Source organism: Plectropomus leopardus, chromosome 7 (assembly GCF_026936395.1).
Source record: "Plectropomus leopardus strain MGB_pleo_1.0 chromosome 7, ASM2693639v1, whole genome shotgun sequence".
NCBI classification, from domain to species: Eukaryota; Metazoa; Chordata; class Actinopteri; order Perciformes; family Serranidae; genus Plectropomus; species Plectropomus leopardus.
Window position 1 is genome coordinate 22,157,798 of NC_142182.1, and position 143,874 is coordinate 22,301,671.

Sequence of the window (143,874 nt, forward strand, 5' to 3'; positions counted from 1 at the left end):
CTGAACAAGGTAAGCCTGACCCTAACACTAAAGAGTACATGACTGATAAGCATAATTTCAAGTCATCAGTGGTGACGACAATGTTAAGATCCTTTTGTCAAGTTACATACAAAATATATAAGTACTCTATTACCAGTAAAAGTCCAGCATTCAAAATAACACCTACCAACCTAAGGGTCGAGCCCCTCTAAAGGATCACAAGAGAGGAAACAAAGTTCTGCAACACCCGTCAGTTTTTTTTTTTTAAACTTGACCTCTTTTGGCTTCAGTTAATTATATTAAACTTGGTGAGGAATTTGAATGGGTAAATGTCTCTTCATTTGAATTGCTAACACACTGATCTCCACACAGGCTGACCCTGTACCCAACAGCCTCAGAGCTCTTCCTGTCTTCTACGCCATCACATTTATGGGAGCACCATGTGAGTACCACATCCACACACCACCCCCATGTTTATTTTGATTTTCACAGCAGCTGTTGAAAGCCCTGGAAAAAGATGAGGTCTGAATAAATGTCACTGGAGACACAGAGGAGAGTTGATGGCAATCTTCTTAGATGATGGAAAAAAATAAGGATGCATTTAAAACAAAACAAAACAAAAAACATTTTAGATTATTTTTGTTTTGGTCATTCTGGACATTGTTCCATTAGCCAAAAAATGCATCTAGCATATATAAAACAGTCAGACACTAGGACTTGATTGCACGGGACTAAAGCTACAACAAAAATAAAATAAAGCCAGTTTAATGGGGATTTGATAAAGCAAGTATTAATCAGGCAATTACCACTCCTTTTTGTTTCATTTGCAGGATTTAACTTATCAAGAAGTCAACTGGCCCGGACCCTTCACTGAATGCTGCAGACCGGTGTGTGTGGGTCAAGAGATATAACACACCATCTCTCTTGTTATGCAAATTTACAGCGTAAAACAGAGTGCACTTCTCACACTGATAATGCACACATGTTCCAGCCAATATTTTATTTTCTGACACTGAGATACAGAAAACCCAGTATTTTGTCACAGTCAACAATGTTTGGCTTCACATCCATGCTGATAATGAAAGCCACTGCTTTTACTGTTTGGCTTTTTATTTGTAGTTAAGATGCTGTTGTCTACAAACAGGTAAGTTGCGACTGTGTGCCTTCGTCACAGCTTTGGTCGTTTAATTCTTTGTCTGTCCATACCTCAAGAAAAAAAATGTGAGTGAGTAACGTGAGTAAATCCTGCACCTTTGGACTTCCACCCACACATTTGTTTGAAATGAAAACAAATTTTTGGCTTATTGCTATTTATTGAAATATAATTATTTTGCCTGGAGTTGCGAAATCCTTACGTAGCCAAGAAAAATAATGAAAAAAGAGTGGTTTAAAAATATATTTTTTAAGGTGGATAGGATTTTTGGAGTAAATAAGCTTGTATAAGCCTTGCCTAAAATGTGACTGAGATCAAGTATGTTAAACTGTAATGTACATCAGGAGAAGCAGCCCCTGCTCCCTATGAAAAGCCACTAAGGCAGAAGGACACCAGCAAACCTGCTCCAGTAGAGCCGCCATCCACCCCCAGTGAGTCTCAACCCCAGACTCTTCCAGCAGATAGTCAGAAGGTGGCTTTCAAATTTGGAGGTTCAGAGGAAGCTGACTTGGACAACAACAACATGTAAACTAAAGACTTGGATATCGGTTGGATATATGTTGAGAAATGATTTTTTTCTCTCATCCAGCTCCACTCTGTTGCTTTTTTGTCAGGAGCGGATTTAGTGATTTTGGGGGCCTTTTTGATCTGCCTTGCTTTGATTTCACCCGTTCTCTAACTGGGAGTGATATTGGGCTGTAGAATAAGTGATGTTGTTTTCACACACAGCATACCTGGCTGCCCCAGTGTAACATAAAGTAGCAGGCTCACGGTTATTGTGCTTCGGTCAAGGCATAATGCATTTCTAGTTAAGTGCAGTTTGACATTCACTCTAATGTTTTTCAATGCACATCTGTGTGTGAATCATACATTTTTATTTGCTGTTGTAACACTTGAAAGAATAAAGTTTTTTTTTAATCAAAATTTCTTTTACACAAAATGAGCCAGACTATGTCATGATTAATGTAAGGGAAAAAAATGCTGCACAGCACATTCAAAAGCGCAGCATCAAAAAAAATTATCACCACCTTCCAAATCTCACTCTAAACTTTTCTGAAAAGTTAAATTGAAGGTTTTCCAAAATACATACTCTTCCAACTACCTGCATGAGAAAAAAAAAAGCTCTGCTTCCGGTTTCCGCCAGTTTCCGTATTGAAACAAAGATGGCGACCAGCCTACGACAAAAACCGGACTTCAGTATAATACATCCATGCAACAGACTCAGGAAACTGGTTAAAAATGTATTTTTATCCTGTAGCAGATGGCATATTTGTCCAGTCAGGTGATAGGTATTTTCTGAAAATATCGTCAGAATAACGGTAAGTTTTGAAACTACTTTAAATTTTCTACAACTTCTACAAACCGAGGGCTAGCTAATGTCAGATTCATGCTAATATGCTAATAACGCTAATTAGCTAATTATATTTTACAGTCTTACAAAGTCGTTATTATGCCTGTCCGGGATTTAACAGATTCTCCTGCCTTTTTCAGATGATTTTAAGTCATTATCCTGCAGCTCCACTCTTAAATAATTTATATTGGACCGTTTTAACCCCTTTTCCGCCCACTACAGTGTCATTACCAACACCCGAACCCTGAATGTTTATCAAACTTAACCCAAGTATTAATACTGTAATCTGTTTCTAACGACAAATGACAAACCATCTTTGTCAAGCTATGTGATTCTTGCAAGTGGATGGATACTGTACACTCCCACTTCGTGTGTAGCCCCTGTGTGTGTGTGTGTGTGTGTGTGTGTGTGTGTCTGTCCTCCCTCCCTTTCACACCGTCCTCTCCTCCGGAGCACCGAGGCGCACAGAGACGCGACTCCGGCGCGGTGCTGCCTCGCGTTTCTCTCTCCCTCTCTCCGCTCCGATGCTTCTAGAAACAAACGGCTCGTTATCTTCTCGTTGCAAGGCTCCCTGTTCATCCCCCTTTCCCCATCTCTTCTCTCGGTTCCTCTCATGCCGCCGTTAAGGCGCTGGATACGGGGCAAGTTGTGATCGACCAAGCAGCGGCTCGATGAATATGGCGTGTATTGGGGACGCGGACCCTTTCACCGCTGCGATACCTGCCACCAAAGTTGAACTCACGGTTTCTTGTAGGTGAGTACAAACTGCTTTGCTGCTGTAAGTGATGTTTATGACACGTTTATATGTGTGAAATTGTTCGGCAGTTTTTATATTTGACACTTGTCAGGGAGTAACTGTCGGCCACCATGGATGGATGGATGTAGTTGAGAGTAAACGCACCGGGAACTCCGTCCGCGCTCATTTTCATTACTGTTATGGTTGATTTTTTTAGCTTTGTATGCATCTTTTTGTGGGTCAGTTTTCTCTCTGTATACAGCCGTGGAGGTTGAACGATAAATATACCGATGCAACTGGGATTTTTAAGTGAAATACAGTTTAATTTTTGTGCGTCTGTCGGCAGCAGTTTGCCTTTAGATAGAGGTCAGAGTTGATGTGTGTTTAATCTACAGGTCAGATACAGAAGCCGCATGCACATCTTTGGGAATTTGTGCAAAAAAAAGCCACTTTTTTTATTTGGTGATAATTTCATATTCCACGAAGTCGGGATTCTGTGCATGAAGATGGGATGAGGCATCCACTGACAGTCTGTTGGGTTCAGATTGTGGCTGTTTCACTACTGAAGCACCTCCTCTCCACTCCTCCCTTGCTGTAGCAATAGTAGTTTAGGGGTGTACTGTAGATGAGGTTTTGAAAGAGGGAGTAATTCTAGATGCTACAACTGGCTGATGAGACTCACCTGCAGTGCTTACCCCTAATTTATCTGTCGATCTGTCTGGCTGTACTGATAATTGTTTCAGTCAGTTTTCAGTCAGAGACACCAATTATCTCTAGTTGCAACTTCTCAAAAGCTGCATTTTTCTGTTTTGCGTGATTGCAAACTGAATAATTAATCCATTATCAAAATAGTTGCTGCTTAATTGTCTGTCTGTTGACTCATTGATTAGGCTATTTTACAACTTGTTTCATCTAGAAAAGCACCGGTAACCCCTAAGCTATCATCAATAGTAAAATGATTTGTTATATTATTTAGGCATACATAAAAATATTGTGATATTTGATTATTCACCATCCAGCTCTAAAGGTTCAGCTTTTTTTTTAGGTGTTGTTTTACTAGAAACCTAATAAGTCATGTAGTGTCTTGTTTTGAGACACATAATGAACAGAAGAACAAAGACTTTGGACTAAATTATGTTTCCACTGACCTAAAACCAGCCAGCTGCTGCAAGAGACCGAGCTGCTGTTGTTGTTGTTTTATGCATGTCTAAGATAAAAGCCTGATAATGACTCGACGGAAGAAGTCAGCCTGGTAATGACCTGAACAATTTTAGATCAGAGCCTGCAAAGAAGTTTCTTCCAACATGATGAAGCCACCATCTGGACCAAAATAATTGTTCTTTTGAAATGATGGCATCATAAAAAAAACCACTTCTTTAAGAGTAATGAAGCATGTTTTCTTAAAATATGCTGTTGCTATGCATAATGTAACATAATGTAAGCTCATGCTCATGCATGTTACCATGAAAGCGAACACATACTTATAGAAAATGGATAGATGGGCAGTGCGGTGACAAACTGCTGCAACATTTCTTTAATGGTTGTAAATGGTTGTGAGTCATAGGGCATTTAATTATGTGCTGTTTCTGTCAGTGTCTTGTCAGCTCCCAGGAGGGGATGTACCAGTGTGGACGGCTTACAGTGACCTGTGATGGCCAAAAAATAAAGTCATGACTCACGAAAGAGAGGAGCAAACGGGTTACCATAATGTAGAGTTGTGAAATAGCAGTTGTTTGTTATCTGGTTTTTGGATCCTTAAAAAGGAGATTTGTATTCTACAATCAACAGTTTTTATATGGTGTCTAGCTGAAATGGCTTAAAGGGTCACCCAATGCCCCTATTGTGCTGGATGGCTACAGGACAATTTTCATAGGTGCTATGTCTTTGGCAAGGAGTAGCTCTAAGTGTTCCCTGAGAGGACTGGGACATTATTTATAGAGTTCTATGTCAGTTTTCAATGCTGTGAGCAGCACAAACAATCCCACTATGCTCTATTGTATTGAGTTGGCGGCAGAAACCACAGTGACAGATATCTCAACACCTCTGAGGGTGAGACAATATATTGAGAAAATATTGTAAGCTTAGAGGCTTCTTATTTATAACAGAAAGCCTGTGTTGTAAACTGGAGGTGTGGAGTTATAAAGGCCGACAGTGAGGGTCTAATGAAAGATGCTATCTTTTTGCTTTATGGGAAATGTAGAATTCTGAGTTTTTGGAGCATGACCCATAACAGTGAATTGAAAGACAGGATATCTTTATCTATGGTTCATTGTTTTTTTGAATATAAAATTTGTTTCTTGCAAATCTCCCACTGCAGCACTCTGAGAGCTAAAAATTCTTTAGCTCTACCCCATCAGAAATCTCCAGGGTGTGTCAGTACTGCATGACGTCACTTTTGCCTGTTGTTGGTGGTGCAACAGAAGTAAAACTTTGAGCCAGAGAGGGCAGCGCAACACTGCTTTTCAGCGTGGTATGAAGTCACAGATTAAACGATACATCTAATGATTAGACATTGATATTGTGTTGACTTCATGTTGCGACGAGGGGTGACCAAAATTCGGTGTTAGGACGACTAGTGCCGACATAGAATTCTGATGACAAATTAAGCTGATATTTTGTTGGTTTTGAGTTGTGTTGTTAAGTAATGGAAATCCAATGCCCTACAAATGTCTTATGCCAACATGAAATTCTAACATCGTTAGATATTTAAAATATTATCCACCCTTTTTTAATTTCCATAAAACTTTAGCATCTGTCTGAGGTAATATTTTAAAGTCTTACTGACACCATATTGACTTCCAGTGTTGGCTAGGTTTAGTTATTGTATTCAGTTATCGGTTATTATTCTTTCAATTAATTGAATGTTTGGTCAATAAAACATCAAAAAACACTGAAAAGTGCCATAACATCACAATATCCTGCAGCCAAAAATTACTTCTTCAAATGCCCCGTTTTTATCCAAACAGTCAAAAACCAAGTCTAAGAGAAGCAGCAGGTGGAACTGTGCTTCTCTTAGACTTTGATTAGACTTTGATTATTTTTAAACAGAAAACAACAATCAATAATTGTATTGTTTTGTTTGTTTTTTGCTGCCGAGCCAATGGCAGAGCCAACACCCTCAGCGGCGTCACCAACACAAAATATTCCAGCCCCTGTGCTGGTGGGTGGTGTGATTTTCCCACTTTGGTGTCTCTCTGTGTTCGGCAAAGCCACTGAAGCATTCAGTCTAGATAGGATCCATCCTTTAGTGAAAGCCCTCCTTCACTCAATAAATCCAAACCATGGCCGCTCTCATCATGTGTGTAGTCAAGCAGAAGAACTGACAGATTGATTAACTCAAGCCCAATATTGTGCATCAGTGAGAGGAAAATCCCCTGGCCTGCTGCAACAGCGCTGTTTGACTGATGAGTGCCTATCACTCCTGATCATAAGTCCTTGATGACACACACAGATGGAGTTTAGTTTTCTATATGGATAGCAAGCAGTGAGCCAGGCGGGCCTTAATAAGTGCAGACGGTTGGTTCTTGCACAATGTTTGTGCAGAAAGATGTCGGTGCTCACGTCAGCGTGCCTGTCACCTGATCTGAGTGGTCCACAGTGGAGAGATAGCCGTGACCTTTTGGCACAAAAGGTAGGAAGTGTATCCCGTTGAAGAATTGACGTGTTGTGATGTGGCTTTATTGAAGCCGGACGCTGACCTGCTGAGAGGCCGGTCGATGTGTCACAGCCGATGTTGCACTTTCTACGAGGAAGGTGAAGAAAGAGACAGAAATACTTGTTGAAGCGGAGAAGGCGGCCTTGGTGCATGTTTCTCATGTTTAGTACTGTACACAAACAGCCACCATTGTTCTGATATCAGGCATGTTAACATTTGAACAAGATGAGAGCATCACCAAATCATCTTAAGTATTTGAATGCTAAAAGAAATGTATTTAAGTAGGGCTGCAAATAAGGATTATTTTCATTGTGATAAATGTGCGATTGATCATTTTTTTACAGTCAATTGTTTGTCCAATAAATGTCGAAAATGCTAATCGCAAGTTCACAAAGCTCACAGAGCACACAGAGCACTGGGAATTGCTTCTTTTTTTCCAACCAACAGTCTGTCATTCGACATTTGGTTAGTTATTGTGCTCTGCAAAGGTTCCCAACAACACCTGCTTTTTAGTGGCTGCTGCAGGGAAAGCAGATGTTTAATGTACTGCTATGTTATGGATGCAGGTTACTTGATTGCAGACCTGCAATAGAGCCAAAGGTCTGCAGTACTTCTTGCAAAAAAAAAAAAAAGAATGATAATTTAGCAAGACTGGGGAAAGTGTTTTTAATTGCTTTTCTTCAGGTCACGTGGTTCCTTCTACTTGTATAGGCACTTGTCTGATCTGTGTCTGTTAACAGTTATGATCTCCTTCCCTCTAAAGCAAAATCTGAGAAACTCTAAACAGTAACTGACCATAAGCTGTGGTTGGTGCTCACGCTGCAGATTCTGCAGAGTTCTGTCTGAGTCTGTGTGACAGCTGCTGAGTCCAACTGGTGCTACATCCTTGCAAAGGTCCTGCCGGGTAAAAGGGACAGGTGCGTGCTAGTGTTTTAAAAATAGTAAAAAGTTAGGTATTGTAGTTTTGCCCGCTGATTTAGCCCGCTTAACAGCACGGTCAGCAGACCAGCAGTAGCTCGTGGAGGCAGTTAAGGTACTTTAAAACACTAAGCACCCAATTGCTGCAATTTGCGTCAAAATTCTGAACATGGAGACATATTTTTAGATTCAGTGTGACTTTCACTTCCCAAGGATATAATTATCTCCAAAGGCCATCACTAATGTATAGAAAAGACACTCCTTATAACTCTAGAACTTTCCTGAGAATGATCACTTTTTAAAGGTTACTTTATCATCAAAATGATAGGCTTATATTTGCCTGTACATTCATTGGTACAGTGCAAACGGGAACCACTAATAGCTTCTTTGACATACTTTTAATGGTGTCAATTTGCCAAATAAATGGGGATGCAGTCCCCAGCTTACTCATTACTCATTACTCTACGGCAACATAATTTTTCCGGTTTTCATTAACCAAAGCCCACAAATCATGGGAACTGGGTAGTGTGGAGGAGTAACGTCACCTATCTGAGTGGTAGCTGTCAATAGGTAGCCGTTTGTAGGTGTTTAGGGGTAAATGTGGTGATCAAGAAGGGCTTTATCAGGTGATTAAGTTTATTATTAGACTGCCTGTCATCTAGTGAAAATGAACGATAAAAACTAACTTATTATAATGTAGAATTAGACCCAAATTTATTCCAAAGAACTGGGAGGTTAATACAACAGACAACAATAAAATGCACTATTACAATTTACTACATTACAAGACTACCATCTATCATCAAGAAACATTATATAGCAGCATATCACCATAGCAGGGGTACCCTTTGCATCTGTAACACTGAGCAGAAATTACACAAATTTCATGGAAAAAACTGCACCAGGAGGAAGTCAAATTAACACTGGACCAGAATAATTAAAAACACTCTCTAGTCATGAGGATGAATGCAGAGCAGCAAGGTGCTCTGTGACTATGATCCCTGTTATAAATAGGTGCACAGATTCCTCAGGTACAAGCTGTGTATGTCATTAATCACATTTTCCTTTTGATTTATTATTCTTTATCTTCACCATTTTTCATACCTGTTGTTTTTTACATTTTCACCCGATTCTGTTTCTTGGCATAAATTGCCAGGTAGATCCAATGATGACTAACAAAAACTGAGAGTATACAGCTTCTACTTCAAACACAGCTTTACTGAAACAAAGCAAAATGAAAACAGAGAAAGCAGCTACCCTGTTTTCCCTCCACCTCTGCCTCTCAGTAGCTGCATTTACACTACCCGTTCAAGGTGGAAATATCACATTATTATTCCGACTCACAGTTCTGCAGTTGACATCCAATTGCAGAAACGGGGGACAGAGTGGTCTTGACTGCGAGCCGGGACAGGAGGTAGTGACAGCACCATAATAAGGTCTGTGTAAAACGTAAAGCCGGAAAGATGCCACCATAAGCGGCATGAGTGTGACGTTTTGACGTTCAGTGTTTATGTGTGCGTCCAGCCACGGGAAATTTAAACAGCAGCTGTTAGCACAGCGGCTAACACAAAGAAGAAGAAAAGCGCATGTCCACAAAGTTGGAACACCAGAAGGTTTGAAAGCCTCTTACCCTCTGAGCAGAGGTCAACATCAGCTGCCATATAACAGAGAAGGTAAATGATTGCTATTGCCATGTTTTGACTTTGTTTTTGTTTAGGAAGCCCTGCTGACGTATATATTGCGTCACGCTTGAGGCAGAACCTCGTGTGTTAAACGTCATGCTTGTAATGCCTCTTTTGAATGCGGGATGCCGTGTTGCAATGTATAATCAAACACTGGAGCGGAATGATGTTGCCATCGTTTGGCTCTGTAAAAATGCAGGAGCGGTACAGAGGGGGGACTTTGCGGCCCTGTAGTGCAGTCTCTGTGTAAAAGGGGTAGTGTTGCCTCACTTTTAGCTTTGTGAACCTGAAGTCCTTGGTTTTACAAATCCTACACCATTTAGGTGAAACAGAGCAAAGAACATAAAACCAACAGATCAAGTCGGTCTTGTGGCAGGGCCAAACCTCAGGAGGCCAAGTGAGGGTCATGCTGAGTGGCTGCATTAATGAGTTTTTGAAGGAATCATTTGGCCTAATGAAGGCCCTGACCAGCCACTGTAGCCTCTCCTGCTACCTCAGAGAGCTGACATGGCTCCATCACATTACTAACCAGCCCACCTCCTGCCCCCTCTGTGCCTCTGCTTTCATCTTTTGCATAGCCACTTTCCTCCATCTCTGTGATTGATGCTGGCAGATTTGCAGACATTCTGTTGATTAGTAGTTTTTGAAGATTTCTGCTTAGCACAGTGCGTGATTTTAATGGGGTTAGTGTGCTTTAAACTTAAAATAATCCAGGAATTTTAGACTTCCTGAGCAGAATGTAAGTACATCACATTATAACATACAGCATTTAAATATTTGTAAATATTGTAAAAATATTGTAAATTGTAATGCTTTACAATCCAGAATGTAACTATGTCACATGTATGTGGGATTGTGTTTAGGAAATGTGCATTTACACTGGTTGCACTTGCTCTCTGTTTTTATATAATGAGAAATGTTGATCAGTAGTAGATTGTAACTAAGTACATTTACTCAGGTACTGTCGTTATGCAGAGTTTTTAGGTATTTGTACTCTACTTGAGTATTGCCTTACTTTATGCTACTATACATTCTACTCCACTACATTCTGGAACCATATATTGTAATTTTTACTCCACTACTCTAGCTCTAGGTACTTTAACTTAAGATTTAAATGATTAATACTTCAACTAACAAATCATGATATATGATTATAGTATGTGCTACCCAGCAGTATATAAAATAATTAAAATGAGGCATCTATTCAAACTTTAGAAATTTAGTATTTGGATATGTTTGTAAAGGGGAGACTCTTGGGTGCCTATAGGACCCATTCTTTTCAGACATCTTGAGGTGAGAGGTAGGGATGCACAGTATTGGATTTTTTGCCAATATCTGATATGCCGACGTATAACAACTCGTTTGGCCGATAACCAATAACCATTTCCACTTTTTTCCTACCTATTTTTAGAGATCATCAAGTTTCTTTAATGTTAATTTCACTAAGAAACTTGAGATCATCAAGTTTCTTAGTGAAATTAACATTATATTATGCATCCTCTTATGATAATGGCCCACCAGCAGATGGAGACATAAAATCCAATGCTTTTCAATCTATGTAATATTCATTCATTGTGCAAAATAAGAAAAATACTTTGTGTTAATGTTTTGTTCACTTTGTCAATTAACAAAAATAAAAATTGCTTGCCATATCAGGAGAAATGAGGAGAAATCAGCTGCGATACGTTCCAGGCCCCCTGTTATGGAAAATTTAATTTCTTGTTTGTCAATGACTTTTTCAATGCAGGCCAACAACGGCATGAAACGGCCTTGCAAATGAGACATTAGATACTCTCACTGTCAGTGCTCTGACTTGGGTGAGCACTTTTAATATCACGTATACAATTTTAGCCTCTGCCCCCCTCGACTCATTTAAATGCTGCATTCAGATGAGTATAGAGAGCAGCATTACTACATGTATGAGGGAATCAGTGTTGTACAATGTTGGTTAAATGTTGTGCCGAGAGAGTTTTTGTCCCATGTTGTCTGCTCCACAATTTTTCTAACAGTCATTAATCTACAGTAATCCTGATATTTTAATGGACTGCTGATGTTATGACTTTCTCTCAGTGATGTGGGATTTCTTTAGTTCATTATTGGATGTACATCACTCTCCCCTCAGCACATATGCAAACACACTCTGAGAATCTGAGAAAATCGTTGAGAGTTGAGAGGGTGACTCAGGTGCTTTAAAGGTGGATTGATCAGAACAGCTCACTTTTCTTCAGACTCAATTGACCTTATTGATCTGCTGTTATCCTCCTAGCAGGACGAGCTTGTGTTGTTCATTACCCAGGAGTCCTCTTTATTAGAGAGTTTATAGCTCCACAGACAATTGTATAACTGCACCAACAGTAAACAAACCTGGACGTTGGCTGGGGGGCTAAATGTCAAACTAGTGGACTTACATGATGAGAGTAAACACTCAACCTGTAATCTGGAGCCCTCTGACTTTCAAGAAGCAATAAGACAGAGGTTTTCTTGCTAAGAAGATGTCCTTGCTTCTTGTGCTCCTGTGGAGTCTGGTGTGCGGAGGCTGGCATTAACGCTGCCAGGGTTAATGTTTCCAATCCCTCCGAGGCCATCCAGACTGAAAGTGTAGACACTCACATCCATCTCATAGCATGTGTTAAGGTAGTTGGAGGGAGCTGAATGGTTGAAAATCAAAGTGGTCACAAGTTTGATGGATGCTCATTTTCGCAACAGGTTTATAAACAAATTAAGTGATGGAAATAAAGATGAGGGAAAACCACAGGGCTGCAGGAGCATTTTAAATTAAAAACAACAGCTTGTTGTATTTAGTATCAGTCAGGGAATCCCTGTTGTGTGTTATTTGGTGGGTGTTCTCCCACCAAGTTACAATGAAGTTACAATGATGAATATAAACTTTTCAATGATGTGAGTTATCAGGATGGCAAAGGCTTCTCTGTGTCTGATTGGCTGCCCAATATTCTTACCCTGAACCTAAACAGTTGTTCACCATTCCTGCTTTAGCCCCCAGACTGTAGTCAGAAAGCACAGCAGAGATTTGTTTACCTCCAGGGCTTAAGTAACTTTGGGGTTAACTCCCTTCACTTTAACCAGCCGCTGGAAAGCAACATATGGGAGCTCCACTTGGTCTTGAGAAGCAGCAGCATTTATTAACTGAAAACTGTGACTTAAACTGCACATTTACTGTCAAACTGACCACTTTTACTGCTGGGTGAGGAACCGTTTCTCTGCTCTGCTCCATATACTCCAATGCATTCACTGACAGTTAAATCACCCACTTGCACGCTTTGCTAGACCACTCACACCATACGCTCACACATACACACACTGCCCTGTCTCTAAAGGAGCCACGCCACTGTTATAATCTAACCAACAAGGTAGAGAGGTACAGAGTACTAGCCAATCAGAGGCAGAGTAGGGTGGGTCATAATTTCTACCTCCTAAGGGGAAAAAAAACAGTGTACTTCGCTGTCCTACACAAATCTGCAAATTTTAAGGCCTGGCGGTGTGCCAGGCCTGCAAAATTGTAGGGGAAACACTGTTATCCACGATAATAAAAATTATCACAAGCTCTGTAATGCCACAAAAAGTGCACAGAAAGGTCATTGAACCCAACACTTTGGGGGTTTGGAATTCCTTTAATTAGTCCCTCCAGGATTTCACCATCTTGTGGTCGCAACAATCCCCTTGAACTCTGCAGTGCCTTGTAATTTTGTCAAATCACTGCAACTTTATCGCAACTTTGACACATTTCATAGTACAGCTGAGCACAGCATATTGATTCGCTCAGCCCCTCTCTTTCTCTCTTAATTGAGCAGCACAGGAGCACAAACTCTTGAGCCATCCCACAGCTTACCTCAAGTGGAGCCCTTTCCTGCAGCACAGAGCAAGCAGATTTTTATATCTTCCATAATGAGGACACATCATTCCAGACACACAATGAAATTTAACAGACTAATTTTTTAACACGGTACAGAGATTGTTGGACTGAGCAGCTGTTAAAGTTTTTTAACTTTACAAACTATGAAGTGTCACAACAGCTGTCAAGCAGATGTTTTAGATTATTTACTGCATGTACTTGCATTACAGCAAACATATTTGGGGGCTGGGGCATGGATGTATTAGAGGAAAGTCTGGGGCCTCGTCCATTCCTAAGAGAGCTGCTCATTAGTGCATGAAGTAGAAAAAGCTCTTTTTCCGGGTTCAAAATTATGTAAAATACCCGGATCTACTGGCCCATAGAGCATGCGTAGTAGAGATTAGAGGCAGCCCAGCGCAGCTGAGTGCAGCCAATTGTAGCTGAGCGCAGCCAAGTGCAGCTGAGCATAGCCGAGTGCAGCCGGGCACAGCCGAACGTGCCTGAGCGGGTAATTTCTGCCAGTGGAGCAACCGACTTCCGGATTAGCACCTCACTAGCTTGAATGGTTGTAATTTTCTCTTTAAGACCTTCTAAATGTTATCGAACTGAATGGTTTAAATCTAGATAGTAATCTGAGTCTTTCTCAGGGGGGTTTTGACACTCACAATTTTTTTTTTACTGATTTACAGACATCTCTTTCCCAGTGTATGTCAATGGGGAAAAGGCCCTCTGAGCCAGTGGGCATCTCGTGACCGACTTAAACTCAAATGGCGTAATTCTGCTTTTGGCCACTATGTAAAATTTGCATCAGTGCCTGGTGTACTTCCTGGGGGCTTGGGTTGGGGGGCTCAATAAGCTCGTAAATAACCGTTGGGTAAAATAATCACTCAGGTCACCGTGTGTGTGACAGGCGCAGCAGCAGGATCACAAACACTGAAATGTCATTCGTCCTCTGCAAAAAGAATGTCTAAATTGAAAACTGAATACTTACTCAATTAACGAATACTAGAATAGCCGAATATTTGGGTCCTGCCCTATAGTACAGAACTGTATCAAGCTTGGGAAAATCAGATACTCAAATAATGGGTTTTTGTAATGCTTTGAATACAATGTTAAAAATGTTCTGGATTATTTGACGATTAGAAGTATGCAAGCAAGGCAAATGGTACCATATAGAAGCACATGATATTTCCTTTAAGTGCATCAGCCCCTTATTTTCTTACAAATGCTGGTAAAATAGAACAACATACCATTAAAAGCATGATAAGTGATCTCCCAAAGCCCGCCCTCACACTCCTGTTTCGATGAAATCCCTTTTGATCCTCTCTTTATGTCTGGTTGCAGCAATGTTCCTTTTTTTTTTCAAAAACACATCTTGGAAAATTTCATCTCAATTGCTCTTGCAGATGGAAGTCCCCTGTGCCTCCCTCCTCTTCTTCCTCACACACAGGTATTTAAAGCTCCAGCTGCCATGTTTAGGTGGCTGTGATGTAACTGGTGGGATTTCAAATGTAATTCTGGTGTCGAGGAGGGACTGCTCTTGTAAATGTTTGATGAACGACGAGGCACTCTGCTCGGACTGCCCAGACGTTTTCAGGGCTGCCCGCGGTGGAAAGGGCTTTTTAAAGAGTCGCCCATCTCTATCAGGGCCAGGTGGAAGCCCTAGGGTGAACACGATTCAGAGGAAGGTTACCATATCCATATAAGTGTGTGTACTTCTGCCAGTGCTCGCACACATACAGATGCATCCTGCCTTTCATGCACTCTTTTCTTCTTCTTTCCTTCATTGGTTCCCTGCCTCCACTCATACTTCTCTGGAAGCCAACAGAGTACTGTTTTACTCTTTATTGGACATTTATCCCATTTGGCAGGTGAAGTCGCCCACTTCTCACTCCTGCACAATCTCTCAGACTTTCTGCCAGTCATAAACACAGCACCGATATGACTAGGCCCGATTCCATCGCTTATTATCATTTATTTAAGGTCTCAAAGCCGGAGAAAGGCCGGTGGGCGGCCCTGACAGCGAGGCAGCAGAGCGTGGCGTTTTACCATCTGGGCCACACTGGGATCAACACAACATGAGTGCCTGATCTTGATACATCACTAGCCATCAACGGCTTCAAGACACTCGCTGCTTGTCATACAGGACAGGACGGGCGACAGAACGCTGGCCCCGCAGCTAGCATGATAGCAGGAGCCTCTCCCCACTCTCCCCCTTCATCTCTTTCTTTCTCTGTCAACAGAGCACAATATGGATGAAGTCACGCTGCTGCGATTACTGCAGCTTAAAGTGATTCTTAATGTCTTCCTTTTAAGAATCAGAATCACACTCTGTAGGCTGAAAGTGGCTGCAAAAAGTTTTTGTGTGGCTTACTTCATTGAGGATGATGGCTAAGGTCAACTTAAACTCATGTCAGTCACAGGATTCCATACGTGATAGTGGAAACTGTGGGGAAAAAGGCATCAAATATCCATGAAGACTTGTAAGACCTTTCTTACAGGATAATTCATTCTTTTGCTTTCCATCTGGATGCACAGTATAATCCAAACACTAAATTCATCAGTTCTGTCTCAATCATCATGCACGACCCTGTTAAGCTTGTGTATGTTGGTTTTTGCACATGAAGGCCTGCTCCCCTGAGGACCAACATTTTAACCGATTTCTGTCTTCTCCACATTGGGTGAGAACCATCTTTAACCTATGAAATTGTTGTGAGAACGTCCTCACCACAACAGCGTGTTGTTCAAATACAGCGTGATTATGTTCACTTGACAAAAGCTTCTTGATTTTTTATTTATAGTTGTTGGTGCATGACATTATTACAGTATTGCGCATCAAAACCAGGTGGATAGTGGGATGTAAAAAGCATCCGACTTGAGATCAGCAATGCATGCAATCATAAACCGTCACTTTGTAAAATGAACACAAATGTCAAATTTTGTTTCGTTAGGTTGACTTTTTGTCCTGATGGTGTTTGTTCTAAAATCTGTCAGACTTTCATATGAATGTAGAGCGCAGAAGTACTTTTTTGCATGTTAATTTGGTTTTCTCAAGGTTTTATTTTACATGTATATTTACACTTTGCTGACATCTACGGGATTAAAGGAAGTGTAAAGTAAATAATCCCCATAAATATGTTTTCATATAAACTTCTTCAACACTTCAGTGACTTACTATTCAGCATGTCTCTGTTAACCAGGACAGCTTTCAGAAGAATTGTCCTGTGGAAAATACATAATCCATTTGCATTATGGATGGTGTAGTAGACTATGTTTTTAGAGAAAGATTAAGGACTGAAAAAGAAAGAAATATCTGCTTCAGTATCATTTTTTTATTGTGCTTTAGAAGTACTATTTTATTTACAAGCCACTGCACAATAGGTTTGATACATAGATTGTATGTAAAGGTTGTCGACATAACAGCTCTCCAAAGGTGAAACAAGAACATCTCAGTTGGTGGCTGCCTGCTCTATAGGTCATAAAGCCAGCCGCCGACATGTTAACACGTGGGACTGGGGCCAAACTAAAAAATCAGTACACGCTAAAATGTTTTTTCCTAAAAATGGTTTATATGAGTTTAGTTCTTATCCCACTTATGTGTGTTCAATGTTTTGTTTTTTCTGATTAAGTTTGGTTTTAAATAGTTATTTTATGCTATATAAAGGGTGCGTAAATTAGTGTGCTTGTGATCAATGGAACTGCTAGGAAACTCGATACATGCCTCTGCTTCCTGATCGCAATTGCGCAGACTCAGGCTCCAAAGGCACAGGGTGGCACCGACTGTATCCGCAATATTTTGGCTTCATTTTTGTACGGTGGGAGGAAATGGAGATGAGTGATCTTTCTCTTTATACTGTCATTGTTTTTGCAGTACAAAAGTTTAAATTTGAGTACAACAGCTCTGGCAGTTATTGTTATTTGCATTATTATGTCCACTGAATCAGTCCACTGCTTTAAAATGTACTATAGTAGAGTATATTTATGCATTTATTGTCTGTATTACCTTTTGATGTGGTGTAAAATGCTTTCAGTGGCTTCACAACTGTAGATTTTAAGGTAATGTGTCCCGCTTTACTTCCTGCTGATGGCCGATGCACTCATATTATTTTGTCTTTCTGGGTTAGCTCTATGAAAGCTTTATGGCGCTTTAATGTAACATTTGGCAGGAGTACAAGCTGAGTTAGTGACTGAAGGGTTCACTTTGGCCCCTTTGGGTGTTGTCTGCCCCTTTCTGTCCTCCTAGCTACCCACTCCTGAGACGTGGACACTGTAAGCAAATGAGACAGAGTTTAAACCACAAAGGCCCACCACTGACGTAACAGTGCCGGGTTTCCCTTCCCTGAGCATGGGCTGCTTCTCCGTTTCTCTCTTCTCGGGTCCTAGGCAGCTGTGACTTGTCGTCTTTGTGTTCATATTTAATTCCTTCAGAGCTGCCTAACCGTGGAGTACCGCAGTGGTGCCGAGCATCGGCTCTGCAATGGGACTCCTCAGTGCATTTATCCCTCCACATGCAAAGAGCAAGGACTGGAGTGTCATGTAAATTTGATGGCAGTCTCGACTGTTGTTGCTGGCACCCGGGGAGTGCAAAAAAGTGAAAAATAGGTCCTCTCTTCTGCCGTTTTCTCTGTATGTTTGAAATATAAATGGGCTCTACTTTGAGCTCGATTTTATAGTCTATTTAATGTTGCTGCCTGAATAACTGGATGAAATGGCTTTTGTTAATGAAGTCAGAGGAGGATTATAGTTACACCAGTTGTCAGGGTCAGTGAGGGAGCTACTAAGGCGAGGTTTAGTGATTTAATAACTTTCTAGTTCTGCTTACTTTGTTTGATTGGGAGAGCTGTGCGATTAGTTTGATGTCAATGTGTTTCTTTTTTTTCTTGTTTTTCAGAAACCTGCTGGACAGAGACACATTCTCCAAGTCTGATCCAAGTAAGCCTTTCCGTCATCAAACACACACACACACGCACATGCACTTGCACACACACACACACACGCACAGGCACACACGCGCACACACACACACACACACACACACACACACACATACACACACACAAGGACACACTATAGCTCCCAGCAGGCCAAACACACAGCACATACACAGGCACGTGCACATTAAATTCTGCAGACAAACAGAAATATCCAAAGACAAACATCCACCACATGCAGGCAGATTTTAACTGTACCAACACGGGCTTGCATGCACCACATGGACACAGATGCAAGCACACACGCAAGTATGTATGCACACACACACACACACACACACACACACACACACACACACACAAATGCACGTGCGCTCTGCCTTAACTGTGTGAATCAGTAGGCATTTGCATATGTCAGGGGTCGTATTCGTCACTGTTCTCTCTCCCAACGTGAGTGAGGGGAACCAGATCATCCTCACACTCAAACCAGTCACTTTCCTTCTACAGATTAAAGAATACACACACACACACACACACACACACACACACACACACCCTCCTCACTCCCTTGACAGCAGGGGTTCAATTTGGTAACTGGCCCAGTGGTTTTAAAAGGCCCAGCCTGCAATACAACTGCAATTTGCCTTGATAGAGGAACCTAAAGTGTTTCCCTTGTAAACATGCAGACTTGGTTCTCATTTCTAGGGAATGATTTTGCCTTAAACATATAAACATTAGTGCCCAGTGTCAAACCTTTTTTCTTTTTTTAATACAGATTTTACACAGTGTATCTGAAACTGTCATATACCAAAAACTGGCATTTTATGTAACAATAGCATTACACAGCTGATGAACCAAAGCTTGTTTCTACAGAGTTGGAAGGAAAAAGACAGGGCCCAACTTAACCAACAAGTAAGGTCCTAAAACATTATGCCTACACTTTCATTGTTGATGCTGTCAGGTGGAGCAGAGGGCTTCGCTCCGATCATTCCTTTCCTGATCACCTATGCATATCACGCAAGCTGTGAAAGATGGCAAGCTATGATTGGTTGACGATTGGTATGTCTTTTGGCCAAATCACAGCAAGAAATTAAAACTCTGATCCAATTTGACAGTGACCAACTCAAAATGCAAAAAAATATTATGCAATCGGATCCAGGGGTTATTCTTTGATGGATTTACTATTGACTGTTTTACTTAGGCAAAGTTTTTGTATAGCTGCTTCAGGGGCGTTGTTTCAACAAAAGCCAAGTAAAAGCAATGTGACATGACATTAAGGACCTAGTATGCCGTTCCCAACTGTTTTAACAAACATAGCTCTGTTTGTTTGCATATAATGCACGACGAGAGAGCAGTGAAATCATACTGATTTTAGTGCATATTTCAGCACCATGGACAGCAAGCTGAGGTCTGATTATCAGCTATCTGGTAAACTTCACAGCAAATAAAGAGATGCATTGAATTAGGTGCTAATTTCTAGTAGATAACTAGGAGAAACACAGAACAAAAAAAACTCCACAGTTTTATGTTTAGTTTTTAAGTACTAAGGCCTGACCACTCAGAGGCTGATTTCAGTCTTCAATATAGTTTGGATTCATTATTTACTCGGGGAAAAAAAGCAAAAACAAAAAACCTACAATCTCGGACATCATTTGTGCAGGCTGTTCGGCGCTTATCTGAAGCAGCTGTGCAAAATGCTTCCCAAATACACCACAAAATCGTGGATTAGCTGACAGATTCACTCTCTGACTCTCATATTCACTGATAGGCATATTATGAACACATATTCCATGTTACACATTACAAATGCTTCACTCAGTCACGAACACAAACACACGAAAACACCCCAAATCTGCAGTACTAATAGGATTTCTATCTTTATTTACCCAGGTGAAATTATTTTTTATCTATGGTCTGCTTGTACTTAGACAACATTTAGTATTAGAGAACTTTGCCTTTTTTTGCTAAAGAGACAGTAATTGTTTCCTTTTAATTAATAAAAATTGAAAAAGATATCAGTTGATGTTCTCTACCTTCTTAAGACGATTGTTAAAAATGAAATCCAGCCTGGCTAAATACAGAGAACAGAGCCTGTCATACTCAAGTACACGTGCACATGTGCATACACAAGCATGAAGATTACAAAGGAGTTCCTTGCTGTTTTCAACTGTCGTGCCAGCTTTGTTTTTTGAAACGGACTGTGACAGTCCTGTCTGTTAAAAGCCCTCTAAAAATAAAAAACACGATGGGAGGAAAATTCTCTGAGTTGTGATGAAATGATAAAGTTGAAATATATGTTTCTTTTTTTAATCTCTCCATTCATCTGGGGTTTGGGTACCATGCCTTCTTTTAGCATCACCATGCTTCATTCCAGAAATATTCAATGCTTTGCCATCTAGGTGCTACACAGCAAACCCAAAGGTATTTCAAGTGTTGGCCGGTGTGTGTGAACCCATAATTGATGGGCTCCCGGAATCACGGATTGGACCTTTAAGTGTCAGACGGTGGGAGAGGAGGATGAGCATCCCTGCCCGCCCCAACATTTATGCAAGGAGGCACTTGTGCTGCGTCCATGTCTCTGCTCTGCTGACAGCACTGGCCCCAGTCACACAGCATTAGACCGCCTCAGCAGAGCCACATACACACACACACACAGAAAGTGCACACTTCCAGGGCCTCAGGCAGGCTCACGCACCATATTCATATTAGCTTATAAAGCTGGACAACAATCCAGTGTTTTTGTTTGTTTGTATGTGTGTGTGCAGGAATGTTGATGTGCTTTGATCAGTGTGCTTCAGCAGATTAGAAAAGGGCGTTAAGCAGACAAGAACATTGTCAAAGGAAACGTTGTCAATATTTCCAACATTCGAAACAGAGATGGGGTTAGTAGGGCTATTGTCAAGCTTTCTCCCTCATTGTCAGCGCGATGCATAAAGAGTTGAATGTGCGGCAGTACAGATGGCGAGGATACATCGCTATTTATGGGTGTGTGATTGATGTATCGCAGTCCCCCCCCACAATAACGCAGCGACCATGTGTCATCCTATGCTTCATTGCAAGATTAAAGGATGACTGTATATTCAACCAGCTGAGCCCAGGCTCGCTGAACACCACCCACAACGCAACATATACAACATCCAGACTGACAGCATGTTTGCCGCCGCACCAGAAGCAGGGTAATTACGCCATTTGTCGGGGGGTTTTTTGTGTTTACACTCAAAAACAGTGTGACATTTTCAACACGGCTGTGAATCGGAAAGAAACAAAATATTAGTAATAATATAGCGTACCTGGGCTCAGTGGGAGCTTCTTTCTAAAAGATGGAAAAGTGAGTTTTAGGGGGAAGAAAACTGGAATTCATGAGATAGGATGATTTTCACCCACAGTCAGAACTGTTAATGAATCCATGATTAAATCAGTCATGCTATTTCATCAGTAGGTGGTAGCTCATACATTAACTCAGGCATAAATTTACAATTAATTAATGCTGTAATTAATGATAATGCATGTCTCAGTGGAAGGTGTGTTTATTATCAGATGTCACCAGTTCTTTTTTTAGAATGTCTGATTACCTCATGTTTTTTCTAGGACCCTGATTTTTGAGTTTTTATGCTGCATTTAAATGGTTTCATCTTTTGACTTCAAAAGCTGCATTTCAATCCACCTCTTTTTATGCGTATTTTCAATTCTGGAAAATTGAGCAAAAAAGTTTTTACCGTGGTTGGAGGTGGAAAAGTTTGATTAAAAGCAAACGTGACCAAGTGCAATTGAAAGAGATTTAGCTAATAAATGATGACATACAGTCATGATGTACTGCCACTGCAAGCTCTTCTCACTGTGTTTTAACAGTCTTATGTTCACACACAGAGCTGCTACTAGAACTCTTCTAAGAGCACATGGCTGTCATATTAGTTGTTCAAAACTCCTCCTTTTCTATTTTCCAGTGTTTTCACTCTTATCATACATTATTTTGTTTCCTTTGTTTGAGCTTTGGCTGGTGTTCCTTTACTCATTTACTCCTCTTGTTGTGCCCTCTTTTGTAGCAATATTCCTACTAATCTGTTTATAAGACCACTAAAAAGTTGGGGGTTGTGACATTTGTACACATCCAAAAACTTGTTGATATCAAAATCTTTCATGTGTAATAGTTGGTTTGTTTATAATTCTGCCTAAAAATGTGGGCTTTGCATCTCTACCCCAGGCTTGCAAACATGCTGAGTTGTTTAGTGTACAATGCACAGAGCTGACAGTAAACGGGTAAGAGGCCATGTGTGGCAAACTGCGGATAAAACCCCAGCTGAGACGCATATTCCAAATGCGCTTTATATATGTCCAAAGAATGCTCCTAATACCCAAATAATCTGTCCTATCTGAAAATGCTATATTTAAAATACGGTCTAATTCAGAAAACCCAAACGCAATATTCTGTTTACATGACCCAAATCAAATTAGTAATGTTGTCATATTGCATGTAAATGTAGTCACTGAGCTTTTCTCCTGTAGATAAAATGTAAATTCCTGTCTTCATCCTTTAACTCTGTCAAAGTTAACCTGTTGAATTTTGTACACAAACAGCCGGTTTGAAAAGGGTCAAAATATGGAAGTAGCATTCTGTTCATTGTGAAAATCTTTTTATTTACTCTTTGAAATGTAAGGGTTGTATAACCATAAGTAGGCGGGTTACATGTGTTTCATTAGCTTTGTGGCAGTTCAGTGGAAGCCTTGCTGATGATGTAATTTGAAGAGTTTTTGCAATAGTTAGATTAGCTTTCATAACTCGTAAGAGTATTTAGTCCTTCAAAAAAAGTTTTCAGTATTCAGGGGTAATCTTTACCTCACTACTTGTCCCTCAACACTACTAATGTGTTTTTTTCATAACTGTGTCCAAACTCACTAACTACTCATCATATAGTATAATGAAATTCATGATCTAATAATTCTCTCTGGAGACGCAACATTTAAAGCAGTAAACAAGCAAAGGTCAACATACCAAGCAATATCTACCATCATACTTAAATCCATATAAAAGTTTAAAAATAATGTGGTTTTTGGAGGGGTTATCTTTCAGACTATTTCTTGGCCAGGTACAGTAACTTCCTGTGATCTTGTCTTCAGTGGGAAGTTGATAAGCATTTTTTTTCTTCTTCTCTTCCTCTTCCCTGTGTCTGCCTCTGACAGTCTTAACAGGAAAATGACAACCGTGTGACAAAATGGGACACTGAAACTAGAAAGAAAGAAAGAAAGGCCAAAGTAGAACTGAAGAATTCTTACAAGGCAACAATCAGTTTGTATTAGCACAAGATTGGGATTTAATATTAAAAAGCGGTGGACAGGCACAAGTTTAGTATCTTGTTAAATTACACCTGGCCAATGATGGACATGCGTTGATTGCAAACCAGCTAACGTTTTGCAGATTAGTGTCTGTGACCACTGAGCTACAGAACCTAACCAGTTCACCAGCCACACCATTGGTCCCAAAGGATGGTCTACCACCTGGCCAGACCACTGGTTACTTACCACTCTGCACAAGCTAACAGCTTCATGTGTGTTGTTAGTTTTTTTTTCCATTTCTTTTTTAGTGCTTTCGTGCATCCAGAGAGGACAAGGACACACAGAGGTTGTTTTTGTTGTGGCCTTTTAGAGTTAGTGATCATTGTTGCTCAGGTGGAATGGGTCGGAAACGGGATGCTCTGCCATTCTCATGAGATGTGTTTTAAAAGATTATTCTTAAAGGATGGAGCTTAGATTACAGCAGTAAACTGCAACCATAGAAAACAGGGCAGTTTGCGGTGTGTTAGTCTGGCCCGATGCCACATTTAAAATTTTTAAATTCTGGCCCCTTTTCAGACTTTTGTTTTTACTTTTCATTTTGGAAAACCAAGTTTAACAAAATATTTATAAATGAATTAGTATTTTACATACTTTATAAAGTATCTAAAGGGGGATTTTAACTATAATTTGATCATGTTAACACAAGTGTAGTTATAGCATTTCCATTATTCCACCACGCACGTTTTCATTATGTAAACATTTTACCAGTTAAAATAGATTACCAAGTGTCTGGTCTCGAGGGTTTTCAGAGTTGTGAGTCGCTGCCATGTGACAGATGTGTGTGTGAATACAGTAAAGGCTGCTGGAATGCAAATTAAATGTCATTTTAGTGCCAGCTGATTGCCTGGCTGTGTATTCACTAGTGGTCCGTAAAAAAAAAAAAAAACACTCCAAGACTCCCTCGGACCGCTCGAATGTCAATGAGGAGGACTTTTCTCCACCTACACAAACACTCACTAACCCCATCGCCATCCACCCCCTTCCCTCCCTCCTCTCCCGCTCTCTAAAATATCATCATGCTGCAAGGCAAAGTCCTACTGACATTTAATTAGGGAGTTTTCCTCTCATGTTGGGGTCTGGGAAAGAACACGCTCTCAGCTGACTTCTCAGTGTTTTTGTTCAAACTCTTCAATCAATCTTACCCTCTCTTGTTTCTCTCCTCTCCTCTGTTTCTAATTCAACAGTTTGTGTGCTGTACACTCAAGGAATAGCCAACAGGGAATGGAGAGAGGTGAGTACACGGGTGCGGTGGTGGGGGACTAATTTATATCCACTGAGAACTTCCAAGGAGCTTAAATGGCATCTTTTCACAAGTCATATCGAAGAAATACAATACGTTTTTGGGCAGCTGGCCAGTGAGCCAGCTTACAGTATCTATGAAATGATAAGAGCACAAGTAATGCTGTTTTTTTTCCCTAAGAAATGCTGGATTAAGCTTGTTGGATGAGTGTGTCGATTAAAGTTTATAAAATTAACCCAAGCTTACTCTGGTTTTGTCCATTTTTTTTGCCGCACAAATCACATATAGGCGTTTCTTTTCAGAAAGTGTAAAAATGTTTGATGACATTGCTTTGTCCTTCGTAGAGCATTTTTGTTTAAGTGTCTGTGTGACAAAAACAGAGTAAGTGTATGCCATGTAAACTAGAGGTATTTTCAGGTTCTTAGTTCCCAGTAAGTGAGACTTGGGAGGGTCTTGATTTGTTCAAATTATATTTATTGTGTTGGTGCTCTCGCTCTGTGTTCAGGTTGATTGCATTCTAGACACTGGAGCAGGTGTAATTATCCTCGGGTCTCTCTGATCAGGAGCCTGTTCCACAAAAGTGATTTGTAAGCACTGCTTACATGCAGATTGCAAAAAGTGGCAGCTTTACATTTGACATATAATTGATGCTTGCGAATTGCAGATTCGTTTGTGAGTCATAAAGGGTCACAAGCGTTGTTTTAACTCATGCAGAAATAAAGGGGAGGAAGTGTTCTCACATTGCAGCTTGCATGTTGCAAATATTGTGAAATGAGCCCAAGGACTCATTTTTTGAAGAGTCTATGTAAACTTGGGCTATTTTTTTCCACGGCCCCATAATGGATGTGGTATGCATGATTCCAATATCCCACTGGCAAGCTTAGCCATTATCAATTATTAGTCAGACTGACCAACCTGACTCTAATTAAATTACTAAATGAGCACTTCAGATGATCACATGAGTAATGGTTTGACGTCCACGCAAACCATATCAGGTCCGTTAAGCTTTAATGTTCATTTAAGAGGACAAAATGATTGAATGTATAAAAAATGGGGAGAAAATGTGGCTATTCTGATGGGGCAAAGGTGTTGAGGTAGCACTGGCCATTTTATTACTGGCATCAAAATGATTTATCTAGTATAAAGTATCAATTTGTGGACATTTAAAGCCCAGTTCACACCAAAGATTTCCGACGATACAAAACCGTTTTAGACGTTGCATAGAAAAGTTGTTGTCAGCAGTTGTCAGCAGCTGATTTTATAACGTTAGATACGACGAGTTTGCTTGCTGTGGTATTCTCTGACAACAGTCCTCCGTCCCCACCAAACTGAGTCTGACTCATTTATAAACCTGCAGTTGTTGACATTTATGTTGGACTCTCTCCTCATGATGTGTCAGTGTTGATGGTGGGTCATGGATAAAAAAATCGCCTATCATTTCATATATCGCTATATCGTTTATTTCATGTATGTCATCTGCTAACACTTTGCATCCGTCCGTGTGGCCGAGGCGGCGTCTACACAATAAACAGCACCAAAAGAAACAAACATGGAGGAGCTGAAAAGCGATACTGTACATGGGGATTCAGCACATGACACTGACGCTGACCGGCCCAATCAAAATAAGGAGGACCTCGCACCCAAACAAGGGGCCACCTCTGTTGTTTTGAAGTGGTTTGGGTATGAAAAGTCAGACAGAGAACAAGGGGTGGGTGAATATATAAGAATATACTTGATGAATCTCGGCTTGTTCCACGTGCGATGTATAAAATTACTTTATCACAAACATTGAATATCAGTTTTCTCATCTTTTTTTATTTTTTAATTTTTTTAGTCACTGGGATGAGGCTAGCTTCAGCGTTTCATTTTTCCCTCTCTCTCCCACAGCTCTTCGCCTCCTGCAGACACACACACAAAAAGCAGGTCTTTTGCAGAGCTTCAGATTGTGATATTTAGTCACATTTTGCAACCACAGAGCCCTAGTGCGACTTATAAATCTTTGCAATATATAATGAGAAATGAGAAAATATATATAACAGCAGAGTTGTTTGATTGTTTTCACCTCACAGTGGATGAATCTTCATACAGTTACAGTTGAACTTTCTGCTAATGCTAACATCCAACTGTTGACCAGAAGCTTCAAGTCCACAGCAAAAACATCAACACTATTGGCCTAAGATGAGCTGGGTCCTGCAAAATAAAAACACAATGAGTTTTGCTTTGATTTATTTATTCATGACAATACTTTATTTAACTTTACTATATGGGTACTTCATTTCACTTAGGACATTAAGCAATTAACATGTAGTTTATTGGCTTTATGTTAAGAGATTTTTTTGTGAGTGTCAACAATAATGGTATTTTTAAAGTTCAGTATATTGGACCACTACTGTATTGTATTGCATTATAAAGGGCAGTTTATTTTTTAGGTTATTGTCGTTTTTCTGTCGAATGAGTCTTGCACCTGGTAATTACACATCACCTGTCTCACTTCTTTTCCAGTTCGGCAGGACAGAAGTCATAGACAACACCCTCAACCCTGACTTTGTCCGCAAATTCATCCTGGACTATTTCTTTGAGGAGAGGCAGAATCTACGCTTTGACCTGTGAGTTAACAGTTGACTTATGCGTGTTGGTGTGTTTGTCGTTGTGTATTTGTGTGTGTTGCACAGGCGTGGGTGCTGCTCTGTGTGGAGCAAAGTTGAGCTACGACTGAAATATTCATGGACTGCACAGAGGGAGATGTAAGTCTTCTCCCTTTTAAATAAAAGACAAGTTTTCATGCCACTTTTTCCACCAGCATTTCCATTTGAATTCATCCCATTCATACAATGCTTTGAGACAAAATAGGGCTGTGTGCATGCAGTGAATCATACATCGAATTTTGTGATTATGATCCATTTATATTATTGCTCATTTCTCTTAATTTCTCTGGCATTCATTAAAAGACAAGTTTGCCCTCACAGTTGTATGTTAATTGAATCATCAAGCAAGCAATTACACAACCTACAAAAGTCAATATATTTTAAATGCCTGTCAGTTTCTTCTTCTTCTTTCTTTATTAAATATTTCCAACAGTTTTTTTTATTAATTTGAATCATATTTTAGAAGGCTATGCAGTGTAAAAAAAGCCCCTATGATTATAATAAATGACCTCCTTTCAACAGCAGATGCAGGAAATTGCTCGGTCTTAGTCCTTTAAGACCTAAGTGCAGACTTTGACACAGCTGATCATATAGTTTTAATGTACTGCCTAAAGCACATGGTGGGTATCCTCTGGGTCAGCACAGAGTTTAGACCAGGTTAGACCTTAAGCGCTCAAGTAGAACCCGTTCTGTTAAGACTGAAAATACTGAAAATACTTCAACTATCACTGCAGACTGCAAATGCCTCTGGGGTCCCTCAGAGCTAATTTTGAGGCCCCATAATGTTCTCCTCCTTCATGCATTTTATGTTGTAGTATAATTTGTAAACATAATTAGCACATTTTCATTGATATTCACAAGATTTACAGTAATATAAGTTTGTATTGTATGAGGCAACACAAACATATATCAGTTCTGTTCCTAAACCTTATATCCCCCTAAAAGAAAGTCTAACTCCTTAAATTTAATCAAAAAAGTTATTTGGCATGGATCCAGTGGAACCTGTGGCACAGTAGTTAAGATTTATTCAGAGACATGTCAAGGAAATAAACATTTGTATCATATAGTTATACAGTAAGATTTAGCAGAAGAGGCTCTGCTCTTTGAGGGCGCTCTCAAAGAATCTAAGTGGCTGCAAGCATTTTGTTCAATGAGAGAATTCCCCCTTGAAAAAGACATGAACATTATACCAATTCCAAAAATATGGCACTTAAGAAGTATTTCACTGAAGGAAAGATTGTCTTTTCAAAAGACTAGGCTCTCTCTGCTGTAGAAAGAAGCAAATACTTTTGCAAATTAAATTACATGTTTTAAATTAAATTTGAAATACTACGTGACAACGGAAAACAGACAAACGGGCCGTGGCATTCTAATCTGCTCAAGAGTTTGTTGGGACTCTTGGGACACTACCTCTAAAAGAGACACCAATTGTTAAAAGTATGGCTGTCAGAAAAAAAAAGATAATTAGTAAAAATAGTTATTAATTCACCTAATTCACTTACACATACTACCCACATTGTTATGATAAAAATCTCGTTAAAATTAGCAAACAATCCATTTAAAGTGGAGGCAACAATGCAAGTTGTAGCAAAGCTATTTTTTGTCATGAAGACAAAAGAATAACATTTTTGTAATCTACCTGGTTGCTAAATTGGCAGCAATCCTTCTTTGGCTTATTAGCTGTTCATGTGATTTCACTGACATACATTTACAATAAATTGACCTGATTGGTTCATTTTGTTGACGTGCACTGAGATTGACAGAAAAAATATTAATTTTAGAAATAAATAGAATATTTACATGCTGTCTGATCCACTTCAGATACACCTGTACTTTGAGTCACGCCTCTGTTAAAAGTTAAAAAGTCATATTTTCTCATGTTGCCCAAAAAGTTGAGCTGTCCAAGTAATTATGATAATCTGTATTTTTTCTATTGTGTTCCAGCCTCACACGTTTTCCCACGATAGCTCATGAAATATGGAACTGCTCTTTTGTTTGTTTACTTGTTGGCCTGTCAGCAGGGGCCACATGCTGCTTACAAGCTGTGGGAGGTTACAGTGAAGGTCAGGGAAAGATGCTAGCTCTTGGTTGTAGGAGCGTGTATATATACAATCTGCGTAAGATTAAGTCTGTGTCTGTGTACCTTAAGGCATGTAAGTATGTTTGTTCAGATATACTATATAGGGATATTTCTGTGTCGGAGTGAGTGCATTTGTTTTAATTGTGTGTATATTACCATTTGTGAAGAGAATGTAGTGCAGACTTTTTCCACAGTATCATGCAAAATGTTAAAAGCTGACATTGGAATAAGGCGATGGATGATGATGTGGATGTGCGTGTGTGTGTGTATGTGTGTGCGCGCACCCTGGCCGACTCCCTGTGGGGCTCGTTGTGAGTGGGTGAGCATCAAGCCCCGTTAGTGTCTGCTGGGCTGATGGCCCTACGATCACTTGCAGCGAGGACATGGCTTGCACACACGCCTGCCCTCAGAAAAAGAAATATTCTCCAAAACACACACTTGCTCACAGACACAGACACACATTTATTCTTTGCTACTCATGTTGAGCTGTAATATGAATGCACACACACATTTCTCAGATTTCTCATTACAGAACCAGCGGTTACCCCTGCTTTTCTCTGTCCTGAGGTGTGGAAGTCTTTTTACTGTAGCTCCTGCAGCTCGCCCAGCTCCTCACCACCTCCACCTCCCGCACTCCTACTCAGTGCCTCACATCCCTTCAGGACATCCATACAGTCAGACAGCACAGAGCACCCCGCAAACCACCAGCATAGTTGCTGCTGAACTATCCCATGCTCTCCTTACCCGAAGACCCTAAAGCCACGACACACTTTGCTTCCTCTGCTGCTCTCTGTGCCTGGAAATCCTGTTAACCCCCATCTTACTGCAGGACATGTTCAGTGCTTTTTTGAATTGAATTGAAACTTGAGACGCTCACTGAAGCCAGTGGAAGCCCCCCGGGTGGATTGTTGTCTAATCAAGTGTGGCAAATTGGATCAAGCCTCAAAAAATGAGATGAAATACCCTACCAAAAGGAATAAAAGGAGGATATAGCTGTATTAACTTTGTTTATTTCACTAGTTTGAAGATGTTTCTTCCAGAGAATAATGAATACAGAATTCGGTTCTGTATTGAAACCAGTTTGAAATTTAGAAAAACCTTGAACTCATTAAGAAACTTGCTGTTCATTTTCACATATACATTCTTTTTGGAACAAAAATGTATGTTGCTAGTCATGTTAATGCAGTTTAGGGTCTACGGTATGGTGGACTGGAGCTAGCACTTAGAAATGTGGCTGTTAAGCGCAGTCAGAAGATTGTAGTTTTACATTAAAAATGCTATCATAACACTAAAATTGTTTTATGTAATAGAAAAAGCTATTTTGGCGATAAAACATTTCTTGCATCCGAGATGTAGGCTAAAAACAAGTTAAAACAAGAGTAAAATAGCACAAATTAAATTTGTGGATGTCCACACTGAGAATAACTAAGATAACAGTGTTCAACTTTTGGAACGCAGCAATGCACACCACATGTCATGTGACAAGGAACAACCAATCACAGCCAGCAGATATCTCCCTTTCTTCTAGAAATATCAGTGGGAGAAGCTGATCATTTTAATGCAGGGATAACCTCAGTTTTACATCTTTCCCCTGGACAATATTTTAGGTCCAATACACACTTGGAAGAAGATCTGCACTCAGGATTTCTGGTGAGAGGGCTTTAAAACACTGCTGTTTATGGTTGCTTAGCAACCTCAGAAGAAGCCTGCCACCGCGCTCATGAAAGTTGGCAGAGTGGACACAAGAGTAGCACCCAGTGCCTGACCTTGCGTTTTGCAGGCGGTTACACACACGGCATGGGTAAGGCCCCCGAATAAAAAGGAATCACAAATTATCTCGTCATTTACCACGGCCCTGCTATCCAAAATCTGACAAGAAAAGAAGTGTTGTTTCTTTTTTCATCATATCTTGGTATCTGTCCTTGTCAAGTAACATCCTCTCTCTCTCTCTCTCTGTCTCTCTCTCCTTTTCTCTCTCTCTCTCTCTCTCTCTCTCTCTCTCTCCCTTGTGCTTGACCACAGACAGCAAACAATGCAATATGTAAACGTGGATTTCACCGTGGCCGTTTCCACACAGTAGTACTGTGAGCAAAAGCTCGCTCATGGCATTTTATTATTCGCCTACTCTTGCATATGGCAGGTGGAGTGTAGGGCGGCACATGTGCAGGTGAAGCCTGTGATGCCAGTTTTTGATGCATTCAACCCTTTTAATTGGGCATGCACTTTTGTCCAGGGCAACATACAGCAAGTGAATTTAAATTCCAGAGAAACAGCTACATAGACTCAAAATTGAAAGAGCATCATTCCTTGTCTTTTAGACCAGTATTCTTGGTAAAACAGGATTATTTGTCAGGTCCAATTATAGCAGCAAATATGCGCTAGTAAACCATATGCGTAGCATCTTGCATCATTCGGAATGAAGTCTTTATGAAGGTTTCATAAAGCTGTTAGGAAATGGAGCTCAAGTGTCAGAGTGCTGTCGTCTGTTGTTTGCCTGCCTCTTCGGCCCCGTTTGTTTGTGTGCCATCATTACTCATCACTGCTCAGTTCAAATGGAGCTCTGAGCAGCACCGCACCCCCCCACCCCCCCACCCACCCACATACACACACACACTTACACAACAAGACAGACAGACAGCACAGGACCAAGAGAAATCCTGTCTGGCCCAGTGCCGATGCAGAGTGATGTCATCCACATAAACACACTTTCAGTCGCACAAAGCAAATGTGCACTCACGAGGTGCCGTGGGACATGTACTCTTGCACACGCTGTCATGTGTGTTTGTGGGTGTGGGTGAACATGTGCAACCAAATCATTATACAGTCTTCATATTATGCTTACATTCTTTCTGTAATTTGGCCATACTGATTATCAGTGCTGTAATTTTACTATGTCTTTTCTGTGCACACGGCATCTGTTTCATAATGAAATGGGGATCCCGTCTTTGTTGTTCTTACTGACGTTTCTTACATTTTTTTTCCCCCATTAAAGGGTTTTACGGCGAATTTTTCCTTATCTGAATCGAGGGTCTTAGGACAGAGAGTGGTGTATGCTGTACAGACTGTAAAGCCCCCTCTAGCATATTTGTGATTTGTGATATTCGACTATGTAAATAAAACTGATTTGACCTGACTACAGTACATATATCAGTAGTATGTCCCCCTTCCCCCCCTGCTGTCTCTCTCTGTCTTTGGGTCTCATTATTAAATAAGATTACGTGAATCATTTATGAACATTTGGTAGTGACAGAAGCAAAGGGCGAATAGAACATGAAGCGCACCTGTGCATTTTGCCTTTGGCGCGTTGCGTAACAGCAGCGTGTTTCCTTGCTCTTATGGAATAACATTAGTAATAACATCGCAGTATTGGAGCCCCACCAACCCCCTCCTGTAGTGACACACAGCGTCTCCCAGTTTGTCAGCAGGCGCCTTATCGTACATGGCATGCTGTCTGTAGAAAGAAACGCTCAGGCTCTCCCTTTTACACACTCCGCTGCACGCTGCTGCACACACACCACACACACTTATATTGACGCACACCTGAGACACCCAGGAAGGTGACAGGTTATGGGAAGTAAATAAAGCTGGATAAATTGCTCTCCAGAGAAGTGAGTGGATCACATGGTTTGCATGATGTTAGTTGTGGGTTTGGATGAATGCTCCTGCATACGATGGACAAATATGTCAGGTGGAGAAAAGCTGTGAGTGTTGAATCCTTATTTTGTAAGCCCAGCAGTGCTGTCAGGTAGAGGTCTACAAAATCCCCCACTTTTCAGAAAGATATATTCTTTTTCAAATTGGCAACTGTAAGCTTAGTGGACAAGAAGAAAAAAATGCTTCAAAGGGGAACTCTACTTATTGTACACATCAAAGGCTAGTAGGTGGTACTGACATTAAATAAGTATAGTATCGAGTACTTGCATTAAAAATAAAAAAACAACTGATATTAGAGGGAATGTAATTCAGCGGACAGCAGAAAACAAGTGCAATTTGAAGTTCAGTTAAACAGCCAAGCTTCAATTAAACCATTAAACCATAAATTGAAAGTTAACATTAGAAGAATTGGCAAACTTTCTGGCGCTCTTCTGAAGGTTGCAGGCCAAAGGCACTACTGAAGGACCTTCTCACAAGTTGCTCTCTGTAAAGTTAGTTAACCATCTGCACGACACGAGCTAACAGCAGCAGCTGCTAACACCCGACTCAATGGTCCCAACAAACTGTAACTGACACTGAAAAAGCTTGACTCTGTTCTTGAGCCCCCTAATAACCGTTAGCAGTTTAATGCTAACAGTAAGACCTATCAGTGTGTGTGTGCATGCCAGTGGACTTTCACCTGCTCCCCAGTGCAGAGGTCCCACCACAGCAGCAGCAGTAACACTGATAAACAGAGAGTAAAGAAAGAGGGACAGCGGGGCAAGGAGGCGCTGGGCGAAGCAATATACTACAAACAGCTCTACATTAAAGTAAGATATAAAACATTGTAAATAGTCAAAAAAATGTAAAAGTCATGTTCAAATGTGTAAGGGCCAGTGTCAAAAACTGTTTTTTTTTTGTTAAGATTTGTTAAAACAAATCCCTTGACAGCAGGTCTCATGCCACTTCACATACAAAAATCACATTGGTATAGGAGAAGCTACATAAGAGGAAAAGGAAACAGACTACTTCAAACACGACGCCCGAGACACTCCAATAGGGCCCCTTTGCATCGCCTGCCGGGATGCCCCCCCACATATGTGTGACATCATTTGACAAGTATCAAACTTAGACCTGAGTTGCTACCAAGCAGTATCACTGCAGTGAAAAGGCACGTAAGGCAGGTTATACAAATTTCCAGCATTACCTCTAATTCCCCCCTAATTTACTTTTCTAAGTACAATATAACAGAAGACCATCTTTCAAAATAAATGTCCATCCTGAATTGCAGATTTTCGTTCCATGCAGATCACAGCCTTCAGTCATTGAGGGATTTAAGCCAGTTTATTGCAATAATTGTATTGAATACTAACACAAGAGCTCTGAGCATATATAATTTGTTTTCTGCCCCATGTACAGAGGCTGCTGTCCTTGCCGCAGCAGCTGCAGGTTAGACTCCGACCGCGGCCTTTTGCTGCATGTCATCCCCTCTCTCTCCCCCTTTCACGCTTGAGCTGTCATATCTCTAATAAAGGCAAAAAAATAATCTTAAAAAAAAGTGTGTTTCTGAGGTAGTGTGTGAACATAATCCTACAAGCCAGAAAATTAAGATGTCAAGCTATGATGCCTAATATTTTTTTATGTTGTAACTTTATATATTTATATTTTAACTCATTTGTATTTTTATTTTTTTTTACCTTATTTATTGTAGCATTGTAATGGAAGTTGGAAGTAATGGAAGAGACCAAATCCTGCTGTATTCGCACAGAGACAATAAAAAATTTCTATTTTGTTCACATAGTGCATTGCTGTTTAAACAGTCAGAGTATTTATTTTCTAACCTGGTGTTCTTGTCCTCTTAGATGTTTTCTGTCATGTCAAGATTATTTAGGATCAGAGCAAAGAGTTGCATGACTAAGAAGTCAAAGACGCACGAACTTTAATTCTTTTCTGTCCTTCTCAAGTGTAAAAAAAAATAAAAATAGCTTTGTATCTTCCACCTCCAGACAGTACCAGAATCCCATTGCACTTTCATGGATGAATTCAGTCTATTTGGGGTCGAAACCTGGCAGCACAACACAGTGCACTGTTGGCATTGGAAATATTGGCCTTGTTCTGTGCAGTTTGTGATAGAGCGATCAGTGTTTTAAAATATCAGAATGCTTTGATGAAATGCATGATCAAACATGATACCACTTTGCTTTGGCCAAATGCAACTTGAAGCTAGAACGGAGCACTGAGAGGCTTTTCTCTCTGAAGCTTCATTAAAGTGGTATCTGATGTATCGTGATTAAGCTTAGCTGTATTCATAAATATGTTTGAAATACTGCCAGCTGTCCTGTCAGAATCAGAATCAACGTAATTGGCCAATTATGTTGACAGATACAAGGAATTTGACTATGCTTGTCAGCAGTTATCACTATATATACACACACAGTACTCAGAGCAAATGTTCAAGCAGATGCAAAAATACACATGCAACTCACCAAAACCATCGTACTGTAGCTTAAGATAAGCAGATATAAACATAAGATTAAATGCAATGTAAAGGCAAGTAAGTATGAAAATAGATTAACGACAGCTGGAAAACACTCATGCTGTGTCTAAATCCAGGGTTGTGGTGTACTTCTCACTATTTATCTTTTCAGACTTTCTCAGCTACTTTATTTCTAAAAAGCAACTAGGGACGTATTTCATTTCAAAATTCAGACCATCAGGATGCATGCTGCTCAGTCATCGTAGTCCCTGGCTATTTTGCCATCAGCTCTTCCCCTCTCTCCTCTTGTGCCGTGCAGTAGGTGTTTGACAGACAGGAGGATAAGACACTTGTCCGCTGTGGGAGTTCAGTTTTAGTGAGTTTTTGTGGTTAAGTTGACACTCTTGCTGTCTGGAGCGGGAGTGCAAGAAAGTGATGCGCTGTAATATAAGTGCCATAGCTCTTATGCCATTTAAATATTTTGTTCCACCCATGCATCAATCCATCCGTCCATCCATGCTAATCTTTAACAGGGAGTTCCGAACATGTTTAATCCAAACGTTAAACCTATTTGTTCTGGGTTTGTTTGTGTGTCTCCACTTTCATTTTTTTGCAGTATTTTCGACTGCAGCATTTTCATTTTTCAGTTATGGAGCTCTTAAATTATCCTTAAGCTATCTTTTTTGTTTATTCTTAATATATATATATATATATATATATATATATATATTTATATATTTGCATGTTTTCTTTTATTCCACTGCTACTAAAACAGGTGACTCTAAATTGGTTATAGGTGCAGATCTGAGAGTGAATGGTTGTATGTCATTATGTGTCTGATATAATCTCGGGACCTGTCCAGATTGTACTGTACCCCGCCTCTCGTCCAATGTGAGCTGGTACAGGCTCCAACCCCACTATGACTCCCGTACCAGGATAAGCGGCTACAAATAACGAATGAATGAATGCTTTTAATACATCAATACTTGAAATTGGAAAGTGGAACATTTGCTGGGTTAAGTATGAAGATTTTTATCCATTAACACTACTGAAGCCACTAATGTTGTTGTATCTTTCATACATGAATCAGATCACTAAAGCCTTTAGTGCGGTAATCACGAGCATACTTTAAACCTGAACAGCTTCTCTGCAGTGATTAGCAGGCCAAGTGCCTTGCAATAATGAGTGAGAGAAGCTTTTGTCATTGACTACTAAATTATGTTTTGGCAGCCTTTTAGTCACGGACATGCTGTTGCTTTCATGGTATCATGGCCCCTGCTCTGACGTTTCATCTCTTCTCTTCTCTACAGGTATGATTTAGACTGCAAGAGCGACAACCTCTCTAAACACGTGAGTGTCTCCTTTACCTCAGCTCTTCAAAAATCAGTCTTGCATTCATGGCGATATTATACAGCCAAATGTTTACCCTCCCAGTACAATAGTTGCCTGATATGAATCAGAATGTCAGAGGTAAGAGTGGCATAACAGGAACAATCATGTTGGCATTTAAACTCTCCCGGAGAAACGACATTCAGAGGGTTTTTACACCACAGTTTCTGCCTCCGAAATGTTTCTGAGCTGCCTACTTTTTGTGCTTGTTAGCAATGCTAGTTCTGTAAGAATAAGAGCTGATAGCACATGCAAACTAGACAATTAGAAACTATGAGAAATAAGAAACTTCAGATTAACATCACTTCTAATAATACTTTGTAACTTTGTTTTACTCTTTTTTAAATAAAATATCTCTTGTTATTTTTTTAGCAATTTGACTATTTTTCTGACTTCAGAAATCAGATGTAGACAAACTAGTGGGTGAAAGACCCTTAATAAACCCTTATATGTATTGTTTACAAATAGAGATTTTTTATTGGATTTACACAAGGAAAATTACAAACACTCTTGCCTAGGGTTGGGCAATAAGATGGTATATATTGTGCGAAAGTGAAATGTGTCCACATTACAGATTTGGCAATACTGTTTCTACTGTGGGAGACATTCAGGACAGACTATGTAGCAAATCAGGGCCGAAATCTCTTGCGATCTAGTGAATCTCATAAATTCAGCCGCCTCACAAAATATTATGATGTGGATAGACATGAAAGGGGAAAGTTGTACATACATAAACCTGTTACACTGTAACACAAAACGGCCGCAATCACTTTTTGGCAAGTTGAAAATTGCATTTTATTTGTTGCATTGGTCTTTTAAAGGTATTTACACAGGTAAAAGGGATTGGGTGAGCTATAATCTGTCAAATATATTACTAATGAACGAAATCAAGTCATGTTGAGGCAGAAACAACCTTTTAGTGACAAGATAGGAGCTGCAATCACTTTTTTGCAGGTTTTTGTGTGTTGTATTGGCTCTTCGAAGGTATAAAAAGGACTGGAGTGGTTATAATCTCAGGCATAGAACAGGTAATATAATGCAGGCTCATAAGGAAAATAGCAGATAATACCTTTGTTTTTACATTACCCATCTGTAAAGTATGACAGACTACTTTCCAAATGTAAACAAACAACGGGAACAACAATATTGTCTATAATAGCGTAAATGTCATGCCTGATCAAACTATAAATCGCAAACATGTGAAAATTGGGTTTTAAGAAACATAAAAGTTTCACAAAGATGCTTATCCTATGCTCTTACCAAGGACTTAAAGTTAGGTGTATTTATATGCTACGACAGTTTGATCCATGTGAGAGCAGCTGAAGACATGAATACCGGGTAATACAGCTTTAACAGGCTGCGCACACTCCCATGGACGGTAGTTAGTTTCTGGCAGACGAGTATTTTTTGGCAGAACACCAGCATCACACAGACTGCTTATTTATAAATACGCAGGTAATGTAATAAAGACCACGTCTCTAGCTAAAATGCAGTCAGCAATATTAGAAATAGCGTATATTAAAACACGCTATTTCTGCCTTTATTGTTTGTATTTCGTTCTTTCCGGTGTGTACGCCATGTTGTGTATGTGACCGCATCGGTTGCCGTAGTTACGAGCCTGTGGAGGCGTTGTGGAGGGGCTAAGGAGAAGCAGAGAGGGAGGAGGAGGAACCTACGAGTTGTACTCTTTCAAATTCTCTCTCTTCTCAGTGTTACCAACTGCAGCTTTAAGGCAACAAAACATCAGGTTGGAAATCATAAGTAGTATCTTCAGAGTTGCAAAAGCACAAAACAAGCAAAAATATACTTAACTTACCTCATTAGCGTGGAGGATGGCGGCATGGCATGTCCTCCTCTTGTTTAGTGACCAGCATGATGTTTTGTTTTCTTAATCATCAGAATATTATGTTGTTATCTCGACAAAACAGGCTTCGTTTTCCCGAGAAAAATAAGTCGTTATCGCAAGAAAACAACCAGAACTATGTCGTTATCACGAGAAAACAGAGAAAATAAAAAGTATAGAAACATGTCCTTTTAGGGCTTCCGTAGTAAAGCAATTCTTGATTAGGAATCAAATGACAGCAAAAACCTGCATGGGACTTAAAGTGGGCATGTCTGTAAAAGATAGACCCATGGGTACCCTCAGAACCCATTTTCATTCAGATATCTTGAGGTCAGAGGTCAAGGGACCCCTGTGTAATGACCATGCCATTTTTTTTGCCAAAATTTAGTCTAACTTTGGGGCATTATTTAGCCCCCTACCTGAGAAGTGAGCATGACATGGTTGGTACTACTGGATTCCTCAAGTCCTGTAGTTGTAGTGATACCAGTATCAAAGCTTTAAAACTACGTCCATTATAGCCCCTTAGAGACAGGAATGTCAGCTGCCGATTAACGCAATAAACACGTTACATACAGACCTAGATCGCATTGCAATTGATACATTTTAAAAGGCATAAGAAGAATAAAAAAAGCATCCACACTCACAGCACAGTTTCCATTTCATTCCATCATCAAGACAGGCTTCTCATTTGTCACATAGGGTCTTTTGTAATTTTCTTTTGCAGAACTTTCACAGTCGTAATAGTGGTTATTGTCTTCAGGGTCTAATGCAGTCAATACATCTTGACCAGACATTTTTTATACTGAGAGTATGTCAATTTCTCTATTAAATAAATTTGATTAAATATCTCTACCCAGTCATTAATCTAGGCAGTAATGGCATTGTGTGTGTGTGTGTGTGTGTGTGTGTGTGTGTGTGTGTGTGTGCGCCCATGCATTTTCTAAGTCCCTTGTCAAATTTTAAGAGGCAAATTAATAGAAGGATTTGCTCTGCCCAAGACAGTTTTGACTTCTAGTGTAGTAAATGTCAGCTTGTTGGACAATTCTCTGTAGATTTACTCATCCGCTAATCCACTGCTCAGACCTTGACTTTAACAGAGAGAGAGAGGTCATCAAAATGATCAAATAGAGGAAGGGAGACATCATCCACAATTTGACAGGCGTTTTCCAATTTAAAACACTTAAACATTAGAGACAAGTGTAAGCTGACAGGCTTTAATCAAGCAATGGGACTATATCAGCTTTGTCGTTTGTTTAGTTCTGCATATGTTGTTCAAACACTCTGCATGCCCTTCTGCCACTGCTGATAAGTGATTTCTAGGTTAAAGTTACTCCCAAATTCTATTCAGAAGGGATCCATCAATATGCTTTTTTAGGGCTGATAGTGATTTTTAGTAATAAAGGTGTCTTTTAACTGATATTTGGAACCAATATACATTTGCAGAAAAAAATGAAAACCTTATGGCCAAATGTCAAAAAAAAGCAAACCTTAAAACTCAAACAAAAAACTTTGTTTAAGCATCCTGTGTTAAATTAAATGGTGCATTTGAGAATTTGTCAACAGTATCTTAAAAAAAAAGAGCAGTTGCTCTTTTACTTTCTTTGCATGTTTTGCAGCCTGCATTCTCTTTTGGTATCAGAGACTGTACATAAAGATGCCAAAAGAAGCCAAAATATCCCCGTTGCTGCAATCTTGTACTGGTGACATAATTTTGATCGCGCGTTACCAAACACCCATCCAACCAATCATGATTGACACCATCGACTGCGTGCAACACCAGTTGGCATACATGGCTGTCAATCATTTGCAAACCTCCTTTTTGTAGCATCGAGTAATTAATTAAAACCAAACTCATTGGGGAAAAAAACACTTCAACAAACATCAGCATGATAAGACCGACCTAAACTGTCAGAAACCATCTTTGGGAAAAGTTTATATGACATTTGACTTGAATGTGCCATATGCTAACATGGAGAGGGCGGGGTTTATGACCTGTACTGCAACCAGCCAACAGGGTGCAATCAAGATATTTTGCCTTTTCTTTTGGGGAGCTGGCATGTTGTCTATGTTCAGTCTTTGGTTTGTATGTGTAAAACTCTCTGCAATTTTACCTCAATTTTTACCTCAATTTTCAATAATTTATTTTACCTGCTATTGGATAAAGAAAATAAACAATTTCACATTCGTAAAAATTCTGAAAATCGCTGCCAATAATCAAGGCCAAAATTTGGTCAGTTATTACTATTTAAAACCTAAAACTTTGTATTTCATTGCCCTTCAGCTCCATCATTCACTTTCATTTCAAACAGAAGCTTCAGCAGCACCCTGCTCCAGTTCTGTCTATAACCTGGTCTCCATCTCCGCCTCCAGCCCTCTTCCTATTTCCCAGCTTCATACTCACTGCCAACTGCAGGCAGTTCTTTTCCTCAGCCCCAACCCCAGCGTGCCCCCAGGGCTTTTACCGAAAGCGCTGAGCACTGTGAGCGTAGCGACTCACTCTCAGCATGAAGGCTGAGGACGCTTGGATGCGTCCTGTCGTTGCTGTGGATGTGTGGGATTGGAGATCTGGCACGCAGTGATGGCTCCATTGTCCGGGCACAGTCCATCCCAAGTCGCTTCAAATAACAGAAAATGGAAGAAAAAAATGCACACAATTACAGTATCTCTCTTGGCAGCTTCAGTGACAGCGTTTGAGGATGCCTCCATCCTCCCATCACAGCAGATGTTTTTCCTGAGCCATATGGTTTGCATACCTTGTGCAGATATGACTGCAGGGGAAGATGTGCAGAGATGGAGCATACAGAAAAATCTAATTAAGGGCTGTGTATGCTGTTTCCTAGCAGATGAAGCGGATGTTGCTTTTCCTTTTTTTTAAGAGAAGCTTGTCACGGCCGTGTGCACAATCCTTTATTTTACTCATGTTTATTTTGGTGGTAAAATACACAAATATTCCTCTCACAAACACTAATTTCATTTCAAGGTCTTTATTCATTATTTAAAATGTTATGATTAGAGAGTGAATCCAGGCAGGGATATAGCTTCTTTGTTTGCAGCCAGTAATTAAGTAAAGTGGCTTTGTGTTCCCTCACGACTATTTGAAAGTTAGGATTTTACTGCAGAGTTTTTCATTCCGCGGCTCAAAATGCATGGTCTTAAAATGCAATGTTGTTATTGTTAAATGTTAAAGTGCATGTACAACAAGTGCTTGAAAAATGGCATTTGTGCAAAACAGGAAAATGTTTGTTAGATTTTTGTTTGTTAGCTCTGGACCCTGACACGTCAGCTATCCGTCATTTCAGGGAACTAAACCATCGGTAGCATTTTGCTCAAAGCCTGGGTGATTCTAGGATCAGACCTTTAGCAGGGCTCGGGCCCATATGAGAATATAACATGCATACAGTGCCTTGCAGTGTTCAGTTACTAGACTGTAACTAAAATTTGTTTTCATTCGCCCATCTGATTTTTGGGTGTGCTGAGATGAAAAGCGTCTAAAATCGCCAATTGCCGGGTTCTTCAAAGATGAGGCACTTTGGCAGTAAAAATGCAGGCCTAAGTCTAATTGATAAAGTTCTGTAGGCTGTTTTTTCTAGCAGCAAAACAAGGTCTGTATAATCTGAGAGAAGCCTTCATAGAGCCTACCAAAATAAATGCTTGGACAAAATAACGTCGACCTAATTAAAGAATAAAATTAAGGAATTTAAGGAATAAAATGGGACTAGCAGTAGCCTTGCTTGTTTGTTAATCCCAGAGTGAATTGGGTCCGGCAGTTGCTGTGTTTCATCGAAGTGCGTTCCCATGTCGAATAGTGTTTCTCTACTGTTTATTTGTAGCGTCCTCCTAGGTGGTTATGCTCTCTGTGTTTCAGTACCATGGACAGCTCCATACTACCCTCTTTCATTTAGCATTACCATCAGTGGCATGTCGGCTTCCTGTAGATGTAAACTCCTCTGGCCCCTCATAGCATTATTATTAACATTTAATTTGCCATGACAATAACAACAAAGGTTTATACTAGACTATAATTACCTTTATTCTTTATTTAATAAAAAAAAAATGATAGTGCCGTAGTAGACAACTATCCCGCTGTTTAAGTTGAGTTATCTCGTGGCCACACATTATTATTGTTTTTCTATCAAATGTTACTAGAGGGGCTTTGTAACTGCTAGAAAAGCACATACAGTATATCAAAAATGTCCTTTTTAATTGCAGTGTAATAAAAATATACATATTTCAGTATTGTTTTGGCTATACATCACAAATAAGGAAAAACAATAAAATACACATCATACAATACACATGCACATACACAATTAACACTTTACAAAGCAAGTAATTAAAAATGGGTACAGCTCTGGTTTGCTTTTAGCCAGCACTTAATCTTTGTGTGCTTTATTAGGTGCCTGATGAGCAGAGGAAACTTCCAAACGAGATGAATGACTTGTGGGATTCAGCTGTGATCTCTTGTACTTTACCTTCTTTTTGCTTACCTAACCTTTTTTGCTTTGCCCCCATTGAGTCTGTTAATCTAATGTGCCTCCACCCCTGGCCTCAGATATCTGAGGCTTAGCAGGCGCTGGACTGAGGCTGCTAGCTAGCAGCACATTTCTTATGGAAAGGCCAGAGAATTTTTGTCATCTCTTTTTGTTTCGAGACCTCGGTTGGGGGAGAAATTTGCTCAGCACCGGCAAAGATATTTGAAACAGCTTTCTGCCCGCCGGACTCGACACAGCTCATCTGTCAAGCACTTTTACACGCACACATATGTACGTACATGCATGCTTACTCACGCACACGTGCACACACAATCTGGTAGGGGAAGCCTCAGTAGCAGTGCATGAACAATCCTTCCTTGCCTGTTGTAAACAGACTTTTTAGACCCCCTCCCCTCTTTGTGCTCTTTGCTCTTCTTGCTGGCCAAAGGCTCCTCCTCCCCAAACCAAATCTTCTCTTGCGGTCACCCTACAGTGATCAACAAGGACACAGGATCCTCTGCACGCTGAGCATAGCTGTCAATGTACAAAATATACATGGAAAAGAACAAGAAAGACAAAGTATGACCTGTAATTCTCTAAGCTGTTACAGGACAAGCATCAAATTCAGGTGATAGAGCACTTGAAAATTAAAGAAGTAATATTTTACTTTTTAAATAAAATAAATTAACAGCTTTCTCCTTCTTTCAAGTGCTCCTGCTGATCCTTATGGCTGTCACTTTACATAACTGTCTCTGTCTTGTTTGACAAAGATATAATGATGAAAAGTGGCAGAAAGGGCTGCAGCTGACAGTTGTTTTTAACATAGGTTTAAATTCGTAATCAATATTGTCAATTGCCCAAGATGACTGACTGATTTTTTTTGTCTGACTAACAGACCAAAACCCAAGAATATTGAGTTGATTATCATATATTTCAAAGTAATGAAGCAAATAACACATATGACAACCTGAAACCAAGGAAAGATGACTGAAATTATTAACAAAATGTCAAGGTTGTTGCTGATTAAGTGTTCAATCAACTCAATGATTAATCAACATATCACTCCAGCTGTAAGTGACAATATCACATGACATAGTCACTGAGAAAATTACAAAATACAGTAAAAACAGGATTTGGAGAAAGGAGATTTTGAAATTAAATTTGCTGTAAATGAATAAAAAATGACTGTCAGTGAATTTCTACAGGGAAAAAAACCCAGAAGCAAAGAACTCAGTTTAAATTCATTATAATATATTCATTCATTCATTCATTTTTTTCTGTGTGTATAATGCCCATCCCATATGGGACGGCAAGAGATTTCTTAAATACATACATACATAAGTACATACATACTTCCATTCACACGTCTCTCATACATAATCCGGTCCTGCATCTATAAAGCATGTACAAAACATAGAGAAGGCAGAAAAAACACGAAATGCAAACATACTAAAAACAGAACAAAAACATCCTAAGTGAATTGTTCACATAACGAACTGCAAAATATTCACAGATTATCACGCTCATGAGCTTCTCTTCATCCAGGCTTTCTCCTGATAACTGACAAATGTATTTGTTTATCTGAACAGAAATCTCAGCCTCTGTGCATATTCCTTGTCCACAAAATGGATATCTATTCTATATCTCTTCTCACTAATGAGAACTTTGCAATGCAAAGTTCACAATAAAAACTACAATAGAAAAAAAATGAAATTCATTCTCTACATCCGCACATTGGACAGATCTGCTTTTCTTCCAGAATAATATACCGTCTAGTATTAACAGTTAAAGGTAAAACACCAGATCTCAGCTGAGCACATTGAGATCTTTGCTTTTTAGAAAGATATATACTAGGGTTGGGCTGGTGCGAACATTTTTGAACCAGTTTGATATTTGGTTTACCGAATTTTATCAGATGTCCCACATGATTTCATAGTCAGCCCTGAGTAGAACATAATGTCTTCGTGTCCCAACAGAAAGTGAATGTCTAACCATTATGTAGCATTTCGTAACTGTGTATATGTTATGTCAGCAGTAAATTACACACATGTGCAACGCTAGTTGTTCCATTGTACCCCTTCCCCAACAAAATTTGCTTGTGCATGCAGGTTCAAAAACGGGTAAACCTTCTAAATATTAGAGATTGGCTGGATTTCCACTGCCAGTGAACACACCGCTGCATTACATGATTCTGCCTTTCTTTCAGCTGCCGTTTGTGTGTTTGTGTGTGTTTGTGTGTGTGTTTTGTTGGTGTGTCTGTGCGACGTCACGGACAGGCAGGAGAATGGGTTAATAGTGGTTTCTTTCTATATCTCTTACTTATTCAGTCTCTCTTTCAAACTCGGTGCAGACTAACTGGGAACAATGTTTTAGTGCAACTTCGGAGGAGACGGAGCGTAATTATATTTCTTGTAATTAGTGATGGAACTTCATTGCATCTTGCTGGTAAAGGAGCTGAAATTACCGCATTCACCCGGGCATTGTGTTCCCATCAATGCCAATCAGAGCTTGAGGTGATAAAAACCCATGTTGACTTTAGAGTCATTTGACTCTGGTGTGAATGCCGATTGTACGCATTCTCATCGCATTAAAAAGTTAGATGTAAGCGGGTGTTAGCAGATTTTTTGTGCAGTGGGAATAAAGCTTTAGTAAGATTAAAAACATGGTATTATATTGATCACTCCCTCATATTGCCTATTACTAATGCACTTTGACTTGGATTTAGCGCTGTGGCAAGCTACTTTTCAAATTGCCAGAATGTGCCATAATGACAAATAAAGGTTCAGCTGGTTTATAGAAATCACACCGGAGCCGACTGGCAAAACCAGAAATCAACCCAACTCTATTACATATAACACATAATTCTCAAATTACTGAAAAACAATCTTTTAGAAACCTTCATATGAATATACATAAATATAATATGTCTAACTAATTGATTTATATGAAACATTTTGAGTTGCCATATAGGGAAACTTTGATGATGTAACATGGTGCAACAACTTGATATGCAAAATGAAAAAATATTTAAAAAAACATCTTTATGAATGTTGCTCCCTGCTCTTCTGCATCTAAATTTTTCTGTATTTCTGGTTCATGTGTTTACTTGTGTGTTTTCCACACATGCAGGACTTCCTGGGCCAGGCGTTCTGTACGCTGGGCGAGATAGTGGGCTCCCTGGGGAGCCGCTTGGAAAAACCTTTGATGTAAGTAGTACCATGCACTCAAAAACAAAGAAACAAACACACTCACTGTTTTGTTAATTACAGTCTTGACTGAAAGCGAATTGGCAAAAAGATTGTATTGCATTACTGTAATCAGAGAGCCACAATCACTAGGTGTTTGTGTTAGGTGTTAGGTTCATATTCTAGATTCACTTCCATTCAGCGATATGAGTTAAAAACCAGCGTGCTTTTTTAATTTAACTCGCTACTGTTTGTCTTTGAAGTGAAGCGAAGCAGGGGCATGAAAATGAGCCAAGATGTTGATGAAAGCGTACACTGTCTCCATCAGCCAAATGAGATGAATAGTTAAACAGCAGCGGGCCTAATGACAGACTGTAAACATGTTGAGATGGTAAACAGCGTGTAGTGAAAAGGGACACTTCACCCTAAGGGAAGATGTCAGTGGTGAGCTCCCAGCTCGATTTCAGAAGAAGCTTAAGCTGAACTGAAGGCTTAACTGAAGCCTAAAGAAATAATCACAAACATTTTCATCTAAATAAATGTTGGATTTTTGCTCTCTAGTGCAACAAAATAGCTAACCCTGTAGCCCTTTCTTGAAATCATTCACTTTTGAAGCTCTTTGTGGGGTTGTCCTTAACTTTGAAACATTCTATAGTCCACAGGAAGTCTTCCCCCCTCACTCTTCATGTTTTCAATCAATCTTTAATTTTAACTTTCTAATACTGACAAAAACCAAAACATCAGTTTGCTTGGCACAAACAGAGGAAGAACTTAGTGGATAACTTGATCTCCTACGTGGCTGAAGAGACAAAAAGTCAACCACAGAAAGAAATGCAAATATCATCACCAAAAGTTTTGACGTTGCACAATTAAAGCTCTGACATACTTTCTGCATCAAATGTCCGCAGACATCTGCAATCATGCAGACGCATGTCATGTTATTCATACTACTATTTAAGGTCCACATCAGCACCCAGCAGAAAACAAAAGGCCTGGGAGGTGACCCTACCCTCCTCCCATTGCCGTCATTGAGTAAAAGTGAAACTCAGAAGGCGCTATAGGTTCCCCACAGAAATCAGTTAGATGAACACGATGTCACAGTGAAGATGGAAATTGTAACAAGTTTAAAATTTTTGTCTGATACCAGGAAAATTGCTCACAACAAAGTTTATGATTTCTGGAAAGAGACATTGCTGTTGAGGCACCCAGTAGCTCAGTTGGTAGAGCGGGCGTCCCATGTACAGTGGCTGTGTCCTCACCACAGTGGCCATGAGTTTGATTCCGGCCTTGGCCCTTTGCTGCATGTCACCCCCCCTCTCTCTCCCCCTTTCAAGCTACAGCTGTCCTATCTCTAATAATGGCAAAAGCCAAAAAAAACATCTTTGAAACATTGCTGTTGACTTATCCAGTTCTTCTTTTTTGCGCTTTGAGCACCACAAGCCGAGCACCAACATCTCCACAGTCAATATCTCCAACACTCAGCAATTCACTGAAATAATCTAGATTTATGAATAGCACTACAGATAAGAGAAAATACATGTAACGTTGAGTTTGGGATGAGCTTTTTCTTCAAGAAAACTTAATCTACACTGGGAAAGTTAATGCTGGCCTTTCACTACAAATATACATACTGAGACATTTTTCTCTTAAACCCATCAAAGGCTTCTCTTCAGTCATGGACTAAGTTCTCAGAAAGAAAACACATTTTTGTGAAACCAAACTGATAAATATATGATCTCAGCTGCACTGTAACTGTCCTCTAACACACACACACACACACACACACACACAAACGCACACATGCACACAGCAGAACTGCAGCATTGTCTTCAGCTTACTGTTGTTGTTGCTTTTTGTTTTCCTCCTGAGGCAACAAACCATCAGTAGTCTAACCCTTGACCCATCCCCTGTCCCCCATTGGTTTGCAGTCTGTGTGTGTGTGTGTGTGTGTGTGTGTGTGTGTAGAGAGAGAGAGAGGGGAGAGAGAGGAGACTGACTGGACTGGCATCTTCATCCATTCCTTAGTGTCTATCTTTGTCAGTGTGTGTGTGTGTGTGTGTGTGTGTGTGTGTGTGTGTGAATGGCATAATCAATGAGCAGTTGCAGCTGAATGGGCCCGCTGAAGAATGACACATACAAGAAATATGATGTAAGAATGCGTTGCTGTTGCCGAGTTATGTAATCACCTCAGCCTGCAGTCATTCACTCAGATCTGTTGTGTGTGTTCGTGCATTTTATTTTTATCCCTCCCCCCTTTTTTTAGGGATGTGAAGATATTTTTAGACATTTTTTATTATTCTGTTGCACTTGTTTGTGCTTGTAAGTTTGTACAACCTTGTGTGTACAAAAAAAACACATCATAAGTCTAAAACATCACACTTGCGCTCAGTCAAGTGGAGGCAGATCACAAAAACAAAGAGCAACAAAAACGACTGAGATGACACCACGCTACAAACAAACAAAACTACTTCATTGTAGGATTATGTTACATTTTGTGGACGATATAAATGAAGTGACTAGGAGGGCTTCTTGCAGCATGCAGAAATCTGTCATTAACTTTGTTTTGTTGCTGCATTTGGGTGACGCTCAGTAACCTAAATTTCACTGTACCTTCTTAGCTTTTAGTGGATCATTATCCAGGTGCAAATTTAGTATTCTTTCAACAGTTCTCTTACCATGGTGAGGGCATTTTTTCACTTAAACTTTGCACTTTTTTGACTAAAAAATATACCTCATGTATCCTAATAATAGTTTAAACTGACATTAGCCAGCACTAAATGAAAAATCGTCCGCGTCCAGTGTGAATCTGGCATAAAATTGTCTATTACATCCCTTTTTGCTAGACAGAACGTTGGTATTGGATAATACTGCAAACCCAACATTATGGTGATCTTTTTATAAAATTTGCACATCATACAATAGTCAAGGCAAAGTTAATGTCATAATGTTAAAAAAAAGCAGCATTAATTGTGAGTCTGTGACAGGATGTGTATCCTAGAGCTGATTCCAGATTTATCATACCAGTACTACAACCTGTACCCTTAAAGTGATACAGATGCCAATAAAGTACATCATTTGGTGCCTTTCTTTCCTGCTTCATTTGATACTCATCATGAGAATGGAAGCACTCTGTTGCACAAGTTGCCACTATACTTTTGAATGTTTCGGGGGCATCTTGGCACGTTGAACCGCCAACTACGTCAAACACAAAGTGTGTGTAGTGGGCCAATCACATGTTGCATTACATCGAAGAACTCTAACAGTAATTGGCTGCGGGCAAAACCATGGAAGTAGTGATATTTTTCTAGATCTGGGTACAAAAAAGATCAAATGCAGGGATTATTTGATGAAAGAACTTTTGATACTTCTTGGCACTGGGTTATTTGAGACAATACCATGAAGATTTTGAGTACAGCTAACCCAGCCTTGGTGTCTCCTGAATTAAAACTGGAATCAGCTTTACTTTCTGTCTCTTTTTTATAAAGGTTACACTTCTCCTTGCATTGGCTCTGAATGTTGATGTTTTCAGTATGCACCAAGGCATTTTATATCTATATGTAAAAGTTTTCAGTAGAATAGAGACAGATAATGAGGGGGGTTGGGGGGTATATGTTGTGCAACAAAGGTTTCAAAATCAAGTTTTTGATCACAGTAAATTGTATATGTCTTGACATTTAGGCCACCACAAAAATCCTATAAATTGGTATTTAATGTGAATAAGAATTGTCAATTGTCAGCAACACAGCAAAAGCATCATTAGTGCTCATCGATTAATGCCATTCAGCAAACCCAGTGTACAGACACCGCGGAGAAGTTAGTGTACAGTCGCTGGGATGTGTCAAACTGAGTAGTGAAAACTGCTTCTCTAGGGAACAGTGGTGTTCATCCAAGCTTGGAAAGTAGGAGAGTAGGAGAGAGTAGTCTATCATTTACTGCCAGTTGTCACTTACTGAGAAATATTATATGGATAGCTGCGATAAACATTAAGACATACAGGTCAAGATATAAAACTTAATATGGTATGTACACTTTCAAAATAACAAAAAAGGAAACCAAACAATGAACACATGAGGAAATTACTGTTTTGCAAATACAAAAACATTTCTGTCACCAAAGAGAATATTGAGTATGGTGTAGGCTTGTTCAATAATACGTCAACTTTATTAGAAATATATAAGATATTGATCGTAGTCTGGAAACCCATTTCAGTGGAAACCATGTACTGTTGTTTTCAGCCTCTCTCCCCTCACTGAGCAGCCTCTCATCCATCCCTCCATCTTTCTAGTGACTCTGTTCTTCCTCTTCTCTTTCTTTTTTTCTCTCTCTCCCTCTCTCTCCCTGCCATTTTTCCATCTGCCCCCTTACTGAGCCTGCTCTCTGCGTGTACAGTGAATTAATTTCACTGAATGCTTCCCCGTGCATCAAAGGAAGGCGGTGTGTCTCAGGTGACGAGCTGAGGGAGAATCAAAGCCTCGCTTCAATTTGCCATCCGTTTGTCCACAGCTGTCATTGTACAGGACAATACTAATCCAAATGAAATGATCTCTTCCACTTCCTCGTTCTGAATCAGGCCCGCGGTCCGTGGCATTCATGCGGTCTATTTTTAGTGGTTAGTCTCCCTTGGCTTTACTGGCTGAATATTACGCTTCACCAACTCAGGATGTAAACAAACATTGCAGCTGAAATGTCACTGGATCTGTTTACATTATGTTGATGTGCTTTTTTTTAGAGGTGTTCATTCAGCATAAATTAATATTTATTTAGACAATCAGGCAAAAAAATGTGAGAGAGACTGTGAAGAAGAGAAATTTGACTGCAGGTCTGCAGGTGGTCTCAGCTGATAGAATTTTACATTGTGTGTTTTTAAGTAAAATTGTAACCGCGGCATAATCTGACATTCTCATAGAGCTTGATTATTAGTGTCATAAATACCTCAGATAACGGTAACTATTGCATGCGGTGAATGAATACTACATATACAAAAAAACTGAAACACAGGCGCCTTACCTGTAAAGAGAGAATTTTATTACAGTTAGTGTCAGTAAAACAAAATTCAGTTTATCATCTTACTAGAAAGCTCAAGCACAGATACACTGTACATACAGTTAACTGAATGATACTATGATAAGTGCAGAATAAACAGCAAACCATTAGAAAGTATGTACAGTAAAATTAATATAATTATTATGTACACAATGCAAGATAAGCTAGAAATTACCAAAGTATGTACAATGCAAAAAACAGGTCAGAGTTTGCCTTTCTTACTTTATCTCCTTTCATACATGCAGTCTATCCCTGAAATATTCAGGAACATTTACTTCATCAAGTGATGTGTAAATGGGAGCAGGGAAATTCAGGGAAATCTTTACCACCAGTTTCCCACCTTATAACATTTCAGGGAACATGGTACGGCTGTGTTGTGAATGAAAATACTAACATTGCGAGGACTAGCACATAAAGGGTTACAGTCGTCTTTTGAAAGAGGCTTTCATGTGGAGCGAGTGAGCCAAACAGCAGACTCTGCTTTAAGACGCAATTATCTTAGCATTTCGTTTACGCAAGAGATGGGCATTTTAAGTAACTTCCATATTCGAATACTCGCATCAAATTAGTGTAGAGTACTACAGTACTCGCTAAAAAAGCGTCTCCGAGCTACTTTCCTAAAGGTCAGTTTACCTTCTGCCAGTTTGTGGTGTCACACTGATAATTATATAGCTTGACTCTGACGTTAAACCTTTTGATTAATGTTAGGTAACATTACCAGTGTGATGCTAACTGTGTGTGTGTGTGTGTGTGTGTGTGTGTGTGTGTGTGTGTGTGTGTGTGTGTGTGTGTGTGTGTGTTAAAGGATATCTCTGTGAATCTGTGAGTGGAGCTCACACTCCTGCAGCAGTTGTCTCATGAAAAACAGAGAGAGAGAGAAATAGCAGGCAAGAAGGTGCTGAGAAAAGCAACACACTGCATACAGCTCGACATTAGAACAAGACTCACCCATTTTAGAGAGCAAAAAAACAAACGCAGTCATATTCAGATGTGGGAGGGGCAGTGGCAGGTACTCTATATGTCTATATCATAGACTGGACATGAATGCGTGCGCACGGATTGGCTGTCGCAGCTGTAAATCATGGTGGAAAAGGCCCCTTTTGTATAATTCAATTACTCATTAAAACTAACTAATCATAAAAAGAAACACTTGAACAAACACTGGGGTGATGAGAACTACCTACAGTGGCTGAAAAAATCTTTGGGAGGAAATTATTTGGCATTTATTTTGAGTTTTCAGTTTGGCCTGTGTCCATTCACTAACACGGAAGCGCTGGGTTTAAGACCTATACAGCAGTCAGACACCAGGGGGTGATCGAGGTTGAAAAGTTTGGGGGAGTTGTCATGTTGTCCATCTTTATAAACAGTCCATGGTCTATATGTTTGAATACTGACGTTTAAATGAGTACTCAACTTCTCGAGTACTACTGCTTCTGTCTTGTGATGTGTACATCCGGCCTTGCATCTTCTTCTTGAGTTTTATGAAGACTGGCATGTACTTGACTGCTTCACCCGGCTGACTTTTTCTATGGTTCATCTACACACACTACCCACACTATAAAATTAAAAACTAATGGAAAAACTTAAAAATGAACTATAATACGTACAATAGAGTTTGCATATATCATTTTATTTAGTTGTGTTATTACCTTACTCTTCCATACTACCTGGAAAGATTTTTCCCTGTAACTCTGTGTTTTTAAACCATTCTCCTACCTGTCATAAACCCATTGTTTGAGGCCTTTTGGATGCTTGAATTTGAAGAGAATATTTTTCTCTCTTTTTTCAGTGGTATCCCGGGGAAGAAATGTGGCACCATCATAGTGAGAGCAGAAGAGCTGAGCAACTGCAGGGTAAGAGTTTGTTTTGGTTCCCCCTTTGATTCCTCTGGAGTAAAACTTACAGACTTTTCAGGTACTTTCCTAATTAGACCAACTTTCTATCCTCCAAAGTGACGAGCCTGATCCATCGAGTACTCCACAAAGTTGGAATTAAAAGAATTACTAGGAGACACAAGTCTAGTTTAATAAGGACATTTTGCCTTAAATATCATTTAAGTCACCGTAATCATCATAATGTAACTCAGTACATTCCAAAAAAATCATAGACTACAGACATAAATTTAAAACAACAAAAACTGAAGATTTTAGCCTTCATTAAGGTAGGAATTATTGCAGGCCTGTCTGTATTTGACTGCATTTGTTTTAGATGGGTGTACCTGAAATCTGGCAACTGAGTGCACACATAAATGCAGTATTATGAATATTTTCTCAACACTTTCCCACAGTGCACGTTAACACAAATACTGTGTTACTTTAAGAGTGCACTAAAGGTTTTTTTGTCCAGCGTTGCTATAACACCAGAAAGTTGACTTTAATTAGAGAACTAAATGTATTATCTAAAGTGTACCACTATACTGCTGCAAGCCAGAAGAAGCATCAGTTACCATCACATCACATCATTTATCCATCGATTTTTGTCCACTTATTCTGGGCTGGGTTGTGGAGGCAGCAAGCTGACCAAGATACTCCAGACTTTCCTTTCCCCCAGCATCATTTTCCAGCTCCTCCTGGGGAAGTTTGAGGTGTTCCCAGCCATCCATGATATATATAGCCCCTCCAGTGTGTCCTGGGTCTACTCCAGGTCTCCTACCAGTTGTACGTGCCTGGAAAACCTTTAAAGGGAGGCGCCCAGGGCTCCTAAACAACTGTCCCCATTTGACGTAAAGGAGCAGCAGCTCAACTCTGAGCTCCCTCTGGATGTCTAAGCTCCTCACACTAGCGAGGAAAATCATTTTTGCTGCTTGCATATACAATCTCACTTTTTCGGCCACCACCCAAAGCTCATGATAGGGTTGGGGCGTAGATGGACCACTAAATCAAGAGCTTTTCCTTCCTGTCCAGCTCCCTTTTCACCATGACAATCCGGTGCAATGGAACAGATGTTCTTTATTTTAACAGGATTTTTTGTAACCTTTGCATGGCGGAGGTTTTATTTCAAAAATAAAAAATAAACAAACAAACAAAAAAACTCTGCTCTTGTTGTCAACCAGTTTAGCAGGACTGGTTTTCAGTTTCAGTTCAAGACACAGCAGGCTGTTTGACACTGTTTCCGTGTCTTTAGTTAATATCGGTGATGAGCCAGACAGTGATTCAGTCTGTTTGAATCCCTCTTTCTATCAAAGAGAAAACAACATCACCTCAAACATCTGGAAAAATTCCACTTTTAGTGAAAACGTTCCACACTGGATTCTGGGTTTATTTTGTTGTTTGTTGGTTTGGTTGTTGCAGATGCATCATTTTACGATAAGATAGTTCTACTATAGCTGCAGTGAATATTTCCTCTCTTCGGTTAAAACCTCAAACAGTAAATGTCACATTTTAATAACATTCCTTCAAATCACATAACATGGGCTCTGAGCTGCCATTGTGTGCCAAAATATGTCGAGAGAAAAAAAGAGAAAGAAAATGATTGTAGAGACACCAGTTTATCTTATGGTACAACAGGCCAGAATGTATTGCAGTCATTAGAAAATTGCTCATTTGTTTGTCTCGTAGTAATGCACAGAAACAAAAGGAATTTGCTTAATTAAGAAATGGCACACAGTGAAAATGCTATGCTAGTATAGATTTAAGATTACATCGTGGTAAAATGCAAGTGCTCTGGGGTGTAATTAAGCCTGATAATCTTGATTTTATCTTCTTCTCTGTTTTGAGGGCAGGTGATGATCAGATTTTAATATCAGCTCTAGGAACTATGTGGATGAAAACACCAAAAAACTGTATACAATGTGTGCAGTCTCTAAAGAAGAATAATTGAAATATTGTACCAGTTCTACATTTTAAGCTAAAAGATCAGAAAATCAAATTGTCTCTTAAATTGGAATCCTCCAAAATGCATCTATAAACAACATTGTCTAATATTACCTGTAGTGATAGCAGTTTGTTAAATTGTCTTATTTTTTACAACCTGAGGCTGTGTAATGCCTAATGTTTTGGTTACTTTCCTACATTTCAGGAGTCAGTGATGCTGCAGTTTTGTGGCAACAAGCTGGATAAGAAGGACTTCTTCGGAAAATCTGATCCTTTTCTCGTCTTCTATCGCAGCAACGAAGATGGATCGTAAGTTGACAAGCTGCCTCCTTGTGGTATTTGTGAATGTCACTTTGCTGAATAGACAAAAGCAGCTATCTCACAAAAAAATACATACACAACATGTAAAGATGCCTGAAATGCATATAGACATTTTTCATGCTCCAAAAAACTCATATACAGAGGATATAAGGTCTAAACTGCTTATGTGATGTTACATAATTCTCAGTGCTGTATATGTGACTTGCGCCATCCAGACATTAACAGGACAGAACAGCAAAAGGAGGGATGAACAGAGATAATAAGACAGAGTTGACAAGAGGAACATAAAGGGAGAAAGGATGGATAAGATGGAGTTAAGTGAAAAATGTGTGTGGAGGTCGCACTTTATTTGCCCCGCAGATGCTTTTATTCAAGTCGACTTCAGCATCTTAGTGAAGACACACATTCTCTTTTTGTGCAGCTGGGTATTTACTGATGCAGCCTAAATGTTCAGCCGCAGGGTATAACAGCAACACGCTGCAGTTACAAAGAGCCAGACTAGGTGCCACATAAAAAAGAAGAGGAAGCTGTTATTTCAGCCAAAGATCAGGCTTTAAGAAGTAGCAGTGCACTCCCCTTAACCCATTTGTGCCAGCAACTAAAATTTTCTGGGCTTGCCTCATGACAAATCTGAAGAAATTTCCAAAATTGGTTAAACTCTTTGGCCTAAAAGTTACTACTGCTGAAACTATATTTAGCCTTCAGGCACACAGGTCAGGACTACTGTTTTTTTTTCTGTATTTCATCATATTTTAGTAAAAAAAAAAAACATCAGTCCCACGTGTCCAAAAACTAAATATAGCTGTAGTATGATAAGAAAGTGGCTGTATCTCAGAAACTTCAAGGAGCACAAAAGTATTTTGTGTCTAGAACTTGTAACAAGTTGAATATTAAAGATTTGCACACATATGGAGTGTAAAAACTATTTCTTATGAAAACATTTTTATGTGGGGGGGTGATGTTCAAAAAATGTATTCATTGATCCATTGATGTACAAGTGTCTCTTTTGCCATGAAAGTCTGTGGTAAAAAAGTATTTTGTGTCCAAGGCATACACGTGATTGACCGGGAAGTTGTTTCATGGTTTTGCCGTTATGCTGAACTGGTTTCAAAGCCTGTGCTCTTCCTGGGGGCTTGCTTTAGATTATTCACAACAAATTTTGTGGCATATTTTCTTCTGCAACTACAACTTTGGGCACACGTGGTGCACAGAGGTGTAAACAGGGTCTTGTTTGTACCTTTATAATGTCTAATTTCTTTTGTGTACTAGTCCCTGAAGGAATACTGTTCTGCTATCCATCTATGGACATCAGCAACTTGCTGCTATCAACAGTACATTTAGAAAACACATTGACATTTTTTACAAACTACATAAAGGGAGGATTAAATGTGGTTGTAGTTGGTCTTTAAGGTACATTTGTTGTCTGTTTAAAGCGTTGTGTTTCTCACTCACAGGTATACCATCTGCCACAAAACAGAGGTGGTGAAGAACACTCTGGATCCGGTGTGGCAGGCTTTTAAAATTCCCGTCAGGGCGCTGTGTAACGGAGACTATGACAGGTACTGTAGGAGACAAACAACCATTTCACTGACAATGTTACACAACAGCTAGATTGATAGAATACATTTTTCATTTAACTGAGTTTTTAAGGGTGCAATCAGTCAAATTTGACTCTTAAGTAAAAATCTAGTGTCAGCTTTGCTTGTACATACCGAGCTTACTACTTTCTACATAACAGATACAGTATTTAAGAAATAAGACCTGCAGCTGCTGGTAACAGTGTTAAGTACCCAAAATTTCTAAATTTTGCGCAAACAAGTGCCGAAACCTTTTAAGGCAAACTTTGTTAATTTTCAACCAGTCCTGTGTCATCACAGTGTGGGCAGTTTTTGCAGATGAACGGTGGCAAAGGTCTGGCGGATGATGCATTTCAGTCATCAATGACATGTTTCCCTTTTGCTGGTGGATGACTGGGGAGCTCAAGCTGTTGTTGGCATGAGGGGAGCCCAACACCATTTATTTGCACACACAAAGATGACACAGAGCTGATTGAAAATTGGCAAAGTTTGTCCTTAATTAGTACAAACTTACTCAGATGACGATCTAACATAAAAAAGCTGAAGTTAGTTAAGTTTCTTTCTATTGAGCATTTTATCAGTTCTTTTTTAAACTTGATTAAAACTACCATGGCAAGAAACAAAGCAAGTACAACTGCACTGCACTGTGCCGGTTTTGTTTACAGTGACTAACAGCAATGCTGAAGCAAGCTAAACCTTGCTAATGTAGCACTGCATCAACAGAAATCTAAAGTTTCATTTAACATATAGACCCAAAATCCAGAAACATTCTTAGGCCAAATTTGACCATGTGCCCCTGTCTAATGCCATTTTCATGCCATGTTACAATAATTATCAGCTTTCGACATTTCGACACTGATGCCTTATGGCAGCCAAAAATTGTCGTTTTAGGTAGTAAAATGAAAATTTTAGGGAATACAATGCAGGAATTGTTGGTTACTCTTTGTTCACAGTATCGCCAATGAAAGAGACAGTCAACTACAGAATTTCTCTTGTTTTTGAATGAGCTTTGTCCGTTTGGTGTTTCGCCTCGCTGTATTTCAGTTATTTTCAACACTGTATCTACTGTTTTCATAGCTTTTACAAGAACCGATGCCGCTTATGGTCTGGCACCTGTTAGTTGCATGTTGTGCCGAAGAACGTCCCAAACACAGCAAAATAAGAAAAATAAATATACCGCCACACGCCTATAATGGGTCATAGGTGATGATAGAGAAAGATTAAACTTAAATACGTCTGTAGTTTTATTTTTTGTTCTTTTTTTTTAATTCTGCATGGTATACCTTTAATAGATAAAGTGCTACATTGACCATGCACAATATTCTTAGACAACCAAGTCATTTATGACCCATGAGTTCTTTGATGACACAAACACTTAGGGGTCTTAAAACATAGAAATATTTCCCATAAAGATCTTCATGAAAATCACTTCATTTTAATACAGATTATAAAGCAGCTTTGGAGGTGTTATGTGCTGTCTGAGTGCCTCGTAATTCTTATGTATAATAATATTTTTCTAATTCTTTTTTTTTATTTGTCTGGGTTACACCAGGGTATACTGATAACAACCATGAAAAAAAAAACTTACCCCTCTGCGATATGTTGACTCGTCCACTTTCTGCAGGAACTCAGGCCTTCCACGGACCAGTTCACAGCATTTTAAGCAGAAAGACTGTAAATCAGCAGTACTAATTGTTTTTTTAATGGGATTTCCCTCCCTCTTCTCCTCCCCTACAGGAGCATTAAGGTGGAGGTGTACGACTGGGACAGAGACGGAGGGTGAGGGAACAACGCTCTTTCCTTTGTACTGTAATAGTAAAACGATAATGTTATGATTCATCTATGCAGTATCATCAGCTTATTGACATCCTGCTGCACAGTTACCATTTGCAGCAAGACCCTGGAGCAGAATGGATGTAATTCCTTATGAGCTATATATTGTGGTTACTGTATTATTTCTTTATTTATCAATCCAACATACGTTTCTAAGAGTTAAGATTTTTGGCTGATGACATTGATATTGTATGCTCTCAAAAGCCCTGAAAATACCAGAGCATATGTGCAAAGTAATGGACATGTGGGATTAAAGTCACAGATCACACTACAAAAAACACAACCTCTTGTTTTCCACTCTTGCAGTAAATACAGTAGAAAAATATAACTGTAGAGAGCAATATGTGACGACACTCCCAGCTGCTTTAAACGTACATTAATTATTAATACTGCCTGAACGGTCTCTTGACACATAACTTCATAGAGGCAGTCAGAGAATAAAGTCCGTGTTTATCTTTTGAAGCAATTGAATTCCCAGTGTTCAAGGGCACTTCATTGTTAATTTCGCAGGCAGTTTTTGACATTTCAAGGGCGTTTTGCCCTGAGCTCCCACAAATTGCTGATTCCGATTTCAACTGCGCTAATTATCTCCATGAAATTGGTTTCTACACCCACGCCTTTAGTAACCAAAGAGCTTGGGATACCTCTGATTTCTCCTGTACTTTGACGATGTGAATACACTGTAAAGGAATTAAGACATTTGAGGTTATTGTGGATTCTTTGATTCTTATTATTGTGGTGTTTTATTTTTTGTTTTTTCTCACTGCAATGATTCTCATTTTGCAAAACAATAAGTGTTTTTTTTAGCTTGGAGTAAAAGTGACTGTGTTTTTTTACAGCCATGACTTTATTGGCGACTTCAGTACCAGCTACAGAGAAATGTGCAGAAGCCAGTCACAGTTCCACATCTATGAGGTGACAGTCTTCACACAAACACACACACACACACACACACGCACACACACGTACTTTCATTTTTGTTATGGTTGTTTACCCTCTAGCCCTTTCCTTTACTCTATCCTGACCCTAATTTAACCTCTAAATTAGGGATGCGTCAATTGTGAAATTCTGGGCCTTCATCAGCAGTTAGTGCTGGCCATCGGCCATGAATATCTAATTTTAAACTGCACCAACTAGTCCCCATAGAAACATTCAGAGCTCTGCTAGAAGACACATTTCGCATAAATTGTATTTGTTTCAATTAGTCTTTTATTTGTTATGTTTGTATGCATGTGCGTATGTTAATATGTTTGTATGTTTGTATGAATGTACATATGGAAGCATGTTTATGTATAACTAAGTTTGTAATGATTTTGTAATGATTTTATCTTGTTAACAGGGCGTCCTTGCAAATGAGAGCTTGCTCTCAAGGGCCCTCGCTGTCTATGTAAAAAAATATATATTGTATATAAATAGCTCTGTTCATCCCAAACTGGTTTTCTATTGTCGCCGGGACAATGGGAAGCCTTTAGACTTCAGCCCTGCATTTTAGCCTGTGCAAAATAGACGTGAGAGAAGTAAAAGCATCTGCCACTGTCATTGGTGAATGTCATCTCATTTGCCAATAGGCTTCTAGCTTTATTTACATAGCACTTTTATTAAGAAGGTCACAAAGGACTTTTCAGAAAAATGGCAGATTAAAGCAAACAGCAATAAAAACATTTGAAAACATGAAAATAAAATGCAAAGAACAAAGTGATCATAAAACATATAAACACGAGAGGATGAAATAAAGTTTAAGAAATAGCACAAAATGACCACAGGAAGATGATAAAGCCTAGCAACATATAAATGATTTAGGATGTCTGATCTCAATCAGCAGAGTCCCACAGTTTAGGGGCTCTGACAGCAAAGGCCTGGTCAACTTTGGTCACAAGCCAAGATCAGCAACATCCACTGATCTAAGGCAACACCCAGGCACGTAGGGGATCAATAAATCCTTGATGTAATTTGGAGAAAGGCCATTTAATTCTGTAAAAGTTATTGGCCAATAAATCGGTGCATTCCTACTTTAAACCAAGTCTTAACCCTCAGACAGACCTTTTATAAAGTGTGGACCAGAAAAAATATCCAATCTTAAGTGTCCTGACATCGGCCCATGCAAGGAAGATTCATATGCAGTGGTCAGTCAGAAGTTGTGTAAAAACTTCCTCTTGCACCATGTTTGTGTCTTTGTACAGACATCTTAAAAGTTATGTCCAGAATCAGCTTTATTGACCAGATATGTGCACACATACGAGGAATTTCACCCTGGTTTGTTTGCTGTGCTCAATGTACATCTACAGAAATATAAACACAGTTAAAAAAAAAAAAAAACAAGGACAAAAAGACTAGACAAAAGTAAATGTAAGCATTTTTTGTCTTAAGGTTTCTTAAGGTTATATGATCATTTGTTGTCATCTAACTCTGGATAGGGCTGCAGCTAACGATTATTTTAATTGTTGATTAATCTAGCGATCATTTTCTCAACTAATCGATGTGTTATTTGGTCTAGAAAATGTCAGAAAATGGAAAAGAAGCCAAAAAAATATTTAAATTTACTAAGCTCGAATCAGATAAATTTGACCCTTTATTTTCTTAAAGTGTTACTTAAACTGATAATTCTCCTCCATCTTTAATAGCAGCACAAGTGCTGCCATAGAGCAACAGACTGAGCTCACAAAGGTCAGAGAAGCTTGTGTTCAAAGTTTTGAATTTTTTGCATTATGCTGCCCACACAGTCGTGCACACATGAGCACAGGAACAACATCAGAAAAACCTCCTAAGGACATAGAGACCATAACAGAGGAGGCGTCAGTTTTTTTCACATTAATGTGAACATACAGTACCTTCTCTCCTCCTCTTGCCGTGTCAACAAACAGATGACAACAACAAAGATCTTGAGTAAAACTGGACAAAAACATACATCAGAGTTTGGCCACGCACTGAACTGCTGATTGTAGAAAATCTTATGTTCATTTACAGTAAAGTACATTACTTTGAACAGGTCACTCAAAATTTAGACACATAGACTTCGGGACAAAAATGTTCTCCTTGATTTAAAATGTATTTCATCCAGTGTGATTGCTGCTTCTCATCATTGGGATTACATCACCTCCTAATACTTATTCGGCAGTTTTGTATTTATTTGAGGGCTTACTTGATCATTTAAACTTTTTGGTCTATAATCCAATTCTAGCCATTAGACTTGCATGTCCACTCCTGCAGGAGGAATAAGTCAGCAATCATACATTGATTTTAGTAATTATTTCGCAGGATGCTATTTTCCCCTTTATCGAAACACACCGCCACGAGTTCCTCAAGACAGACTTTTTTTTTCTCATGCTCAGCGCAGTTCACTGGCCTGATCCATTAATTTCTACACCAGTTGTGTGTGAGCATACCATAAATCACTGAAGGTCAGGAGTCAGCAAAGGTGCTTATGAAGCACAACCTGAATCACTCGCTGTAGAGGCAGGAAGAGCACGGCGTTCTCTCTGCACACGTGCGCTGTAATGTGATGTCAGCCTGTCACACTTTTGTCATTTCTGCCTTTTTCTAATCTTCCCTGTGCTGGATTTTCTCTGTACTTCCTTAACCTCTTTAAACTGTCGTTTTGTAGGGGAGTGTCCTCGTCGTTGATTCTGGCCTCGACCCATTGCTTCGTGTCACCCGTCCTCTCTCTCCCCTTCTCACACTTAGTCTGTCCTATCAGTTATGATTATTATATAATCATTTTGTTTATTCTCTAAGGAGTTTTTTTTTTTTGTAAAACTGTTGACCTTTACACATCTGCTGTACAGACTATAGGTAAATATTGAAGTGAGAGGGTGGTGATGCTAAATTTGAGGGAGGTCAGAGTATAATAGGCTGAAATACTTGTCAGTTAAACTAAACAAGAACTCAAAACTCTGAATATTGCCGTTACCAGCACACTCGTAATACAAAATGAAATTATCGCTAGGAACACAAACTTCTTGACGTGAGCAATTTTCTGGGAGACTTTTGAGGTTTTTGATGGTTTTAGTCTGACTTTGTTGGAAGCATTGTCTTTTGGCTGCTGAAATAGAGTAATCAGGATGCCTCAGTGCTCACTGAGAAACAACAAAGTGGATTCATGCTCATGTTTTCTCCACAGGTGCTAAATCCAAAGAAAAAAGGAAAGAAGAAGAAAAAGTACCAAAACTCAGGAACGGTGAGTCAAAATTTTGTGCATCTTACACTTAAGGCCCTATACTAAATTTCACAAATTGCTTTTCAGAGCAATGTAATTTAGTTTTCTATTTTCAACCTTGGGCATTGTTACAATACCAATTGTAAGAGAAAGTTTTGTCAAAAAGACAAATAGGCGACAGCATCAGAAAAAACAAATGAATACTATATACCAGATCACTCTTTAACCTTTTTTTCCAGATGTTTCAAACATTTTTGTTTACACTGTGTACTGTCAAATCCCTACCACAGTAGCTATTTTTCTTTATTTACACTTGTATGTCTTGTTGTATTTCAACCTAAAAAAAACATCTTCCTGTGGAGATTTTCCAGTGACTTTAAATCTGTGTGGCAACACTGTGCTTTTTTTTTAAATTTTCGGCAAGATCAGATTTGGTGCCACACACATATCCATATTGTACAGAATGTAGAATTCACAAGTTATGGCAAACCGGGCAAATCTGGCAACTGCCCTTGGACCCAAACATTTGATTTTTTTATTTGGTAATTGATTACTGACTACTGAAGTACAATATCAACAATGACCATATCATCTTTGTCCTGCATTATTCTCTGGTCTTGTCTTACATTTGTTTCAAAATGAAGCTCTAATACCTTTATTAGTTCATGATGTGCTCACATGGTACATTTTACTAAGAAGAGGATGTGTCTGAAGCCTGTAGGCCTCAATCAGACAGAGCGCTTTTTGTAGGTTGCACATCGCAAGGCACACCGCACCACTTTCTTGGAGCCTACATTTAAAAATATACATATAGCAGGAATGACTGAATTAGCTGTCTTTTTTCTGGTTTGTACTCCATGTGCCTCCACTTATTGTTGTCCCCATCATAGGAGCTCAAGATAAGGGAAAAAAATGCAAATGAAGATGGTTTTTTAACTCGAGGCGGTCAGGGTGCTCCTGCAGAAATGCAAGGTGCATCAAACAGGGAAACACGAGGTGCTCTGCAACACAAAAAGCAGTGAAAAAAAAGCGTCACTGTCATTGAAAACAACTACAAAGCACCGCTCAGGCTGCTGTAATGCACTCTGTCTGTTCGAGACCGAAGAGTTCAGAGGCATTTAGAAAAATCATCCAGGAGTGTCGCAGTGCAGGAATATTTGTTGTTTACTGGGTTTTAATGAAACTTGTATCTAAAGTGTGCTGTGTGCATTGTAGTAACAGGGGCCCAACAGTAAGTTTTTGTGTTGGAATCCAGATAACTTATTTCAGCCATGCTCTGAACAGGTGTTAGATTTGTGTTACATGAACTTAGCATGCATGCATGTTTTTGATGAGTTTGTTTTGGAAATTAAGTTGTGGTTTTGTTATAAACTTGAGAATAAGATATATTCTGAGGCAAAATAAAAACTGTTGGTGAGATGTTGAGTCTACCTCACCAGCCTGACACCAGTTTTTATCACAAAAATGACAAACCTATGATTGTTGTTTTAATCCGAGAACAAGGAGCTACATTAGTAAACTCTGTTCTCTTGTCTTATTCCTCTTCTTATCCTACTGGCAGGTCACCCTGCTGTCCTGCCTGGTGGACACTGAGCTCTCTTTCCTGGACTATATTAGAGGCGGGTGAGTTCACTATAAATTCTAATATATTTTCATATGATTCTGCAGATATTAAGCACCGACATAATTAAATCCAGAGTACTTGCAGTCGTGATGTTGTGTAGAGTCTGCAGAGACTCAGTCGAGAGGTTTACCGCACTGTGTTTATCTCTCAGCTCTGGTATTAAGACTGACAGCTGCCGATAACCCGCTGCTTAATTGCTCGCTGCTATTTGCTTTGAAGCATGCTGTGGTATAATCTGCCGTGATTGATGGTTCCACGTTAACTCCTTACGTGACTTGTTTTCTCTTGTAGGACTCAGATTAATTTCACAGTGGCAATTGATTTCACGGCATCAAATGGTAAGTGTTTTAAAGCTTTTGCTCTTATTGATGAAATCCCTTTAGCGTATTGAACAGATAAAACTTTGGTGGTTATCTGTTGGATCTTTATTTGATGTGAACTCTTTAGTAATTCCTTATCAGCCGGTTTTAAATGACTAATTCTAATGACACTTTAACTCGATTAGAGACAAAAAAAGAGGAAAGCTGTTAAAAGTTGGACAGTTACTTGAACATTATCTATTACTTTTGACTTTTGAGCTCTATGTTGAAACTCACCACACCCATATGTTTCAAATTACATTTCCTGTTCAGATCGTTGTCACCACATGTAGTCGGCGTTTATTAGGCCCCACAGGTAAACTGCTGCACATTTGTCAGTGACAACAATTTAACAACAAACAGAACAGCAATTCTGTGCAGAAGACTTTGTCATGGCTGAGGGATGTTCTCATTTTAGTGAGAGATGATTTAGTAAGTTAATATATGTAATACAATTTGGGAGCCGCCATTATGTTACGGGAGAAATGGGTGGCTGTCTTTACTGCCATCAAATCATTTTTCTACATTCCTGTCTTTGAGAATGTCTGCAGTAATGGTGATATTATGCATATAATTACATAATATTGCATTAAAAGTTTTTGTTCGAGCCCAAGTTGTTCAGATTTGCAAAACTACTAACAGAAGTTATTTTTGAGTATAAGAAAACTTTTCATTTCTTTTGTTGTACACACAAAGCAGGCTTGTCAGAGAGGGGCCATTAACATAGTGCCTGCTAATATGTGTTCACTTTTCTCCTCTTATAACATTGAAGATTATTTTGCCATTTTTCAACATTAACTTCATGTATTCAAGTTTGGGGTATAGTGTGACATGAAACAACATGCTTTATAGTGTTCTCTGTGTCTGTGGGGGCTGCCTCAAAACTTGCAGTACTTCCAAGAACCGGAGATGTCAGTATAATTGGAAGAACTACAGGTTATTTTCGGCTTGCATTTCTGGTCTCCAGTTCTGGCTATCCAGGGGGCGTGCTCTGGATGCATCCAAAAACAACTCCTCCTTCTTACCTCTCATTGCAAACTAGCTGTGCATCCACCAGGGAAAATGACATCATTTATGTTGGTTGCAGAGCATATATTGTTAATAAAGATTTACAGAGCTCTATATACAGTCTGTGTTGCAGACAGAGAATGTTACCTGGATATTTTTACAGTGAACTCGCTGACTCAGCTACAAACCGGAGAAAGCCTGTATGTGTGCGTTACTTTGCGGGAAAGTTTTGCTCCTCAATTAGACAGAGGTGTGCTGGAGACTATGGTTGGACTATTGGACAAATATTTGACAACTGACTGTATACATGACTGACCTTTTTTTTGTCTTTTTTTTTGCCTCCACCTACGAAGAATGACAAGAGCAGCTTCTCACAGTCAGCTAAGACAGTTTGTATTGAATAACAGATGAAAGCAGAGAGTTACAGCACAGGCAAATAAATGTCTTATTGTCCATATTGTTGTAACACATAACAGTGATTGATGATTCTTTTGACTTACGTTTGGTTTCTGAAAGAAAATAGAAAAATAAAGGGATGAAAGCAAAAGGCATTCACCATAAATGTAGCCTTAATAGCACAAATTAATTACATTGACATTCAAAAATGATCATAATACAGTATTTGAGGCTGGAAACTAGGTGATAAAAGGTACTGATAGGTGATAAGTGCAGTGATTAACATTTGTGAAAATTAATTAACTGAACAAAGGATAAACAAAGATGTGAAATTTGTCTTAAATCTGGAGAAAGAAAGTTGATTGTTGAGGTCGTAAAATACCAATGCTTTGGGTTTGTGGTTCAGTACAACCACACAAAGTGTCTGTATTTGACGGCCTGGAAATAAGACTCATTAATCAACTATATTTCATCAGAGTTACACACAGCATCTTTGAATTTCACTCCGAGTGGCAATAAAAAAGTCTACTCACCTTAAGCTTTAGAAAACCTGTATTTAGTATTCCTCTGTGTCATAGAGCTCTGTTCTTGCTCAGAAACCATTAAATACACATTTATGAGCCACACTATTGCACTGGCTAACATGTTTCTTTATTATGATGATCATAGGAGCTGTAGGTTATTTTTGATTAAATCTCATACGCACCATCTGCTGCCAGAAATACAGACAGAGCACCAAATGTGTATTCATCTGTAGCTTAAGAAATAGTCCCCCAAAAGTTAACTTTTTTTTCACCTGTTTGGATAATGTTTGCTGAAAAATGCATGAATTAAAAAACAAAAATGTAGTTCTGAGCCATTTTTGAAGATTCACGTCTAGGGAAAGATCACAAGCCCCAGACAGCGTACAGAAGTGAAAATATAGAACACCAGCCTTATCCTTTAATGTCACCACTGTAATTACAGTTTTTGATTCACTTGCATGTATTTATATTTATCTGTTCCGATTTTCCATTTGGGGCCAAAAATAAACCAAGCCGGATTTTTGTTTTTGCAGTTTTTTGTTTTTTTTTTATCATTCCCTGTTTGTCTTTTTATGATCAAGAGCTGCATTTTGCATTTACGGACAGAGAAGGGTAGTGTCAAAAGTTGTCAGACAAACCTGCATTATTTTAAAGTGATCGCAAGTTTACTTATTTAATTTATTTATGGCGGGAAAGAGGGTCAGCAGGTAGCTCATCATACTCTTAGTGACCAAGTTGCAATAGTGGCTTCATGTTACTAAGCAATAATTAAAATAATGTGGTTCCTCAAATTACCCACTGAAGTTTGAGACAACCAGTGAGAATATTTCCTCCACCAGTGCAGCTGTGCCTTGAAGAAATATTTGTGCAGCTAATGCTCCAGTCTGCGTTTTAACCTTCATCCACCCACTCCCCTCCTTTATATATTTTAATATGACTCACTGCCTTGGGGGAGCGGGCATAATTACAGTTTGATGCTGATGTGTGTTATATTTTGTTGAACCATTTGGGTCCCAGGCAACCCGTCCCAGCCCACCTCGCTCCATTACATGAGCCCATACCAGCTGAACGACTACGCCATGGCACTGCGGGCCATCGGAGAGATCATCCAGGACTACGACAGCGACAAGATGTTTCCTGCACTGGGCTTCGGTGCCAAGCTTCCCCCAGACGGACGGGTCTCACACGAGTTTGCTTTGGTAAGAGACAATTTAGTCCTATCATTATTCTTACATCCAGCCATCCACACAAATCTGCTCGTCATTTATCCTTCGAACTAAAGGTCCATAGCATGTAGGTGCAGTAGTTTTAGCTGGGAGATGTGCTGAAACGGCGATTTCTCCACATGCCACAAGCTCTCTTAGCTTTTTTATTCGAATAAATTCACAAAACAAATTCAAAAAATGTCAGGAATGGAATATTCTTACACCTGTTTTCTTTATTATGCTGAAAAGTACAACTGTGAACTGACTGAATTCAAGTTTCTTTCTTTCACTGAACTAATACCTGCTTATTTGTCTTCTTAACTCATCGTAAAACACACGTCATTTAAACTCAGCAGAAACAAAATAAAATACACAAAAAACATCTACTTAGTATTTCCACTGTTCCAACAATCAACAAGTCTGATTTGGTCTAAATAAACCTTTAATTTAACTAGTTAAATGTGAAAATATGCTGGCTCTGCATGCTGTTTTTATGCCTCTGCCCACGACTACAGTCGAGGGAATTTCCTCAAATTTGGCATAAATGTCCACTTGGAATCAAAAATGAACTAATTAGAATTTGGTGGTGACTGTAACTGCAAGGGTGTCACAATTTCATTTCGAAATCTAAAATTGATCAAAATGAACTTTCAGTTTTGATCATGAGAATCAAAAGCGGGATCACAACACCCCTCAACACACATATGCACACCAAAAAACAAAACAAAAACAAAAAATATCACAGCTGATGACATCTGTCTTTTAAAAGTAGAATTTTAACCTGTAAATGTCAACACAAAATTTGTTTGATTTGTTGATCTTTATAAATCAAAAGACTCAGTAGTCTAACAAAGGCACACTGTCAGTGCTGAAAAAAAAGTTTGAATCGAAAATATAATCGAATTGTGACCTTAAAATAGAAGAAGGAGGAATTGAAAGGACAATGCAGCCATGCTAGCAGCTCTGTGAGGCTGTAGACAGGCACAGCTTTGCTTGGAGGTTAGTGCTAAGGTTAGCATGCTAACATGTCAAAAGTACCCAATTACATGCCAATCCATCTAATAGTTGTTAACATAGTTTGTCGTCTTAAGTCAGATCAGGGACAAAATCTTAAAATGCAATGAAGCTTGTGTGAAATGCCGCTCCAATTTAGAACAACATTTAGATACAGTCCTGCAGTTTAAAAAATAAACGTGACTTATTCTCAGACAAGTGCTGAATATGTCACTGAGAATAAATGTTTTACTGGCCTTCATGCCAGCTGGAGGAAGTTTGTCTGTTACAGTGAGCGCACAGGCAACTTTCACGTTTGTCAAAGGAAGATGTGAAAACGTTTTATTAAAATAATGTAAAAAAAAAACAAAACAAACATGCAAAAGAAAAACTGTAAAAGTAAACTGAAAACACACAGCATGCAACCAGGCACTTTTATACACGAATCCCTAATTACAGACAACAGTTTAAGGGTGGGTGGTGAACTTTACTGTCCAAAAACATGCAAAAATTCATCCATTCAGCCTGCACACACTGTGGTGATGAAAGCTAGATGAGCAAGTTAGTTCTGGCTGTGCAAACACACAACATTTATTTATTTATTTTTTTTAGATATATATATATATATATACATATATATATATATATATATATATATACTGCCATTTTTGCCCTGCTGAAGAAACAAAGATGGTTTCATTTCTTTATGGAAATTATAACAATGTATGACAATCATTTGATAACTCTTAACTTATGGAAATCCTGCACACAGTACGCATTAAGGATCTGGATTAGCTGCGTCTTCCATTCAACGCTATTAGCATTTTACCGTGCATCTTTTCATCTTCAGCCTCCACCCATCCATTCATCCATACTTTACCACTCTGCCAATGTCAAGCGCTCCGGGGCTTTAGATGTCTTGACCACTCCTCAGCCACCCATAATCCTCTCCCTGGTCTACTGTCACTCCCAGATGTTGCTCCAGAGGCATTTATAGCCATTACAGCTGCTCAGCGTTGTGTAACAGCTTCCCCAGGGGTGCCAAACCTCCGAGACAAGACGCATATGCATTAATCTAACCATTAAGGATTTAACTTAGTCGGCTCTTAAAAAGGATGGTTGCAGCTGTTTAGCCGCATTGGGAGAAAGCCACTACTGAATCCGACGTAATTATGCAAGCTCCATTTACAAAGTAAAGGAGTCTCATGTGCTCTGTTTGCACTCACGAGCGACGAAGCAGAGTTAGTCAAGATGGTTTCATACCGAGATAATTAGAAAGCCCAAAACATATGGACAGTGTAAATACTGTATTGTTTTCTTCTTTGTGAGATACTTTGTGGATAACTTCAGTCAACCAGACATCAGTTTAAATTTTTTGCAAAGGATGTGGAGACTGCAAAAAACATGGCAACAACTTTGTTTAGACATCTTAAAACAAGAATTGAAGCCAGTAGATGTGAATTTGTCAGGCAATTGAGACAGTGCTAATTATGTTTTGTCTGTATCTCACCAAAATGTTTTTTTTTCCCATAATGCTTCTCCTGGTCCATTTCTTATGCAGAGTTTAAAATGCAAACAGGCTTGCCCCAGGATACTGAAATGCTGCAATAGGAGAATAAACTGCCAACATTTCCCTAAAATATGTGTGATATTTTAAATGTAAGATTGGATTTAACATCCTAAAGGGCCTGCAACCCTCCACAGCCTCTTATACTGGGTAATATTTTTCATAACATTGGAGTATTATTAATGTTTTGACCCTCGGGAGGCCATTTTTATGTCTTTGAGCATGCGTGTAATCCTATTATCCTGCAATTTTCTGCCAAACATGCTGTTTCTTTGAAAATAAAATGTAATTGCATCCCAGCCATTTTCCCATAAAGGCATATAAATAGTTTTTGTTTTTTTTTTAATTATCCTTCAAGGGGGTTCTTATTATTACACTCCCTTCAGCTCCAGTGTCTCTGAATATCAAAACAAACTGCATTCAATTTGGTTTTAACTTTGATGCATAGTGTTAGAATATGTGAACAGTAGGAGACGTATTGTATGCAAGTTTTTCTAATTGCCCTTGAACATAACACATTTTTTAAAATATTAACTTGCTGACATTAAATCAATGATAGTGACTCACTGTATGTAAACTGTTCTCTGGTGATGTATAAAGAACACCCATGGAAATAAAGGAAAATGGCTGAAGATACTTCTCACGCTCAAGGAAAAAAAGTTTGTTCTGGTTTTGCTTTTTTAGAGTTCCAGAAATTACATTAAAGCATAATCAAACCCACAGACAACAGAATCAGGCCATTGTCTTTAAATATGCCCTTGCACACAAGAAAAAGACAAAGACGAAAGGCTTTCTCACTTGTCTCTGTGTGGAAGGACTTGGCAGATCTGTGCTGCAGCAGTTACGAGACATTTATCCCTGATTAAACAGAGCTTCTACTGACGTGATGATCAGTAGACACAAAGATATTCATTTTGGAGTTAACTGCTAAAATCCACTCTTTTTTTTTCAAGGTTACATGTCCCTCATTAAGAAGATATACTTCATAGGAACCTATAAATGATCATTTGTGTATCAGTGACTCTGAAATGTTGAATTTGTGAAGAAAAATATCTGTCTTGCATGCTTCTGGTAAACAAAGAATCCAAAAACTTAGAACATTCTTGATGAATTGAAGTCATTGGGGTTTGTGTTTAACAACAGCAAAACTAAACCAAAACATCAGTTTACAAATTCTTACAGAACTCATTTAGTATAAACCAAGTCTCATTTGTCATACGCTCAGTACTTCCCAGCCGCTCAGCCCTTTACACGCTGTTTTCTTTGTCGAAAATTGTTGCGCATCTAAAAATAAATACGACCTCACTTCATGTCAATCACGATTGGACACTTGAGTCTGAAACTTTAGACTGTCATTAACATTTTCAGAACAGGTTTGATTATTCTGCATCATTAGCATTCGTCAAGAGCTGAGAGAGAGTTGTTTGACCGAGAATCAATGAAGAAAATGTGATGGTGGGACACATCTGATACCTGCAACAAGACGGGCGAATGGAGCGATAGCATCCTTTCGTAATTCAGATAGCTCACTTTTAACAGGTCAGATATTAATATTCAGGTGATTGATTATGAAGAGAAAGAGGTGAATCACACACACACACACACACACACACACACACACACAGAGTGAAAATGTGGAGAGGGAGGAAAGCTCACACCTTCAGGTTGCAGCTGTGCCAAATCTAATCTACGACACATAGGCGTACACAGCAAGATAGGCAACTACAGCAGAGAGAAGCGAGGGCGGAAATGCATCTTTACATTTTATATCGTATTGAAAATTTTTGCAACTAATAAAACAATAAAATGCATCAGACTCAGTGTGCAAGATTTCTCTGTGTAATGTTTTTTTTGTTCTTGGATAACGGATTTAAAAAAAAACATTTAGGAAAAAAACAGACCTTTACTTTACTTTATCCAAACTAACCCTTCAAAACACCACAACAACACAAACTACTTAACGGATGGAGACAGCAGTAGACCAGCAGCACCTGTGTTCAGTGAAGTAAATTTACTGATTTTGACACAGAAGTCTGGCTTTGAAGAGAGCATCGATAAGTTTCACTTTTAGTTCAGTTCCCCGTTGGAAAGGCCTGTCTGTTGGGGAAGTGCTGAGTATACGTCTGGATGAATGAGACTTGGATTGATTGAGGACCCCTGTGACTGCAATTCATCAAGAATATCTGTTTTTGGATTCTGCATTCACTGGAGGCATGTGAGAAAAACAGTTTTCTTAATGAATTCAACGTAACACTGGATAAGTGATATATGAGTGATCATTTTGGGGGTAAAGTATTAATTAAGTACAGCCGCAAAATTAAGGCCATCAGGAATTTAAATCAGTCAATGTTATCTTACGTGATTGTATTTAATGACTGTACTGCTGTCAGGGAGCCAACTTCACACAAAAACCTCAGCATAGTGTCAGCTTGCCAACCCCCCTCCCACAAGCTTAGTTATTCTCGAGCTGCCAAGTCATAAAGAACGGTGTTTATGGCTCTTGTCTTCTTCTCTAAACACAAATCTAGTCAAAGTAAGTTCCCCACAGGCATATCTGAAGACACCCCGAGGCCTTCTGTTCTCTACTACTGGACTTCTCTCACAGTGATTCAGAAACTCTGCACTTAAGTAATTTTCTCTTTGTGTTTTTGTGCAGAATGGTAATCCACAGAATCCATACTGCAACGGTATCGAGGGGGTGATGGAGGCCTATTACCAGAGCCTCAAATCTGTGCGTCTCTATGGACCCACCCACTTCTCCCCCGTTATTAACCATGTGGCCAGGTAGGTCCACTATAATCACAGCCGGGCATGAAAAACAAGAGGCTAAATCACAGCGCAAATGTCATGGAGTACAAAGCCACCACAAACATTTACTGTTCTGCTTTGTTGATGTAGCAGCCGTGTGTGTGTGGGCTGCTGGACAGCGATCTGTGAAGCAAAGGGAGGAGAGTAAAATAAATGTGCTAATAGTTCCGTCACCTGAGAGGAATCAATACTCATTGTTACATGAGCAGCAAACGCAACAGTCTGGGTGACCAGTCTGCAGGACCGGCTGCCTTAAGGATCCGTTAAACAGATCTCACCTCACAGTTGAAGAAACAGCGCTCTGAATAGCAGTAAATGTCTCACCTCCCACCATTTCACAAATAAACAGTAAATGAATCTCAACAGATACAAGAAGAAAATATGTACTAGTGCTTCACTATTGAAAAAAAACACTGTAATGAGAGAAATGAGGGCCCTCAAGTGCAGTACAGTTTTTACAGAAACAACACATTATGAATGCAGAAAAGCTCTCCTGTTGTTTTAAATATTTAAAACACATAATATATACTTCTTGTAGATACTACCAGAAACTGCCTGCAGCTCTTGCTCAATTTACACTATTCACCACTGATTAAAAGTAATGTGTTGTTTTGTAGTACAGGACTTTCCAACTTCCCTCTGATGTTTCATATTCCCAGATCTCGTCAAGACTGACTGTAACAAGCACTTTTCCCACCTTTCATCATCAGCTTTCAAATTTCCTCTCTCTCTCTCTCTCTCTCTCTCTCTCTCTCTCTTTCTCTCTTTCTCTCCTTTCCCAAGTGCCATCCGCCCACTCAGCCTGAGAATAGCTGCATTGTTCAGCACTCACTTCTGTGGAGCATCTGACCTAAACCCAGGAAGACATAGCTCGGAAAAAAATATATATATATTGACACAAAATGACGTCATATTCCTAATTGTCCAACTGTGTGTGCGTAAGACTGTTATCTAATATACTTTAAAAATATTGTCTTGTGACATCACTTTAAATATTTCACCCTGGTTTACAGAAAACTGATTTACTATAAATTTAGAGATTAAAAGTAGGCTTGACTCAAAGGTGTGTCTGTCTGTTTAAACCATGGTGTCTCTAATGCATCCTGTTTCAATAAAGATTAAAAAACAACAGCACTTGATTATTAAAATCAAAGACACTTACATATAACTGTAAACATAATGCTTTAAATAACTATAATCTTGATTTTTAAGATCAACAACAACAACAAAAAATTATTTGGCATTGCATACATTATTTGGGCACAGGTGTTTACTGTCTAATTGGACCATTTGTCATGTCATGCCTCTGCAGCAGCGACAGTCATGGCTGACTGTGTTACGTTTCTAGGTTGTCCATCCATATGAGTGTACGTACGTACACTCCCATTCTTGTGAACACGATATCTCTTGAGTAAAATTCCTCAAATTTGACACAAACTTCCATTTAGACTCAAGGATGAACTGTTTCGATTTTGTTGGTCGTCGTGACCTCATAAATCACGTTTTTGGCCATAACTCAATAATTCATGCAGTAATTATGAAAAACTTCACACAAATGTCTAATAGGTAAAATGATGAAGTGATGACATTTTATATCTAAAAGGTCACAGGTAAACCTCACTGTGACAGATATTGATTTGGTGACATCTTGGATGTCCATCTTAAAACTGTACTGAACTGTACTGATCGTACAGATCTTCTGTGCTGGCGGGTTAAAGATATGTATGAAGCATTCCTGTTTGTAGTTTCTTCTTTGAAGGTCTGTCAGCTGTCATGGCGACATATAACTGCAGCTTGACTTTTTGCAGAAGCATACAACCACAGGGCGGTTTTAAATAACATTAGATGAAGTGATCAGTGTGGGCTAATAGCCTAACAAGGGTGTTTTGTAATAAGGTAATTGCAGCAGCAATGTGGTTTGACACAGGGGGGTATTACAGTGATACTTAATATAGTGAGTTCATTTTGTACTTCCATAAAGTTTGTTGATTAGTGAGAGAGATGGAAATTAAGAATGATATTATGACTTTTATTCTCTAGTATGGGTTCTCCCTGAATGTCTTTAAACTCTGAGCCTCCAGTTTATATCTCACGCTTTCCGTTAAAAAAGGTTTAAGCCCTCAAGCTCAAGCCAAGATAACGGTGAAGACATCATCAGAGTTATTTCTCACATTTTAGAAAGCTCCTCCAGAGCCACAGAAGGCATTACACAGCAGATTCAAAGGCAGAGTAGTATTCTTCATAGCCAGTTAATTGGTCCTGATGTGTTAAATCAGAAGAGTGCCCTTTCTAAATGAATATAGAGACTTAGATTTCAGCTGGAAAGAAAAGTCAGAATATCCCTTTTAATGTTACTAAAATGCTTAAAGAAAAGTAAGAACGTTACAGCTTTCTGGACGACAACAGGTTTGACTGATAAAGTAAAACTGAAACTGAACTGAGATCTGTTCAGTTGCCTCGTGTCACGTCAGCCTCAGATCAACAGGCTTGTAAACCTGCCAAAAATACTGGCTACATCCATATAATAATAAGTTTTAGTTTTAAATTGCAAAACCTTTTTCCACTACACTACTCTGACATTTTGGAACCCCTAAAATTGCGACCTTAGACAATGCTGCCCAGCTCGTTTTAGTTTGAAAACTGTGGTGTGTTTTAGTCTGGACGGGCGAAAACTGAGCCTTTTTGAAAATGATGACACGGACATTTGCATTTACTTTCTGATTGGGTTTTTTTCAGTCGCAACCTGTCAAGTCAAAACACTGTAGCTAGGTCTACATATCCTTTGTGATTTCCTCCTTCTGTGCGTTACTCCTTTCCCATTGCCATGGTTTGCCCTCAGTGGGGGATAATGCTCCCAGCTGTTACCGCTCTAATACTGTATGTTGCTATATTTGCTCTGCAAAGATTGTTTTGTCCTCTGCTGCCTTGACTACCTTACACTCATGTGTACACATGTGTTTCTTATAGTAACAGTTTCACCTTTTTATCAGCCCAGGCAAAGAAATCTCTGGTCATCGTTCTTGCAATTTCTGTGGTATTTTCTGTAACTAAAAAGCCAACTGCCAATCTGTTACCAGTGTACATCAGTGGATGGATGGAAATTCATTCTGAGACTGTGCTTGTGTGTAAGGAGATTGTTTTGACAACAACGTAACAGATGTGGCTAAATTCTGATCTATGTATACATGAGATTTTCTTAACATGGAGTTAGAAAAAGTTGTAACCTCAGATTTGTATTTGTATAGATCACAACATTTTCATCTACATGTGAAGCTTCCACTGAACCACGAGCTGGGGTTCAACTTTTAAGCTCCTCAGGCTTGTAAAACTGCTAAAAATCAAAACTCTGCATCAATTCCTGGCAGTTCTGGTTAGTTTTTTGTGCTGCCAACATATTCCTTTGAACAGCTGTGAACTAGAAATTTGACTGCAATTTATTATGCCACCTACTGATGAAAATCCTACTTTTCATGCTGTATAAATTGGTTTTGATATGTTAAATCAAAGGAGTGCCATTTCTAAATGAATATAGAGACTTAGATTTCAGCTGGAAAAAAAGTCAGACTATCACATTTAATTTAATAGGTTGAAAGTGGCCGTGGAAAGGTGCCGTCTTTCTGTCTGCCTCTATTTTATTTTTACTTATTTGACTCTTGCCCTGTCTTCATGCAGGTATGCATCAGCAGTGATGGACGGTTCACAGTACTTCATCCTGCTCATCATTTCTGACGGCGTGATCACGGACATGGCACAGACCAAGGAGTCCATAGTCAATGTACAGTACCAGATTTAAACTCAGTCTATGTACTGTATGTTTGAGTGTTCCATCTTTATTGGTAAGACGGGAGACTTTGTGTTGCCAAAAATATCTTAACTTGTAAACAATAACAAATGGCATTTACAGTGTCATGGACAGCAGCAGGTCATGTGCTGTATTCTAATATTCATTCAGTTAATTTACTGTATTACATGTGAGGAGACCTGGAGGTTCAGCCACGATTAAATCATGAATGGAGACCCCAACAAGCAAAAATTTTGAAAGAGAATATGAAGACATGTCCTTCTCCTTTAGTGCTTCACTTTACCCTATACTCATCTTCACTAATGAGGGAACAGGGGGTCAGCCAGGTCAACCCCCCCCAACACACACACACACACACACACACACACACACACACAAAAAAAATAAACAATACAGCCTTGTTCAGCTCTAATAACTATGCTTTCTAATTAGAGTGATCAGAGTTAATGTGTGTGATGATTTTTCATAGATTTGGAGCCTCAGTGGCCTGTGCTCCTGCTGTTCTGCATCACGCAGCCCACCCCCCCATGTGTCCGTGTGATGTAATATTATTGTAAAGTAAGATTGGAGAGTAATTATTTACTAGCCTGCAGAGGATCCATGCCCCTCATATCTCAAGCAATTTGAGCATCCGCCTAATAACCACGGGAAGTTATGAAACACTAAAAAACCTTCATTCATCATTCATCACTCGAACTGTACTTTGTTGTCCCACTTGGCCAAGATTTAATAAACAATATTGCGATGCGGGGCAGAAGTTCAGTTGCGGCTCAGGGCATGAGGAAGATGTAAATGGGAGTCATTTTTAAGCTGTCAAGCTTTGGGAGATTTAGAAAAAGTTGTAGATGCATGAAATTAGAAAACTCTGGCTGGACGAGAGGCTTTATGAGACCGGCTGCAGAGGCCAGATGGATTTGGATATAACCCCGTCTGTCATTACAATTGCATTGAATTTTTGCTATTGAGGTTCCTCACTATAGACTGTTAGCTTACAGTTAGTAATCCGCAGGGGTATTTCACTGACAGCCTGCGGCGTTAAAGATAGCAAAGGGTGAAAAGAACGAACACTGCCTCTTTCCCCGCCTTTGATGAGCCTATTTTGTCTCCTTCCTCCCTTTACAGGCTGCATCTTTGCCCATGTCAATTATAATAGTCGGGGTCGGACCAGCGGAATTTGACGGTAAGCACGGTGAAGATCACGTGCATGTGTGTGCTTTTCGTGCAGACGTGTGCGTGTGTTTATGTGTGTTTATTAGCATGCAGTAATCCATCGCTTTCATTCTACTTCCTATCTTGCCTCCCACACGGTTCAGCCCTTCCTTGTGCAGCTCTTCTTTACCTCTCTCCTCCGTTCCCCTTCCCCTTTAGTTCCCCCTCCTCCTTCTCCTCCACTGACTCTTAGGTTAAGTGGATGTGAGAATTCTCATTTGTCAGACCAGAGGTGGTGCTTTTTTTTTCTTTTTTTCCAAATAGACAGTGGCCATGTTTCGAACCTCACTCTTGTGTTGTCTTGTTTACAATTCATGGAGCAGTCCTCGGTAAAAACACTCACAATGAGCAATTAGCCTGCAAAGTCAACGGGATTTCAACAATTGTCACGCTATATGAAGTCAGTATGCACGGTTGCATGATGTCCCCATGGTGCACATCGCTGGGCTCTGCTTAAACATATTCCAGCGTGTTTCAGCGCTCTACGTACACAGTTGTGTGCAGCTTACGGCTCGCTGGCTTCACGCTCAGCGACGCACATTCTGTGTACTCATGCCGCGTTTGGCATTACCAACACTCTAAGGAAATGTAACTCAGTGGCATGCTAATGGCTTCAGCAGATTAAAACACACAAACTGAGTGCCATGTTTGCTCAGCGTTGCTTTGACATGGCTGTTCAAGTCTCCTGACAGGGCGTGACTGATGTGCTCCCCTTCTCAGAAATGATCGAGCTGGACGGGGACGAGGAGAGGATCTCATCCCAAGGACGATACGCTGAGAGGGACATTGTTCAGGTACACACAGAGTATTCCCACAGAGGACATGGATGACTGGCTGTGAGACTGTTTTGCTCAGCAGAATGTCTTTAGAGAAATGTGATATTTATGATTAATGGGGGAAAAGGTCATATTGCTTGACCCTCTGCTGTGCTCTTGTTCTCAGTCTGCCATTCTTCTGTCTTCCACCTGCTGTCTCATTTCTCTAAACTATACACACCCTCTCCTCTGTGTTCTTTTTATTCTGTTCTTTTGTCTTGTCTCATATTTATCGAACCATATTCTCTCCTCTCCTCTTTTTATCTTCTCTCCTCTTCTTGTTTCCTTTCTTTGTTTATTCTCCTCACCTCTTTTCCTTTTCTCTCCTTTTCTCCTTTTCTTGTATTTCCTCTCCTCTGCTTGTCTCATTTGCTGTCCTTGTTTCCTCTCCTTTCTTCTCCACAGTTCGTTCCTTTCAGAGACTACATTGACCGACGAGGAAACCATATCCTCAGCATGGCTCGCCTGGCTAAGGAAGTACTTGCCGAAATCCCGGACCAGTTCCTGTCCTATATGAGGACCAGAGGGATCAAACCTGGCCCCTTGCCACCTCCTTACACCACCTGTCCTCCACCGGCTGTCCACCCCCTCCTCTGCAGACGGGTAAGCCGAATCTAAAGACCAAGGCCTCGCTTCAACGCCGGCCAGCTGGTTCTACTCGTCTATACTCTCCTCTCTCTGCTTCTTCCTCTTCCTACTCTTCACTGGAAGCTTTTGAGCACACGGCGAACCTCGGCCGCTCTCTCATGTTGCACTTTCGGGGACGTGTAGGCCATGAGCCGTGGGCATGACGCGGATAACCCCCGAGTGGAATGCTTTTACAAGAAGGGACATTTTCCTTAGTGGATGAAGGTTGGGGTTTTGAAGGGTCATGGCGGAGTTGTGAGATCGGCAACTTCCACTAGGAAGCATTAACAGTACAAAAACGGACCACTCGAGGTCATCAGAATGAAACGTCCAAACTGGGGAGACACTGTTCATTTGCGATTTCTATTTCCACTTTCTTTATCTTTCACAATATCTCAATATATAAATGTTTACAAAATTAAGGACTGGAGTGGAGAATTTTTTTCAGGAGGAAATTTTTACCAATCAATGTGAAAACCTTTCAGATTACTATTTTTTGGCTGCAGAAACTGGAGGTTGTGACTTTGTACAAAAACGTTTTAGGCCCTGGTGCCACATTCTTCATTACAGAGTGTGTATGTTTTTGTTTTTTTTTAATAAATGGAGCATGTGCTAGTTTAAGAGAAGCATGCACTGTTGTCCTGCACTCAGGGCTTTGTCCCTCCCACACAAACTCCTACTCCCACCCTCACCCCCACTGCCATATTCCATTAAGAACAAGCCCATCACCCACCTGAAATCTTCCCACGCTCCTACCCTCTGCTCCATCCACCTGCCTTGACTCAAAAGGAAGCAGTGCTTCTGGTCAAATCAAATGCAGCAGGGACTAGAACTAGCCTTACTCTTACATTCACAGGCACCATGTCCACCGTGACTTCTGGAAATGTGGATCTCCAAGCCCAGAAGTCAAAAACACACATCTCGCTACCGAACCTGACTGTGTGTTAACGATTTTAGAGTCTCTTTATTTTCATGAACAGCATTCAGATGCATTTTTTTGTTTTGTTTTACGTCTCTCTACCTCTCACTTTGTTTAATATTGCCAAAAAGAAAATGCTGTTTAATTAATTGTTCGGTATGTCAGTCTGTCGAGTTCTCAGTTTTACCTTTCTCACATGGTTTTCATAAAATAGTTGCCAAACTTTAGGTTGAGAATTAAAGCACTTTGGTAGCTATCAGACCAGGTGACTCACACCTCTGTGTTAGCAACACACTGTGAATACGTGCACAGAATATCGTTAGCCAACAAACCAAAATGCAAAGATGTTGTTTTGAGGTTTTATTGCAACTACCCATATGGATCAAAGTAGTGACAGTGAGCACAGTTTTTAGTTTCATGTTCTCCAATAATATTGTAATCAAAAGCCAGTAATATTATTTTAGTAGCAGGTTGCAAATAAGCTCCTTAAAGGAACAGTCAACAGAAACACAATGTTTTATGTATCAAACTCTCACCTCCTTAAGGCTTGAGAGGTGCCTCTGAATAATTTGAGGAAGATAGCAGCTGTTCTCAGCTTAGATTTGCAACACTTACAATGGATTCCTGTGGCAGTTTCTCTGTTTCCACATACACTCACTCTCCATTTTTTTGGATCGATCTAAAAGGTCTCTCTGTATTATGATCTTTGACAGCTTTTCCCCCAGATGCAAAAACAAACGACCCCCTCAGACTTTCGTAGCTGGAAATAAAAATGGGTAATTATACTTTGGTAGAGTCTAAAAACATCATAAAAAGTAACCTCCAAATTGGGAATGTACACAGATGAAATTGACACAGCCGCACAGTATCAGCATATATTTTTGCTGAATATGTGACAGAAGTCAAAGTTCCTAAATTTATTTTATCAGTCAGTCTCTTACTATGAGCAATGAGGTCCAACAAAATCACATTTATTTTAATGTTGTATTACTTAGGCTTTTCCACAACATATTTCTTTTTTGTTTCGTCCGTGGTGTTTTCACAGGTTTGAAGTGGACATGACTCATACGGGAAAACGTAATGTCACACACTTCTATTACAGTCTTATGATGTTTGAATCAAAGCACAATGATTGTTTCAAGGTAGTTTATTTTACCAGCACTGTCAATCAGATCTGATCACGCCACACAGTTCTGATGAGGCAAATTACCTGAGTTTTTGAGTGTTAAATGGGTAGAACAGAATGACATTGCAGACAAATGATCAGATCCATGCCAAACCAGTTTCATTGTGAAAATACACTTGAAAATGTCTGTAGAAGCAATATATTTTGCAGCATAATCCACTTATACTCTGTCATCCAAGCACTATTTTAAGAAGGATCCAGCAGCAGAGCTCCAGGTTTGGGCCCACCTCCTGTGTCTGACACTCTGGTCCTGTGCTTGAAGTAGGTCTGACATTGGTTGTGCCAGCCAGACACAATTACCAGGATATGATGCGTTCATCAGTGTGTATTAGCCACACAACCTCCACTAGTAACACCAAAATAAACAATACAACCCTAATATTGATATGAGTGTAACTAAATAATTTAGGTAGCACCATAACATTAAGCAGCTAAATAATGGTTGCATGCTATCATATCCTGATGAACGTATTCTAAACATATAGAGGGACATAGACGTGATAAAATGTATTAAAGCAACATTATGTAGCTTTCCTACCTTAAAATATTAGTTTCTACATGGATCTAATAGTGCACTAACTTTCGACAGGGAGAATGGCGTCCCACTTCTACAGAGCGCCTGGTCGCCTGCTTTCGGCACCACGTAACTTGGCCAGCAGGCAGCAGAAGTGTGTGCGGATTTTTGGCACTATGTCACACACCAGCCTTCAGCTAAAAAAAAAAGCCAGTTAGCTCGTCCTGGTACGTCTCCGTCCTTGTCCATCTTCAAGTAAGCCTTATAAGTTTGGAACCTTCCAAACCTATCTGAACTAGCATTTGGCCTTTCACAACATCTTTGCCAGCTCAGCATCCCCAAGCTTTTCAACAAATGCACGGTGTCTGTAAGGGAGGCGTAACAGTGCTATGTTTGTTTTACGACTGTAGTGTTATACGTAGACACCTTCGCTTGACGCCAAAGTGCACAGAATCAAATTGCTACATAATGAGGCTTTAAATGTACGCTTAATAGGCTACTTTATTTATTGAAAATATTCGCAACAAAAGAATACACTGTGCAATATAATAACAGGCATGTCAGTGTTATTTGAAGGGAGCATGATAACACACGCCGTTTTCCACCACTTGTCCTGGTGATGAAGATGAGTCCCAGTGCCTGAGGTGAGCCCAAGCCTGGAGCTCTGCAGTGGGACCTTATTGCCGATTATGGCTGTACATGATGTTTGGTTAGTGTTTTTTATAATGTTCGGGGTTATTTTCATCTAAAAAGTGGGTCACCATTGGAGTCCATTGTAACTTGTGAATGTAAGCTAAACATAATTGCTGTCCTCTGTAAAAGAGCAATCTACAAACTCTCCAGAGCCTACACACAGTGACAATTTGATATTCAAAACTTAGTTGTTCTTGAGTATTTCTCTAAAAATTTTGGAAATACTCACACCCAAAACAGGTAATTGCACTGTCACTTTTAGCCAAGTTTCAGGTGAAACTCAATTGTAACCTTGTTGTTTTGGCCATTAATGTGTACATGAAAACTTTACAGTGTGACTTTAAGCAAAGCACAAACTATTTTCCATCAGAAAAGCTACAGACACCGTTTCCCCGTTTTAACCCGTGTAAATGTGTGAAAAACAATGTTTATACATTTGACTTTGTGTACTACAAACTGTAGATCTTATCAGTACTTTTTAGGGCCCTATTCAGTCAAGGAATCAATGTAAGAGACCGTTTACAACATTTTTCTAAACTTGCGCCTCAAAATCATCTTCTTGGCTGTTGATGCTTCATTTAAACATCTACTTATGAACTGCTTGTAAAACAGTTTCTTAGATATTTATACACTGTACAAATTTATGCCTTTTTTGTGTATTGGTCAATATACTGTATATGTACTGCTGCTTCTTTACTGCTGGTATACATATTACATTTTATACTGAGGCCTGTAATCATATTTAAATCATGACTAACAGGCCTTATTCATGTTTATACATAAGTTATTCATATTTAAATCATGAACGACAGGCCTGTATTTTTTATATACGGTTAGAAAACAATGTATGTGTCATGTGTGCAAGGTGATTAAAAGTAGACCTAGTGATCAAGCACACACATGTAGCAACAGTTTTCTGCCAAATTCGACATATTGTTATGTGTAGCATCTCATTGCTGGCCTAGACTCTTTCCAGAAAAGCTGGTTATTCGGTTTGACTGAATAGGGTCCCTCTGTATGGGGACGGGTGGTCTGGTAGATTTTGTACTCTTCTGTATTGTTGTTTAAAAGTGGGGGCCCCATACAACAGCGGAGATGTTAAATTGCACAATGTAGCACTGGTGTCAGGTCTGATACTGGAATGGAGCAACACCAGACTGAACCAGTTTGGACAAGATCAGGCAGGAACCGTTTTTTTATATGTATACATATTTTCTGTATATACTGTATATATATGTTTTGGAGAGTTGACTTGCAGCGAAACTGCCGGGACTCTGTGACTCTCCTCCTGAAACACAAGGCAGGGCCTTTCATTTATTTATCACGACATGATGTCAACCTCATCTCACACCCACAATCCCATATACACTGTACATGCAGTACATGTATTTGTATATGAAACATGCATGACACTTACATAACAAGGCGGAGGTTGAGTGAAAGTTAAGGGTTTCTAGCTTGTTTTCTCAGAGAAACAGTCTTTTCAGAGATGCGATATTTATTTTAGTATTAACATTTTCAAAAACAGAGTTTCTTATCCTTCTCTTTCCTTGGACCACAGTTTCAGGTCCAATATGTCGAGCTGAATGGCATATATTCTGTTTCAAGAACTTGGACTCAAAATAGATTCTTAACTAATGGAAACTAAAGTAAAAAGCACTTTTGAGCACTCAATTCCTTAAATGTTTAATTTTCATATTTAAAAATGTTTAGAAAATTTAAATCTGGATATGGACCTAATATTCATGAAAAAACATAGGACATACAAGAGTCAGATTTTTTGTACAAAGTGCATTGTTCAAATGTTAAGAGATCATTTTAAAAATCTGTTTCCTGGACTCCTGGATAACAATAACGTAATAAGGATAAATTGAGAAATGTCTTAAAGAAATAATGATACATTTTCACAAAAAAATAAATCTCTATTCAAAAACACAACATCCTTTTCTCATATAATGATAATGAACAGTATTGATTCTAACCGACTGTTCTCAAAGCCTCACCCCCCCTTAGCTACTGTTTCTATGTCTGTCAAGCTTTCCACTCACACAATTTGTTACCATCGATTTCGCCAACTGAAATGACAACCGTCTCCAGCAGATATTAATTAATGATGGTATTAAAATCAATTAATCTTAGCTTTTGTCATTTTTAAAAGGCTATTTGCAGCCAGCCTTTTGATGTTTACAGTTTACTAGTCTTTACAAGAGTCTTGTAAAATCATGTCTTGAATATGCATGTGATGGCTGACATCCATAATGTTAAGGTTTACAGATCCCAGGGAAAAAGGTAGCCAACATGGAAACACAAAAACAACATTGGTCTTGTATTGCAGTGTGAATGCTACTATAAGTATTATAAGAAAAATATAGGGTCAGACTGTTATCTCGTTCTAACATTACTCTGTTAAGCTGCTTAGCTTACATACATGTTTGTATTTTCATTGTTTCCTATATTACAAGAGTAATTTTAAAGACTTGATGTCATCCTGAAGGGTGACCGATAAGTTTGTCAACCATACCACTGCCATGAGTAACTTTGTTTGGGAGACTGTCCGAAATACGAGTACATATATCGTTTTATACAGCAGCTTATTACGACCTATATTTCCGTTATTGTAAGGCGGTGACCTTTTGTGGCCTTTTGTGACAGGAGCAAACGAGAAAGTCAGGTGATTTGGTTTAAAGAGTGATAAAGTCCGCGATGAAAGGAGGTCTGGTCAGATAAACGTAGGACTTTCACCCACAAGACTGCTGTTTGTGTCCCATGTGAAACCAGGTCGACATAATTGTAACTATGTATCGTGATATGTCATGTGACACATGTAGAGTTTTTTTGTCCCCCCTGGCACTGTGGCTGGTGAACTCTTAAAATATACCAGTCACTACATAGGTTGCCATTGTCTTTTTGGCTAGTTAGTGAAGCAAATCTAGCAGCCACTTGCATATTTTATCAGCTTTTGGCTTGTAACTTTAGTTTATGTTTTTGGTTTTGAAAAGGTTGGAAAATGGCCACCACTCCTCTAAATTCTTTAAATGCACAGTGCTCTTTCTGCAGCCACTCGCAGAACACTGTTTCAACGTGGAGAAATCTGTAGCTTGACAGGTCTGACGTACATAGAAATGGTTGCCACGGTAATCTGTGATTGGACAATAGCTGTCCAGGGGAGGGGTTTAACAATCTGTCAATTGATTTGTAAAAAAAAGTATTTAAAAAATTATAAATATATCAGCCCAGAAAGAGGTTAAGAAACTCTGTCCAGATGGCTACAAAGCTACAGCATCAAACTACACGTCTACCACATCATTCTATGATGCGCGGTATAGATATGACAGCATGTATCTCTTTTCTTTGGCACGTGTGGATTTCCCTCAGGGCGAGGATGTGAATGCTGTTTGCACAGGATCTCAGTGGAGTTGGATGTCTTAACATATACGGATGAGTTTGTCACGCGCAGCTGCAATGTGTGAAATCACTGTTTCTCTGAGGCTGCGTCAGTGTAGGTGTGACAATCAAAAGCATTTATAGTGTAGGAGACTACAAGGCAAATTAAATAAGAAAAAATAACAACGCTGCGCTTCTGGTGGACAAAGAAGCTTTAATGAAGTAGGCTTATACACCTCGCTGCCTCCCATTGCTCATTGTTGCATCCATGTCACTCTGCCAAGGCGGTATCGTGTCAGCATGCCAGGCCATATGAACGCCCACGTAATCTTCACACATACAACATGAAAGTTGTTTACTGTACCTTCTAATATTAACTAAGTGGTTTAATCGAATGCTCGTGATGAATATCTTGTTTTATTCTAATATTTTTTTATAGCATGCATTAAATTTGCATGTGTAGATTTTTTTAACAGTGATGCATCAGTGGGTTTAAAAAATTGTAATATGACATCTTAACGTGTTATTTCGAAGTATTTTAGACAACTTTTTTGCCTTAAAAATCTCACTGATCAATCTTGGAATTGTGCAATGCCTTCAGATGTTTCTTTCAAAGACTGTTGTTTTTCGTTTTTGGTACGCTCATGCACAGCCACTCATCAGACATCATCTCATAGCATTGTTCTCTCAGACCCAGCGGTTGAAGTAATGTGAATAAGAGGGAGAATGATTCGAACTCGGGGAAAAAAAAAAAAAGAAACTGGGCTGCCTTGCTCTCAGCAAAGCGACAGAATCATTCAGCTGAGAATAATGTTGTCTCATACAGCCATCTTTTAAGTTAATACAGATCTGTGTTTTTATTATAAAACAATTCATTTGCCCCAAAATGCATTAATCCAACTGTTATTTTTCATCAGCCCTCACAGGAGTGATTCATGGCTTCTGCATGATGCTTGTGATTACACTAATCAGAAATTATTTGTCCATTGATACATGACAAAATCAGTTATTGAGGTTAGTGATATTGTAACAGACAGCACAGGTTTTACTGTTTTAATAGGAAATATGGAGCCACTAAAGATTAATTTCAAATGACTTTTTCTGTAAGAATTGGAGTCTTTAAATAAAAATTCATATCAAACCTGTTTCTGTAGTTTTTGGTTGATCACTGGAGAAAAAGGATTTCACTCCAAGATGAAACGAAACGGAAGGAAAACTAATTTTGGGACAGTAAAGATATTTGGGTGTCTCAAAAGATGAAATGTCATTAAAAGCTTTTTATAGCTATACATCATAACAGGGTTCTCACGATCATGGAAAACAAGGAAAAGTCATGGAATTTTATAAGCATGTTTTTCATGCCTGGAAAAGTCATAGCATTAGTAAAAATCATTGAAAGTTTTGAAAAAGTGGTGGAATATTGTTGTGTGTAATAAACTTGTTGCACTAATCTGTGGATGACCTTCTGTGTAATGTAGCATAATGCGAAATTATTTTTTGGAGCTGTTGACGTTAACATCAACAGCTTGTTTACATTTTGTGTGTTTCTTCATTCTTCATTCCCCACGTTTCTTTTCTCCCTTTGTGTGGCTAGTTATTATTACGTTTAAATAGGGTTTGAATCTGAAATATTTGAAACGTGGGCAAGTGGGGCAAGGAAAAAAAAAAAGATTTGTTTTGGGTCCTTTAAAAGTCATGAAAAAGTTTTGAAATTTTTTCCATGAAAATGTTTGGGAACCCTGTCAGTAAAACGTTTATCTGTTTGTTTTCTTTTTGTAAAACACAAAAACCAACATTGTCTCTAGTTAGATTTGCACTCCCTGTTTAAAGGCACCTTTCCTGGCTTGGGCGATGCCAATAAAATCTGTTCAAATGGTGCCAGCACACTGGGATAGATGTACCTCACACCATTGCACCTTTCAAGTGTGCGTCTCAAGATCGAATACATTACAGCAGGCTGAGAGGCTGTCCTATTCCAAAGGCACTTTCAGGAAATGGCAGAGAAATGCAGCCTCCTTTTTGCCTTGCATTTTGAGGACAAAATCGGTGACATCTTGCAGCATCTGTATTCTAAAATCAATCTGTGGTTTAAAGAATAGGGCTGTTATTTATACTTTTTCCTCTGTCAACAAATGCCATGAAGAGACCAAAATTAACAATGACTTTGTGTGTCTCCTAATGCAACCCTGCCTGTGACAGCTGGTTCCATTAATAGATAAATCTTTTAAAAGCTTCTAAACAGGAGTCTACACACCAGCGCATGACATCGCAATGGCCATCCAGTCCATTATTTTTTCACAGTCTTTGGCAGTGATACTCAACTTACAGCCTGTAGGCCAAATCTGGCCCCCGATAGGGTGCCAGGTGGCCCCCCCAGCCATTGTCTTATTCACAATTAAATGAAGTGATTCACATTGGGAATCATTCTTGTACTTTTAGTGTACATAAGGTGCCAGAGTGCATAGACAGCATCAAAATAGAACTTGTTTATCAAAAAATGTGGCTGTGGAGCATCCTTTACACCCCCGCTAAGAGGTCCTACCTAAGCCCCCAATGTCAAAAAACTGTACAAATGTCCTAAAATCCCTGAAACATCCTAAAATCAGAGGAAAGTCCTGAAATCCAAGAAATGTGTTAAAATCCTGGGAATGTCCTAAAACCCTGGAAACATCCCAAAATCCTAGAGTCGTTACAAAATCCCAGAAACATCCTAAAATCCGAGAATGTGTTAAAATCCAAGAATTGTTCTAAAACCCCTAGAAACATCCTAAAATCCTAAAAATGTTCTAGAACTGTAAATACGTCCCAAAACTGTTACAAAATCCTAGAAACGTCCTATAATTCAAGAAAATCTAAGAATAGCGCTAAAACCCCTGAAATGTCCTAAAATCCTAGAAATGTCCTAAAATCTCAGAAAGAGGCTTTATATACTGCATGTGCTTGATGTTTTTGGTCTTTTGGGGGCGGGGGCTATAACAGTAAGAATAATATAGAATAGAATATTTAAAAGAACAAACCTTTACAAACTGCGTCCTTCAAAGGACCCTGAATATTGTTTTTTCATTCATCCAGATCTTTAGTATTAAATCAGTAGTGCACTTCAGTGGTTGGATCATTTAGGCTGATTTAAATAACAGGCACTCACACAAAACAACTCTGCCAGTTTAAACATCAATTGATTACTTCTGGCTGTTGAAAAGTAAAGAGGGTTTCAATTTTTAAGTATTATTTCGCAAAAACAAAACTTCAAGATGTCAGTTTTTTTGGATGTGCATTGTAATAAAAACAGGTCTCTTGAAATTGCCATAGATTTTCCACTTTATCCAAAGGATTTTAAGAAACAGGTTTCGGGTTCATGATGTTTTCACATGATAGCAGCAGCTAAACGTCGATGGGAGTGCTGTCATGTTGAGCCATCTGGAGTTCACGGTTGAAGGATTCCTCAAAGCCCTTTCACTTTTTACATTATATGACACTGACATCCTTTGTACGATCATATTTCATGGAGTCTCTGCTTCATTATTTAGCAACGCGTGGATCGTCAAGAGGGTAAAAATAAAAACAAAAAGCAAGTCTGTGGCTTTTCTAGAACAGAAATAACAGAACACATTGGTACCATGTGCTTCATGGTGCAGGAAATCAGACCTCATAAAAGATATGTGTTTGTGCACAAAAGCATCACATGTGAATCTTTTTGTTTTGCGTGTCACATTTTGTTTATTCAGTTGTTTGCTGAACCATCCAGTGAGTAAAAGATGCAGAGGCAACGTTGTGTGAGTGTAGTAGCCTCCTGTCTTTATAAATACACAGTCCAATGTTTCTCTATTATATTCGAAGCATTTCTGCTTTATTATCTGGCACAGTTGCTTTCAGAAAAGCAACAAAACAATCGGTTGATGCTGCTGGGAAGTGATCTGACATGCTAACAGCGTGGGTTGCTTTCTAACAAGTGACAGTGTGGTAATTACAGCCAGCAGACTTTTTTCTCTCTCCCTTGTTCCAGTCCGGTCCAAGATTTTAATGAGCGCTTATTGCTATCTGCTCCTTATGTTTATCTGCATATGACTTTTAACTTCATGTTATTATGTTATTATGGTCGCCTCCCACTTGAAGCTATAAATATATATATATACACACACACACACACACACACACACACACGCACAGAGTAAAAACATGATTGGTTCATGATAAATCGCAAAAGTGACAGCAGAGAGTGGACATGTGTTCTACTTGCTGCTAGATGTGATGTAGTAATAATAATCTGTGTCTGTTTAGCACCTTTGATAAATCTGAAACACAGTTAAAATGTATTGAAATCTGTGTTAGGAAAATAAAAACAATGACAGAACATAAGCAACAATAAAACCGCTGCAAAACAACGCAGAAATGAAATGTACAGTATATGAATACAGAAATTAGTGATGTAAAAAAGCCCTGTCACAGTAAAAGTCATTCTATAAAAATGGGTTTTAAGAACATTTTTAGAAGATACTTCTGTTGACAGTAGTTTCAGAGTTGAGCCTATGCAGCTAAATACTTGAGCACTTTTAGGTTTTAACCTGGACTCAGTAGAGTGTCTGAGAGGTCTTGTAGGACACTAAGGGCTCAGAAGTTGAGTTTAATACTCCAGTGCCAGGCCATACAAAGCCTTGTTTATGATTAATAGTAGTTTAAAAATACTGTGGCTGCCAATGCAATGAAACCTGAATTGGCTGATGTGTGAAAAAATGTTTTTTTTACTTAGTGGTCTGGATACTGAATTTCGTACAATTTGGAGCTGTTCAGTACCTCGAATGTGAGCTGGGAATCTCAGTAATCGAGTCATGAGGGTATAGACACAAATCATCCTCTCTGTGGCACTTAGGCTATGTCAGAATGCAGGCACGACAGATTTCTTTCCTCAGCTTTTGAAGGCAGACTGATTGCGTTGTTATATGCAAGTGATCAGATTAGATTTGTTTATCTAGACATCAGCAACTTATCTGCATGGTTTGCTGTGGTAACCACGTAGAAGTCGGTAGCAATGTAGCTAGATTAGTAACAAGGCTTTCCAATGCACAAGCATAAAAAAAATAAGGTCCATCATTTCACCCCCCAAACAATTGGTCTGTGAAGACTCGGCTCCTGTACAGGAGCCTCGCCCCAAAGTGCCAGCAGACAATGTATTTTGGCGTCTGTCCACGGACTGTTGCCTACCATAGCGCTCTGCTGCTAGCAGCATGGATTCTGCTGTCACTCTGAATTAGACATTGTCTTGTGTGCTACGTTCCAAGAGATGCAAAAGACACTTTGAAATGCATTTTGAGTGGCCAGAACAAGGCAGACTAAGATGCATCTGTAGAAATCTTATGGGAATTGCAATTCAAACCACCTTCAAATGTGGTTTGGATGAAATATGCAAAAATCACATTTTATGTGTATTTTTTTGCCGTTAGTCGGTGAGCCAGCGGGGTTGGTCGGCACCATCTGAGGGGAATAATGCTTGTGGTCATTTTTAGCAAGTTATACATCTGTAGAGTTAGAAAATATGTGATAGCATTTATGTTTGCTCTGATGCATTTTATAACACTACCCTAAAATAAACGTTTCCAAACAGTGGCCAGTATAAAGTACAACATATATATATTCAACCTAGTGGTATTTAATCCTTGAACACTGAAACTTGTCACAATGACAGCTGAGTTCAAGCTTTTTCTTATATATATATATATATATATATATATATATATATATATATATATATATATATATATATATATAATCACATATTACACATATAATCATTCCATAATTCCATGTATTCTATTATTCAAATAACAAATTACTTTTTGTATGAAATCCATATCTACATCTGTACAGCAGATAGCTAAAATAATAATAATCATTTGGAGAGAATTCTTGAGTTTTATCAGTGTCATAATATTTTCAATTTAGTAGGTGAAGAATATATTTCAAGAATTACAAGAATAAGTGTATAATAGTAGATCAAGATAATTACCTAATCCCTGTAATTTCACAATTATATGTGTTCAAAGAGAAAGTATCAACAAGAAGGAACCATCAGTGCTCTATAGTTTTGAGAAGTGTGTTTTTGCACGAGGTCATAATTCAAGTGATAACACACAGAGAGCTACCACCACAGCAATGCTGTCACATATTTTCTAGCTCCGGGGGTGTATACTATTCTAGACTATGTCTAGCCATTCCAAAAATCAATTTGGATACATTCTGAGATGGCAAAAACTGGGCTGGGCTGACAGTCTGAACGAGGTCTGAATGATAGGTGTAATGTTCCTCTAATTTTCAGTATTCCTCAATTCATCAATCATGACTGGACTAATACAGTCATGATTGATGATCAGGAGCTCTGTCAGGTCATTAAACATATCCTCATACAACCGTTTATATGATATCTTATCAATTAGCAGCCCATGAATGGTGGCTTTACATTACATACTTGACATTAAGTTTTGTAGGTTATAGGTTTTAGATTTAGGTACATAAAGTTAAATAGGCTTCGATTAGGCTAAGAAAAGGAAACATGCTGAGGACGTACCTTAAAATAAGTCTGAGTTCACTTGGTTTTACACGGTCCCACACACTGGTCTCCTTAAGGAAAGTCCTGTGTTTGTTTGACCCATCCACCACCCTAACCTGCCTCTTAGGTGGACTTTGACTCTTTATAATACTTCCCTCTCCCATCGGTGCATTTGTCATCTGATTGCAGCCTTCTTGATTTATGTAGGTTAAACAAAACTACTGGCTCATGATTACATGTGTTACAGACGTTGTTGGGGATACTTTTTAGCAGAAACAAGTAATATAACGTACTACCAACAGGATTTAGGGTAATATTAATACAATTATTATTATTACTGTCACAATCTAATGAAACGGTTTACATGCAGAAAATCAAATGTGTTTCCTATCATCAGCTGAGACTGAGTGACTGAAATAATAATAAGAAAAAAAGATAAGAAAAATCTGATGACGTCATGCACATTGCGAAAGACGAGCACCGATTGTTCGTGGATAAACGTGTAGTCATGTTGTCAGGCCAAGTCACAGCAGGATTTTATGACTCCATTGCATAACAATTTTACCATCGTGACTGTCAGAACAGACAAACATGTTGTGTAGTCGTAACTCGCCTTTAGATGAGAAAATTGATATGACTCTTATGTTTAGCTTAACTGGTAACAAAATCCAGTGCCTCTTGTTATTACAGAATTTCTGGCTGCCAGGAAACCAGCATTAACTTTAGGAAGCCATTTGGCCACAATCATTAATATGTGCTTAGAAATGTTTTTAACTTTAAACACATGCAGAATTAGTGTCTCAGTCATGACAGCCCATTTCGTAACTAATTATCTCCTGCCTCGTAGCATTATCATTAATGGATCAGTATGAGACTCATTGATTTTCTCATCTGACTCTCAGCAAGAAAGGGAACAAGCATATTTCCCAAACGCACGATTATTTCTTTAATAAGAACTGTGTGATTGATGGTATCAAACACTGCACTAAGGTCAAACAATTCTAACACAAGCAATAAAAACAAAAATAAAAATCTCTGCAGTAAGCCATCTGCATGTAAAAGTAGGTCTGTTAAAGACTCCTTTGTGAAGAGGAAACATTTTGCTTGCTCAGTTTCATTTTACAAGGACTAAATAAACATAATAAAGGCAGCTATATTTTTCAGAGATGCAGCTTATTGCACAACAAATCAGTTAATTTTTGCACACAGCTCCATTAAACCTCTCTCCATGTTATCTGACACAAAATAATGCACATTTAATATGCACCTCTCAGGGAATCACATGTCCCAGCTTTCCTCACTGCAGGGACCACCTGCATTGAGCAACAAGACTCTAAAGCAATAAAGCAGACTTGAACAAGCTCAGCATGAATGTAATATCACTTGAGCCAATATGTGGAGCTGCTTGAGTCTCCGAGGTGCCGTTTCTGCCCGTTTTATTTCCCTCGCTCCCCCTAATAAGCTCATCAACAGCAAGATGCATGCACGGCGATGAGTAGAGGAATAAGGAATAAGAGTGTAAAATTTTGATGACATGCACCTGAAAAAGCCCGCAGCCGGCACACAAACATACACTGACCCTGGAGAAGGCAGCGTCTGTCCACTCGACTCAGAAAATACAGGGATGGAAACATTCTGGCAAATACGAGGCATAGTCTGAGGATGAATATGAAACATCTCCCCTGCTATTCTTAGAAGTGGACGAGGAGGGTGTTGCTAAATATAACACAATCGTTTTGTGCCTGCCATTCTATTTTTACACAGGCTGAGGCCTTCCTGGGCTGTTCTGGTCTTTACTTAGACTATTACGTAATAAATACATCTTGGGGCACGATGCAATAATGCAGAGTCAGATGCAGAATGAAGTTTTCCATCATCCAGTCATGTGTTAAGATAAAAAGAGACAGATTTGGGAGGTTTTGATGCATGATGTGTTGTAGGGGTTTCTGTGAAGCAGTTTGGCTGTTTTGGCAAAAACAAGACTAATGTGTGCTGGAATCTTGACAGGGTTAAAGAGCCCAAAGGACAGTTTGTCAGCTCGCTGTTAGCTCAGACAGCTGACAGGGAGGGAAAGGTAATGAGTTAGTCTTCGGGGAGATATGTCATCTTGAGTGTGCAGAAGTAACAATATTAAAAGAGGGAAAATGCTGATTTTCACCATTAAAATGTGCGCCTTGGGACGGTTAACATTCACTGCTTGTTCTTTTATAATGAGAAACAAGGCTGTCTGCTCTCTTCATCTGAGATGTCGCACAGATGTACGGCTCCATCAAGATTCAATTGGTAAAAATGGAGGATGCAAATGTGACAGCGCCACAGAGGATTTTCTCGAGATGTGGCTCTGTTTCACAGCTTATATAATCTGTATACAGATCAGGGTAAACGCCCGAATGCATATTTTTAACAAGTCAATGTGGATAGGAAATTCTGTCAGCAAGGCAGCATGATGAAAAAAAAAAAGAATTTGAGGTTAGGTTTTTGGTTTCATTAGACAAGGTTGTGATGTTACTGACTTTTTTCAACCCCTGAAGTCTTTTAACTGCTTCAGGTGAATAGCATTAAGTCATATATTTATATTAAGAGGTTAAGTTTTTAGGATTTGGTGAAATTATTTGGCAGTTTTTAGTTGTTTAGTATGTTTTTAATTTGTTTATAATAAGCTGATAATAAGAATCGTTATGTTTTCGTTACCTAAGAATGAGTTATTTCTATCTACATGTGGAGTGGGTCCTCCACAGAGCCCACCATATTGTTTCCAGAATAGTCCAGAAGGGACAAATCAAACTCTAGACAGGACCAATTGCGCTTTCATGTCGGTCATCGTAGATCTCCTGCACACTGGATGCACGGGAGACGATTTAGTTCTGCAGCCTCACTGCTTGATGTCATTAAATCCCACACACTGGACCTTTGACAGTGAATCAGAAGACTAGTAGAGTTCTGCACAGGCCTGAAACCAAGACCTGAGCCCGGCTCGTATCCTCTCCTTTCAGACTTGACACGATTGAACCGGTCAAGCATACAGATGATTGTCACATCATTATGCAGCTATAACAGTTCAGCTTGTGTGGCCTTGTTGATTGATTAACAAGCGCATAAAAGTCGGACATGTAACGAAAATTAAAGTTAAAAATCAGAAGTTTCTCAAGAGTTGGTGGAGACCAAAGCAGAGCGAAAAGCAGAGTGAATATTGAACTACTCCACAACTGTGATTACAGAGCCAACAACAATAATGAGTAACAAATAAGACATAAAGTTTGCAAACAAGCATACTGCTCACCTGTCAACCAGCAACATGGCTGGTTGTTGTTTTACAAGACATTGAGATAGAATTTAGGGAAAAGTAGTTGTTGCTTCTAAAAGTGCTCTTTAATACAACATCATATGTCAAACGCATAATATTATGTAGTGTAAGGGAGTTGTACTTGACTCTGCCTCAGCTCAATGCGCTGTACTAGGCATTAGTGGTTTTGAGTGGTTGTGACAAAGTTATTTGGTATTTTTTCATTAGCTTTATGTGTTTAACCGTTTTTGTTATCAAGGTGGTTATCAAGGTCTTATGTTTGTGCAGGTTTCACAAAATCTACTGTGCCAGGACATCCAGTCTGCGGTTTTCCTGAAAGAAAAAGAACGGGGCTAGCTTTCAGTGCCTGGGTGCGTTTTATTCAGGTGAATAGACAGGACTTCACTGCGGCGTGGGTAACAAAAAACACAGTTATTTGTTGGCAAGAGGACTATGTTCAAGGTGACATAATGATGTCTTTGTAAAGTGATGTTAGTACTGCCAAAACAACTGAGAATCAACACTCAGCTTCTATACTCCACACAGCTTTTAGCATTTTGTAGTCTCTCTGTGCTCAGTGTTTGGTTCTTCAGCCTGGACGCAGACTAGTATTGAGTCTCAGTGCTCTCAAAAACACCCCTGTAAAAAATCTCAGACAATTATCTGCAGCAAACAAGCTCGGGCAGATAGGTTGCCTTTCTTGTCCTAAACAGCAAAGAGACAAGAAGCCTCAAAGTAAACGAGTGGGTGGTGAAGAAAGTAACGTAAATAAATACCACCAGCACTGATACAATGTGTGAACTATGGTAACAGATAAAAGTTCTAGCAGCGTGCACATCCTGAAGTAGTAAAGACGAGGTGCTGGACAAAGCGAAAACAGATTCAAAAAATAAATATGTCTGACATGTCTGAAGAAGGGCTACAGCCTGAAACGTAACACGTGTGGAGGTAATTCAATAAATATTCATGGGAGCATTTTCTAGTGTGCTGACTTTATTTGTTATTAAAATATGGTAACAGCCATGTAAATATCAATATCAGTGTCAGTCCCAAAGAATCAAAGTGCATCTTTCTAGCCTCAACAGCATCAGCCAGTATTTAGTATTCAGTACCAGAGGCAGGTGATAGCATTTGTGGACCAAATAGATCAGAAAGTTCAGCTGCACGTCCCAATGCATTTTAAATCAGAGGTCTGACTTTTTCTTTTTCGCCAGTCGCGAGAGACCGTTGCCTCATCGCCCTCCCCCAGCTCTCATTATGTCTTGTTTACGCCCGCTGTTGAAAGTCAATCTCAGGATGAAAGAAAGTTGGTGCATCTTACAATTAAATTACAACACAGAGTCACAAAATGGACGCATTGAGAAATTATACCTAACAGTGTAATCAAATCAGAGGGAAGATTATTTCCTGACAAAAGGAGGTCGCAGGTGACCAACTTCTCCTTCCTTCTCTGTCATCTGACCACCACACTGGAATCACATGAGTGACACATGCTCAGGTGACCAATGTACAAGCATGGCCACTCACAAACTCCCTTCACATACTCCGAAATCATCTTTTCTCTCTTGTACTGCAGTTTTTATAGACAGAAAATATAAAAAAAAAAAAAACCATAAAGAAACCTTATTGTGTTTTGGAAAATGCTTCGTAATATCTAAGAATATGTGCAAGGTACAAAATAGATGAACAAGTGAGCAATGAATGATTAATGGTCAATTTACTGGTGGGCCTCTGAAATATTGAGAGAGAGCTCAGCCATGAAATGCAATGTAAATGGATCTATTTATAGTGTAGCAGAGGAAGTCATGTGGAACAAGACAGTCGGGGGGGGGGGGCTTTGTTCATATAGCTTTTAGAGGCAAATGACAGGGGAGAAAAACACACGCTCTACACCCACATTTGCATGTAAAGCCACTTTTCATGGTGACATTAAACTTTTAGACACAGCAGGAATAGCAATAAATAATTTCCACATTGAGAAAGATGGAAAGCCCCAGCTCAACTCCCACGTCCCCTGTAGCCTCCCACTGCTATTACCCCCCCACCCCCCACGTTGTCTCATGGGATTGTTTGGGAGTGAAAAGGAAGGGAAGTGACATGTTAAAACCCTCTCTTTATTAATTCTGAGAGCAAGGGAGGGTTTGGCGAGTTGTCACAGCAGCTGATGGGAGGCTGTGTGATGCACATTTTGATATCAGCCAACGGATATCAGGATGTATAACTGAACTTAAAACCCCAAATCCTCAGTCATGAAATAGGATTGTGTTTACACCACTGGAGGCGGGTTCCTCGTCACCCTGCCATTTATCACAGAAAGTATGAGGAGTTTGTGAAATGGTCACTTCTTTGCGGCATGGTCAATAATACAACATCTCAGTGGCAGGAGTTTGTAGTTAACTTAGTAATAAACAGACCAGTGAAGTAGGAAAATTTTACTTCTTTGTGGGGTCTTTTCCACATTTTTTTCAGACATTTATGATAAGAATCTGAGCCTGTGAGGGGCAAAAACCAGCACTTTTAATGAAGGTGAATTGACAGTGCACAATTGCCCATAGGGATTATTTTGCAGCCTGTTTCACCGCTGCAGGCTGCAGCAGTCTCTCTCAATACTTGACCAACTCCAGAAATTGTTGTTCCCCTTAGTCACTTAGACTTGGCATTTTTTTAAGATTATGATATTTCTACTTTTACCTAAAGATCTGAGTACCTTTTACCTTTCATATACAGTATATACAGTGCTGCAACTTATAATTATTTTCATTATACATTAGTCTGCCTATTATTTTCTCTATTGCCTATTTTGTCTATGAAATATCAGAGAATAGTGCAAACATATCCCAAGGTGCCATTTTAAAGAATCTTTGTTCAATCATCAATCTAAAAACATAAAACCGAGAAAAGCTGAAAAATACTCACATTTAAGAAGCTGGTGCCAGACTTTTCTTTTTACTTAAAATAGACTCAAACAATTAAGTGATCAAAAAAGTTAATTCGACTGAACATTTCAGCTCCAGTCCTGTGCGATCTTTAATTTTGTAAGAGGCTCTCCACTCATCTGTACTCTAATAGCAACACTGATCAAGATTTCATTTAAAAAAAACTCTCACTGGGTGATCAATTATTTAAGATTCAGGGTAATTCCAGTCGGCTTAATCTGATGTCACTCACTGTAGCCATAAATGGAGTGTATTAATACTGTGTGGGACCCTGTTATAGAAGTTTAGTGGTGCGCTGCCATCTACTGGCATATGTGTTAACACGCAGCTGTATCTTGAATCTTAGGGTGATTTATTTTATACACACAAAAAAGGTATGTGAACACCTGAACATGTGATTCCCAAACCATGGGCATTTATCTGGTACCAAAACAGTCTCCATTCATCTGGTTTCAGGCCTCCCTCAAGATTTTGGAAACTGACCACAGAGATTTACTCAAGAACATCGGTGAGATCAGCCACTGACGTAAGTGATCAGGTCTCACTCACAGTGGGAGAGCCAGTTAATCCCATAGGTGTCCCAAATTCTCTGTGAAGGCCTGTCAAATTCCTCCACACCAAACTGGGGACATTATTTCTTTACTGGCTTTGTCATGTCAAAACAGGAAAAGGTCTCAAAATGTTTTCACAAAGTTGGAGGTACACTTATACTGTTATAAACATAAGTTATGATAATCAAGAGTTCCCTTCAGTCGAAGTAAACCATCCACTAAATCTGAACCATACAGACTTGCAAATCAAAGTGTAAATATTGTTAAATTTATTTGAGAGATGCACAGTATTGGATTTTTGGTTGATATCTGATATGCCGATGCATGACGACTCATTTTGCCTATAACGGATGCTGATATCGATATATATACACTTTTTTTTCCCGCCACCTAATTTTAGCAATCATTAAGTCTCTTCTGTAGTGGAACATAACATTCAATGCTTTTCACTGTATATAATATTAATTCATTGTGCAAAATAAGAAAAATATGGCAACTTAGAAGTGATGATTTGTACTTGTTCACTTTGTTGGCGGATGCCAATATTTCATTTTAAAATCAATGTCGACCAATACAGATGACGTTCAAATATCACCGTGGATCACTCATTCATTTATCCCTGGTTATCTAGAATTATCTGTATTTATAAACCTGAGTTGTAGTTGTTAGTAATGAGTTTACTCCCGGAAAACCCTAAACTTTTCCATCTAAGTCTACAGCGAAGAGAAGATAATTCCAAGGAGTCACAACAAATATTTACAAATTTAAAAAGAAAAAAACATATATGTTTTTTATTTACAAAGTGAAATTTATTTTATCTGCCTCTTGTAAAACATTTGACTTTTTTTGGGTAAGATTCTGTTTTATTCCTGGAGATTTAAGAAATACCATTAAATAGAACGTAACATTTTAATTGAACTGCTCACACCTCATCGATATTTGCAACCTGTAATAAAGGCATCATGAGTAGCCTTTGTTTGGCTGTAAAGGCTCACAAACTGCCAATAGTTAAATCTTGTAATTAAATAATTACAGGAGGTTTTTGCACGTCATTACACTCAAACGAGTATAAGCCATGGATCTAGATCCCACATAAACTCTGGGTAGTGTTAGTGAGTATTTTGTAAGTTTAGTACTGGTACTTTTACTTCAGGTAAAGGATCAGAGTACTGCTTCCAACACTTTTAACTTATTCACCAAAGTTAGGGAAAATGGGGGGAAACTATGACTATCTGCAGCTGACCTCTGGACAGATAAAACGAAAACTAATCAGCAAGTTTGTCACTCAAAATAACTTTTTTTCCAGACAGGAGTGCTTACAGTTAGTGCTTTGTCATTATCAGCAGAATGTGGTAACTCTCCTGTTTGGGAACTGGCCACCTGTCACCTGATGGTATTAAGAGACTAGAGAATCTGCGGCCTGACACTCTTGTGGCCGTCAACAGTCCAGACACACAGACGAGATGAGAGGCCTCTGGCTGCTGTTGGCGCTTGTGGCTGCGGCCAAAGCCGAGAGGGTGTTCACTGGGTAAGTTATTCTGTGCACACTTCCAGAAGAGATATTTCTGTTTGGGTTTGAAATACTGATTTTGAAAGTTGTAGCTTTATTTTTGGTGTGACTAGAAAAAAAGAAGTCATTATTTGAATGACTTCTTTTTTGGCTAAAATGAAAGCTGTCTAATACAGCAGTCTTTTAATACATCCTCAATTCATGAAGGTTGTAATGTTACGCTTTATTAGAAAGGTGTTTAGAAAGATTTAGAGAGAAATCAGATGGACAAAATAAAGGAAACACCCGCCAATAAAATGCAAGACAATTTAACAGCATCTGCAGCCTCCAAAATAATCATAGAGTTGAATCAACACCTTTTAGAGTCGTTTCAACAAAACTTGAACATTATAAGCTCTACAGCATGGACCTATTAAACTTGATTTTAAATCCCGGGAGGAGTTTCAATTCTTTACTCACTTATCGTGGCCAAATAATTTACATTAACGATATTATTGTGATATCTTAAGAAAATTCAAAAATAGAAATGATTAATTCTATCAGTGAAATTCATATTTAACTTTGTTTATTATGTGTCTACATTTATTATATTTATTATGTCTCATATTTCCATATATATATATATATATATATATGGAAATGTGGTTAAGGTGAACACAGTAAAACATAAAGGATGTTTGTGGAATTATAAAGTACATAGTGTAACAACAATTAATAATTTTTATTCAATGAAAAACTTAATTTGAACATGAAAATTTCAAGCAAGCACTTTTATTCTCCATTAACTGAGTGTGCCATTAATTTAGTTATTAAATAAAAGTATTTAGAGACTTGATTCGGTGAGATTTTTTTCCGTCCTTGCATGCAGCATAATCAGCATGTCAAGTTGAAAAAATGCAATTATATTTAATGGGCAGAAAATGACTTGGCTTTTTATTTGGAGAAAGATTAAATCATAATTACAGTCGTATAAAAGGGAACTAAGTGGGAGTTATGGGTCTGGGCACTCGCTGTTCCGCACAAATAATTGCTTTTCATATTGGTAAGCAGTGAATTAAATCTTCCTCTGCTGAACTCACTGTACAAGTACAGCAGATTACCCTGAAAAAGAGCATCAACTAGAAATATGAAATGTAATATAATAATGCTCAGACTCTGAATGAATTTCTTCTTCCAGAGATAAGGTCATCAGGGTCAATGTGCAGACTGAGCAACAGATCGAACTCCTGCAGGCTCTGGAGACTCAGCAGGCGTGGGAGGTATACACACACACACACATACACACACACTCTGGTTATACAGAACAAACACCTACGTACCTTGAGTTTTGTCAGCTGCTTGTGCCAAACAGTTTCTCATGAAGTACAGACTAAACCTCATAAGAGTTTCTTCAGGTTGAAGGTTTAAAGCACCTGAAGCTCAGAGTCTCTCAGAGATTATCTAAGGTTTTGTGCCGCACTTTTTAATCCAGGAAAAAATCCAGGCATTAATCTTTTCGCTCATTTTATTCGTTTTATTAAATATTGTATTCTCCAAGGCATGTATTAATGAAGATTAAAAGCAAGCATAATAATTGAAGGACTTTGACAGCTTTTACAGAAACTCTCATTTGAGAAAGTGTTTGTTTTATTTGGCTTGAACGCTGATTAGACTGATTATTTACATTTATACTAGCTGACAAGAATCGAATAGAATAAAATAAAATAGAATACATCTTTATTGTCCACCACGGTGGAAATTTGTCTTTGGCATACCAAACACAGAAGACAGCACAATAAACTGCAAACAATCAGTTAGTAAAAACACAGCACATAAACAGGAGCAGTGTTTCAAAGGAAATTTGACCCTTTGAAACCTGAGCCAATTGGCTTGATTTCCTTCAAAAAACACTGGAAGAAGTTACAGGTTATGAGTCACAAGAAAATTACTTTCAATTTAGTAACTCTTCCATTTGCAAGTATGTTGCAATACTTCCACTTATCTCTCAGTCAAAAAATGAGAAACAAAAGAGTGGTAACAAACTGTGAAAAACAAGAAGAAACAGAGAGCAGAGTGTTTTTTCTCATCATTATGTCTCTGATTCCAGCTGGACTTCTGGCTCCACCCAGTCTCCACTGAGCTCCCTGTCGACATCCGAGTGCCCCGCTCCAGTCTGAGCTATGTGACGGAGTACCTCAATGCCAACAACATCCCCTATTCGGTCGTCATAGACAACCTTCAGGTATGTCATCCTCCTGATGTAATATAATGGTAATTGTCCTTGTGTCCCTGATTGTCATGTCCCAGGTTTTAAATTGATGCGACAATAGAAATGACACTGAATACTAAAATTATGGTCTCTTGCATGTCACATTCAGGAGCTTCTCGATGAGGAGAAAGCTGAGATGCTGGAGAACCAGATGAAGGAGCGCAGCACCAGGAGCTTCAATTTCGGAGCTTATCACCGTCTGGAGACAGTAGGCTGTTTAAACAAACACACCAATTACTCTGCAGAATAGAAGAAATACATCCTCAATACCCACTACAAACACTGTATTACAATTTATCTGAGCTTCACATCAAATTTGGACCAAGTGCCATAAGCATCATTGACATAAAGGGAAACTTGTCTCCCATACAGATCTACAGCTGGATGGACACTCTGGTGGCTCAGTACCCGAAGCTGGTCACCAAGCAGCTAATCGGGAGATCCTATGAGAACAGGCCCATGTATGTGCTCAAGGTAACACATGTCTCACACACATCACACCTGTACTTTGTGCCTTTTAGCCATTTTTATCTCAGCATGAGTTTTTATCCTGTTGACATGTTGTTATAGTTCAGCACTGGAGGAAACAAGCGTCCTGCCATCTGGATCGATACAGGTATCCACTCCAGAGAATGGGTGTCTCAGGCTACCGGAGTGTGGACAGCCAACAAGGTACAGCACGTTTACAACAATGAGTGATAGATTAAGCTGAAATGTGTTAGATTTCCTCCAGAGACTGTAAAAGGAAACTCTTAGAAGGAAAGACCTCACAGGTGCAATTGGCTCATAAACAAAGCTTGCATGATTTGTCGATGAACACAAAATTGACTTTTTATGATAATTGACTTATCATTCAGGTCACTATCCAGCAAAAATGTCAAATTTGAACTGTTAACTCTTTGAGACTTGAGTAAGTTGGTTTTATTTCTTTAAAAAAAAACAAAAGGAAGAGGCAACAAGCAACTTGCCAACACATGGCCCAAATATCAGCAAGAAATCATTTAAAAAGTTAAAAGAAAATTACCTGAAAATAAAAACAAGAAAATGACTTAAAAAGTGCTGAAAATAAAAAATATATGTATTCATTTTATATCTTGTATAGTATTTTTCTATCAGATCATTTTAATATAAATGATCAGAATCGTGAATATAGATTTGTGGACATTTTCCCTATTTTTTAAAAATCATTTTCAAACACTTCTCCCCTATTTTCTTTTAGTAATTTGTTTGTTAATTTTCTTGTCACATGATGCTAATTTCCCTTTTTCCTCATGTTTTTGAAAGAAATGAAACTAATGTGCTCAGGCTTCAAAAGGTCAAAAGGCGTGTGAACGCAGCACAAGAAAACAAAAAAAGTTGATCCAGATTTCAAAGGGTTAAATGTGCTTTTTCTGATGACTTTTATGACTATTGGTCGGACTAAACAAGGAATCAGAAGGTGCCACTGAGGGCTTTTTTCTAATATCTTCAGACATTTCACAGTCAAAATTATTAATCCAAAAACTAATCATTAGATTAATAAACAATGACAATAATTTGTTGTTGCAGCTCTAGTAATAAATAAATGTTATAATGACATTTTAAGTTGGAAAGAAACCAGTTCATATTTTTACCCACAAAAGGTGCATACAGTATAATAATCTCACATTCCTTCCTTTCTTGTAAATGATGTTTTATATTATGATGATGTTTATATTGTTTTATATATATTATCATCTCAGTGCCATCTCAGCAAAATAAAACCCTTGTTGTTCTTGCTTAGATTGCCACTGATTATGGTACCGACGCCTCCCTGACCTCCCTTCTGAACACCATGGACATTTATATGCTGCTTCTTGCCAACCCTGACGGCTACGCTTATACCCACTCCAATGTATGTTACGGTCATTCAAAGGACAAGTTAGAGTTGTAAAAACTGAAACATCTTTGCTCTTATTCTCTGTTTTACTGTGGGGTTTTTTCATGTTGGGTTAAAACTAAAAAACATTTAACACTTACATTTTACATGTAAGGTGGATGTTTGAGAGGAAATTGTGGTTGGTATGAGACAGTTTTCAGTTTAAATCTTAAAAAAAGGAAAATACTTGAAAATAAGTGTGCGACTGACTTGATATTGTGTGATTTTCAGGACCGTATGTGGCGTAAGACCCGCTCCGTGAACTCAGGCTCCAGGTGCCGTGGTGTCGACCCTAACAGGAACTGGGATGCAGGCTTTGGTGGTCAGTATGGAAAAAGACAGCAAGTGCCTCTCATGAACTTTGTGTTGTTTGATGAAGTTTGTTTGTTTTTTACTACAGTTTGTACTTTGTCTGTAAACATATTTCTTTTGCAGATACAGACACTATAAGTGGATGGGGTTAATACATTTAATTCATAGATACCACCATGAAATATCTGTTGATTACCGAGATTAAGACAATTCTTTTGCACGTTTTCTGAAATTTTATGTTTTAATATACAAATGAGGCATTATCTAAATAAATGGGCATTTTTGCAGAAATTTTGCAGATAATTTTTCTGTTTGGACAGTAATACTAAAATGAGACACATGCTAACTTTGGTTATGAAGAAATAATGAAAAGGTGACAAAGGTGTTATTTTCAGATAAATAAATTTTTGGCAGATTATTTTGGTTTTTCAGACTGTGACAGGTGAAACTAAATTTTATTTCTTTATATTTATTTAACATTTATTTAAGCCAGGAATACCCCCTTTGAGATTCAAAATCTCTTTCAAGGGAGTCTTGGCCACGACAGCAGCATGAGGAATTTCACATAAAACAACAACAGACTAAAAGCGCAACAGCAAAAAGTTAAAAACAAATAAGCAGCTAATTAGAAAAGATTTTTACAAATTAACAAAAGACAAAGTAATCAGCCAATTTACAACAAACTAAAATAATCACTGTTCAGTAGCCAGACAAGTGCATTCGGTGGTCAAAAACTCCTTAATCCTTTTTTTAAAATCTCCCAGGCTTATAACAGAGTCTAGTTTAAGGTGACTCTGCAGCTGACACAAAAATGAGTGCAAAACTTTACAGCACTTTCACCCAAGGCCGTGGGTTCATAGAACGACATACAAAAGTTGTCCATGTGACTGAAAGTTGCAACTTGCAACAGTTCTAGGTATCATTAGGGAACATAAACAAGGAGGCAGGTCATGTAACACTGAAATGTTAGTTATTTAGGCCAAAGCATGTTCATGTGCTCTCAATATACACAGTTCATTAGGTACCTAATAAACTATTAGGTACACCTAATATACATAGTTTATTAGGTGCACCTAATAAACTATGTATATTAATATACATAGTTTATTAGGTACCCTTGCTCTTTCAGTCTAATGCAACAGCGCTGTAATAAATCCTACCTTAATGAAGATTATAATCAATTTTTAACAGTTAGGTGTTGATTTTATTTCATGGTCATTTTGGAGGCTGCAGACTGTGGTTGTGATGCTTTATTAGAAACAACAAACAATAGACTTTCAAATTACCCTAAAGTACTTTTGTCCCTAAAACGCATTTGCTACTTGTACCTATAAACAGACATGTATAGTATGATGTATTGTACTCCCTCCAGGCCCCGGTGCCAGCAGGAACCCCTGCTCTGATTCCTACCATGGCCCCTCGGCCCACTCTGAGATTGAGGTGAAGAACGTGGTGAACCTGATCAAGAGCCACGGCAACTTCAAGTCCTTCATTTCTGTCCACGCATACTCCCAGCTGCTCATGTACCCCTACGGCTACTCCTGCAATAGCGTGCCTGATCAGCCTGAGCTGGTAAGGAAGAAAAAAACTGAAGAGTTAATTGTAAGGAGGCACATAGCAAATTAAATCTGACACCTGTTCCTGCTTATGAAACAAAGAATTTCTCACACAGGAAAATTAAAACAGAGAGGCAGATTAATTTTTACAGAACCTGATATGAAAACGCCCGTCTCTGTTATCTTCAACACCTTTAATGATTTAAAAAAGCAATATCCTGCCTTTTGACCGGAGACTGGTTTAACAACGTCAGCTGTGTAACTCAGGGTTACAATTTTTTATCTAATTAAAGTTTTATTGTTGAAAACTTAAATTATTTGCCCCTAGATTGATAAATTGACCAATCAGAGACTCATAAATGCTTTATATGATCTCCATGAACTCAGCCAGGAATCTTTTTCAGCAATACTGCTTCAAGTTTTTGTGCATATTTAACCCAGTCGCCTGAAATAAATGCTGGAATTTTATGTTTCTGCAAACCACAGATACCTTACATTTTCACGTTTTTATGTGGCTGATATGTTGAAAAGCTGTGTTTAGCAAGTTGTTATGCTTAGGCACAAAAACCACTTGGTTATGGTGAAGAAAAGGTTTTGCTTCAAAATACCCTGTTGGGGAGCACAATATCAGCTTGAAAAGCAGCAATGGCTTTATAAAAAAAAATGTCCATTATTCTGGCAGAAAAGGGTTTATGTCTCAATAAAAAAAAGAAGCTATTTTTGGGCCACCATCACATGAGGAAAGAAGTGATGTCTTGCAGCAGTGTCTTTGTAAAAAACTACTTTATTTGGGGCCTAGAAGACAACTGGAAAAATAACAACAGTTTGCTGCAAAGCACGTTTAAGAACATCAAGCAAACAATACTTTTGTTCAAGTAAGGTTTTGAGTGCAGGACTTTTACTTGTAATTATAGAGTACTTTCACAGTGTGGCATTATTACTTTTATGTAGGTAAAGGATCTGAATGCTTCTTCCACCACTGACTATACCTAACAACGGTATTGTGTCCTTTTTCTTGTGTTCGCTATAGGACTCTGTTGGCAGAGCAGCAGTGCAGAAACTGACTTCCCTCCATGGCACCAGATACAAGGTTGGAAGTATCTGCAAGATCATCTGTGAGTAACTTTTGCAACTTCACGGCACCTCAAATTCAAAGTCATGCACCTGACGAACTGCTGCTGAAGTTTAATTATGATAAATACTAATAAATCGATAACCTTAAGTCATTAAATGAAGTGCACCACAATAAATATATCAGTTAAAAAAAGAAATTATTCAGTGCACTTTCTCTAAAATACCAGTTAGATTACTACTCATATAGCTACTATTACTGACACTAGTACCAATATATCAGACAATATTGACTTATTGTTGTACAGTCAAAGACATGTTTGAGGTTCTAGAGAAACATGTCACCCTTACAAACACTATTTTGTCCACCAGAGATCACTGACGAGGCTGTTTTCCAACTGTACAATGTCCCGCTCAGTAAATTTTTTTAATGCAATTTGCAGAACAAATGTTGCCATTGTGTGTCTCTGCAAACCACAGATATGTTACATTTGTATGTTATTATGTAGTGGATATGTTGAAACATTGCATTGTTTCAACAACGCTGTGGCGAACACGTGGGTAGATGCAGGCATAAAAACCACCTGGTAATGGTTAGGAAAAGACATCAGTGCTAAAAAAAATTTGGCTTTGGTGCCACAATGACAGCTGAAGACGTCATTGATGTAAAAAAAAAATCAAACTATTAATGGTAGCTGTGGTCCACTGGACTGGAAAAACACACAGTGGAAAACATAGGAAAACACAATGATGACTTGCTGAAAAAAAGACCTGGTCTTGTTTTTTGTTGGTCCCAAACACTTGTTGGCAGTGGTCTGCATCTTGGCAGCGTCGCACTTCGGTGTCACGCTATCCACCATCCCCACTCCACCTCCCAATAACAAAAGTCAGCTCATATAGTATTACGCCACCTTAGAAATGTTGCTATGGCACGTATCAAATGTACAGATGTAATGTTATTGTGGTTTGTACAATCGTTCAATTGTCCTTCTTCTGGGGACATGGCAGAATTTTTTTTTTAAATCTTAATCATAATTCTTTGATAAATTCAAGGAATCATTTTCATTTGATGTGTTTATTTAAAACATTTCATACTGGTTCATATATTATCAGGTTTTTAAAACTTAAATGTTATCTGTGTCAAAAAGCCCTGATTAGAAGAGCTGCTACCATAATGTCCTCGCCTCCTGCTCTCCCCTCAGATCAAGCCAGCGGTGGCAGCATTGACTGGTCTTACAACATGGGCATCAAATACTCCTTTGCCTTTGAGCTGAGGGACACCGGTCGCTATGGTTTCATCCTGCCAGCCAATCAGATCATCCCCACCGCCTCCGAGACCTGGCTGGCTCTGAAACACATCATGGAGTATGTCCGGGATCATCCTTATTGATTGCTAAGACCCAGGAAATGAAGACACTTTAAAATCGACTAATATGCAAAACAGTTTTCTGTGCTGATGTATGACATCTGACTTCAGTATGAACCAGTAAAGTCAAGAGTACCCTGTTTGAAATCATTTTGTCTTTCTGTGTTCAGCTGTTGCACATAAGGTCAACCTGTGTGTAAAGGGGTTTATTTCCTTGAGAAGTGACCTAATAAATGTGGAAGAATACTGTATTATATACTTGATTTTTGTTGTTATTACTTCTATTAGTAATTTTTTAACCTCTAACTTATTATTCAAGACTTGCAATATTATTATCAGTGATGGAAGATGTATTGAGATCTTTTAATTAATAAAAGTAGCCCAGTGTAGATGTACTCTGGTACAAATTAAAATCCTGCATTCACTTGAGTGACAGAGGTATAAGTCCACTTAGTACCAAGTGATTAAGCACTCAAAAGGATTAAAAAAATTACAAAGATATGAAGATGTAATAAAACTATATAAATCTATATATACTACATACACCTTTCACTTTTATAGATACTGTATAATAAGTACTTTGGTTCAGTCGTGGATAAATACTACATTAAGGTGTATGCAATGGCAAAAAAAAGTGAAATATGTTCTGTGATTCTAAATGGGGAAAAGTAGTTTTATCTACACGAATCCAAATATAAAATAAAATATAAAAAATAAATTAAAAAATAGTTAAATACGAAATATCCAAATTTAAAACACGCTAAACCTAAGTGAAACCTAGGTTTAGTGTGTTTTACAATGATTTTGTTTCTTATTTGAAAGCCCTCAAATGCATGAGGCATAAAAATGCAATGAAACTAGTTAACATAATAGATTAGTATGATCTAGCCTACAACAAAAGCCCAGGCCTGTAATATTTTGTTATTATTTATCCCTTATATTTCTTTATCAAATGTATTTTCATACATTTAACTTGTCTGTCTTCTCCCTGATCCCATCCACCTATTTAAGCCCACAAATCCATGTTGTTTGTATCATAGATCTATTATAAGTTTTGAACATGAAATTTTGTTCAATTAAAGAAAAGGCCTGTCAGTAACTGATCCGTGCCCTACCCGATCCGTTCTGCGCATGCGTGAGCACCAAACAGGTACTGGCATGCTCCTCTGTAGTACATCCACGCTGTGACAAGCCCTTTAGCCAAAATATTTAAAAAATAAGAGAGGGAAAGTTTCCCGCCTCTCGTCATTTTGCCACCTGTGATTGGTGGCTTCTCCAGACACATACATTAGCTGCTAGACTAACCTTAGTAAAGACAGATAAAATGGGGTATCTGAAACAAATTGATATTGAGAACTTCAAGTCATGGCGAGGAAACCAAGTTATCGGTCCTTTTATGCGATTTAATTGTATAATTGGCACAAACGGCTCCGGTAGGTTGACATTTTTTCTTTCTATGGTTGCTGGCTCTCTAACGAGTTAGCTACCGATGCTACTGAGCTAGTTAGCATGGTTGAATTAAGCTAGTTAGCTGAAGTACATTGGCTCTACTAGTGAATGGGGCATAATCTCGGATTAAAAATAAGATGTAAATCACTGAATATAATGTTGGAGTTCATTTAACAAACTAGAGTGTTATTTGGTATAAATGTGTATATCTGTAACTCAGCTAGCTATAACAGAAACTGGCAACCACTCAGTCCCACGGTGAGTTTTTCGGCAGTATGATGTTGTAAATCACTGTAGGTAAGTCCAATGTGATGGACGCCCTGAGCTTCGCCATGGGGGAGCGGGTTGCTTCTCTCCGGGTGAATCGCCTCAGGGACCTGATTCACGGAGCCCACATCGGGCGGCCGGTGCAGGACACCGCCCGTGTCGCCATCCGGTACTGCGACGATAACGATCAGGAGACCATCTTCTGCCGGAGCATCATTGGTCAGTTTAAGGAGTTTACTTTTCCGCGTTTGTGTAGATTATTTATAGTTTAAGTCAACTGTTGATAAAGCCACAGGTGTTTCAGTGGAGGGTCGAATAAGGGGAATTTGTAACATTAGGCCTGGCACGACGGAGGTTTGGGGCCATGTTAAAGAAAGAAAAAAAGTCATAATATTCCGATAATAAAGTCATAATATTCCGATAATAAAGTCATAATATTCCGAGAAAAAAAGTCGTAATATATTTTGGGGAAAAAGTAGTAATATTATGAGAATAAGCATTTTGTGAATGAAGTCATAATTTTACGAGAAAAAAAGTGGTTTTAGGAGAATGGGGATATTATGATACGGAAATAAACATTGCCAGCAAACTATAAAATGGGGAGGAGCACAATAGTTCTCTCACCTGTTTTATAGTTATTGTTACCTTAATTGCGACTTTTTTATCCTAAAAAAATAACAACTATTTCCCCATAAAATTAAATTGTAAAACTAAGACTTTATTCTCGTAATATTACGACTTTTTTCTCATAATATTACGACTTTATTCTCAAAGTCTCAAAAAAATCTTTAATGTGGCCTTAATCCTTAAAATTGTCGTAATAATGTGTTTGTATTAAATTTAGCCTTTTTTTCTTTTTCTTTTTTTTTGGTGCATGAAGATGTTGAGAGAGGGTATACTTCACTCTGTTGTTTTATATATAATTTACACGCACGGCCAAAACACACACATATGCACAAACAGAACATATAATACATGCATTAATGTAAATAGAAATGTCTGTGTTGATGTAAATGGTCTTAAACAGTTGAAAAAAAGAAAACATATTTCCCCAGGTGCTTCTAGTAGTGTCAAGTAGAAACAAGTAGTGTAGTTTGATTTGCAAAGTTTTGATGTATCAGTCGCTGTCATAACTGCTGTTCACCTTCCTTGTTCAGGTGACTCCTCTGAGTTTCGCATCAATGGCATACATGTTACTCTGGCCAAATATATAGAGGAGCTGAAGAAGATTGGCATTGTGACCAAAGCTCGAAACTGTCTGGTGTTCCAGGTAAACTCTTATAAAATGTTTAGGAGAAAGTAAGATTAGATGTTTGTGTGTGTCTGTAGCTGAATGACTGTAAAGTTCTGTGACTCAATATAAAATACAGAAAACAAAACGTGTTTTCCCACATCCACTCAGCTACTTGTAATAACTTAAAAAACGCCTTACAAACCAGCCTGTTACTCATTATGCTCCTCACCAGGGGGCAGTGGAGTCCATAGCTCTGAAGAACCCAAAGGAGAGGACCAAGATGTTTGAGTACATCAGTCAGTCAGAAGACTGTATTGCAGAGTATGATAAGAAGAAAAATGCCCTGCTGAAGGCCAAAGAGGACACACTGTTTCACTTCAACAAGAAGAAATCTGCTACTATCGAGAGGAAACAGGTGTCCCAGGAAAAAACAGAGGTAAAACCCCTAAAAAGGGAATATAATCTGTATATTCCCCTAACTGCAGTGGCTTGTTCACTCCAGTGCCTCGAGTCACCATACACTTAAGCTTATTTTTCCTGCCGGCTACATTCATAACCAATTGCAGATAAAGTGTGGCTTGTTTTTAATTTTCTAATCAGGAGTACACATTGCTATTACAGTGCTATCACTGTTGCTGCTTCCAGAATGAGTGGCTTTACAGTTTCCCTGAAACATAAAAATGGACATCCACAAACGTCAACATTTCTAATTCAGTTACTTCTTTTAAGTGTGGATTGTACTAGTGGTACACACAAACTGAACAGGTTCATTTGACCATGCATGAAGTCAAAAGTGTGGATGATCTGACAAACAAAGGTTGGGTAAAAAAGACGGCTGTCATATGAAGACGAGATACCTGATCATTGTTGGGGATAACAGCACACACTTTTGTCCAGTCGTTCCTCAGTGACATTGATAGCGCTGGGCTTGTGGTTGTGTTTAAACCCTCTGTGAAGTGGATGTGATTGTCAGGTTATTAGTTTTTGCAGGTTCTAGAAATTGCTGGGCTTAGCCCCCCTTGAGAGGGTTTCAAATGCCAATGCAACATCAGATGAGCATTTGGTTGCTGCATACTAACAGTTCTGGTGCTTCCAGATTGGATTTTGAGCTTAATGAGCCATGCCACAAATGCAGATTTAGTTGTGATTGCATTGAGATACATTGCTGGAGAACTCTGGACTGCAGAGGGGCTCAGGCTCAGGTGGTCAACATGTGATGCAGTGTGATTGTAAAGTAGCACATTATGATGGATATGGATTCCCCCAGTCCTGAATTTATGCCTGTATTTGTCAGGGTAGTTTTATGAAATAGAGATGCAGTGGTCATAAGTAGTATATAATGCATATTTAAGTCTTTTTTAATTTGGACTAAGAATGTTCCTGCAATATGTGTATAGCCTGATGCAATTCCAGAAAGTGATTTAAAAATAAAAGCTCATTTGGTTTGTTTGCATTTTTTTTCTTTAATGGGGCATGATGCTGGCCTTCATTCTAGAGTAAATACCATGTGGTTTCTGTTCTTTCTATTCATTTCCTATGGAGAAGCTGTTGCACAGTGTATGGTAGGCATGCTGAGTTTTGAGAAGGGGGTGTGTTGTATTCACCAGCCTGTATTTATATACAGTAAACTAGATTCAACTTAATGCAAATTAGTCTGTCCAGCACAGTTCGCCTGGCTCTTCACACTTTACTGTCATAAAAGGCAATGTAGTTAAATAAAGCAAGATTCATCAAGGGCTCTTCCTGTGTCTCACCTCAAAAAAGAAATACATTTTGGAGTTTTGGGGGTTTTTTTGATGAAATAACAGAAAGTTTATGAGCAGTCCACCATGTTGTTTCCTGTTTGAAACTATGAGTAGAGAACCAGGGGCCGCCCAAATAGCAGAATATTTATTCAATCAAGTGCATTCCACGAAAGGGCACGTCACCAGTGGGAAGTGGTCCCCCAGTGCCCAATCTAGATTTGTTGGAAATGTACAATGAGATTCACTTGAGTTTTCCTGTCTATCAAATGACTGGCCCCACCAACCAGCCTTTCACTTTTCCAGGCCCAAAGGTACCAGGCGCTAGTGGACGAGCTCCACCAAAACCGTCTGCAGCTGAGCCTGGCTGAGCTCTACTATAATGAGAAGGGCATCAGTGCTCTCAGTGACACCCTGAGGGAGAAACAGCAGGCGGCAGCTGCTAAGAACAATAAAGTTGTGAACGCAGAGCACACGGTCAAAACCTATAAGAAGGAACATGGGCGCCTCTACAGAGAGCAGCAGCACATAGATAAGGAGATCAGGTGTGTGTGGATTTGAAAATTATAACAGTGGAAAAAAGTATTAATTAATATACCCTTAAGTAAAGCTAATGAATATATTTCATTTGTTCCTCACTAGCTGCTTTGTGTCCCTGTGTAGAACATAGGAATATAATAGAAATACATCAGTGGTCTGTGCCATTAACTAGAATTAGCCTGGGCCTCCTCTCACTCTGTCACTCAGCGCCCAGGAGCATTCCCTGTCCCAATGTCAATCCCTATACATCAAAGCCAAGGTGAACACCTCCCATCACATGCAGAGGGCTGAGGAGGTCCGTGATGCCCTGAGGAAGGGTCAGAGGCTGATGGCAGTTAAAGAGCAGGAGCTGGCAGAGGGGCAGCAGGAGATCTCTGAACTGGAGAGGACCTGGAGGAACTATGAGAGGCAGGTACAGGAGAGGGGAGCTTCCCTGGGGAGAGACATCGAACTGGATGAGGATCAGGTGAGTGTTTGTCAAACTAAGGAAACTCCTTTTCCATTCAGTTAAACCTAAATACAATTGAAATTTGATTGCTGTCAATAAGCCTGTCGCGATAATTACAATATCGACTTATCGTACCATACATAAAAAAATGAACCTGATCATTTTTCTGACCTCGATGTTGCCGTTTACATGGGCGTTTATAAAGATGTGATGAGAATTTAAACCAGCCGTGCTGTTTCTGACACTCTTGCCTCAGTCAGCCTGTTCTCTGTGGGAGGCGGGGCTCATACACTCACAGAGCGGACAGCATGCAACAGGTAGTGCGTTTACATGCACAGTTTAGTGGAGCTACAGTCACAGCTCGATTGGGCCATTTAATGCACTTCTTCAGGACGCACTTTAGTTCAGGTTTTCCCTAATCTCATCCAACCAGCCATGCTTCTCTTGCAAGCGATTGTGTACAAGGTCGATGCAAAATTGTCGATGTCACTTAGTGGCCAATGTCTCTTAATAAGACAAAAAAGGTCCGTCCTAATGTTTGTTGCTGATTGTTATTGATGACCTAACTGTAGATACCTTGAAATATCAAGGGACAAAGTACCTGCTATTGTATTAATACATTAATTGTGTTTTTGCATCCATTTGTGTCACAGCAAGGGCGATACAACGAGCTGAAGGAGCTGGCCCGAAAACAGGGGATGGTCCTCAGCCAGCAAGCAGAGAAACTGCAGTGGGAGGTGAGATCAGACTACGAGAAGATGGCTTTTGATCAGCGCAGAAAAAAGGAAGTGGAGGTAATGTCACCACTGACACCTCGAATCTTTTTACTTAAAGACCACAGATTGAGCAGCTGCTGAAAGACACGTCAGTATGTTTCACAACACTGAATCTGTGATTAATAATGAATTCTTAAACGTACAGTAACTTATATTTTTGGACACTTGAGGGCAGTAGAAACAAGTTGTGAACATGACATTGACATGCCATCACCCTCAAGGCTAGGTGCTGACGATATGGAGAAAAAATTACATTTATATTTTGTACAAATACCTTGATACCAACATTGTGATGATACTGTACGGTTGACTATTGGTGCTTTAACAAAATATTTACACGGTGAGATTTTTGATGAATAATAGATAAATAGTAACAGCTAGAACAGTCTGTTGCAAAACTATCAATTACAGCTTTTTTAATTACACCTCTCTTGGAATATCGTTTGTTGTAGGTTGCCATCAGGAACCACCGGACTCAGCTGGAAGATTTGACACACAGAGCAGAGAAGCTAGAGGAGTACACCAACACCTGCACGTACGTCATGTGCTCACCTTATACCACATGGCTGTGCAATGTAACACCAGCCAATATAAACTGACTGTCAGGGAGGTGTTTGATACTGCTGTAAACCAGGGCACAACATCAATTCCTGCATGTTTCAGGACCTCTATCGAAGAGTACCGTCAGCGGGAAGAGAGCCTGAGTGCGGAGTTGCAGCGGGGCCGTCAGCGCACTGAGGAGGTGACCCAGGAACTAGGTCAGGTGCTGGAGGAGCTGAAGAATGCCTGTATGGACACTGAGGAGAGCAGTCGCCAGCTGCAGCGCAAAGCACTGCTCGAGAAGCTCCGCAGGCTCTACCCTGAAAGCGTGGTAAAGGATAGAGAGGGATAATAATTAGAGATAACTGTAAGAAAACAGCGAGGACCCAAGTCCGAAGAGAGGCAGGACACTCAACATGTGTTTCAGGAATTATGGTTATGGCAAAACAAAAAATACTACACACACCAAGGCTGTCTAACTAATCTCAATTGGCGACTATCAATCCATGGTGCTAGAAACAAACAAAACTCAGATAACTCATCTCTGGTTTACACACACATGAAAGGCAGGACACAGGTAAAGTCAATGATTAGACAAGGTAACTTTTTGGCTGGAAGTTCCCGCTCCCAGCAGCAGGATCAGCACCTTGGAGGTAAACAGTTTTGACAGTCAGCTTCTTGATATCTCAGACACCCCATTGCTCAATTTTAGTTTCCCAGAGGATGATAATAATTACTGTAGTTGTAAACCACTCTAGTACATATTCATTAGTCATTTAGAATTTAATCATTTTTGTAAGTCCCTTGTCTGCCTCCATTTTTACTAAGAGTTTTTTTTCTGTGCTGCACATAATGTCTGACTGCATGTTAAGAGAGAAATGTTATTTTTTAGAGGGTAAAATGTTGCTTTCTTTATTTTTATGCTCCTTTTTGTGCCTCTGAGTTAGCGACAACCATGGCCTGAGGCATTCTGTTTTTCTGGTGATCCATCAGTCCATCTGTCCCATTCTTGTGAACGCAATATCTCAAGAACGCCTCGAGGGAATTTCCTCAAATTGTCACAATGTCCATGTTGGCTCAAGGATGAGGTCACTGTGAACTCAGAAAACATGTTTTTGGCCATAACACAAGAATTACAATGCTGATTATGACAACACAATTGCCTAATAGGATACAATTATTATTAGTGACATTTTATATTCATATTCATGAGGTCAAAGGTCAACTTCACTGTGACATCTTAATGGTCTGCAAAAACACTTGGCCACTCTGGCCATTACTCAACGCCAGGCGAGACTGTGACTATATTTCGCATAGGGCAGATACTGAATTGGTGACACTAATCTTGGATGTCCACATACGTAGAAACTGTCCTGTTTGTATAGATCCTCTGTTGCCAGGTTAAAGATATGTGTGACGCATTCACATTTTAGAAAGAGTAGCAACAAGTGAGCAACATCCCTGTTTGAGGCATTGTTTACTGTCATGGCTGCATGAGTCTTGACAGACAAAAATGTAAATTGTAACTGCAACCTGACTGGTTGATGGAGGCATACAACTGCGAGGCAGTAATTCCAGTTTCTTTTCTTTTCAATGTTTTCCTTTCTTGTCCCAGTTCGGTCGTCTCTCTGACTTGTGCAGCCCCATTCATAAGAAGTACCAGCTCGCTGTCACCAAGGCTTTTGGTCACAACATGAACGCCATTGTAGTGTCCTCAGAGAAAGTTGCCCGTGACTGTATCAGGTTCATGAAGGAGGAGCGAGCTGAGCGTGAGACTTTTCTGCCCATTGACTACTTGGACGTAAGTTCTATTTTTGTACGGTTGAAAAATGCAAAATGGTTTTAGAAGTTGTCAGGGTATTTCAGTATGCAGAATCACTTGCATGCGTATGTTAATGATAACCATCTCTACTTTATGCCCAGGTAAGCCCTCTGAATGAGCGACTAAGAGAGATCCCCCACGCCAAGATGGTGGTCGATGTTGTGAAGATTAGCACTGCCTCAGCTGCTGCTGCCCCCCTGAGAAAGGTGGTGCAGTTCGTATGTGGCAATGCATTGGTGTGTGAGACCATCAAGGAAGCAAAGAGTGTGGCCTTTGATGGACCTGTGCGCCTTAAGGTAAGTTTGACACTTGGACACAGACATAAGAGGAAGGAACAAAAGCAAAAGACATTTTGTTTTGCTCGGTTGTTGCCTTGAAATTCTGTTGTGTTTACCATTATCACAAGAGGAGTCCATATGAGCGCCCCTCTCTTGTGGTATTCATGATCTGTTAAGTCAAAATTGTGCTATTGAGGTGACAAATTGCAGTGTGTTTGCTGATGTTTTCAGTAATGCTAGAGGCCATGACTGCTATTTTTTTTTTTTTTTGCCACATTGCAGAACAGTTTTTTGTCATCTTGCATGGTGTGCTCCATCACTTATATCTAGCAATACACTGCGACGACAAAAAAGGATCACTTCATTCACTAATTTAAAGAGTAAGAAATATTGACAGTATTGACAGTGTTGCATACAGCTTCCCAAAAAGTTTTAATGATTCAGAGAAAGTAAACTCACGAACTGAAATCAATTTGCATGTTACCATAGGATTGTTATGTAAAAGGGGCAACACTTTAAAATCTTGTAGGCCGTCTAATATTACAATCTAAAGCCCTGAGCTTGTGACTGACATGTTGGTCTTTATTGCCAGCAGACTTGTAATCAGACGTGTTTTCTGTAGACGGTAGCCCTGGACGGGACAATGTTTACAAAGTCGGGCTTGATCTCTGGAGGCTCCAGTGACCTGCGGACCAAAGCTCGTTGCTGGGATGAGAGGGATATGATGAAGCTGAGGGAACGCAAGGACCAGCTGACAGCAGAGTTGCGCGTCAGTTAACACACACAACATGTCAAATACTTTGGGAAATCATTCAGTTTGGACTTTATTTAGTCAATTTTCACATAGTTCAAAAGTTGCTTCAGTTGTTTGTGTTTTTAGCATACATTATATCCTGTCATATACAGACGATATATTTCTTGCATGAAATAATTATCGAAGAGTCGTTAATTTTTTTCTCCTTTCACTTCCACTCTGTGTTTTGGTCCTGTGACAGGATTTGATGAGGCTGAGGCGGAAAGACTCAGAGCTAAAACAGATCATTGCTCAGGCTCAAGGCGCCCAGACCCGCCTCAAATACTCCAAAGCTGAGCTGGAAAACCTTTGCAAGAAAAACATCCTCAAATGCCAAGTGGTACGGCCACTGAAGTGTGACTCTCTCAAATGTAGTATTGTGATTGAGACTGTGTTCTTTGACATGGCTCCACTGTAGATGTAGATCAGTGCTCCTGGTTTGATCACTATCACGTGAAATCTCAAAGCATGTTGCACGTACAAAGATGTATCATGGTGGCGCAGGAAGCATGAACTTTCAGTTTCACAGTACTTACTCTGTCTTGTTGTCTCCTTCTGATTGTTCTCAGGAGATTTCACGTATGAAGAGTGAATTGGCAAACCTGGACTCTCAGATCCAGATGCAGCAGGAATGCGTTGAGGCAAAGGATTCAGAGATAAGGGAGATCAGAGACAGGATCAACCAGGTACTGCTGTCTGCACGCCTTCTTAAACCTGTTTGACTGTAATGCTGACCTTCATGCTGAGGTTACTAGTGAATTATATCAGGTTGCTGTATCATTTACAGTACCATACTGCATGTCATAAGGTGGCATCACTACATTTCCAGGGGTTTGGGGTAAGAACCACTGGCATGCAGCAGAGTGGCCACCATTAGCTTACAGGTTTAAAAACAAGAAATTGTTTTTTTAAACTGCTAGATATGGTATTTTACACATATCTGTCAAAGGCCCAAGTAGAGGAACTTATCTGCCAAATCTTTTATTAGCCATTGTACAGCTCACCGTCCTCCCCTTTTCATATTCTTAACATGTTAATCTATTTATAATTTTGTCATTTCAACTGTTCATACTGTAATTTTATTATGTTGGTCTGTTCCTTACACATGACATCTGTTGCACACAATCATCCCTGTGAGGGATTCCTCCTCTCTTGCTTCTCCTGTGGTTTCTTCTATTTTTTATGCCAAGTTAGATATTTTTGGAGGAGTACTCCCTCGTCTGAATCAGGGTCGTAGGGCAGAGGGTGTCTTATGCTGTACAGATATTAAAGCCCCTTCAGGCAAATTTGTCATACTGGGCTACACACTTGACTTAACAGTGTATGTTGTCTGTGTATTCAGATGGAAGACATGGTGTTTTCTGACTTCTGTGCTGAGATCGGTGTGGACAGCATCAGAGAGTTTGAGCGGGAGCACCTGAAACAGCAGACAGAGCTTGACAAGAAACGGTACGACAAACCACTCACCAGTGTCTCCACTAACCTACTGTATGTGCTCGACTCAACCAACCAAATCAGTGATGCAAATCAGAAATCAAATGTGATAAACACTGAAGTGATGAGCATTTACTTACAGGGAGAGTAGTGTCCCATATGTAAGGATTTTATTTGAGGAAATCTGCATGATTTTAGATCACCAAAGGATTAGATATTTAATTTTTACAATCAGATCAACATGAATCGCCAAATGTCTGTAACAGTTACTAAAATAAAAGCTTCACTACTTAAGTGTCCAACTGTTTCTGAGACTTTGTAGTTTTGAAAATATGACAATGACATTTAATTTATTAAAAAGTCCTTGTTATGCGTTTAATTTCTTAAAGGATCATATTCATTGATTTGATATAATTCAGCTTTATTTTTTTATTTAGCTTTAAAAAATATGCAGCAAGCTGGCAAAAATGGATGGGCCTAACTTAGTGCTTGTATTTGCAAACGGGAGACTTAAATATGCTGGAGCTGTGCGTAAATACTTAATTTGTGTTTGTGTTGCAATGATGTAATCTTTGAATGATACGTTTTCAGGAGTTCTACAACATAAACTGTGATATGTCTCTCCTTTCAGGCTGGAGTTTGAGAGTCAGAGCACTCGGCTGAAAGCGCAGCTGGAGTATGAACAAGACCAACTGGAGCAGCAGAGGAAGAAGCGCCGCAACATGGAGAAAACGATGGACAAGGAGGAGAGAAGCATGGCTGATCAGAGGAAGGTAGTCATCTCAGGCATCAAAAAGCCCCCTGTAATATGGATAGAAGACAGGTTTAGTTAAAATATGGACATTTTTATTACCTACCTCCTTCTGGAATATTAATTTCCTCCAAATGAGATTTTGGAAGTCTGTATTTAGGGCTTTTTCTGGGCCCACTGGGGCAGATGTGAAATTAAACATTTCAGCCGACATTGCAGACTACTTTGACGTGATGTTTCCATGCCCCCTCAGGATGAAGAGAAGCTGCTGGCAGCGGTGGAGGAGGGTCAGAGCAAACTGCTGGAGCTGAAGAACCAGCTGCTATCTAAGAAGAGCCAGGTGGCCGCTGCCAAAGCTGAGCTGGACCAGAAAACGAAGAGCCTGCACGAAATCAACAAGTAACACTTTCCACTAATACAACTGTACTCTTATCACTGCCACCACTGCTACCACTGCTGCTGTTACACAGTGTTTACCCTGTACAAACGGCTGGGGGAAGTCCCACAAAAAGGGGACGTTTCAAACCACGAATAAACATAAAGCTTGCTGTTTCTGCTAAATTGATTGACAGATCTGTTAAGAAACAGCTTAACACTAGATAACTACAATTTGTCCACGGTTGTTTTTGACTGTAAATCTATTAATGAGACAGAACTCTGCTTTCAGTCACCATATAACATGACATTTTGAAGACTTTGAGGTTGCAAGGAAACTGCATTTCTTTTCCTTTTTTTTCATTTTATTTTTATCTTGGAGATCATACATCGTCCAGGATTCAAAAGATAAATACATAAATCACTTAACATACAAATACATTATAAGTACATAATGATAAAAACATCACTCAGATACCAGTCCATGTCTCAACATAGCTTTTCTCTCATCAGTTGCTCTCCCTTTCATTTTACTTAAATAAAGAATATATACTAATTATCATCTAAACAAATGACTAAAAGATGTCACACTCACTCATTTATCCATGAAGATCCACTCACAACACAATCTCCTTTGTACTCCGGAAACAGCATTTCTGTGGGATCTTTTATTTGCAATTGGATTCATTTCTTGTTTATTGGTGTAAGTTTATTGATTTAGACGAATGAACAAACCATCAAAATATTCTCTTTTTTCCCTTAAGAATGTCTTTTTCTGTTAACTAAAATGATAAAAACCCAACAAGACACATTTTGGATGTGCACGCTCTCCTTTGTGTCGTTCTCTCAGAGAGTTGGTGAAGCTTCAGCGGGAGGTGATGTCTGCAGAGACAGCCGTGGAGCAGAAACGCTTGTTCAGACACAACCTGCTGCTGGCCTGTAAGATCCAGAGTCTGCCCATCACTCTGCTGTCAGGGAGCCTCCGTGAAATCAGTGAAGTGGAGGTGAGACAGAAAGAATTAACTGTTCTTTGTCTCCTCTGAATTTACCATCTCAACACCAGCCCTGCACAACTTTGACTGGATATTAATTTGAGCTCAAACTATCGTATATACGTATCATATAATTATGACATATTTTGCAAAAAGGGAAGAGAATGTGATAAAAGGAGCTGTAGAAATCTTGATTTTTTTTTTTTAGAAATTAAATCAGTAATGAAGTGAGTAGAAGCACTTTTACCTGATGGCTGATTCCTCTCTTCTGTGCAGCTTGACACAGAATCTGAAAGCACTTCAGCCACCGTGAACATCTATGAGAGAGAGGCACAAGTAGTCATAGACTACTCTGACCTGGATGCAGAACTCAGAGTGAGACATCAAGCATTTCCTTCCTGATCTCCATTCACATGACCAGAAATACTCTGTATGTCTAACATACATTGAATTTGTGTGTGTGTGTACAGAGTCTGCAGGGAGACGAGGAGATTGAAGCCAACTTAGAGAGGCTGAAGGAGTCAGTCTCCTCCATAGAGGGAGTTCTGCATCGCACCACAGCCCCCAACCTGAAAGCTCTGGCGAAGATGAGAGAGGTGAAGGTCAAGTTACAAGAAGTGACAGAGGGTAAGAAGTTTTTAATTTCAAAATGAGATTCTTGATCAGTTAGATTTGCCCACCGTTTATGTATATGCTGATGCTGAAATGAAGTACCTGAACTGCTGATTCAACTTTGTTTTCTGTTCCTCACTCAGCGCTTGATGCCAGCACCATGGAATTAAGAAAATGTGGTAAAGACTTCAACCAAGTCAAAGACCGTCGTTTACAACTCTTCCGCCAGTGCTTTGAACACGTGTCCCTCATAATTGATCAGATCTATAAAAGAATATGTAGGAACAGCAGCGCCCAGGTGAAGCAACAAAACCTCAACCACAAAAACACAGTCTTAAGTTTCTCTGTCACTTGTGTAATTATCTGCATTTCAGTCATTTGTCTTCACAAGTAAATTACCTGAAAACAAGAGAAAAAATAAACATTAAAATAAAAAAAATAAAAATTAAGAAAATGACCTCAACAAAGTGCTAAAGAAATCATTTCTTGTTTGTAGCATAATCTTAAAATGTATATCTAAAAGAATTATAAATAGAATTTTCTTGACACCCACCCCCCGTTTTTTGATCATATCTAATAAATCATCATAAGGAAATCACACCAATTTTCTCAGGTTTCAGAGATTTAAATACTTCTGACGAAATCTGATGTTGATCCAGGTGTTAAAGGGTTAAAGGGTTAGCTCAGCTTAAACAGTAAAAACAACACATTCAGTTCACACTGGACATTGTTGTAGAAGAGCAAGATGCCTTCAATGGCAAGATCCATCAAGTGAAATTACAACCGGCTGCAATATGTGTTCAAGGCCATTCTGAGTGCAGAAAATTCAGAGGAGCCGTACCTCGACGGCATCAGCTATCACTGTGTGGCTCCAGGGAAGCGCTTCATGTCCATGGACAATCTGTCAGGTGGAGAAAAGGCCATCGCTGCCCTCGCCCTGGTGTTTGCCATCCACAGGTAACCCTGAAACAGACCACATTACATTACTGTACATCAGATTATAGCAGGGAGAAATGAAAAGTTGAAGTGTGTGTGAAGCAGAGGTTACAGACAATAAACTGATCACTCAAAATGTCACATAAAAGCATCAGATAACAAGTAGAATAAACATGATAATAAGTCTTTAATGACGGATAGTTTCTGCATATAAATTTAGCCAGACAGATGGATAATCACCCCTCACAGCTATGAAAATGAAACCAACATAAAAAAAGGAATTGGCACAGCTGTTGACAAACCATGAAATATGTTTCAGAAATTACAGTCTCTCCTCGGGGACAAAAACAGTTGTCTAAGGGTACTTAGCTTGTAATGACTCTAAGTTTTTAAACTGATGAATGGACTAATAAAGTAAAGGCCATGTCATTTGGAGAGCCTGTTGGTCCTCTCGTCTCTTACATCGTTGATTTAAGCCAGGAGTGCTCAGAGACACTTGAAATCTTTTCAAATCCATCGTTGCTGCTTCTTTTTTTATTGTCTTTTGTACTGAAACTTTTGTACATTTAAGACTTTTTCACATTTTGTGATTCTTGCTTTTTTTCTGAGGCACTTGTCCCACACTATCTAATACTCATTGCATCATTTTTTAATGGCTGTGGCTCTGACATTCACAGCATTGGTTTACTGTGTCTGCTGTTTGGCATGTTGATATCCTCTCTCGCAGCTTCTGCCCTGCTCCATTCTTGATCATGGACGAGGTGGATGCAGCCCTGGACAACACTAACATTGGCAAGGTAAGATTTTAGCTGCTCATGGTTTACTATTAATATCAAATGCTGAAACAGTCATATAATTGATTCATTGTTTAGACTATTTATCTAACTTTAAGGGATGGAGTCTCTGTCTGTCTGTCTGTCTGTCCTTCTCAACAACTGTTCGTCACATCGACTTCACACTCGGTTGCATTAATGAGGACCAAAGGGAGAGCAGTGTCGAGTGCAAGCTTTGAGATCCAATGGACCTATTCATTTGTCGTGTATTATGTACACATTGTGTAGTGTATTGAGCGGAGACCCCTATTAAGTGTTATACTGCAGAACGGCATCCTGGGTACAGCTGGCTATAGCACTTACAAGAGCAGATGAAGAAAGAGAGACTGGAGATGATGCATTGTCCTCTGCAAGGATGAAGTCACGGGGTGAAAAAGGTTAATGAAAGGCTGATGAAATGAGTCCTCTTTGCTGCAGACTCTCACCACTAAACACAAAAAAAGACTGGCCACGTTTGGTTTTGCAGTGACTCTGCATGCTGTGTGGCAGAATGCAACATATGACCGTCATTCACCGTTCTTTGATTGATCCTCGCTGTCCGCTGTCACTATGGTTACACTCTATCCAGCAGGCAGCTCGGCTCGGCACGGCTCAGTTATCAGCAGCACTGGTGGGGTACCCCAGAGGAAGATTTCGTGCGTACTGATAAGTCAGCGAGCATGTGGTGGTGGCACATTGCCGAAATCGTTCAGCGCGGTGGAAGTTTTGTCAAAAGTCAATTTACTGAGGAGTGGCATTTTTTAGATTAGTGGATGAGGAGGGATTAACAGCAACACCACTGCAACGCGGTGCAGTGAGTGTACCACGGGTACTCCACAAACAGGCACAGGTGGAGGAAGTACTCAGGTCCTTTACTGCAGTAAAAGTACTACTAATACCACACTTTGAAAAAACTCCACTACAGGTTTAAGTCCTGCATTCAGAATCGTTCCTAAGTAAAAGTAACTATGCAAATATTATCAGCAAAATGTACAAAAGTACTTAATGTAAAAGTTGTCATTGTGCAGGGACATAGTCCCTGTCAGTGTTTTCCTATTCTATGATGTTTTTGGATGAATACTCCTGCTACACTGATATGTATACTGCATTTTGCTGCCATAGGTGTTAAAAGCTCATTCTAACTCCTTTATATCCTGTTGGTAGTCTAATCCACAGCAATGCATCATATTCTGTAAGATCCTCGTTTGCTTGCAGTGTGGCTATCCTGTGAGTAGCTCTAAAAAGTCAGTTAGTTCAAGAAGGAGGAGAATTTAAAGGAACACCTCGTCCTTTCATCAAACATTCAACACATCTGGAGATGCATGGTTTTCACTGGACAGGAAGTAACTGTTTACTAAAGCTGTCAGATAAATGTAGTGAGTGAAAAGTACAATATTTACCTTTGAGGTGTAGTAGAAGGAGGAAGGAGCAGAGTAAGAAATACACAAGTAAAGTATCTCAAACTTATTTGGCAAATGTACTTACATGTTACATTTCACCTCTATAAATATGACCTACCACGCCCACCCTACTGCCTCCCATTTCACCCCTGAGAAGTTTGCTCCCCTGAGTACAACTGCTTTGCATGCAAACCTGAAGTGAAAGCATCCCGGAGCAGCAACACAGCACTGTTCTGTTTACTTCTTGTCCCCACCTAAACATGATATATTATGATTATCAACATGCAGAAAGTGTTTCTGTTTGATGAGTCAACATTTTTATATTTTTGGGTAAATTATTATGTTATTTGAGTAATTTAAAAATATTTTTTAGGATAATCTATAAATTAGTCATTAATTTATTGAAAATATAATAGTTTGATTAATCAAGAAAAAATAATCTATATTTGCAGCCCCAATTTTTATACAAATGCATGAATAGAATAATTTTTAAAAAATGAACATATGACAGATTACCCGATGAAAATAAATCTTAAACTGAAGCCCTAATCTTTAGTAATAACTTGCATGCTATTAAATGGTGTATTTTCTACTTGGGCGTGGTTTTACTTGTGTCAGAGCAGTTGCTGCTCTTTGAATTTCCAGTAGCATAGTTTGTGACTGAAAGGACACCTCAATACTTGCATACAGATGAGTTCAAATTCCAAGAGTCTTTGTATCAACTTTTTTATGCTTGCAGGAAAATGTATGTTTGGCACAGCATAAAAAAGCAACAAAAAATAACCACAGCAATGTCATTCACCAAAATAAGATCTTTTTTTATTATTAAGGTTTGAGTGTATTCAAACGGGCACCATTATCTTATGTGTATGGGTTACATTCGTGCATACCTTTGTTTTGTCTGTTTCCAGGTGACCAGTTTCATCAGAGAGGAGTCCAGGAGGAACATGCAGATTATCGTCATCTCCCTGAAGGAGGAGTTTTTCTGCAGGGCAGACGCTTTGCTGGGAGTCTACTCAGATGTAACAAACTTTTATAACATGTTGGAGAAGAACTTTATTTCTTTTTAAATTTCTTTATGTGGTGACAGTGCAACCAATCACAGTGGTATTCTCTTCACAGTTTAATGAATGCATGTTCAGCGGCCTGCTGACCCTGGACCTGCAGCCCTATCCTCTGGCTGAGGAGGACAGCGGGAGCCAGGCGGACTCAGCGAAGTCAGGACTTGTGTAGACTGGAATCACTTGCATGAAGCTGTTGCATGTGTCTCTTGCATTTCTGTTTATTTGCCATATCAGTGGTTCTCTGTTGTAATCTTTAGATGAGGTGCAAAGGAAAAGTAGTTCTGCTCCAACAAAAAAAACATTTTAATGGTTAAATGGCAAACACAGCAGAGTTAAAGAGAGCTTTGTTTCTGTTTCTGAAATGTTTTTGTTCTTGTTTGTCTCTTAAGAATTTTATATTATTTCAGCGTTTTATCTTGTTGCGCTTTTAAGCGCGACTTTTGTCTTGTTCATTAAAGTTACAGAGTTAGAAACGTGTTTGAAGATCTGTTATTGACGTGATCATATGCAGATCTGAAATGGCCACACGGGCTCAGTTACACTGCTAAACTGACAGATTACCCATTTTAAAGGAGTGCTGTTAAATTGTTATTAAGTATACAATTTGATTATTATTAAACATGTTTTACCTGGCTGCAATTTAGGTAATTTAGTCACTTTTTTAATGTTGGGTAGTTTAATGTATTATATAACAATGCATTTTATTTTTCATGTTTATTGTAGGTTTTCAAAATCTTCCTTTGCAAAGTAACTACAGGAACCTGGTAAATGACGTGGAGAAGTATAAACTTCAAATGTCCCACAAATTGCAAACAATTTGAAAAGGGCAACAAAAATCACCTGAAAGTTAGGTAAGAAAGAAGGGGAAAACTAAGGAAAATGTAGAAAACTATAAAAGTAATAAATATTGTTGTTGATGTTATTGTTATAGTTAGACTGTACAATTAATTTTACTGATTTTATTTTTTTTAAAAGTAACTTTTTGGGTTTTGTTTTTTTTTTTTCAATTTTACTTTACCTTCTATCAGGTAGTTTTCTTATTGCTTTATTGTAAAGTTTGAGCTATGTTAAGTTGCTCATTGCCTTCTTTCCATGTTTTCAGATCAAACCAACTGGCTCAGGTTTCAAAGGGTTAAATTAGCCAAGAGTTTATACATGCTCAGCTGAAACAATGAGTTGATAGACAGGAAATGAAGAGGCAACTATATTGATAATCCTTAAAGTCATGTTGTATAAAAAGCATTTTAGTTTGTTTTTTTTATATATTTTTTTCAGCAATGAGTACTATATTTTAAGATGATGACATACTTTTGCAGAACTTTTACTGTGTGTGTGTGTGTGTGTGTGTGTGTGTGTGTGTGTGTGTGTGTGTGTGTGTGTTAATTTGGCATGTAAAGACCTCTGACAGGCTCTGGCCTCAGCAGCAGCAGGGGGCGCTAATATGGTCTGCATACAATGAAGAAGCAAACCTCGTGATCAATATTTACGGAAGTGTTCTCGTCCTGTACTGAATTCAATGGTCTGTGTCATTTGAGTAGTATCTTTCAATGTCAACTCAGTTCTTTAAAATACTTTATTGTCGGTTGTTAAAAGTCTGTTGAGCTCTTAGTTTAAAAGAAACGTCTGCTAACTTGTTAGCTATCCAACGGTAGCAGGAACAACGGACGTTAGCTAACTACCGTTAGCTTGAAACCGCAGAGCCGACAATAATCCTGCCCTTCGTTTGGTCTCCTGTCATACATGGTTGTGGCGTTATCAGTCCGGGTGTGTTTGGCGATAGTGTGTGTTGCTTCAGACTATTAATATATAGGGTGTTTGGGGTTATTTGATTCCCCATTCTGGAAACGTTGACGGAAGCTAAACGCTAGCTTGCTAGCTAAACGTTAGCACCATGGGAGCCGAACAGAGCGGAGACGCGGAGCACAAACACTCCGACTACAGCTCGTCGGGTAAGACAACTTGTGTTATATAAAACTGCATATTATTTTGTGATTTTCATCTGTAGATTGGCATACAAGCCTGCAATAAAATAAATATCACTGCATTTGCACTGGCATTGATAGAAAGTAAATTAATGTGAAATACTGAGCATTTATAAATGCTATTATATATCATATTTCCATTTAACCCTTAAAAACCTATGCAAAATAGTTTAATTTCTTTCTAAAACATGTGTAACAAGGTATTGAGCATCTTAACGAGTAATAACCCAACATTTAGCAAGAAATTAGAAAAAAAAAGTTAAAGAAAATTATCTGAAAATGAGCAAAATAAAGAAAATCAAAGAAGAGAAAATGGAAATGACCTGAGAAAGGTGTTCTTTAAAATAAAATAATGTTGTAACATGATTTAAAGTATAGAAGTATAACTTCCTGAACATTTTTCCCAAGCCTTTAAAATAAATTGGAAATCTTCTAATGTGTTGCAGATTGCAGAACATGTCTCGCAAAGATCCTCATTGCCCTTTTCCCCAAATTTACGAGAGATATCAAACTAAATTGCTTTTCAGATACTTAAACACTTCTGATAGGCGTTTGAATACATCTTAGAAAAGGTGATTATTTCCATAGCAGGATATACCTTGAAACAGGTACACTGCTGCAGCCCTGCTTCTTGCTTTAAACTCATCGTACTTGTAATCTTAGTATTTGTTTCGTAGCACTTTGTACTTCGTCTTTACTTCGTTGACTTTGTTTACTTCAGCACCTCTTTTGCCACTGTTGAAAAGATGAAGCAAATATTTGTTTGAAATCTGCTCAGTATAAACTGTAGCATTCCTAAATCTTGAAAAACATACTTTCTTTCATTGCAGTGGTGCCCTCTCCAGCAAAGCAGAAAGCAAAGATGGATGATATTGTCGTTGTTGCTCAGGGGACCCAGTCAATGCGAAATATCCACAATGACCCAGATGTTATCAAACTTCAGGAGATACCCACCTTTCAGCCACTTTTAAAAGGTAATGTTTTAAGTCTTCCAGTAGCTGGCATGGATTTTAGTGTCATCTTTAAGGCAGAGAGTTTAGCAGGTACCTCTTGCTCAGCCTCAGCAGAAATCTGTTGTTCTCTGGCAGATATTGTGTCTGTGTGAAGTATGTGAATTTTTAAAGTCATGGAAATGTGTATTCATAAAGCATAAAAACCACCACTATTTTCGTCTAGGGGCACTAGACCATTCAGACAGAGTGTACAGCGCACACATTTTAACAAACTTACAGGTGTTTGATTAAAAAAACACAGACTGAAAGCAGAAGTGTCTGATCTGCACACTGCACCGACAGCTTTCAATAAATTAAATACAGTTTCACAATGTTTTGATCGCTGTGAGCTCTGGAATAAGTGTTGACATCTGACAAAGATTATTTTGAGATAAAAATGTCAATCTTCTTAATTAGGTTTATTGGGAACTATCAGCACAGTGTGCAGATCCTTTATCCAACTTTGATTAGTTCAGTATTCATGTGAAGATTAGACATAGAGAGTTTTTTGTAATTTTTCAGTCCACCAGTCCACTTTCAAATTCTGTGTAGTGAAGCTAATTGACGCTGCAGCCCATTAGCGCAGTGTTAGAAAGTGTATAATGAGCCAGGCTTCCTGTGTAGGCGTTCTCCTGAAACACCAAAGGGATAACTCTGTCAAATCCTCTGCTTAGCTAATTGCAATAATTACCAAGTGTTACGTTGTTGTCAAGTGTTACTCTGTTCCAACATGTCCGTTTGCTTTTTGCTCTCCACAGGGGTGCTGAGTGGCCAGACGTCACCCAGCAGCGTGTGTCTGGAGAGGTTGGATGCTGCCCAGGTTCTTCAACTCTGCATCCGCTACCAGGACCACCTCCACCAGTGTGCCGAGGCTGTAGCCTTCGACCAGAACGCTCTGGTCAAAAGGATCAAAGAGGTGAGGCTGCAACCATATTTACTGTTGTGTTCCCTATTGAATGTAGAGAAGTTAAAGCTAACACTGCAAGGAAATATATAAACCACTTTGTTTTTGTTTCCAATAGGTATCTCATAGCTATTGAAATATTTTAAGTTGTGAAGAAATTATTTGCAGATCTTTAGAAAATCAACTTTTGATGATCAATTGATTGTTGAAGTCATTAATCAAGTGAAATGCTATACACGTCCTGTTTTTACTGGTTTACTTTTTTTTTTATAATAAATTCATATCAATCCATTAAATTTTGGATATTTGGTTGGATAAAACAAGCCATTTCAACATGTCACCATTGGCTGTTTTTTCACTTTTTTTTGACATTTTATGATTACCTTAGCTTTATCTAAACTTGAACAATAATAAGAAAAAAAACACGCTGCACGTAGTGCGGTGTAGACGTTCAGCACCGTGGCACGCTGCTGGCTTTTGAAGCATAGTGTAAACGCATGGTCCCACCATTGCAAATATTAAACAAAATATTAAACCTCAGGGGGGAAAAAAAAAACACTTTTCTTTTTGACGAGATGAGGTAGAGCTGTCATTGCAGCTGCACTTGTTTCCATCTTGCACGTATTATTCTTCCTTGTCGTTCAGTGTATCTCTTCCTTTGGCATTTAACAAGCAGACAAACACTTGCAGTCATATTTGCTGCCTCTTCAGGTCCAGAAGGATTACATCCCCGGTACCTTTGCTACCTAAGGTATTGGAGATCAACAAGTATTGTCCTGTTTTCAGAATTTTGGCATCAACATAATATCAAAGTATCTGACATCCCTACTCCTAGCTGCTTCTCCGTTGGTATGGTCTCTTCTGCTTTCCTGTCCCCTTCAGCTCTTGCTAGTTGATGTAAAATGCAACACATCTGGTCTGCCGGCGTAGGAAAGTCGCCACTGAGTCCCAAGTCCCACAATGCAGCTCTAAAAAACCTTCTATTCTTTATAGTTGAATTTTTATTATATTACTTAGAGATGCTTTACTTTACTTCCCTGTGTTGTGTCAGTTATATTCAGGCATTAAGTGTTGCTGTATTTTATAAGTAGTTTTGAGATGATTCATTAAGTGTCATCTCTCTTTCTCTCGCAACTTTTCCCGTCCAGATGGACTTGTCGGTGGAAACTTTGTTCAGCATCATGCAGGAACGCCAGAAACGCTACGCCAAGTATGCCGAGCAGATCCAAAAGGTCAACGAGATGTCCATGATCCTGAGACGCATCCAGATGGGCATCGACCAGACGGTGCCGCTGATGGAGCGCCTCAACAACATGCTGCCTGAGAGCGAGCGCCTGGAGCCCTTCAGCATGAGGCCTGATGGGGATTCTGCCACTAAGTAGCCTGCTTAAAGCCAACGCAGCTGCTTCTTACCTGAGTCTCCATCCAGTCCGGCGGCCAGAAGGAAGTGCAGGTCTGTCCAGCTGTAGGGATTACTCATTAAGTCTTTTGTTTTCATAGTGGTGTATGGTGCAACTAAGACTGCTCCAGTTAGCTCTCCAGGTCTTTTATTCTCCTTTTTTTCTGAACACACATCAGAAACATACTTACTATAGCATCTTAACTCTGTACACACACATGTTCATACCTAAGTTTAACCACAACCTTCTGCAGCTCTACTGGAGCAGTTGCCAATTTATGAAGTGCTGCGATCAAACTGCAGAAGGCCTTGAGATTATTACTTATCCCCTCCCTGCAGGGAATCAAACCGGCAGTCTTCCTGGCACATGCTTTCCTTATTAATCTAAAGGCGGGGGAGGAACAAACACTTTTGATTGAGTCAGAACGAACTCCATATGCTCAAAAACTCCTGCAGACGTGTTGCAGGGTTTTTTTGTTGCATGGGTGTGAGCGATATAAACGTGTTTCAAAACTTTTCCTGCTGCTTTGGAGTTTGCACAAACTTCCCAAAACATCAGAACCACCACTCACTGCTGAGTGCAGTGGCTTGATTTTGGATCTTCACATTACAAACCGATATTTTCCATATGTCATATGTCTCTCACTGTTTGGATATCCCTTTCATGACCGGCCTGCACGCAGATTGACTGCTTTTAGTTTTCTGAACAATATCGGTGCATGGTTTTGGAATATTGTGATGAAGAGACTCTCAGAGAGAACGAAGACGGATTATTGCCTTCGGATTACACAAAGAGCATGGACGTACCTCTTGTTGGACAGAGGATAGTGTCAACATTTTCATGATTTTTTTTTTTGACGGGACACCTTGACTTTTATTTATTTGGATGCTTTTGCTGTTTTCATGCAAAACAGTGAAGAAAATTTCACAAGGGATCGACCAGAGACCCTGACGCTTGAGTTTCTCAGCACATCCATAGAGAAGACAGAAGCAAAAATGGATGGAAACTATTCTAGCAAGTCGCCACACTTGTCAAGACATCACTACAGTGCAATTTCAGCATTAACTTTGTTTGTTTGTTCGCCTTGTCATCACACAAGCCAAAGATTCACAAGTCCTCAGAGCTGTTTAATTATAAGTGGCACTTTAAAAACAGTCAGTTATGTCTCTGGTCTCTTTAGGAAAGTGATTGCGTTAACATCATTGCTTCACCTGTTCAACATCTGTTTCTGTATCATAAGTTATGTTTGTTAGGCCTAAAGGGCCGGTTCACCCAAATTATTTATTAGGTAAAAATCTCTTCTCTTTAGAGGTACCTACTCATGCAGAAAGCTTTGGTTTCATTTCTGCACGTCTTTCCAAGATTTCTGCCTCTGCCACAATTTAATGGAGCTGAATGAAGTTTTATTATACATACAGCAGTAAAGAATTACCTGAATCAGCAGCAACATCGGAGAAAAAAATGTTCTTGTTACCTTTGATAATCCGCAAAACACATGGTCAACACATTTATTATAGACTTTTTCCTGAGCCCAGTTCAGACCAAAGGTTCTTGACAAGATGAATTGAAACTTGCAGCTACTTGAAATGTGCCGGTCTGCAATATTTTAAAATATTCCAGTTTACACCAGTGCCACTGGACAAGCCATGACCTTATAAACTTCCGTACTAATGTCCAGCTTTTCAGGCTTATTTTGTAGCATCTTAAGATATGAATGAAGACAGTGATAGTGGGGTATATCCTTCAGTTGCATTTCTATCAGTGACGAAATGCTGGAAAATTTATAAAAATACATCACAATAAAGTAAATAACCAGCACCATTTACTCAGTCAATCCTTATCTATACAATTTTGGTTTCATTTGAGTACATTTTAAGGCTTGTGTTATACAGACATGGCTGTTCTTGTACAAATTGATAAGGTGATCTTCTCTGTCCTCCGTCCAAAACTCCGCCATTTCAAAAAGATGACAGTTTGTAACTGACTTCGCCACAAGCTGTTGAAACAGGTGATGTGCCATAAGTTCTAAAACCATCCGCTGGCGCTTTGACAAGCTAAATAAAACAGTTTCGTCTCATCATTCTCTGGTATGAACTGGGCTTTTAGAAGAAAAGTCACCGGGACATGTTTCTGAAAAACACTTAAATGAACTGTCAATATGATTTTTAATGCTATAAGTACAACAAATAAAATGTCATTCACCTATATTTTATTTGGTGGCTGAATCTCAAAACAACGGCAAAACCCCCAAAGTATTTGCATGACTATATACCGCATAATTTAACAGAGATATTTATTTTCTAACTTGGGTGAACAGACACTTTAACTGCCTAATCACTGGTCATTTTGCAGTGTGGCAATAAAATAAGACGCTTCTTAAAAAGAGAATTATTGTGTTATTATTGGAGCAGTGTTTCAGTTCAGGCTTGTGTAAATCCACTAGGTGGTGCCAGAGATAACACAGTATGTGACTTCTTCACACACATTTTGAGATTAAAAGTCCCAAATGGAGCTTTTTCAGTGAGTGTGTAAGAACTTGACTGTTGTGTTGAGGGACACTGGCGCAGGAGGACCGTTGCTGCTCATACAGCGACTCTGTGACAGACTGACCAGTCCAACCAATACTGTTTGAACAGTTTCCAAAAACCAGCCAAGACCTGTCTGTAAAGCCAGAAGTCAGTAGCTTTCATCATACGGTCTTATTATTTATATATTTTTTCTGACCAGCTCAAATTGTGTCGTGTCAGACTGTGTTGAGGACTTTGATGTATCAGCGTTTCTTTGAGCTCTGTTTACAGTGACAGATCTTGGCTTTAGAGCTGTAACAATTGGTTGATTATTCAGTTGAGAGAAAACAAAAACAACAATTTTGATAATTCATTAATAGTTCAGACATTTATAATTCACAGTTCTTAGCATTTGCTCGTTTCGATTTCTCATATATGATGATTCACTTGTTTTCTTTGTCATATATGATAAAAAAAGTCCTAAACCGTTTGTCAAACAAACCAACCAGTTTAAGGATGTCGTGTTGTTTTTCACATTTCTTTTACAGTTCATTGACTAAACAGCTATTCAAGAAAATAGTCTACACATGAATTGACAGTGAAAATAAGCATCACATTCTTTATTTCTGAATGTCGTGTACTACGAAAGCTCACAAGCTTGAAATGTATTGCATTACTATTACATCCAACAACTGTAAGCTGCTGTTGATTAGCTGAGGCACAAATGCATATTTAGTTTGTTGAGGGGAAATAATGATATGCACATCACGTAGGCGCAAGGCTAATGAACAATGGTGTACATGAGGGAAAAAACTAACGTGCCCACTAATTAAGACAATGTTTTAATCCTTTCTGGGTCTTTGTCAGAAGGCCGTTTGACCTGAATGAGATCCAAGCAGGACTGAAACATTGTCTCGATTAATCTGTTGTGGCATGGAGTAAGGCATTGCTTTTTTCCTTTACAAATGCATTTTTAACAAACGTTTTTAAGGCTGTTTCTTCTACTTTGATGTTTGAAGACTTAACGTAAGATTTAGTCACTGTAAACGGTGTCTGACTTCTTCTTTTTCTAACTTGGTGAAACTTGAAAACACATGTAAAATTGAAGCGTGTTAGTCTTGCTGCATCCTTCGCCAGTCAGTCTATTTTTTTTTTCAACTCAGTTTATAAACGGGGCTCTCGTGGTCATGAGAAACCTGGAAAATTCATGGAATTTCACAATTACGTTGAAGTCATTGAAAGTTTCAGGAAATTTTGTTGCGTGCAATAAAATTGTTATAGCAATCTTTAGTGGATAACCTTTCACGTTATTTAACATGACAGCAAATTCAGTTTCATTGCTCTAATATACGTCAATGTGCAAAACCATTTTGTTTACCGTCACATACTCTTCTTCATCTTCTCCCTGCGTTTCAGCTCTATCTTCATGTATGCCCACTAGCTGAAATTATGTTTGAGTAGAGTTTCAATCTGACGTGTTTGAAAAACGCTAGGCAAATGAGGAAAAAAAAAACAAATAATGGGTCCTTGAAAAGTCATTGAAAAGTTTTGTAATTTTGTCCATGTAAATGTGTGGGAACTCTGCACCTTTCATATAAACATCTAGCCCAAAAGCTTTAATAGCAAAAATGAAACAACACAGACAAAACAAAAAGAACAAATACAACAATTAAACAAAAACAGCAATAAAAAAATAGGTTTAAAAAATTAAACCATAAAAATCAACAAATAAGCGATAAACACCGGGGATAAAAATGATTAAAACTTAAAAATGAAGTCTATAGCATTACTCCAAATTACAAGCCGTCATAAAACGACAGGTCCTTTCAAAATAGTCTTGTGCCAGTCTGTTTCTTGTTTTGTAACTCTAATAACGTCACAGAGGCCTGTAAGCCGGGTGTATGCCTCCCTCGCAGATTACAACATGTATGTGTCAAACCCAAAGACCAAATCAGAATTGGGCATTAAAGGATTTTGCCCAGAAAGGCCTTTCTGGGCAAAATCCTCACTGCTAATGGCAGGTGGCTCCGCAGTGCAGTCAGCAGTGGCTGGGGTTTTTTTTTCCCATGAGCCAGTGTAGTTTGATTAGAATTGTTGTGTACGTTGTTGAATTTTTCATCGTTGTATAAACACGCTGAACTCAATTACACCTACAAAAGGATCCTCCTCCGGCTGACTTTCTTTGAGGTACAGAATAAGCCGGGTTCATTGACGTAAGGGACACGAGACAGAAAGTTTTCTTCTGAATTTAAAGCAGGACTCCTTTGATATGTTATCGCCTTTCATGTGTAAATTAAAACGGGTGAAAAATGTCTTAAATGGCCTTGGGGGTATTGTTTGAACATTTGAGCAGAAATGGAAATTGTCGTTGCATTCTGTGGCGAGGAAGTGTAAAAGTTCCTCCGAGTCTTTGTAATGAAGAATAGCCTCCTGACGCTCAGAGCTGGATATTAACGCCACAAGATGATACAATACGATCTGCCACCAGGAAATTCATTCTCTGAAATGAAAGAGAAATCCAATTTCCCCTGTATACTTCTCATTTGAATATAAATCAAAGGCTGGTTTGCTCTCTTTTTCCTTCCTGTTTTGCACACTCAAAATTGGGAACATGAAAGTAAGTCTGGGCTTCTTATCCTTGTCATCTTTTGGGGGGAAACTCAGACCTCAGCTGGTTGTTTTGCTACGATAAGAGTCTAATTTTGAGTTTCCAGACAACACATCACTGAAATGTGAAAAACATACAGTGATATTACATTTTAGCCACATTATTCAAAGGCTTAAACTGCATTTATTTCCGTGTATCTGTGGTTATATCAGAGGAAAATGTCCATAGAGTGAATTCTAACTTCTTTGATCTTTAGCTGAGACAATCAATTAGTTAATAGACATATAATCAATCAGTAACTGTGTTGATAATCATTATGTAATTTGTAGCAGAAATATTAAGCATTCCCCACTTCCAGCTGCTCGTTTTTTCTTCAGAAGTACTCTGCAGGATATTCATACCTGTTTTCCACCAAATCAGTTCCGGTTCTTGAACCAATTCTATTCAGGATTTTTGAAACCCTGGTGCTGTCTATGGAACCAGCCCGCGTTTTCACCAGTTTTGCACAGAACCATTGTAATCAAGGGTGTGTCATCAATAGAGGGTGTCAAACAATGCACAACAGAAGTAAACAATAGAAGCTAAATCACAGATTACAATGATTAGCAGCAAGCTTTTAGTCTGTTACAACAGATGTTTGTTTTTACAAAACAAACCCCAAAAAAACAAGTATGGACGAACTATTAGTGAGACCATTGCACTCTTTTTTTCTCACTTGACTTCTCCTTTGTTGCCTTTTCCATTCTCTCTTTCCAATGGGCCATGTATCGGCGGGATTACGCCGCTATGCTGCCTTGCCGTCCCGCTGTTCTGTATATAATGTATAATGGGGCGACAGCGTGGTCTTGCCTCTGAGCAGGGTACAGATGTAGCCTAGTAACAGCCCTGAAACAAAGTCTGTGTAAAATGCAAAGCTGGACAGACATGAGCATGGGTGGGGCGAGTGTGATGTTTTGTCGCGGTGTCACAGTGGGAGATTTAAAGTAGCTATTAGCTGTTAGCAGCTAATTAAAAAATGAAGAACAGTGGCCGTAAATGTCTGCAAACTAGAAAAACAATGATTAGAGAGTTCCTTACACTCTGAGCAGAGGACAAGATCAGCTGCCATATAAGAGGACTGGTAAATGTATGTTATTGCCATGTTAATTCCATTGTTATTTATATTTACGATTTATGCCACAGTAGTAGCCGACGCTGTTTCGTTACACGTTGCACCCATCATGCCTCATTTGATTCCGCAAAGACGCAGTGCAATGTATGAACACACTTTGGAGCTTAATGATACCAACATAGTGGGGTTCTGTGTAAAAATGCACAGGAGACATAAGGAAGGAACCTCACTGTGGCCCCTATATCACGGTCTCTGTCAAAAAATGATGTCTTCAGGCTTGCACATCAGGGAAATTATATTCTGAGAGTTAGACAAGAAGCTTAGTTTAGTTTAGCATAAAAACTTGAGGCTGATGGAAATGGCAAGCCTGGCTTTTCAGTATTATACAGTATAACAGTATTCACCTTGCAGCACTAATGATACTAATAATAATACACAATATACAAAAATATTACATGCACACTAATTAACACAGTATACAAAAAAATATTATATAAAAAAACAGTAATGTAAAAGTGAACAATTGCTGTTTTACTGGAAGATTATATGCTGGACTGTTTCTTAGCTAAGACACTTGCAAGGTATTAAACAAAAAGTAGAGGAACTGCTTAAGATCAAGGATTTATGAGGGCCTCCAAGTTGAAAATTGCCATCAAGCAATAAAAGTTATTCACTTAATACCCTTTAAAATTAGTATTCATGGAAAAAAAACTCTTACAAAACGTTAGTTTTCTGCACAAACGTAGATTTAAAAACCTAATTGTTGAACTATTCCTTTAACTTCTTTTTTCTTTTTTTTTTTAATCTCACTGCATTTTTACTGAACATGTGCCAAATCCAATCCCTCTCCCTCCCCTCGTCTGTCCCAGGGTGTGAATACTGTACCAGCTTGCGGAAAGCCGAGAGGCGTCCCTTAGATGATTGCCTGTATCGACTGTATTGACTTTCATCCTGTAAAATTACCCGGCACGGCTTTTTTATTTGACACCCAGTCACCTCCAGTAATAGATACCCTGTGGAACCTCCCTCTTGACTTGCAGCCAAACATCATCCCTCTTACTGGAGACATGAGTTCTACCTCAGACTAGAGCTATCAGGGGACATCTAATAAAGCACTTTGTTGCTTCGTTGCACAGTCTTTCTCAAGGACACCAAGCAGCTACAGCAGAGCAGGAGTGACGTGTCCTTCCACTGAAATACCACTGCTAAAGTGGTGTTTCAGAGGGCAACTGTTCAGCAGTCTGCCTCTAGGAACATCTGGAATAAACAAATTAAGTTGGATGCTGTTTGGTTTCTACATCACATATGCACAGTGTGATGAAGAATATTTAAGATGCTGGCTTTTACCAGGAGGACCAGCTGTGGCCGCACTCAGCTGTTTGCATAAATTCAGTTCTTGCTTTGAGGACACTTAAACATATTGGCAATTGGGGAGATTAAAATGTCTTGAATTATTTTGTTTGCATGCCTGAGTATTGCAAATTCCTCTCATGCAAAAAAAGTTGAAAAAAAAAGTAATTTGCTCTTGCAAAAATAATGTTAATAAGGAATATTTATATATATATATATATATATATATATATATATATATATATATATATATATATATATATATATATATATATATATATAATATTTATATTTGAAAGAAATTGGTCAACAACAAACATTTTCAACAAGGCAGACTTCACTCTGGGCACAGGTGGAGCAGCAGAGCACCAAGTGCAGTGAAAGTGATAGTCAACCATGAGTTTATATAGTTTTAGTGTTATCCATCATTCTTCACAGACCTACCTTACATGAAGTGCACAGCATTCCCATGGGAACTGTTCACACCGCAATCCAGCACTGGATCAAACCCGTGTGACAGCAGCAGAAGAAAGTTGGCACTGATAGTCAGGCACTTAAATATCTGCGGTTAATTCCCATTTTTAAACAATGTCACTGGCTTTTCTACCCCAGCCTTTCAGATTAGGTGAAAACACTTATGATGTCCAACCAATACATCATAGCTCTTAGTCCTTAGCAGAACCAGTCAGTACCCAGTTACCATGCACTGACCTAAACCAGTCAGTTAATGCTGATTAAAAGAACTCACTAGAAAATGCATTTAACATAACAAATGTTTCTGAGTACAGCATAGTATATATAAAATGTATTATTCTAATATAACTCATTTAACTATGAACTCCATTGCTGCATTCATTCAGGGTCAGACATTTGAAGCTTCTAGCCGATACCTAAGATTTTGGTTCAATTGCCTCATGAAGGCTGTGAAAAGTGATTGAAAGCTCCGAAAAACTTGCAAGTGCACCTTTGACCTTAGACTGTCTGTACTCATTAAGACAGCAAAATACAAAATAGCACTTTAGATATAAATATATTCAGTTACTCAATATATAAATACTCAACCAGGTGCATGTAACTTAAAGAAAACCCTGTAACAACTGAGTGTAACCTTTCCTTTCAGATGGATACAATCAGCTGTTAACCACACAGGTGTTTATGTAATGACAGGTACGGTTAAGTACCTCCACAGACACACTCTGTCATCATGAATTAGTGCAAGATTGTGTGGGTGGAGATCTAAGATGTTATATGTCATAACACAGAAGCTTTTTGCCTGAATAGTTTTGCAGGATTGTTACAATAATGACACAAAGAAACAGTTTAATTACACAGAAGCCATAAAAACATGTTTAAACCTACAATAAAATGGGAAGTAGTCGGGTTGCTGTGTTTCAAGAAAATATTGATTTTTTTTCCAGCATTTTTTTTTTTACTCATTGCAAACCTAAGTGTTGGTCTTTTAACAATTGATTTAGCACATTAAACCATTGGGTCACTATACAACTGCAGTCAGTCTGGTTAAGTGTCAAAAACTAGAATTTATATGCTATTGAGCAGGCCACTTTGCCCCCAACTGCTCCAGCAAAGCTGCCAGCAGCACATAATCATTGTAGATGTGGGTATTGGCAAGTGAATAATGCGTAACACATCCTCCCCCACAGTTAACTTCCCAAGTCATTTGTGTAAAAAAAAGAACATGTTCTGGATAAATAAAGCTTCAACAGCAGTAATAAAGAAAAGACATAAAGCCAGAATAAGGACATTACACACTGAAGATAATGTTGAAATTGTTTGAGAACTTGCCTTTGATCAAACGAGGGATTGCAAGAGACTCAGATGGTGATTCAGTGCCACGGGGGCTGCTGCCATGAAATCTGAGTGACAGCATCATGTCTCATCTGAGACAGCCTGTAGCCAAACAAACAGCAGCTCATTACAGCATCAGTTTGGATCGCCTGCTCTGAATAGAAGAGAGGTGACATTGGCTCATAATGTGTGCAGAGGGGGATTGGGTGTGGGTGTGTGTGTGTGTGGGGGGGGGTTGCTGCCATAAATTGTTTAATATGTCTTTGCATCTCAGCGGTCACAGTGTCAAAACAAGGTACTTGAACTTTGGATGCACTGGCTTTTGAGTATCCGAGCAAGTCGACCTCATGAGGAGCAGCAGCCAAGCAATCTGTTTGTTTGGAGTTGTGATCCAGACATGCAAACAGATTCCAAGAAGCCAGAATTTACCACAATAGGCACTGGTTTACGATGCCAGCAAGTGAGGGGTCCAAAAGTAGCGGCTTTACAGTCGTAGCTGTGTTTTGTTTCTGCACTTGTGAACTGTAATCCTTTTCAGTAATCTTACCATACATCCACTTTCAGACTCTTATCTGGGTCCAGGTCACAGAGATGGCAAGCTAAACCAAGCTGGCCAAATTTTCTGACCTCAAATGCTTATTTTGATGTGGTGGATGAAGCATCTGAAAGCCATACTTGTGTAAAAGTACAGAAAATGACTGTGGTTGAAGATAAAGTGACCAATCAGAATATTACTTGAGTAAAAGTCTTAAAGTAT

At 39.1% G+C, this 143,874-nt stretch overlaps 4 protein-coding genes and 1 long non-coding RNA gene across 6 annotated transcripts; 4 read left to right on the forward strand and 1 right to left on the reverse strand.

Moving 5' to 3' along the window:
- The first annotated feature begins 2,289 nt into the window (after window positions 1-2,289).
- Window positions 2,290-88,246, forward strand: LOC121950125 (copine-8-like). The gene is made up of 21 exons (XM_042496043.2): window positions 2,290-2,451; window positions 3,111-3,237; window positions 18,216-18,256; window positions 24,771-24,817; window positions 27,329-27,432; window positions 36,971-37,010; window positions 46,494-46,570; window positions 53,382-53,445; window positions 55,610-55,713; window positions 57,180-57,284; window positions 59,040-59,081; window positions 59,975-60,050; window positions 63,253-63,309; window positions 64,850-64,911; window positions 65,204-65,250; window positions 68,217-68,398; window positions 73,621-73,748; window positions 77,445-77,547; window positions 78,697-78,754; window positions 79,504-79,577; window positions 80,004-88,246. The coding sequence occupies exons 2-21, from the start codon at window positions 3,155-3,157 to the stop codon at window positions 80,214-80,216; spliced, it is 1,707 nt and encodes a 568-aa protein (XP_042351977.1). The 5' UTR covers window positions 2,290-2,451; window positions 3,111-3,154; the 3' UTR covers window positions 80,217-88,246.
- Window positions 88,247-101,604: 13,358 nt separating this feature from the next.
- On the forward strand, window positions 101,605-110,443 carry cpa4 (carboxypeptidase A4). The gene is made up of 11 exons (XM_042496236.2): window positions 101,605-101,760; window positions 102,920-103,001; window positions 103,829-103,963; window positions 104,100-104,198; window positions 104,363-104,464; window positions 104,561-104,662; window positions 105,753-105,863; window positions 106,119-106,209; window positions 107,572-107,771; window positions 108,786-108,870; window positions 110,029-110,443. Exons 1-11 carry the CDS (start codon window positions 101,696-101,698, stop codon window positions 110,214-110,216), a joined length of 1,260 nt encoding a protein of 419 aa, XP_042352170.2. The 5' UTR covers window positions 101,605-101,695; the 3' UTR covers window positions 110,217-110,443.
- Window positions 110,444-111,402: 959 nt separating this feature from the next.
- On the forward strand, window positions 111,403-129,023 carry smc1b (structural maintenance of chromosomes 1B). The gene is made up of 25 exons (XM_088080207.1): window positions 111,403-111,625; window positions 111,939-112,127; window positions 113,066-113,178; window positions 113,375-113,578; window positions 115,191-115,429; window positions 115,632-115,890; window positions 116,526-116,666; window positions 117,101-117,183; window positions 117,312-117,519; window positions 118,804-118,989; window positions 119,112-119,306; window positions 119,911-120,057; window positions 120,284-120,421; window positions 120,651-120,767; window positions 121,424-121,530; window positions 122,147-122,288; window positions 122,520-122,665; window positions 123,492-123,645; window positions 123,910-124,008; window positions 124,104-124,260; window positions 124,389-124,543; window positions 125,051-125,202; window positions 125,909-125,978; window positions 128,305-128,415; window positions 128,516-129,023. Exons 1-25 carry the CDS (start codon window positions 111,517-111,519, stop codon window positions 128,624-128,626), a joined length of 3,732 nt encoding a protein of 1,243 aa, XP_087936333.1. The 5' UTR covers window positions 111,403-111,516; the 3' UTR covers window positions 128,627-129,023.
- On the reverse strand, window positions 121,641-127,522 carry LOC148189183 (uncharacterized). Of its 2 annotated transcripts, XR_015777014.1 has the most exons (5): window positions 127,394-127,522; window positions 125,087-125,208; window positions 124,348-124,509; window positions 124,079-124,211; window positions 121,641-123,950 (listed from the first exon to the last, which is right to left on the reverse strand). It is a non-coding gene; the product is annotated as an uncharacterized LOC148189183 (long non-coding RNA). The 2 variants fall into 2 exon arrangements; XR_015777013.1 differs by having other exon boundaries at window positions 121,641-124,211.
- An 861-nt stretch (window positions 129,024-129,884) lies between the features above and the next one.
- borcs5 (BLOC-1 related complex subunit 5) lies at window positions 129,885-136,123 on the forward strand. The gene is made up of 4 exons (XM_042496873.2): window positions 129,885-130,406; window positions 131,270-131,413; window positions 132,190-132,347; window positions 133,484-136,123. Exons 1-4 carry the CDS (start codon window positions 130,349-130,351, stop codon window positions 133,715-133,717), a joined length of 594 nt encoding a protein of 197 aa, XP_042352807.1. The 5' UTR covers window positions 129,885-130,348; the 3' UTR covers window positions 133,718-136,123.
- The last annotated feature ends 7,751 nt before the right edge of the window (window positions 136,124-143,874 follow it).

Bases quoted from the DNA above. Each gene is read 5' to 3' on its own strand.
- borcs5 (XM_042496873.2), top strand. From the start codon at position 130,349: ATGGGAGCCGAACAGAGCGGAGACGCGGAGCACAAACACTCCGACTAC. The intron at 130,407-131,269 runs GTAAGACAACTT...CTTTCATTGCAG, and splicing joins CTCCGACTACAGCTCGTCGG to TGGTGCCCTCTCCAGCAAAG. The intron at 131,414-132,189 runs GTAATGTTTTAA...TGCTCTCCACAG, and splicing joins CTTTCAGCCACTTTTAAAAG to GGGTGCTGAGTGGCCAGACG.
- smc1b (XM_088080207.1), top strand. From the start codon at position 111,517: ATGGGGTATCTGAAACAAATTGATATTGAGAACTTCAAGTCATGGCGA. The intron at 113,579-115,190 runs GTAAAACCCCTA...TCACTTTTCCAG, and splicing joins TGTCCCAGGAAAAAACAGAG to GCCCAAAGGTACCAGGCGCT. The intron at 122,289-122,519 runs GTAGTCATCTCA...ATGCCCCCTCAG, and splicing joins GCATGGCTGATCAGAGGAAG to GATGAAGAGAAGCTGCTGGC.
- cpa4 (XM_042496236.2), top strand. From the start codon at position 101,696: ATGAGAGGCCTCTGGCTGCTGTTGGCGCTTGTGGCTGCGGCCAAAGCC. The intron at 101,761-102,919 runs GTAAGTTATTCT...TTCTTCTTCCAG, and splicing joins GCCGAGAGGGTGTTCACTGG to AGATAAGGTCATCAGGGTCA. The intron at 104,465-104,560 runs GTAACACATGTC...ATGTTGTTATAG, and splicing joins GGCCCATGTATGTGCTCAAG to TTCAGCACTGGAGGAAACAA.
- LOC121950125 (XM_042496043.2), top strand. From the start codon at position 3,155: ATGAATATGGCGTGTATTGGGGACGCGGACCCTTTCACCGCTGCGATA. The intron at 24,818-27,328 runs GTGAGTACACGG...CTTCTTTTCCAG, and splicing joins CCAACAGGGAATGGAGAGAG to TTCGGCAGGACAGAAGTCAT. The intron at 68,399-73,620 runs GTAAGAGACAAT...GTTTTTGTGCAG, and splicing joins TCTCACACGAGTTTGCTTTG to AATGGTAATCCACAGAATCC.